The following is a 107,244-nucleotide window of genomic DNA, read 5'->3' as shown; positions in this document are numbered from 1 at the left end:
TTTTTTCATATTTATTATTCAGATATAATTCATTTTGCCTTAGGGTCTAAATGTGTGGATCCTCCAGTTCCTCCAGAGACAAGTTATATGAATCTTACCTGGAACCCATCCTATCCACCAGAAATTGGACAAACTGTTAGATACAAGTAAGAAATTACTAAAAAACAATTATTGATTCTAACATGTTTGATAAAGCAAGAATAATACTTTACCTTGCTAAACAATAGAACAAGTTGTGTTTAGGTTAAAGGATATGATAATATTTGTAATCTTTAAGCTTATTATTTTTCTAAATAACAATTTATAGATGTGATGCTGGGCAAATGAATAGACTTCACAATGACTTTTCCAAAGACTATTTTGATTTAAAATGTGGTGAAAACAATACCTTTGAGGATGTTGAATGGCCTGTATGTAAAGATAGTAAGTATAAATATAACAAAGTCGAATATAAAAGAATAAATTAAAATAATTAACTTCCAGTTCAGAAAATTATACCAAAAATATAAATGATAGTAAAAAAAACATTTTTCTCATTTAGTTGTTTACTGTGACCCACATAATTTTACCTTTGATGGTAATAAAATAGCTACAACCTACTCTGGTGAATTAGTTCCTCACAACCAATCAGCCAGGTAAACGTTGATTTTATAAAAAGAATTTTGTTAAAAAGTTTTAAGTTAAAATTGATTATTTTATAACAGATATTACTGTGAAGATTCAAGATATTTAATTCAAAGAGAAGGAGCCCAACCAGCTTCTCAGATAGACACAAAATGTTCATGGTATACAAATTTTACAATACCACCAGATAGCATGACTTGTGTTTTGACATACTGCACCAATGCAACTGGTGCCCCATTGAATGATGATAGACAATATGGTTACATTAGAAAAATTAATAATCATAATTATAATGTAGCTACAGGTGAAAGAGTTGGAATAGGAAGCTATTTAACTTACATATGCAAAACAAATACATACTACCCTGATGATGTAGACACCAAAGAAAGAGCTGCAAGATCTGTCCAGGTTTACTGTAGAGACAATGGTGAATTCCAGTATCCTAATCCTTGGGTGCCATGCGTGTCAGATGTGCAATGTATTGATCCTGGAATAACAGATGAATTAGAAAGAACTGAGGTTGTTGGAGATAATTTGACATACAATTCTCAACTGGAATTTAAATGCAAAGACAAAAGGTAATTTATATCTAGTTATCAATTAATTTAGGAATAAACTTTAGGAGTGACCAGGGGCGTCCAAGCTTTTTCATTTTTTTTGGGGGGGGGAGTAAAAATTTGAAAATAAAATTTTGGGGGTACCTACGGCGCTCCAAGCTCATTTGGGTGGGGGGGGGGTTAATCCTTATATCATAGAGGCAATTTTTTTTATTAAGGGGGGGGGGGGTAAAAATTGAAAATCCAAAATTTTGGGGGTGCCATAGTGACACTTTGTTTTTTCTTATAAAAGGAAATGGCTAAAGCATGGAGACACATCAGCTCCTCTTGCCGCAAGAAGATATACCTGTCTCTGGAGGGGAAGGTATAATGTTGTAGCTAATGATTTGTCTTGTGTTCTACATCACTGTGGACACCCTAATATTGGAGATGGAAGCTTTAACGCGCCTGATAACAAATATAACCTTAAGCTTATTGAAACAGCTAAAACAGCAGCACATCATGTTCCTTATGGTGAAAATGTAATCTATCAGTGCAAAGATGATCATTTTATAGAAAACACTGAAATTGACCCAACCAAAACAAGTATTAAAGTTCAATGTATAAGTAACCAAGCTGAATATAATGTTCCAGCCACTTGGCCAAATTGTACACTGAGTGTAAATTGTGGACCTAATCCAAGTGCACCTCCAGGTGGATCAATTCAATGGTTAAATGGAACAGAAAATCAGGTAATTATTATCCAAAAGTAGAAAAAAAATCCAATAGTTGTATTTAAATTTCTTTTCAGAGATATAAAGATATTAGTTTAATTATTTTATTTAGGATACCTACAATACTTGGCTCAGGTACAGATGCATTGATGGTTCACAGTTTGATACTGATCTGGATGGAAAAGGGGATGCCATGTACATTGACATCAGATGCCAATGGAACAAGCAATGGTTTCCTTACACTACAATTCCTGAGTGTAAAATTACTCATTGTGTTGAGCCATTTCCAATTCCTGCAGACTCAAACTTACAGGTTAATACGAATAAGTTTTATAATTTTAATTAGATTTTTTACTGTTATCACAAATAGGAGAAAACTTCAGCATGGACTGAAATTGGAATGAACAAGGAATATGAATGTAAGAATAAAAGGGGCAATGACCACACTATGTATTTTGAGACAGACAGAACAAACTCTGAATTTTCAATACTCTGCAAAGATGATGGAAGTTATGACTTTGTTGATGAGAGAGGAAACTGGCCAACCTGCCTTCAAGATATTCAATGTTTTGACACACCACCACCTATTCCAACAAATGAAGAATATGTCAATAAAAAGGTAGGATATTTTTTTATTATTTTGGCAATAGCACTTCAATAGCAACAGGAGCATTCAAATCCCCCAAACACTTTAATAGAAATACATAGCTTTTTTCTGTCCATGTTCTCACATTTCAATCTCAATATTACAATTATTTGTTAGTTCATACCTGTTTTCACCTAGTTTAGAAATAAATATTATAAAAATAAAGTGTAAACTCAAACTTAACTACCCCCACCTAAAAAAAAAGAAAATGACACCCACACGGAGATTACATAAACATATCTTTTATTTGAAGGATGATGGTTGGGCTCATGTAAAGTATTTTAACTATCCACTTCCACCCTCTCATCTGATAATAAATGTGACATCAGAATACAACAATGAAGATCTTATGAAAAATTACAATGCTGAAATTACGTGAGTGGATTTTATATTTTTCGATAAAGTTCTAGAATGTAAGTTAGTCTGTAATCCCAACATTTTCATTTGTCATTTAAACTATTGATTTTTCTCGTCTCTAAATAAATAGAAATATTATAGATATTATGTCTATATACAAGTCTTTATATGATAGATAAATTATTGGCATTTTAAATATCAAATATCTGTCGGAAGTAAAATATGCTTTTAAAAAAAAATTTAAGGAAATGCAACATGAGCAGTTTGCCTGGTAGTTTTAATAGATGATAAATTTATTGTCTGTCCCCCACACCTAATTATGATGAACAAAATTATCTTTGTGTAGATTAAAATTGTTGGTAGTTTGCATATTGTTAGCTTTTACAGTCCAATCACAGTTTAAGTATAAACCTCTAATATATTTATGGCAATGAATATTAGAACGAATTGATAAACTTTGGAAGTTTACAGTATAATTTTCCTTCCCTCTCAGTTCTTGAAAATCAAATTGATAACCTGTACACATATATGTTACAATAATATATATAACAATTTAGATCATGAATTTTCAGATACGGCTGTGGCATGGCAAGAGAATTTACAGATGGTAGTGGGACTCATCATTCAATACAGACAATGACCTGTCAATGGAATAAAGTATGGACTCCATCAAGTAAAATTGATGTAAGGAATACTAAAATAAACCAAATGTCAATTAAAAATATTTTTATGAAGCATTAAGAATGATCTTTGTTTTCTTATTGACCAAAATATGTTGCATATTTTAAAGGAATGTGATTGGGTGGCATGTTTAAGACCTCCAGAGCCTCCAGCCTCCACCAACTTAATGATAACAGACTGGTTTGGAGAAATCATTCCATTTGGAGGAACAGCTTCATATGTGTGCAAGTAAAAACCAAAATTTAAAGGGTTTTTTCTTTATCGAACAAAAGTGTTGCTTCAAAAGGGGTAAACATAACATTACAATGAAATAATACAACAAGAACATAAGTATTGCATCTCTGGGATAGCAGCTCTTCTTCACTAAAACAAATAATATTAATCATTACTTGTTAATATTCAGCCCTGCTTTCCATCGAAGATATAAGATTCTATAGAAAACCAGGGAGGAAGGGAGGGGACAATGGATCGAATATTCATATTTTAGGAGTCTCAGACTTTGGGGACTGGCTTAAAGGGAATGTGCATGAATTTAGCAGTTTTTGACTGACTTTGGGGACTAAAATATGAATGACGTCACGAGAAATCATGCAACATGACGGGGCATTCTTATAAAAACTAGCGCAATAATAAAAAGATAAACAATAAACAAACAGACAAAAAACTTTTAGTTTAATAATTTTAAAATCATAATGACTTATCAGAAACAAAAAAAAAATTTCTGGAATACTTGTTTGCAGTTATGATTACAGAAATTATTGTATTTAATTTTTAAATTAATAATTAAATTGCTGTTAGATAATTTTCATTAATCAAAATTAAAATAAATGCGTAATAAAGTAGCTATGCTAATAGAATATATTTTCTGCTGTTGATTATAGCTCAGTGTATGGCAATTTTAGAAAGAAATACACACACAAACAAACGTCTTCATATACACACACACTTATGAATATAAATTTAGTGACACGTGGCGATTTTTGGTTTCCTTTTTTCAAATGTTTTATTTACAAGATTATTTGATTATTTAATGTAATATTTGTTTCCTTATATATATTGTAATACGTTTTTTGTATGTTAATATAGTTCTCCATTTTAGAGAGCTATACAATTACATTTCAAGATTAGTCTAGTGATGATTTTATAAAAAAATTAAAAACAAAGCTTTTCTATAAAAAGGGTCGGTCTGTCTGTACGTCCGTCCATTGCGGTTAGCTGTTTTTCTTAATTTAAACAGATTAGAATTGTCCTATCGACTTCAAACATGGCATGATGATTTCTATAACAGTTAGGTATGACTTAGAAAACGAAGCAACTCTATAAGAATCTTTAATATTTTTCAGATGAAATCTTGTATAAAATGCAAAAAAGCAGGAAATGTGATACTGCCTAGGTTTCCAGGAGAAGAACAAAATGGCTAAGGTATGTATACATACATTTTTATCGAAACAAAGATGAAAACATCTTTAAGTAGCGAAGCATATAAATATAAATATTAAGAAAATATGTCTTAGGAAGGGAAAGACAGACAGATTTACATTTCAAATCATACCTCTACCATTGCCACTAATTATTAACAGTTAGAAAATTACTTTTTGGTTATAATTTCATTTTTAATTCACTTCCTAATTTTGAGAAAAGTACTTTCAAGTTATGGTTTTTTACTTAGGTAGCATTAGGTAAAAATCACATTGGTATTTATTGACATAAGTCCAGTATTGCCGAATTAATTTTTAAAAGCGAAGCTTTTCTATAAATAGGGTCGGTACGTCCGTCCGTCACAAACAGGTAGCTTTTTTTGTTAATGTAGGCATGTTAGAATTGTCCTATCGATTTCAAACTTTGCATGGTGATTCCTTTAGTAGTTAGGTACGATTAAGAAAGCGTAGCAACTCTATAATCATTACCAAAATGTCCGTATGTTCATTTTAAACATGTTAATTTTTTTACTTTTTTAACAACACATTTTTGTGTGATCTAATCATCCAATTGATCTGATTTTATATGTTGATTCCTGGGACAACAAAGTAAAATGTAATAAGAAAAGCAACTCCTGTATCAAGCAGTTTTTCAACAAATTTACTTACAATGTTGCTCCGATTCTTATACATTTATATTCTGATTAATGTCCGTTTGTCCTACCGTTTCAGTGCTTCGCTTTTATGGATGTTGTCATCCTTGTTTTGCCTTTAAGTTAAACTAAATGCTAAAAAAAATATTTATTTCAGACGACTAACAAAGGCAAAATTAGCTTTCCTGAAAGAAGAAGTTATTGATACGTGCAAGAAAGAATTTAAGATACATCACAGAGGGTATCTGCAGCGTGTAGGTGTGGTCCGTAGTTTGACATTTACATAATTTTATTTTTTTAAATTTTATTTAAAAGGGGGTCATTTAGAAGTTTATTTACTTAATTCCATTTGTTTTATCTGATACTTTCCAAAATATGTTTTATTAAGATTTTAACAATAAAAAGTAATTTTGTGTGACTAGACCATTAAAGTATTTAGAATTAGAATCATAAATCTGAATACAAAACTAATGAGAAATCGAACACTTAGTTTTGGAAGTTAGCCACAAGCTAAACATTTTTAATTAAGTTATTTGTTTATACACTGCAAATTTTAAAAGAAAAAAAGTTGACCCTCAAAATATCACCTTAAAGTGATACTTTTCTAATAGTTTATAGTACACTAAGTTGTAAGTAGTAAGAATTAAAATCCATTAAGTCCCTTCTAACAAGATATTGGCAACTTTTTGCACACATTTTCGCAAACGGCAATTATTTCCTTTATTTGAAGTTTTAGTTAATAACATTTTCATAAAAGTTTTTAGTAATAATCATTTAAGATCCATTGTTGAGAAAAAATAACTGAAAAAATGTGTTTCCATGCAAAATAAGCTTAAAATTTAATGATTTTAAAAATTTGCGATTTAATGGTAAAAAAGAATATTTTTTGCTTTTTGATAGCCTGAATATGTTTAATTTTGTTTTTTATATAATCTATTCTTTGAAAAGACATGCATATTCTTTTAGATTTGAAAAAAATTGAAAAGATAAAAAATCGGAATTAATCAAAATTAATATATAGCCTTTAAAAAATACTTTTGACATTTTTAACCTATATAATCAATAGAATTAATGGAAAATATGATAGTTTTATAAAATAAACTTTTGGAAAAGGTTAAAGATAACTTCATAAAATTAGCATTTAAGTAGGATATTTTTCTTGTCTATTTTAAAAATGCAATTTAAACATAGTTAACGAATATTTTATTAGCAAGAATAGTAATAAAATATTTCAATAACTACTTAAACCTTTTTGTGGCTATGTTATTTATTTCAACAGAAAATCTATTTTGTCAGAATTATAAAAATAATGAAGTATTTTCAATCAAGCTTGCAAAATGAACGTAATTTTATCAAACTTCCTCACAGTTTATGGAAGATATTGTTTTAAAATATTAATTATCAAAATAAAATCTTTAATTTACAATGTTTAAAGCACCTAAAAGTAAATTCTAAGCAAAATTTGATTTATTCTCTAGATTTAGAGTAGCTGCGCTACTTAAAAAAACATTTAGTATTAAAACCTATCAGCTGATCAAATTTCAATAGTCATGAATTGGTGATATACAGATATATAAACAAATATGTCTTGCAGATTTATTTTTAAGATGGAATGTAAAGTATATTATATGAGATGCCATTAAGTCAAATTTAAAAAAAAAATTTCATTAATTCATTAACAAAAAATAATGTTTTAAATTTAAACTCACAAAGAGGCTATTGTGTATTTTAATGATATGTTCCTTCTGCAATTTTAATCAAAACAAACTTTTTCTCTCATTCAAGTCAGGGATGATTCTTGCACCAAAAAAAATAAAACAAATTGAAATACTTTTGATTTAATTTGATATTATCGTACAATATTTTTTTATATATATAATTTAAGAAATATATTCATGAAATATTTACCTGTCATAAAGACGACATATAAAAACAACATCCTTATAGGGAAATTAAAATCTAAATTCAAAATTTTCAAATTCATTTTATGCTCAAGAAGGGACGAGAAGGATTTAAATCTCAACATTAACTTGTTATTTTGCTTGTATATTTATCATATTTGTTTACAGTTTATTGGTAAAGTGTGGTAATACTTTATTTCGAGTCTATGCCATTGTGTATACCTATTGTGTGTAACTAAGGTAGGTCATACAAATACTTTAAACTTGCAAATTTTTGAGATTTTGAAAAGTAAAACTAATGAATATTTTTACCATAGGACAACTAACAAATTAAATACCTATTGAATTTAAACATTTATTGAGCTTATTTTCTTACCATTGACATGATATTTTTATATAAATTTAGTGTTTTATTTTTTTATTTAATTATTTTAACTTAAATTGTTTTGTACTTCCTTACCAGTTCTATTGTGATATGATGTATTAGGTATGTAGAATTTATTTATTATTTTGATGTAATTTTAATAATTTTTAATATAATTGTTTTACATAATTTTTGTTCATTATTCATGACGATTTAGAAACCATAGAAACTAAATTATTATCAGAAAGTCCGTACGTCAATTTTTAACATGCTCTTACTTAAATAGTAGCTGCGCTAATATCTATAATAAAACGTAGAACGATGTCTGTTTGTTTGTTTGTATGTTTGTTTGTAGCAAAGGATATCGCTAACCGCTGAACTGATCGGGTTCTCCTTTACAGGGTAGCTTCTCACAGGTCTTGGGAAGGTTTATAACTATTTTCTTGGGGGGTGTAACACACCCAACACCCCAAAATGAAAAATAACCCCCCCCCCAAAAAAAAAACTTTTTTAAACAAAAATTAAAATAGTGGGATCGACTACCCCCCCGCAAAAAAAAGAAAAAAAAATTTTTAAATTATTCTTTTCAATCTAAAATACGAAAAATTGGTTTGATTAATCCTCTCGGGACAAAGCCCCTAGAGGCTAGGGGTGAAGCCGCTAGTCCTATAAAAAGTAGTTAGTTTTTTTTTGTATGTAGCTAAAGAATTTGGTGACTGATCCGATTAAGTTATACATTTTAGGGAAGATTTATAAAGGTTCTGGCAGGGGCTTCCAAGCTTTTTTATTTGGAGCGGGTAAAATTTTTTTAAGGGGGGGGGGTAATTTGCCTTGGGGGGGGGGGTAAAATGGCGCTTGAAGCGCGCCGCAATTTTTTTTACCCCCCCTTGGGTTCTGGAATGCTTTTGGTTTTTTTAACCATAACATCTAAAAACGGTTTTATGCAATTTTTCTACTCTAAGATACTAAAACTAATATTTTTTGGTAAATGAATTTCTATCAAGTTCTTGATCTTGATAATCATAGGCTTTTAGTAAAGTAGCATTTGGGGGATGGTGCATTTTGAATTAAAATTAATTAAAAAATAAATAAATTTCCAATAAAAGTTGCACTATCAGAAAATCTCACTTTATCTGGAATTATCTGGTTTTTCAACCTTAAAGTGTCACAACTATAAAATTGAATTAACTGCCCATTGTCCCCTCCCTTCCTCCCTGATAGAAAACACATGAGACTAATTTTATACATAAACATGATTAAAAATCAACATAACTTACAGATTTAATATTTGCATTTTAAAATAATGTAATCTTAGTAGCGTGAACAAAAGATGTACTATCACCACACGACATTAATACGAAATCTAGGACCTCTATTTTTGTAATCCTGCTCATTTGTTGACAATCAGGAAATATGTTTTCTGGTATGAAAAGCCTGAAGGCAATGAACGATATACACAATTAATAATTATTTCTATCAATATTAAGTGGGTTATATTAAGCAATACATGTGTTCCATTTTTTAATTTGTCAGTCAAAATTATAAATCATTATAATCATTAAAGGAACCCTGCAAGAAATACACCGCTTTAACTGCTGAAAGACTGCCACGAGTAGACACAATACCAAAAATTTGAAGCCTCCAGCTTCAATAACCAAAAATTTACAGACATTTCAAAATGATTTTTTAATACAATGAAAATTTTGAAAGATTTTCATTGCTCATGATAGAAATTTCAATATTAAATTACGTCATCTAAAAGACAAATTAAAAGCTTATTTTCGTCAGAAATTTAGGCTGCCAGTAACTGATAACATTTTTTAAAAGAACCCCTTTTCATAATCAAAATCTCTTTAAAAAATTCGGTTTAAATTGCATTTGTAAGCTTAAAATCATAGCGGGAAAAATGAAAATAATTTTAGTAATACAGATGCTCAGCTGTGATTGGTTGTTCAGCGGAATTAGCAGGGACTCTGATTGGCTGGAAATCCTTAAGGCTGACATTCTCACACTACAGTACACTCCGTACAACGCAAATTAAACTGAATTTTGTTGAATGATTTTTATTGTAAAAATGTTATCAGTTACTGGCATTCTAAGTTTAAATTACATCATCTAAAAGACAAATTAAAAGCTTATTTTCGTCAGAAATTTAGGCTGCCAGTAACTGATAACATTTTTACAATAAAAGAACCCCTTTTCATAATCAAAATCTCTTTAAAAAATTCGGTTTAAATTGCATTTGTAAGCTTAAAATCATAGCGGGAAAAATGAAAATAATTTTAGTAATACAGATGCTCAGCTGTGATTGGTTGTTCAGCGGAATTAGCAGGGACTCAGCCTTCTGATTGGCTGGAAATCCTTAAGGCTGACATTCTCACACTACAGTACACTCCGTACAACGCAAATTAAACTGAATTTTGTTGAATGATTTTTATTGTAAAAATGTTATCAGTTACTGGCATTCTAAGTTTCTGCAAAAAATCAGCTTATAATTTTCTTTCCAGACGTCGTATTTTAATAATAAAAATTTTATTATTAGCAATGAAAAACTTTCAAAATTTTCATTTTACTAAAAATATAATTTTGAAATGTCTATAACTTTTTTGTTATTGAAGCTGGAGGCTTTAAAATATGGGTATTGAGTCTACTCGTGACAGTCTTTCAGTAGCTAAAGTAGTACATATATTGCAGGGTTCCTTTAATGTAAGCAATATATTTTTTTCCTAAAAACATGTGAAATATTAGTAATTAAATTCACATCTCTTTATCTAAGATTTTAATGGTTTTACAAATACAATTTATTCCTAGGATAACCTTTATATTCAAGTTTTTCTATTTCTATTATATTTTTATCATTTTTTATCTAGAAGAGGAATGTTCTTTGAAGAGGATCCAGAGCTGGAATCTATTGTTTATGAATGTCAGGTACACTCAGGGACAGAGATAAGAAATAGAAGATAATCATAATCTTTCCTCAAGTCCTTCTTGTTTTACTTGTCTGTTCAAACCTTTCCTTGTGAAAATAAATAAGGTGGGGGATTCCTTTATGAAACATTTACACGAAAATCCAAAATTTTGGGTTTAAAATTTTCATATTGTAGGATGGAACAGCAAAATATTCAACTCGTGGATTCTTTAAAGTTCCTGAAAAAGAAGAAGATTGGCCAAGATGTTTAGCAGGCAAATTTTTTCTACAATTTGTGACTTTATTTCAAAGATGTTTATATCCAGTCGGAACACAGATTTTTTAGACTGTAATTTTATCTTGATTTTTCAACCTGTTAGTTACACGTTTTGTATCAATACTTCAAGTTTATTTTAGATTTTTTAATTTCCAATTTTTTTCTACATTTATTTTTATTATAGGACAATTTGTTTCCTTTAGCTGTGTAATTACCAACAGTTAAATTATTTATTTAGCTTCTTAATTTCTTACATTTATGAAGAACTAACTAAGCCTTGAAATATACACATGATCAAAGTTTTATTTCAGCTCCATTATGTACTACACCACCAACAGTTCCAAATGAGGGTACAATTATGAATCATCCCCTTGTCATGAAACCACAATTCCAGGTAAAAATATGAATATGTATTGTGGTAATACGACACCCAGACGGACAGGCCGTTTGCAGAGTTGCTTCGCTGTGACTTATGATAACAAACCCCCCGCACTAATCCTATTATATCACCATCCATCTCATGACCGCTGTTGACCCCGCACCCAGCGGTCAAACTAGCCTGCCTAAATGTGGGGAGGGGACTCAAACATGCAACTATCACGAGTCCCTCACGCGCTTATATAATCGGGAGGCGTTGCCTCCCCTTTTACCACCGCTGCCCCCACAGCCTGTCTACCGTCGGGCGCTAAGCCCTAGCGCCCCACACCCCCTTCAAACCTAACCATTGTTATATTTTGTTGTATATATATAGTAAACATAACTTGTAAATATTATTCAGTTTAAATATATAATTTCTGTATGATTGAATCCTGCTTGTTTGTTTGGTAGAATACTTAAAGGCTAGGGCTCGTTGAATCCGAACTCGTTACCCCGTGGGCCGAGAACGCTCGGCTTACCAGAACTTGGTGTCAGCGTGTTTCAATCGAGCCTTACAGAAACTAGCCTATTCTACCTCTGATTGGACCCTTTGGCAAGTAAGGGGACAATCAGCCGCCAACTGACCCGTGAGACGGCCTTTTTAGGTCGAATTTCCATCATTTTGAACGCAATATGTGGGCCTCTGGCCTACGGCAAGCAGATTTAGCCTGCTAAAAGCGCCAGTTAAGACGCTTTTTCCGTGTCGTGTAGGAGTAGCGCTAGGTGCGCAGCCACGGCAATCGGATAATTTAGCTCAGACGGCTACAGAACTGAGTCTAAATTGGCAAGTGTAGCTGGGACAAGCCCCAGGACACCCAGGCCAAACCTACGAGACAGACAGCTGGGTGCTGGTCTCCCTAAGAAGGCAATGTGTGGCTGCGAAGCTTCAGCACACAAGTAAGCCCTACCACTGCGACGGATAGCAGATTGTGAGCCACAGGCACGGCAGGACGGGACATTCCCTGCCGCTGCCTCCCAGGATTCGAACCCGAGGCGCTGCAGGACGGGCCATTCCCTGCCGCCATTTTCGGGATTCGAACCAGCGGCGCTGTAGGACGGGTCATTCCCTACCGCCGTCACCCCTCTGAACCTTGCAGGACGGACATTCCCTGCTGCCAGTGCTTCCAGAATCACACCTAGAGCTCCTAGTGATAACAACACATAAGTGTGTATAAATGTCAACCAAGTGATAAAAATAAAGTATAAAATTGTTGACCAAGTGATAATTAATAAGCTCTAGTGATTCGAAGCTACAGTCTAAGCCACCATGGTAAGCGATACCACCATAGCTGCGGTGCGGCCACCACCAAAGTTTCTGCCAACCCCAGCCGAACGAGAGGCCCCCTTGTCTCAAGGGCAGGACCTCCACTTCCCCTGCCATGTCAGGGTGAGGTTTCCTACTCCTGACCCTGCCCAGCATGTACAGGTTGATGCCATGATTGATTCTGGCAACCGTGTACCAGGGTCTGCTGTAATTTCTGAGCATCTCATGCACGCGATGGGCGTGCAACGCATGTTGATTCCGGACAACACCCAGATCCTGACTGCTAATGAGGAAGGCCAGCCCCTCCAGGTAATCGGAAAGTTAAAAGAGTTATATATGGCAGTCTCACACACTCTTATACTCCATCTATACCACGTGACTGTGGTCCGGAATCTCTCACACCCTCTGAACCTAGGAGGGTATTTTCTCAAGGAGTTCGGAACTAGGCTCTGTTTCGACATGCAACCACCTTGCTTGTGGGTGCGTGGGGAGTTTATCCCACTCCGTGGCGTCCCCATTGACCGGGAGACAGCCGAGAGAGAGCTAAGCTATGAGGGGCCTCTGCCAGGCCCCCTGCCTGAGCAGCCGCGTGTGGTTGAGAAAGGCACACACTGGGTGGACGCTGAGCTCAACGCACACAAGGGAGCTAACCTGCTAGCCATGGGGTTGCCCCCAGTGCCCAAGGTGCCAAGGGAGAGCCTGCCAACCACGTTTCCCGAGATTGCCAGCCCTCCAGAACCAATCTTCGCCGCCGACACCTTTATCAACGGCCAGCCGTGTCCACCTGGCCCCCTCTACCTGGGACCTCCAGCCAGTCCACCAGCCAAGCCCGAGTCCAGACCCGTCAAGTCGCGGTCTGATGTACCCGGAGCCACACTCAACTCTCAGGCCCCAGCCTCTCCCGGCGCCGTGCCCGTCAAGTCGCGGCCGGACGCCCACGGAGCCAAAGCTGGACCCAGCACTTTGGCCTCTCCCAGCGCCGAGCCCGTCAAATCGTGGCCGGACGCCCCCGGAGCCACACCTGGCTCCGACACGTCAGCCCCTCCAGAAGCCGAGCCCGTCAAGTCGCGGCCGGTGGGTCCCGGAGCCAAAGCTGACCCCGCACCAGCCACGTATAGGCTGAGCGCTGTCACTCCAACTGATGGCCAGCCACCCCAGCTCCGCACAGCCAAGCGGGTGGTCCTGCCTGGCCGCGGGGTTATGGCGGTCCCCGTTGAGCTAGTAGGCCATCGCACCAAGGATGCCATTCAACTAGCTGCCCCAGAACAGAGGTTTGGGGAGGATCTTGTTATTCCAGAGGGCCTGTATGCCCACAGGCCTGGCTCTGCCACTGTGTTTAGAGTACTGGTGGTCAATGAGGGGGAGGTGCCCCTCTTGCTGGATGCTGGCCTCCCAGTGGCAGGGGAGCTGGTCAAACCTGATATTTTAGAGGTCTCTGATACGCCTCCCCCGCGTCTCCACTCGTTCCAAGAACCTGCTGAGCCTATAGACATGCAGGAGTTGTGGGAGGCCCTGGAGATGGAAGACAATGAGTTCCTACGCAAGGACCCCTTGCTCAAGAAGGAGGTCTGGACTATGTTGTCAGAGTACAGGGACGTCTTCTCCAATTCTACCCCCGGCTGCACAGATGTGGTTGAGTTGCAGCTGCGCCTCAAGCCAGGGACCCAGCCGATCCGCCAGAGATTTAGGGATCTGAACCCGCGGCAAGAGGCTGAACTGGAGAAACAACTGGACACCTGGCTACAGGAGGGAGTTATAGAGCCGTCAGACTCCGCCTGGAGCAGCCCCCTGGTGCCCATCAAGAAGAAGGACGGGAGCACCCGCTGGGCCGTCGACTACAGAGCCCTCAACAAGTGTCTGGAGCTGGACAGCTACCCCCTGCCTAGGATCCAGCAGTTGGTGGAACGAGCTGGCGGGCACCGTGTCTACAGTGCTTTAGACGCGGTGGCCGCATACTACACCATCCGTGTGTCCGAGGACAGCCGGCCCTGCACCGCCTTCACCACCCCCAGGGGCTTGTATCAATGGAAAAGGATGCCCTTTGGCCTGGCTACGGCACCGTCTGTCTATTCCAGGTTTATTGCAGGGGTCCTAAACCCACTAGGCACAGCCAACCTCCAGTCATACCTTGACGACGTCCTGACCTTCCACCAGGATACCTGGGCCCACCTGGCCAGGCTCCGAGAGGTCTTGGAAGCCCACCGTAGGGGAGGGATCCGCCTCAAGCCAGCCAAGACCAAGTTGTTCCGATCCAAGGTGGATTATCTGGGTCACACCCTCAGCCGTGAGGGGATAGCCATGCAAGAGGACTATATTGACCGCATCTTGGACTGGCCAGCCCCTAGCACCCCCAAGGATTTGCTGGCGTTGCTGGGGTTCTTTGGATACTACCGCCTGTTCATCCCAGAGTATGCAGACCTCACCTACGAGATGAATCGGCAGAAGACGGCCAAGGCCCTAACCTGGACGCCTGAGATGGAAGCCCAGCTGCTGCAACTCAAGGACAAGTTCCGCAAGGCCCCCATCCGAGCGCCGCCCAGGTTTGATTTGCCAGCGGTGTTCCAGCTCACCACAGATTTCAGCAGCCGCGCCATCTCTGCCATACTGAGTCAATGCCAGGAGGGCAAGGAGAGGCTGATTGCCGCCGTGGGGCGCAAGACAACCGACCCTGAGACGCGCTACCCGTCCTGGAAGGGAGAGATGGCCGCCATTATGTATGGGATCCGAAAATTCCACGGCATCTTGTCCTACCGCAGCTTCCAGATCAACACTGATTCCTCTGCCTTGCTACAGATGAAATCACTGAACACATCCACAGGGATGGTGGCCCGCTGGCAGGAGGAGCTAGCGGCCTTAGACTTTACCGTCTGCCACAGGCCTGGCACCCAGAATACCAACGCCGACGCCCTCAGCCGCCGGGAAGATGCCAACATGCCAACGGCTAGCGCCGAAGAATTAGCAGAGCAGGCTGAGTATATCCACAACCTTTGCCAGCTAGGGGAGGCCGCAGCTAGCCGGCCTCCTGCCGCCCGACTGGATTCAGCTAGAGTATTGGAGGCCCAGACACAGGACCCCCTCCTGCTCCGTGTCCGCCAATGGGTGGCTGATGGCAAAGCCCCAACCAAGGCTGAGCTGCGTGGCAAGGAACGAGACGAGCAGCAGTACGCCAGCCGCTTCCCAGCCCTGGGGCTTGACGAGCACGGCTGCCTCACCACCACTGACCAGACTCTGACAGGAGAGAGGACAAGATACCTGCTGCCTTCGGCCCTCCAGCAGGACGCGTTCTTTCTAGCCCATGGGACCCCCATGGCTGGGCACTTTGGGATGGACGCAACTATCGCCCGCGTTGCCATGCACTTCTGGTGGCCCAACCTGGCCCGTGACGTCCGCCTGATGGTACAAACCTGCCCTGAGTGTGTCCAGAAAGTTACCAAGGAGAGGCTGAAGCAGGGGATCCACGTGCCCTCCCGCCAGGGGTATCCACAGCAAGTCCTATTCATCGACCTGGTGGGGCCACTGCCAGAGACCCCAGCTGGGAACCGCTATATCCTCACCTGCCAAGATGGATTCAGCCGGTTTGTCAGCCTCTACGCCATCCCCAACAAGCGCACCCTCACGGTGGCTGAAGCCCTGTTGCACCGCCACCTGGCCACGTTCGGATGCCCCCTGAAGATCCATTCCGACAATGGAATGGAATTTACCGGCCAGGTATTCCAGGAACTGGCCTCCAGGCTTGAGATTGGCCTGACACATCCACCACCCTACAACCCGCAGTCCAACCGAGTGGAGAGGTTTCATAGGACGCTCAACACAGGCATGCGCCTGTTCCTAGACAGAGACGATAACAACTGGGAGCCACACCTGCCTGCCATCGCCTTTGCCTACAACACCAAGGCCTGCAGATCCACGGGCGTGACCCCGTTCCTGGCCTTCTTTGGGAGAGAGGCCAAACTTCCGGTGGACATGGTGCTACGGCTGCCAGAGACCGAATATGCTTCAGTTCCAGCCAACGTCCAAGCTCTCTTGCAGCGCTACTATGCAGTGTATGATGCCATCCAGCAGAAGGAGGAGGGAGCCATCAGGAGGAGCGCGGCAGCTTACGAAGGCACGGCCAAGTATGAGGTTGGAGACTTGGTCTGGTACCTGGCCCCCCGCCTGGTGCCAGGGAAGGCAGCCAAGATTACCAAGAGATGGACTGGCCCCTGGAAAGTAGTGAGGAAAGCTACAGAAGTCCATTATGTCATTAAACCTGCCTCTCCAGTAGCCAGGATCTCAGAAGTTACCGCGCATGTAGGCCGACTGCGCAAATACACTGGAGATGTGACTGCCCACCAGATCCCAGAAGACATCCAAGTTGACATGGACGGCGACGAGGATGCCACCGAGCTGCCAGTTGGAGCGGCGGCGCCCGCAGCTAGCAACCCAGGAGAGCTCCCAGTGCACCAGCCAGCCGCAGCCGCCCCACAGCCTAGCGGCCAAGATCGTGACCCAGTGGAGGAGAACCTGCAGGAGCAGCCCAACGAACCACCGCCGCCGCCGCCCGCTCCAGAGCCACTCAGAGATGCCATCTGGAACCCTGACGCGGACATGGAGAACCTGCCAGCCAGCAGCGAGCCTGTAGGAGAAGAGCCAGCCACTGCGATGGAAGAGGCCGCCCCAGAAGAAGAAGAAGAAGCCATGTGCCCCCTGCTGATGACAGCCATCCCCATCCGGGTAGGAGCTAGGAGACCAAGCAACCTGAATCAAGCAGGCGCCCCCATGGAATTCTATGCACCCTTTGCCATCACCATTCCCCCCTTAGGAACCACCAGAGTCTGCCTAGGCCTCCGTGTCCAGCTACCAGCCGCGACAGAACTGATCCTGCAGACGAGGCAAAATTTCCAGCGGCGAGGCTTGGCCGTTGCCAACCCACGCCTAGAAGCCAACCAGGAGCTGACAATGCTGATCACCAACCACAGTCAGACCGAGCAACGAGTGTCCCAGGGAGCCTGTGTAGCCCGAGCTGTCCTCCATCGAGCTGTGCCCCAAGAACTGCCTGTCCGGCGCAGGCATAGGCTGTCGTATCCCCAGGTTCAAGGCCTGGTGGCCCAGGAGCCACGCAACCCTTGAAGGGGAGGTTGTGGTAATACGACACCCAGACGGACAGGCCGTTTGCAGAGTTGCTTCGCTGTGACTTATGATAACAAACCCCCCGCACTAATCCTATTATATCACCATCCATCTCATGACCGCTGTTGACCCCGCACCCAGCGGTCAAACTAGCCTGCCTAAATGTGGGGAGGGGACTCAAACATGCAACTATCACGAGTCCCTCACGCGCTTATATAATCGGGAGGCGTTGCCTCCCCTTTTACCACCGCTGCCCCCACAGCCTGTCTACCGTCGGGCGCTAAGCCCTAGCGCCCCACACCCCCTTCAAACCTAACCATTGTTATATTTTGTTGTATATATATAGTAAACATAACTTGTAAATATTATTCAGTTTAAATATATAATTTCTGTATGATTGAATCCTGCTTGTTTGTTTGGTAGAATACTTAAAGGCTAGGGCTCGTTGAATCCGAACTCGTTACCCCGTGGGCCGAGAACGCTCGGCTTACCAGAGTATTATCAATTTATAAAAACAGATAAAGTATTGATGACTTGGCACAAAAAAAATCATATCTCAAATTAAGAATTAGCAGAAAGGATATAGTGTTTTTATTACTCTAAGAGTACTTAACCCAATAACCCTTGAAAAAAACTAATCATTGAAACATTTTAAATTGACTTTTGTTTTGAGAGTTTTGTAGTTGAGTTGAATGTTGTTTGATAATTTTTCTGAAATAATTTATCTTATTTCTTAAAATGTCCTCTTCATAAATAAGAAGAATAATAAACAAAAATCTTCAATTCAATGTTTTTAAGTCTTGACATTTATTGTGTATGAGTGATCTGAAATAGAACTCAAAAACAAAATGAAAAGGAAAAAAATAACATAACATAAAAATTAAAGAGAAGAAAAGGCAAATTGTGAATAGATTATCTTTACGACTGAAATTATTACTTTCTAGCACATGTGTGGAGTGGATAGTGAAGATATAACAATTAAATGTTATTCTTTTCTTCAAATCTATGTTAAATCAGCATATTTTGGAAGAAAAAAAAATCTTGACAAAAAAGCAATGTGTAATGGAGAAAAAGGTATAAAGTCTTAATTTTCTGTCATGTAGTGTTTAAAATATATAAATTTCTAAAAATCAAATTTACTCTTGGAATATATGCAACTTTTGTTTGCGATGTTTTATTTTACATGATAATGTTATAAATAATGTCACAGGTTTTGTATTGATTTATTATGTTTAATTGTTATTCAAAAAAAAATTATTTTTCTTATGTCTTAGATCTAATAAAACTAAGACGATGTATAATAACTTTACAATAAAATTGTTCAGATCCTGATCCTAAGGGGGGTCCAGATGAGGATTGTTTAGAAACTGTTCAAGTTCTGAATGATATCAAAGCTGTTTGTCATGGACAGGTTATACAGTATTTAACTAGATTATAAGTACTTTGATACAAAATCACATGAATTATTTGCGGGTACTCCTTAACTAGGACATAACCAAAATTGATAATCCTCAGTGTAAATAATATTCATTGAAACCTTGTTATTATTTCGTTCCTCAATGACAGAATTAAAAAGTTTCTTTATTAAATTGCATAAAAAAATAATAATATATATTTTAGTTTGAGTGTACCTATAATATAAATGGATTTGCTTATCAACTGGATTTAATTTGTGAAAGATTTAGAAGAGAAATAAATGCAACATACTTCTGTGGTACATTTATTATTCTTTTACATTTAAAACCTTGGCACTTGAACACTAATAACCAATACAACCTCCTAATTTTCAAATAATTGAAAAGAAGGTGGTCATAGTTTTTTGTTTACTACTTGTCAGGTTAGGTTTGGATACTGAATTATACAAGATATAATTACTGTGGAAAAAATGCAATGCATTAATGTAGTAAAATATTTGTTTAGAAGCTTTTTTTTCTTTTATAAATAAAAAATCTTAAGTAATCTCATATTTAGTTGATTGTAAAGACTGGTCTATTCTTGTGGATGATGAAGATTGTCTAATTGACAGGCAAAACATTTAAATTCTATAATGGAAATGATAAAAATAAACTGATTTGTTTAAATAATACCAGCAGTTGGATAAGGATAAGTTGGTATAGATAATAGTTATAATGAATCTCTTCTAGAATAGGTAATCTTATTTAGCAAAATTAGTTATTATTTAGAGATTGATATTGACAGATGTCTGAAATTTCACTGCGCTCTAAGAGCTCAGTGTTAGTATTTCTAGTTCGCTCTTGTGGAGAGACAGTTATTTACAACTCTGTAAATTAGATACCACTGCTGTGTCCAGAAACCATGTTTCAGCTCCATTCAACAGGACAAGAGAACATTTGACTTATGTTCTGTCAATCTATTTAGAATATCTTCATCAGAGTATTCCATCTTTGTCTCTGATCTGTTATCCTGATTTATGAAATTTACTTGCAATGCTCCTAGTAATCTCATTGACATCTTTCATTCTATTTTGGTTAGGAGCTTTTCTGCTTGCATAGCAAGGTTTTCCAAGGTGTCCTATATTGTTATTGTTATTTGATTCATGAAATCAATGTACTGTATAAAGTGACCCACCGATTTTTGATAAGTCTTTGTTAGCATTGTTTCTCTTGGCAAGTATACATAAATACTATCTAAAACTCGCTAAATATTTTCAACTCCATCTTCCTCTAAAAGAGTAAGCAACTTAAATTTATTTTTTAATTTAGCTTAACTTTCATTCAATGGTTAGGTTTTGTAGGACTCAACTGATGTAGCTCCTAGAATCATTTATTCATGATTCAGGGTGGATGAAATCATAAGTATTTGGAGTCCTTAAAACAATTTGCATATAGTTAATAAAAAAGTATTTATTGCATTTCCTAATTTATCTGTTGACTGGTTCATAAAACTTAAATATCTCTAAAATCATTTTAGAAACTTATTTTTGCTATTATGGACACCAACTTTTTCTTTTTCTATTCTAAAGAGTGAAATTATACAAAAATATGTAACAAAATAAGTTTATTTTCTATAGAAGATAAATTTTCCCACAATTTTTTTTTTATTTCAGCTCATATTAAAATATGACTATATTTTTGTTGTAGTGTATCCTGGATGAAGAGTTTAAACACAGAAGACCTTGTAAATAAAACATCTGAAGACTTGAAGGCAGATTTAATGTTGAGTCTCTCCTCTAAACTAAATCCCAAAGTTCATAATCTTGGTGATCTTAGTGCTAGGTGATTTTAAAGCTAAACATTTTGCAAAAAAGTATAAAGTTTAATACAGATGCTCCTTATTGAATGGTATTTCGTATAATTTTTAGGAGAATTTAAATAAAAAATATGATGCTTCCAAAAGTTTTCATTTTAGGGATAGCTTGGCAAATGAAGAATAATGGGTTCCCAGTTGTTTTTTATTTTTTTTCAAAATCATTAGTTTTTTTCCTCTTAGAACCTATTATTAATTTTCCTATATCATTTGAAGTATGAAAAGTGATGTAACAACTAAAAATTTGAGAAGTAAATTTAAATATTCATGTATAGATGTATAGCAACAAGGCATAATTTTTAATTTAATTTTGTTGGAAAATAATGACTTCAAGTTTAAGATTTGATTTCTATAAATATAATTACATAAAACTTTAATATGTTTAGGCCAGTAATAGGAGAAGTTGGAGGACTATGTGGTATGACGGCTATTTACAGAGCTCTTATTGACACCGTTGCTACAAAGTCTCAACTCAGGTTGATGTTATAAAAGCATTTTTTATATCTAAAGTTTGCAATTACAATTTTAAATCCACGACATTAGCACATTTTCTCCTTATTTGAAGGTTCTGGGTTCTGGGTTTAAATTGTATTTACAACAGATGTGCGTCAAAAAAATGGCCACCCATCACCATGCACAATTAGGACTTCTAAGTACAGTTTCTAAATTAAGGTATCTTAGATGACATAAAACAATGGGTTAGCAATAATAGGTATTTTGATATAATAAGTTTCTGCATTTTTTTTTGTTATTTTATCACTACACTTTCATAAGATCTTTAACCACATAAACAATGATTTTATTTCTTTAGGATAATGGCTAGAAATTTAAAATTAAATATGATGGATATTATATTTTTAGGAAACTTGATTTTGTTGAAATGAGAGGGTTAGTATTCCTTGAGATGAAAATTGGACCAAATGAAAATCTGCCAGATAAACAATTACTTATGGATTTTAATTCATGTATGGTTTGTAGTATAAAACGCGACTTTACAAGTCACAATGTTTATGGATCATGATGCTTATACACTAAAGAAGGCTCACTGCCTATTGTCTATTTATCAATATTGCTAATTAAGTATCACTAAAGCATTTTATAACTTTTTCTAATATATTCTTAATTTGCTAATTGTCTAAATATCAATGTGTTAGAAGTTAATAGATCTGTCAGCATTTACATGCATACGATTTGGGCTCAATTTAGAGGTGTAAGAGACGTATTTGCCTTGCCTAACCAATCCACTTTCAGGAAAAAGAATTTAAATTTAATTCTTTGGCTATGGTATTTACAGTTTTCTGAACTAAACATATCAACAAGAAAAAGATGAACTCCAATTTAGTTTCCGAAAGTGTACCTAGCGTCCACGTCCTATCTCGAAATTTGCTATTAGCTAAAAAAGCTTCAAACTTCCAAAAAAAAATTAAAATTTTAAACATTAAAATTTTGAATGTATAATGTATAAATCGCTTTGTTTTCACAAATTTCCAGAGTAGCTGAAAAAGGGTCTGCAATAATTGGGTTATCTGCTGTACACTTTAGGAAACTAGGGCTAGAATAGGAAATCCATTTGGAGCTAATCAAGAAAAAAGAATAGTAGCCAAACAGCTGAAAATCTTGCGATATGACATGTTTGTAGCTCCTTTGTAGTTTCTTGCTAATTTTTTATTTCTGCTACATTTTACCGTGAACTGAATTTTCAATGTTGTAGATATCTGTGAACCTCCTATTACCACCACGACAACTACAACAACTACCACCACAATCTCAACAACATTTTCTACAACAATTATTACTGATACAACCCAAGGTTAAGTTTTGTTCAGTTAAGTGCATTTAAACTTAAATTTAGTGAACTGCCTTCTGTTAAATAGTTTAAACTACACCTAGAGAACATATACTTGAAAGAATATAAATTTTCTACCAGATAGTTTCAAAAATATAAAGACTTGAACATCATGTTTTTTGTATATATGCAACTTATATAGCTATCCTGTTTTCACAACAACAACATGATGACTTTCTTGCTGGTGCCTTATTGATTGCTATTTATTGTAATAATGTAATATCAACTCTAGCTGCTAGCAGTGTAAGAAAGAAAAGAGAAGAAGTTGAAAGCCAGGAACAAATTGAGCTCAGGAGTTTTGGTGCAGTTTTAACGTAAGATTTTTATTTATTTTGGTTCTATATATATCATAAATCATCATGTATTGGTTTTTGATAGGAACGCAATCATTTAGTAAATATTCCCCAAAAATCTTGATTTCTATCAGCTGAAAATTATTACATTAATCTAGAAGTTTGGTAAACCTATCTTATACGCTTAACTATTTTTTGCTCTTAAGATCACTTCCATTAAAGGACGCCTGCAAGAAATAACACGCTTTAACAGCTGAAAGACTGCCACAAGAAGACCCAATACCCCAAATTTAAAGCCTTCAGCTTCAATAACAAAAAAGTTCTAGGCATTTCAAAATAGCATTTTATGTACAATGAAATTTTTGAAAGATTTCCAATGCTCATAAAAGAAAAAACAATATTAAATTACGTCGCCTAGACAAAAAATTATAACCTTATCTTTGTCAGAAACTTAGATTGCCTGTAACTCATTACATTTTTACAATAAAAACACCACATTTCATAGTCAAAATCTATTAAAAAAATTCGTTTTAAATTGCATTTTTAAACGAAAATCATAGCGGAAACAAAGGGGTAAACTAATACAAGCTTAGCTGTGATTGGTTGTTAAGCTGATTCAGCCTTCTTATTGGCTACAGTACATTCGGTACAACGCAAGTAAAACTTACTTTTTTTTATGATTTTGACTATAAAAATGGGTATTTTTATTGTAAAAATATAATTAGTTACTGGAAACCTAAATTTATGACAAAGATAAGCTTATAATTTTGTTTCTAGGCCACGTAGTTTAATTTCAAAGTTTTCAACATGAGCATTGCAATTCTTTCAAAATTTTCATTGTACATAAAATGTCATTTTAAAATGCCTAGAACTTTTTTGTTATAGAAGCTGAAGGCTTTAAATTTGGGGTATTGGGTCTACTTGTGGCAGTCTTTCAGCAGTTAAAGCGTGGTATTTCTTGCAGGCTTCCTTTAAATGATAGTATACATCTACAAGGTGATTGCATTCCATATCATTTTGTTTAGCTAAGTACTTTGAAATCTTTTGTTATTGTGATAAGTTACTTATTTGTGGGTAGTTTCTCTATGAATAGTTTCTGCCCATGCAGATGTCCAGTAAACTCAGTCTTTTGACAATTATAGGATTTTTCCAGCACCTATGTTAGGCGACTGTAACCAATAACCGAATTGTTTTGAAAAAAAATATTTCACAATATTTTAGTTGATTTGTAAATACTTGGGTACTCCTAAAACACCTGAAATTACAGTTTTTTTTATCGAATTAAATCAGTTAAAATGGTTTTGTCTATACCTGATATTAAGTTCTGATTTACGTAACTGTTATATATACATTTATACATTTATATATATGACTATAAATAAACTTTTAAGTTTTACTGACTTTTTTTCTTTATTTCTAGGTATAAATGTGGGAAAGGTAGAAAATTCCAAGACCCTGCAACAAAAGAAACATATGACAACAGAACCATTCAGGTTTAGCAGAAATTTTTTCTCTCCCTATTTTCTTAATTTAAGTTGTTAATCAAGTATTTTGCCTGATGATTTTATTTTAAAATTTTAAGGCAACAGAATAAGCTGGAAGTAGAATTAGGTACCACGTCTGTTTTAAACTAGTTAACTCCTATTCTTAGAAATTACTGAGAACTATTATATAAGTAAGGGTCTCATGAAAGGCCAACTTATAGAGATTTTCTGATGAAAAGGAGCAAAATTTTATAAATTGTTATGGTCTTTAGTGCATACCCAAAAATTACATGGGTTTGAATTCGACCCCTAGAAATTTTAATGCTTCTTTCATAATTTGGATTGCCATATTATCCATTTAACATAATGATTTATTTTTGTCACACAAGCTGAGTAAAAATATTTGTTGCTGCAATCACTTAATGTCAGCTATCCGCGGAGCTGCCTACCTACAAAAATAAGAATTATTTAATTGAAAGTACAATTAGTTTTATCCATGTCCAGTCCATTTAAAATCCTGAACTGGAAGTCATTTTGATTTTTAGTGTAACTGGAACCAGACTTGGACTTTGTACAATTCTCTGGATCCTTGTGTCTGGGTTCAGTGCCTTTATGTTCCTCAGGTTATTTTTAACATTATGAGGTTGATAACAACAGCATCATTAATAAGTATCTTGGTTAATTAGTTCGCCTAAGGAAATTTTCTGGAAACAGTCTAAACATAGACATTTGTAAGGATAACTCAAAAGAACAAACCAAAAAATATAAATTTAAAAATCAATACTTTGAATATCAAAAATCAAATACAAGGTATAACTTATTATTTTAAAGAACGAGTATTAGGAAGGCAAGTATATCTAAGATACCCCACCTTTTCAACATTAGCTTACTTTATTATAGTTACAACAAAGCATTAATCAACCTAGACTATCCAAAAACTATCAGACAAAAACTAGACTTATTTACCTAATTACTCCAATTCCCAAAAAGAGTATTATTTATGATTCAATTTTTAGCCCCCAAGTGAAAGCAATGTGAAGTATAGTGGAAATGGGGAACCTGTTGAATTTGGAGCAAGCATTAACTTTACCTGTTCTAATGACAAAGGTTACATTTCAAAAACTAATACAATAATTAGGAATTCACCTTTTCGGGTATATTCCCTTTTGTGGCAACACACCTTAAGAGGCAATTCTTTGTATTTTTCACAGTAGCTTTTCTCCTATTTCTAGCCCCTGCATGGGGCTCTAATCCTGCGGGGCCAATTGTAAACCCTATCACCTATCCCAATATAACCTATAAAAAGCCATTTTAAAAATACGACGAATCGCTCCTTATGGGTTGTTGCCCCTAAAGGGACTATCCCCACCTTTTCTTTAACAAATTCCACATGGTTTTCTGAATGAATGTGATATCTATTTTTCAAAAATAAGGGTGTAAGTTATTTAATATCACGGAAAGATTGGATGAAAGCTATGCCATCTTGAAAGACTCAAAAAGATTCAACAACAATTTTTTATCTTTGATTCTAGTGTTTTTTGAGCATGATAAAGAAGCTACCATATATGAGATAGTTTGTCAGGAAGATGGAAGCTTCAAACAACCTGATGAATGGCCTAGATGTGTGGCAAGTAAGTTAGTCATAAAAGATGAATTTTTTCAATTCTGCATCTTCTCTATTACAATTTCAAATCTAAAATTCTGTTGATTTAATATCAAAAATAGATTTAGCTTTTCAGATAATAAATTGTAATCAAGTGTTTAAATTCTAATACAATTTCCTATCATGTTATTGTTTACACCAAGGACAGGGAAAAAATGTTTGCCCCCACTATATAATTTTTAGTAGCGAAGCTACTCTATAATTCACTTTAAACTATGGGGGAAATGTGATTTATTCAGCTCCTATAAAAGAGAGAAGGCTGAAATTTTTTGACAACATTCCTATCATTATGGAGCACAATTGATTATAAAACATCAATGGCTGTTAGACCGCTTTTTAGCAGGTTTTAGGCTATCTTTGTATTTTTTCACATTTTTCTCCATATCTTCAGTGTTTATGGTCCGATTTTCAAAATTTTTTCAGTTATAGATATCAAAATTAAATTTTCCGTCGTTTAAAGAAAACAACCATGACGGCCAGACTGCCTTTTTAGCAGGTTTTAGGCTATTTCTATATTTTTCTCCGTTTTTCAAAAAATTTTTAGTTATAGATATCAAAATTAAATTTTCCGTCGTTTAGGTAAAGAAAACAACCATAATGGCCATTTTGCCTTTTTGCAGGTTTTTGGCTATTTTTAAATTTTTCATGCATTTTTCCATATATCTGGTGTATATAGTCTGATTTTCCTAATTTTTTAAGTTAAGGATAGAAAAATTAAATTTTCTGTCGTTTTAAGAAAACAACTATGGCGGTCAGACTGCCTTTTATCAGATTTTTGGCTGTTTTTTTATATTTAACATATTTCCCCATATCTTTGGTGTTTTTAGTTCAATTTTCAAAATTTTGGGATATCAGTATCAAAATATTTTTTCCCATTGTTATGAGCATCTTTTATGTAATTTACTTTGAAAATCGTCATCATACAATTAATAAAACAAGGTTTGGTGTTTATTTTCTCCAATAAATCTATTCTTGATTTTAATAAATACACTTAAATCTACTTGTACTTATTCCCATCCATGATTTTTGTGCTTCGCTACTTATGGATGTTGTCATCCTTGTTTTAATATACATTATATTCACCCCCCCCCCCTCAGAAAAAAAAGTCCCTTCTTCCCCCCCCCCCCCTCTAAATAAATAGCTTGGACTTCTTTGGTTTACACATTAGTATTTTAACATCAATATGTCTGGTAAATTTGCCAATGAAGACTTCTTTGTGTGTTCTTGATGTGTAGAACAGGACTAATCATATTATACCAGGTGCAGTTTGTGTATAACCTCCATCTAGACGAGAAGAATGAATTATTTTATATTATATTAGGTGCAGATTGTGTATAACCTCACTCAAGACCAGAATAAGGAAATATTCTTCATATAACTGGTGCAGATTGTGTATAACCTCCGTATAGACCAGAAGAATGAATTATTCTATAATATATCAGGTGCAGATTGTGTATAACCTCACTCAAGACCAGAAATAGGAAATATTCTTCATATAACTGGTGCAGATTGTGTATAACCGCACTCAAGATCGGAATTAGAAAATATTCTTTATTATACCAGGTGCAGATTGTGAAGAACCCGACTCTAGACCAGAAGCATAAATTATTCTAAATTATACCAGGTGCAGATTGTGGAGAACCTGACTCTAGACCAGATGCATAAATTATTCTAAATTATACCAGGTGCAGATTGTGGAGAACCTGACTCTAGACCAGATGCATAAATTATTCTATACTATATCAGGTATAGATTGTGAAGAACCTCCCTCTAGACTAGGAACAGGAGCAATAATGATTCAATAATCTACTAGGTGCAGATTGTGAAGAACTGCCCACTATACCAAGAACAGGATTAATATTTAAATTTCATTAGGTGTAGATTGTGGTGAACCTCCATCAAGGCCGGGAGCTGGAACCTGGGAATGGAATGGAAACTATTCTTATGGCACAATTGCCCAGTATACATGTGGTCCTTATGGAAAATTTTGCTATGAAGATGGATCTTGCGTGGTAAGAACCTATAAACAAAAAGAAGCCCGATTAAAGCAAATAAAAAAATCTTTAAAAATTCACATTTCCTATAATTAGAGAATAAAATAAATGTACTAAAATTAAGGGAGTGAAACAAACATAAGCAAAATTATATGTAAAAATACATTAACAATAGATAGACATTGACATTGATTTAAATTAGTTACATATGTTTTGGGAGCAAACTTTGTTAATCATGCTTAGTAATTAAAAATAGTAAAGAGTTGTCATAAAGTGAAAAAAGAAAAACCTTTTAAGTGAGTATTATAATTAATAATTAAGGATGAGATAATATCAACATGTGGTTGGAACAAATCTTGGGTTCCAGCTCAATTACCTCAGGTTTAATATTTTATAGTGTAGAATATTAGAAAATTAATTATTCAACGTCAAATTCAGCATTTGTTAACAATTATTACAATAATCTGATAGCAAAATGTGACTGCATATCGATCTCAAGAATTACTGAAAGAGAATAACAAAGTCGACAGATTTTAAATCCTAAAGCCTCACCCCTAACTACCTTTCAAGCGGTTTTTTTTTGTCTACTTCTTACCATTACAAGTCATAAAATCAATTAGCTTTCCGGGCAACCAACCATTCAGATCAGATATATTAAAAGCACAGATCAGCTAGAGGTACCCTCAATCGTCTTCCAAACATCCAACAGAAGATTCTGATGGTTAAAATTGGTTTTAATATGTCTTGAGCTGACCCTTGCCTTTCAAAATATGTTTTTTTAAAACTTATAATAATTTGTTATTTCATATATCACTTTAAAATGATCATACAAATATTTTTTATATAAACAGAAAGTTCTGTTTATGCTCATTCCATTGATTTAGATTTTTTTTAAAAATTGACATGTAGTTCCTGAGACATTTTATGAAATAATTTTCTTATTTTGCTTATTTTGTTTAAAATGTCACTTATGTTTAGTGTCATGCGAAAGCCTGTACAAGTATTCCATTTCCTCCAAGTTTCACAGGCCTAAAATTTGCTCCAGATGAAAAAAATAATATGACTCTCTTCTCAGGTTCAGTTTTTATTAGCAAACCACTCAAATATCTAATATAAAATCTTTATAACTGTAAGGGCATTTTGTAGGCAGATAGTAAAGAAATATTTATAAAATTTATTGTGAGCATAATTTGGCTGTTTAAAGTGGAATATTTGAATTTTCATGACTGTCATTAAATGTGCAAAATACCTTGTGAAAATGGAAAAGAGAAATACGATACTCCTAGAAGACATCATTACTGTTTAATACTAATTAATTTAGATTTTACGAGATATAATCCGAAGCTTCCCTTAAAATTAAAATTTCCTGGTTCAAAATTTTGCGAGACAAGTGGAAATCTAATGATTGTTGGTAAAATGCCTGACACTGGTAAGATTATATTTTAGGACAATATTGTATACGCAATATTGATCCTATCTTTGTTAAGGATGTATTAGGTTTGAATCATGGGTTTTTTCGCATTGTTATTAAAACACGTTGTCAGATTTTAGATTCCTAAAAATTAATATGTAGTTAGGACATGCAATCAGAGGTTTGTACTATGCATCGGAATGAATCTATGATATTATTTATACAGTTAGGACTTTAAGAAAGCAGTAGCTCAATTAATTGTTGGTTGTAAAAAAATCCTTAGGGATGGGAGACCAGTTACGTGCACGCCGTCCATCCTGCACCGTGCATCAATGATCCTAGGAGCTACACCAGAAGAGTCCTACTGTGCTGGAAAGGTCCTAGGGTAGATGCCAGACTGAATTCTGGTCACTTCCCCCAGTTCAGGGGGTTTGGGTGGGGCTAACAATCCTTCCCTAGAAAAAACCTGCTCACGTTCAATCTGCACAAAGTAAAGACCAATTTAACTTTGGGCTCGGGAACGAAGTAGAGGTTGGAAACAACAATATGATGTTTGGCTGGGAAACCGCTAAAGGACCAGTCAGGCGGATGATTCTGAATTCCCGCAGACCAGCAAAAATTTGCACATGGAATGTTCGGACAATGTTTCAGTCAGGCCAGACAGAAAACATTTGCCGAGAAATGCTTAAAGCCAAGGTTGATATCCTGGCTATCACCGAATCAAGGTGGACAAATAATGGAGAGTTTAAACATCATTCTGGCTTGAAAATACTTTACTCAGGCCATATGAATGAGGATCTAGGACATAACCAAGGGGTGGCTCTTATGCTGACCAAGCAAGCAGAGCAGGCCATGATCAGTTGGCAACCCCATGGTCCAAGAATCATGGAGGCTTACTTCAAATCCTCAGATAAAAACATCAATCTGAGAATAATAGTAGCATATGCTCCTACAGAACAAGCAGATACAGAGGTCAAAAACGAATTTTATGACCAGCTTGACTCTGTATTTAAGAATGGTCATAAAGAAAAGGACCTGACCATGCTCCTAGGAGATTTCAATGCTCAAGTGGGGAGTAATAATGAAAATTTAGAAGAAGTCATGGGCAGATATGGCCTAGGCTTAAGTAATGGCAAGGATAATGACAATGGTGATAGACTTGTAAGTTTTTGTACTGAAAACAAACTTGTCATTGGTGGAACCATCTTTAAACACAAGAAGATTCATACTGCCACCTGGAGATCACCAGATCAAAGAACCTTTAATCAGATAGATCACATCTGTATATCTAGACGTTTTAAAGGTTCTCTCCTTGATGTCAGGGTTGAAAGAGGACCTGATGTTAATTCAGACCATTATCTTCTATCTTCTAAAGTTCGGCTTAGATTTAAAAAGCAGGACACAAAGCCTAACCCCAGGAAAAAGTATAACTTAACAACCCTTCAAAACTCTGATAAGCTACAAGAGTTTAAGCTCAGATCCATTGATCTCATGGATCAAAGAAGAGAGGTAAGACAAAAGACACTCTCCAGAAACTCTCCAGAAGATAAAGACCTGTATAAGATGCTCAGCAGGGAAATCCAAAGAAGTGTCAGAATTGACAAAAAAGAACACTTGGAAAACCTTGCTATGCAAGCAGAAAATGCTGCTAATCAAAATAGAATGAAAGATGTCTATGAGATTACAAAGAGCATTGCAGGTAAAGTACACAAATCAGGATCACACATCAGGGACAAGGATGGTTCACTCCTTAAAACTGATGAAGATATTCTAAATAGATGGGCAGAGCACTTCACTGAACTGCTGAATCTTCCAGTTCCAGAGGAAGAAACTGAGATTCCACCCTCAGATGCACTTGACATTGACTGTCGAGCGCCAAATCTATTGGAAATCAAAGAGGCCATTAAAAGTTTGAAAAATAACAAGGCCGCTGGACCTGATAACATACCAGCTGAGGTCATAAAAGCAGACCTAGATACATCTGCTGAGGCATTCCTACCTTTGATCACAAAGATATGGAATGATGAGTTATGCCCAGAGGACTGGAAGAATGGACATATCTCAATACTAGCCAAAAAAGGAGACTTGACCCAATGTGGAAACTACAGAGGGATAATGCTCCTTTCAGTACCTGGCCGTATCCTTAGTAAGATTCTTCTTAATAGAATAAAGAAGAAGGTTAATGAAAAGCTAAGACCTAATCAGGCTGGATTTAGACCAAACCGTTCCACTATTGATCAGATAACCTCTCTAAGAATCATCATAGAGCAATCCAAGGAATGGAACTCTGAGCTTTTTGTAAACTTCATTGACTACAAAAAAGCATTTGATTCTTTAGACAGAAGATCTCTCTGGAAAATCTGCCGTCACTATGGCATTCCAGAAAAGATAATCAATATCATTAAAGCTATCTATCATAAAGGAGGTGGAAATGTAATGTATAAAGGTAAACTATCAACCTTTTTTGAGATTGTAACAGGCGTCAGACAAGGATGCCTTCTTTCTCCCTTCCTTTTCCTCCTTGCCATTGACTGGATCATGAAGAACTGTGAAAGTAATGATGGCATTCGTTGGGAGCTATTTGGCAATCCCAAATATTTAGGAGATCTGGACTTTGCTGATGATATCGCTTTGTTAACAAGCAATAGAAGTCAAATGCAAAGAAGGACTAACAGGATAGCTGAAACCTCCAAGAAAATTGGACTAGAAATAAATGTTCCTAAAACCAAAATACTCAGATTAAATGCAAATTCCCAAGAACCAATTACTATTGGAGACCAAATTCTTGAGGATGTAGATTGTTTTGAGTATCTTGGAAGTAAAATTGATGAAGCTGGAGGCACTTTAACAGATGTTAAAGCTAGAATTAACAAATCTAGGACAGCCTTTGCCAGCCTTAACAAAATTTGGAATTCCAACAACATCTCCATAAAGACCAAGTTAAGACTGTTCAAGTCAAATGTTCTCTCTGTTTTGCTGTATGGGGCTGAAACTTGGTTCCTAAACACAGCAGTGGTCTCCAAGCTACAGACATATGTCAATAAATGTCTAAGGAGAATCCACAAGATCTTTTGGCCTAATAAGATCACAAATGCTGAGCTTATAGAGCGCAGTGATATGTCAGACATTAAACTGACAATAAAACAGAGAAAATGGAGATGGCTGGGGCACACTCTAAGGAAAGGGCATGATGATATAACCAATCAAGCCTTGACTTGGAACCCCCATGTAGGAAAGAGGAAACCAGGTAGACCAAAAACAACCTGGAGGAGGGAACTCTTAAGTGAACTGAAAGAAAAGAAAATTCCATCTTTCAGCAATGCCTCAAAACGTGCCCAAAAAAAGGAAGATTGGAGAACCATTGTGCATGGCCTACGTTCTGCTGAGAACTAAAAGGCAATGATGATGATGAAAAAAATCCTGGGATAAACCTGGTTAAATTTTTAGATTTGACTTTAGGTTGTTATAAAGGTTAAAAAAAGTAAAAATAAGATAATCGAATGGGCAGTCTTGTCAAACAAAGAAACACACATCGTCCTTGTTACATTCAGCCAACTTTACTAGGATAGAATATTCCTACTTTGTTAGAGAAGCTATTTAATTTTTCTAGATCCACTACATATAAAGTTTCTAGCTGGGTTAGAAGACGAAGCTTTACATATAGTTATTGATCTATCCAGAGAACAAATCACTATGTATGCCCTAATTGAGGTACGTACATTTTTATTAAAAACAAGGTTGACAATGGATTATTCTTATAAATATTCAAAATAAAGTACGAGTAGGAGTAACTCATCAAAGGTCAAACAAACAATTTCATTTGTCTATTTGAAAAGTTGGTTAAGTTACAAAGCTTTTCCCCCCCTGGTGATCATGATTATCAAGTTAACAAACTAAAAAGTTATAGACTGTGTGCTAATTGGTCGGAGTAATCCTGAAACAAAATTTCAGCCATCTATCTTTAGCTTCTATAAATTTACAAAAGAATATAAAATATAAGCAGCTAAGTCAATTCCAGGTTCTAGGTATAATTAAGGACTAATGTTCTAGGGCCTAGTTTTTAACTGTTATTTTCTTTTAAAGTTATTTAATAAGACTTACATTCGTTTTCCTTCCTTAATCAGCAGTCTAGGATTTTAAAGTGTCAGTAGACTGTATGTTTTTACTTCATATTGAAATTTCATGTAAATATAAATGCGCAGGATAAAGGAGTCAACACAATAATATTTGAAGGAACAACCGTAGATTTTGAGGAACCTATGATTATGAGGTGAGAACAAAAACTTTTACCGGTTACAATTTCGATATATCTCTTCTTTACTGTAGTTAAGTAATTTAAGTAAATATTACGTGTTTATTAATAGATTTTAGTAATTTAGAAATGAAAAAATTGAGCGATCCAATAGAAATTTTTTATGTAGTTAATATTAAAAATCTATTTTGATTTATTCCTAAAAGATTCAACATAAAAAAGATAAATAACAACTTAAAAAGTTACAAACATAAGCTATTATGTAATTGGCCTAAAATTCTGTTCTAGAGTAATTTGTGACGATGATGGTTTTTCTGTAAAAATGAACTTGGATACTCCTTTCCCTCATTTTATACATGTTTTACCAACAGACAATATTACATCTGTGTATATTAATGGTGGTCTAGACGCAAGGTAATTATAAACCCATCAACCGTTTCTTAAACCGTAGTTCATCTGCTATGATAGGTACGAATCCCTGCCCAAACAAAATCCTCGTGTCATAATTTTTTTTCTACGGTTATTTAGATACTAGCGGCTACGCCCCTTAGGCGCCTCTAGGGGCACTTGAAGTGATGTTGGCTGGGATTGGTACCCTTTCCCAAAATAGCTCAGTATCTATATTCTCTGAAGAGTAGAGCCCAATTGGTTCACCGGTTACTGAGATCTTAGAACGGACAGACAGAAGGACGGACGGACAAACATCGTTCTTCTTATAATAAAGTAACAGGATGTTTGTCTGTACCGAAGGATTTAGCTTACCGCTGAACCGATCGGCCTCTCCTTAACAGGTTAGCTTTTCATAGGTCCCGGAAAGGTTTATAACTATTTTGGGGCAAAGTACCACCACCTTCCCCAGAAAAATCAGCAAAGATTAATAAAAATAAAAAACGCCGCCTTTCGGAAATTTTGCAACAGCAAAAAAAAAACTAACAGCATCTATTGGCGGGAAAAATATTTTTGGTAAATAGCTGAATATAAATAGATTGAAAAGAAACAATTTTACGTGTCCCAAGAGGCTTCTATGGGCGTAGCTGATAGTTTTAGGTAAAATGGTAAGAGAACCTCTGTATCTACTCGAATTCTTTATTTAAGTTTTATTGGCTTCGGTGATCAGAATTTGGAGCCGGCAGCTCCTCTTGGATTCAACGCAACTTTCAAATGTCCACCAGGTAAAGATTGAAAACTTTTTAAAAAATGGTTTCAAACTAATTAATATGTTTCGCATCATATTATAACTAATTTTCTATGAATGATAAAATAAAAATCAAAGAATTAATATCTAATTGTTTTGTTGACCCCAACAAACTCATTATTTTTTATTATCAGTGAAAAGCTGTCTATAATACAATGCGATAAATAACAATTGAATGTCTAAACATAATAATACATATGAGTATGTGATCTATATAAAAGTCTTATTATAGTTTTGTTATTAAGGAGAAGTATTTGAAAGTGATTGGTTAGCGACTCCTTATATGATGATGACTTGTCAGGTTGGTTAACATATGAAACAAGGATAAACACATTCATCAATAGAAACATACAAATTAACATTTTATGTAAGGCCGTAATAAGAAGATAGTCTGTTGAATATTTTAAAAATCTATACTTCCGAATTTACATGTCCAAAAGTTGAAAAATTTGCTTATATAAAAAAAAGAGACTCATTTTCATTACCCTTGACAATTTTATTTATTGAAATAATGGTCAAAGAAAATAAGAAAGGTTTTTCTCGTATTCATTCGAATCCGGTGAAGAGGAACCGGTTCTCATCCATACGAAAAAACTATGTCTAGCATCGTATTATATCCAGATCTATACGAATATAAAAATGTACAATCATAAGATTAAAACTAGTTTTAATCTCATAATTGTACATTCTATATCCGCGGAAAGCCGTTTATAATACGATGCGAGAAATAACTATTCCCGTATCGCTTTGAAACCGATTGATATCCGATGGATTAGAATTGGATCTCAGCTGTACTGCAAAATTATGGCTAGCATTGTTTTATATCAGAAGTTAGTGAAGTACTTATCTTAATCATAATTACAATATTTAGAAAAATTATAATTTGTTCTTTAGACTTCAGAAGAATGTTTGATAAAATGTCTTTCTTAAAAGCTTAGCTTTTCTACAATTTCTGTGTATCTTTATCACAAATTTAGGCATAGTAAAATAGTCTTATCTTTTTCAACTTTACTTGTTGTATTTGTTGAGCTTCTCTTTTGTGAATGTTGTCATTATTTCTCACATTAATATATTTTATCTAGGAAACTGGAATATTTGACGCACCAAATGATTGGAATAAATACATTTGTGTTCAGCGTAAGATTTTAGTACCAAAGCTATTCTTCAATTATAACTAATCCTAAATATACAAGGCATGATAAACATAGTTAATAATGATACTTCTACTATTAAAGTCTGAGATTACATATAGTTTGTAACCTTTTTTATATAGAGTAAAAATTTTGGTTTTATGTCAGGTTCTCTTCACTGGAATTTTTAACTACTCGTTATTTATCCTAAGAATAAATAACTAATGTTATACCTATTACTCCCTGAGAAACCAATTATAGAGAAGCTACACTTTCAAAACAAACAAAAATTTAGATAGATAATCCAGTATATTTAGTCTAGGTGAACATAAAACACATTTTTATTCATATGATTAAAATACAATAAAATTAAAAATCAATAGATAACACATAAAAATTATATAATCAGCTGATGGACTACTGGAATAGCTCCGTATTTATTTAAATAAACCAGGGAGGAAGGGAGGGATACCTAGCTAAAATAAATCCAAACTGACTATCAACGTACAAACTTAATCCCACCATAACTACAAAAACCCAAAAAACCAGATTTACAGGGATAAATATATATAACACAAAATTAATTAACAAAATGTCATTATAAAAGTATGTTATTATTTATTGTATTTGTTGTATTTTGGTAGCAAGGCTTGAGTATAACTTCATAACTAATAAGCATATAAATTTCTTACTCAGTCCAGCAGTCAATTGCGATATAATTGATATTGATATAAATGGGTTTTTCTGTGATAATTCCCAAGGCAAATGAAATCCTACTTTTTAAACTAGTGCGTTAAAAAAGAATATTGGCTAAAATCAAATTGATTCAAATTATCTTTTTTCAGCAACAACAACTGAATGTTTTGATTGTACAAGTAAGTTTTTAATCATTTTCTAAACGAATTTTATAACAGAATTATTGTCCGCCACTAATTAAAAGTAAATTATATACTGACCTAAAAATTTTAAAAAAAGATATTTATAAAAAATAATGTCAAATTTAGTGCTTTATCAACAATACCAGCAAAATAAGAAAAGTTTTAACTGTTTCAATTTTCTTTTCAAATAGCAGCCATAGTGCTTAATTATTATCTTTATACAAAAAAACGTTTATTAAGAGCAGAAACCAATTAGAAGAAATATTCTTAAATTCCTGAAACTTCTCAGGTTTAGAGAATATTTTTGTTATTTAATTTGTATGAGTGCATCATAATTTCATTTGCGCGACTTAAAGAGGCTGCACCCTAAGCTGCAGCGTCACAATGTTTCCTTCAAGCAATTCGCCGCGTTTGTCATCTTAAAGTCCTGAACGCAAATGCATAAAAATCCCTTCCATAAGCCTAATCAGATGAAAAAAAAACTTTTTTAATCTTTAAGAGAAAGCCATGCAGCTTTTTCTTTAAGACGAAGTTGCATTCAGGCCCACGACTCGTTCAGGCCATACCTTGATCCGTGCGGCAGTCTACTGACAATAGTCCTAAATTGTATAATAAATACTAACCTAGATAATAGAGCAGTTACAAAGCTGTAAATCATATGAAATAAACAATAAATTTACCAATGTCTTTTCTTTTTATCTTCATGGATAAATTCTTTACCAAATAAAACTGCAAAGCCACACACCACCTAATAAAAACAGAGGCATAAAAGATATTTTTACAAAGGTGGGTGAGCGAAGTGCTAAGAAAAAAAGCCTAATAGTGTATTTAATTACATTGCAGTGAGTGAAAAGTTAGGTAGACATGAATTTAAAAGTAACGTAAATATTAATTTTTGTTAATAATAATAGTTTTTTTAGTTAGGATAATTTAGCCAAACGATCAGGTATATATATATGGTAAAGTTAGAATGTTTCATAAATTTATTATATACACAACACATCTCCTAAACCCGTCTGTGATTGTTCTTTTTACATAGCATCCATAAATATTTCATGATATAAATCTGAAAGTTGTATGTTATTGTTCAAACTGCGCTTGTAAATCCAACCATAGACAAATTAACATAAGAGATAAAAAATTAATGTATTTTTCATTTCATATTTTAACATAATTTTTGTTAGGTTTGATAAACCTTCGAACGAGGATACGTAAATGAAAAATTATAGGATTACATACGTGTTTAGGGGCGAAGGACCAAGCCAACAAAAAGGTTTTAAGCTTATTAATTTCATTTACGTTTCTGTAAGAAACAATCCTCAGGCAATATGTATAAGAAAGTAATTTCAAAACCAAAAGTAAAAAATGGTTTATAAAGCCATGTGTCCCTCCCTGACTTACCTATGAAAGAGAATTGTGTTTAAAGTTTCTTTCAATTTTCCTTACGTTCTCTAATAATAGTTCCTACATTAATCTTTTTCTTTAGATATAAACCATGCTAAATAGCTTCTTAATAAATATAAATAAGAAACTTAGGATGTTTTAAGTGCAAAAGTTTTTTCTATGTTTATTAGAATCAAAGCTACTCATTCACTTTTATCCTCGGATTTTACAGAGAACAGGATACACCATGAGATCTTATTTTAGTTTATTGTTGAACATTTTTTTGCTTATTTTGTGCATGATTATATAGTCAAACGTCCTTCAAACAACCAACCAGTTGCGTGCAAAGGGTTTTGCCAAGGGGGGGGGGGGAGTGCGTGAAAATACAAAATAATTGTAGGCCTTAAGCTGAAAGTCCTTACTTTGGTGCATGGTACTCAATTGCGCCTTTTTTTGGTCTAGGATCTTGCGTTAGCTTTTTATATCCTTTACCTGATATATGGAAAGATGAGCAATTTTAACGTCTTTGCCTATGACGCTGTCATTTAACCCGACGAGCGGATGCACTACATGTTAGCCACAGTCGCATTTTTCATTCACTTTTATATAGAAGTATATATCCGATAAATGTAAGTGTGATTTTTTTTTAGCAAATACATCTATCTTTAACATAGATGACCCTATCCATAAATACAAATCTTAACAATTCAAAGAAAAGGTCAAATGTGCAATAAATGTCATAGATTTTATCTACTTAAGGTTTAGCTTTAGAATAAACAAGATATAAATTTTGAAGAAAAAAAATCGCTTAATTTGTTATTAAATTGAATAAGATATATTATTTTGAATAACTTACCTTTTATCATTTAAAAATTTAGCGCCAAAATATAGTTATTAATAAATGTGTTTGAAATTGAACATTGGCGTTCTAAATGTATTTATAGAGTTGCCCTGCGTTCGAGAACACATAACAGAGATATTCATTGATACACATTGATAAAAAGACCCTAATAAGACTATATTCACTATTAGAGCTATAAAATAAGCTAATGTCGATGACGGATGAAAGGGCACTCATTTAATGCAGAAAAGCTTTGCTTCTAAAAATTGTTGTAGATATAAGAATGAGTAAATAAATAAGCTGATAGAATACACTCTACTGACTTGAACCATCTTTCTAGATAAATAATGACCCACCAGACCATTTGTCTGCCTTTCAATTCAAACAATTTACAAAACTCTCAAGAAAATGAAATAAAACATGGAAGATAAATAATTATCCCAAGTGTATAAAGATAAATAATTTTTACAAAGTTTTTTTTTTTAAATTAAGTGTGTGAAAACGTTCATAAGTCCGTCATATTAACTATTAAAAACCTTAATCAATTAGATATAGTCATGTAAGCAAAGCAACTTAAGTAATACAATGAATATCACCGTGTTAACAAGATTTTGAAATTGTAATAACCAAAGAAATGGGCTGATCACAATGTTTTAAGCATAACATCTCTATAAAACTTTTTTTTTAAATACTGTTGTGCTTTTTGGTTTAATAAATTACTCCATGATTAATATATTATTAATATATCTGTTGGTCATGATGTTGACGTATAGAATACAGATTAACTCTTATAACTCTAACCGTGAAATGCCATGACTACTTATTTTTATTTAAGCCTATATTGTTAATATGGTCAACATGAGTGATTGGAATTGTATAAAAAAAAGCTTCCCATATAATAGTATTATTTAGGCATATCTATTCAGGAGAAAGGTATATCATTTATGTGAATGGAGTTTTAAAAAGCACTGTCACTAATTTAGAATTCAGTGCATACATGTGTTTAATGAGTATTTAAAGTCAGGTATAATATATTGCTGTTTCACCCTGTGCTGCTGGATACAAAAAGTTGATTGTAGTTTCTATTTCATCTTCTTGACAGCAAACAATAAAGAGAAGTAACAAAAAGAAACAATTTTTATAAGATATAACATGATATTTGCCTTATGAATTTAATGATTTAAAACCATGATCTTATTTTTTGTGACTTCACTTTCACCTCTTCTTGTTGAAAATAAAATGAAAAGTTGAGGGTTGCCTTGTTAAAATATGTATTTTGGTTATGAACATTTATTTAACTAAACCAAATTATGTAATAAGAGTGTAGTTTTCTATTTTTGTAGAAACTATCTTTTGACTTAATTTGTTCAGAAGCACAGGGTGACGTTTGATATTGTAATACTGAGTGAGAAATGATATGACTAAACCATAGTTTACCACAGCGAGTTCATTAGAATTATTTTAGAAAAAAAAGCTGACTTGATTCTCATATTTTGCGTCATAGCAGTATTTTCTAAAGAGATACAACTGTGGCCAAAAAAATCTACTGAAATCATAATCAAGAGTTAAAATAATATTAAAAAATTGTACTAAAAATTTCCAGACTCAAGTCGCATTTAGCGGCTAAGGTTTATGTGAAGCGAATTATTGGCAGCTGTGGAATTTTATGTCTTGCTTTTGATAACGTTTGAGTTTGACAACTGCATCAGACTTAACTTTAGAGGCATCAGACCTATATCTGACATAAAGTTAAAGTAACCTATAGTTAATATTAAACAATGAATGAGGGAATAAATTCTAATGATCAGGTAAGTCTAAGTCTGAATATTCAGAGATAAACAAATAATAATCTAAATTTAAATATATATATAATCCTTTGCTCCGTTCAATTTTAGCAAAACGTAATATAATCAATATTCATTATTTATTTTTGCCGGCTTTTTCGCACCGAGAATCAAATTTTTGTATAGGTATCTGACAATATTATCGGTGGTAAAACTATAAATCTTTTAGCATTTCTTTAAATAAAATGAGAAATCTTACTACTTTATATTAAAGGATTGTTTTTGTTTGATCTAAATAATAAATGTTTATTAAGAAGAAATAAACTCATCAAAAGAAAAAAAAAAAACTAACCCAGATCAACCCGTTGGTGCAGTTATATATTAGTTAGTGATCTAGGTGCGACAAGGAATGAAAATAATTTTTTTCGCTCAGTAGATAAAGCTTACTAAAGGTAAAAATTAAATTATTTTAATTAATGTGGTTGGAAAAGAATAAAAATCTACTGGAAAGTGAATTTCCTAAAATAGCAACTCCCTATCGTAACATATCGAAATTTTATAGTAGCTTTGCTGCTAAAAAAAGTAGCATTTATTTTCATTTATACAATTAAATACTCTGCAAAGGTCAACCGACTCAATATTTTTGAAATAAAAAAATCAAAACAGTTTTATTTCATAATGGTGATAGTTTTTATCTGTCATCACAACATAATATTAGAGATACGTTTGATTATCATTTCATTTGTTAATTTACTTATCCTCATATAACTGTATGTATATCTAAGTAAAGTTGTGAGCTGTCATCTGCAAATACAAACTTAACAATTTATTAAGATTGGTGAGACCAGATATACATACTACAAAGACAATTACAACCATAAATATAGCAGCAATAACAATAGGTAAAAATGAATATTAAAAAAGTGAAATAGAAAATCTTATGACACATTCAGTAACTGTACTGTTAAACCCTGTTAACATATTTTTGAATGAATAAAAGCACGACATTGAATGTAATAGTGTTATTGGATCTGTGTGTAGCGCTGGTTGTTAGGCGTGCCATTGGTTCGAGTCTCGGCACAAACACTCTGTCAAAAGATGTGTAAAATGTATACGACTTACGATTTATAGAAAAGGTAACATTACAGTTAGAATAGAGGAAAATATATGAAAAGACTGAATTTAAAAATATCTAGTTGAAATACAATTTAGAATATAATATTTAAACATTTTCCTTCCTTTAAATCTTGTATGCAGTCAGATTATGGCAAGTTTCAGGGATTCAGCAAGAGATAATAAATAAATTCTTTCACTACCAAATTGTCTGTAGATGGTAAATGGTGTAAAAAAAAAACTAATTAAAGCATAATTGTCGAATCGGAAATTTACAAAACTGGTCCTTTTTAAAGAAAACTAGCGGCTTCGCCCCTAGCCTCTAGGGGCTTTGCCCAAGAGGTGATAAAAAAAAATTATTGCGAGAGACCATAAAGGACCATGGAAACTCCTTCAAAAAAAAAAAAAAAAAAAAAAAAAAAAATGGGGGGGGATTTTTTGGTTTTTGGGGGGGTTGGGGGTGTCCCACCCCCCGAGAAAATAGCTTAAAACCACCACAGGACCAATAGGTAGATACCCTGAAGAGTAGAATCCGATCGGTTCAGTGGTTACCGAGATCTTAAGGGACAGACAGACAGACGGACGGACAGACGGTCAGACGGACAGACGGACAGACAGACATCGTTCTACTTTGTATTATAGATAGTTTTAATTTGTAATAAAATTAATGCCAATCTGAAAGACATACTATTGTAGCAGGATATACACGAATTAAATAAAGAGAATTTTCGCTTCTCTCTGAATGAATTAACCATGTTATGTTTCTAACCTACTATCAGATTTCAACCTAAGCCTAATCTCCAAACATCCAATTTGACCATACATCCAAATTGAATTAATTGCCTTTTCATTTTTCATCGGAGTGAGGACTGGAGTATTTTTCCCATGGTTTTTTAAGTGGGATCAATCTTGTACTCTCCACCAACTGGTTCAAAATCTATTCATCTGTTAGTTAGAATTGCATTTTATCAAGATTTAAAGAAAAATAATTTTCTAAATTTGATTACTTACTGAGAAGAAAACTAGTCGAGATGGAACGCTTGTACAAATTATATATACCCTATATCCCTGAATTTAAAGAGAAATGCTCAAGCAAGCACAAATATTCCTTAGATAAATCCTTTCCAATCCATTGACATTTTAAATAGCGAAGCATTTCTACAACATGGAACTGTATGATTAAAAGGCAGAATCATTTTTTCAATTTGACAGATTCAAAGCAGATTTGAACTCATTAGATAATAGAAGGCCGTGTACGTTCAATTTTGGTCTCTTTAAGTCATTATTTATGAAAAAGTAAGATGACAAATCTTTTATAGTTGGTTTTATAGCCGTTATAATGGACATCATAATTATGTAGTTTTGAAAGTGTGCTCAAATATTTCTAGTTTCATGGTTATTACATATATAATATGTATTGTACAATACATCCTCAATATATTTGTGAGCTTTGCTTGATTGGGGTAACCATCCTTGTTAAGTAATATATAAAATCCAACAGTCTTTAACATATACATAAAGGAATTTTTAAATAAAAATAATTTTTAAAAAAATTTAAAATAGTATCTCAAAATACATTTTTCATAATCTATTTCTTTTGTACCATAGTTTGCCTCACAGGGTTTTGCGCGATGCCCACCAAGAATTTTTGACAGTGACACTGTCAACCCCATCGGGGAAAATAAAACTGGTTCTATTCTTAAAATTTTTCTTTTAATATCCGCGGAAAGCGACAAATAACTATTACAACTTGACATCCCCCTTTACTGTAAGGATGTTGGACACTAGTGAATTACTTGAAATGTCTCGTTAATATGTTTTTTACTGTTTATATAGAGATCATCTGAACCAAACTTTAAATACACAAAATACATTTATTCGTTAAATTCCCAGAAATCAAAATAATATTTTTTTAAAATTATTTTTATTTCTGCATCAGATTATATTTTATTGATATTTTAATATATTTTTTTCCAGTTTGACTGGAACCCAGTTCTGGGCAATACTAAAAATCGTTTGTATCGACCTAAACCGATTAAACTTGTTTAGGTTGACCTCTAAAAGTTGTTTGTGAACTAGGCAATTATCATATAATTTTTTATTTCCTATCTATAGAAATGTATAATAATTATTTCTTTCATCGTATTATAAACGGTTTTAATCTTATGATTGTACATTTTTATATTCGTAGAAAGCTGGATATAATACGATGCTAGACATAGATTTTTCGTATGGATGAGAACCGGTTCCTATCCACCGGATTCGATTGAATACGAGAAAATGAGATACGAAGGATCTTTTGGAATAAAAATCTCGATCCCAAACTACTTTGTTGCCGTCTTTCACTTTACAATGTATTCTCAATTTATTTTTAAAGTTCTGACTGTAAGCTTCGTGGCAGCAACCAAAATGTCAATGTAGCCACTGCATCCCACTTGTCAATCCATCATTTCCCCGAGCGGGTTTAGCAGCTGTAATTTTCATTGAAATAACTTAAATAAAACTAAAGTAGTAGTAGCAACAAACCGCGCGAATTTGAGAAAGCAAGGCGGTTTGGAGGATAAATCAGCCACCCTTCCACCCATATTCACCATCATCTATAGCCAACCCAAAGCCAGAACCTGCAAACCCCTGATTCTAACAGAGCAAATAACAAAAGGATGGTTAGTTAAATTTATTCACAAATTTATAATTATGATATAAATATAAATTTTTACTAGATTTTTTATTTTAACAGAATTTATCTTTTTTTTTATCGAAGCAGAAATAAGCAGCAAGGCCTTTTTCAAAATTTGTAAAGTTGCAATAGCTACTATAAAAATAAAATAGCCAAGAAACAATAGTAAACAAAGCGCGCAATGCACATAACGTGTGAATTTTCTGCACCCTGCATAATATATAAAGGTTTTGTAAAAACAATTAAACAATCCCTCACATCTCATTATTAACCCTACAAATTTGGTTCAAACATTATATTTTTCACGAGTTTTGCTCATTAAAGTTTTCGAGTTTATCTAGAACATATCTAAAAACTCGGATGTCTTTCATTGACTACAACTTATTAAGATTTTACATTTTTTGTTTTTCAAGTAAATAAATTTTAATTTAATAAATATCTTTATAATAATCTAATATGTTAATTCCATAAGTTTTTTGATTGTTTAACGGCAAAATTTAGGGGATCTTTCTAAATTTTAAAATAAATTTCGGGAAAAGCAATTTATTTTAGTGGGATGACACTGGAACTGTGGTACTCGGTAGTTGGCAGTTAATTCGATTTCAATGTTTGTTTGTTTTTTGATTTTGCAATTACACAAGCATTAACTAAATGAATTTTTGTAATGTTTGGACCATAACAGTGGAATCATTAATTAAAATGTGAAGCAATGGTTTATTTAACACCCTTATTTTCACATAAAATGCGCCGGATTAATGATAATCAAACATAGGCTGTCAATATAAGTGGAAGAGTTACTGGCGAAAAAGACCTTTAATTTAGTTCTGTAATACATAAAAAAGCAATTATGGAAATAATCTTATAATTATTACATTACAAAAATCTTTTGTTAAACTAATCTTAAAATAACTACATAAAATAAAAATAGAAAATATAAGAAAGCCTAATTTATCAAACAATACTGACATATTGCTTTAGTCTTCAATGTTACAATTAATTTTAGCACCTTCAAATATGCTTAAAAATATAAAGATTTTTTTTAAATTGCAAAATAAGGTTATTTTATATATATTTAAATTAGACAGTTATGAATAATGTAAACATAAATAAATAATGTTTTAGAGCTTTAAACTAAATAGGCGATAAAACATTAACATAATAATAAAATATTTATCTTCATTATTAAGTAGGTAACGAAATAAGTTTGGACGGGTTTTTAGTACAATCACAATATTCAAATATTTATCTGTGTCTTTTTGTTTTAATAGTTTGACCAAGTTTTACATTATTTCTTTTAGCTTAATAAACTAAAATACCAGCAGCTTCGACGTGTTGGGGGATTAGGATTTAAACCCCATCCCATTTTTAATAAGACTTTAAGCTATTTTTATTCTTACCTATTTCCTGCAAAATCCAGAATAATGGCATATATCCTTTCAAGGACATAAACCTTATCGATTTGCAAGCTAATATTTATGTCCGAAACTTTCGTACAATCTACAATGAAAAGTAGCTTGCTGTCTGTCACATCGTGAAAAATAGGGATGATATTAAGTGGAAAATTGTCTAAACGATGCGAAAAATGTTTTTTTTTAGTATGCCTTAGAACTAGTTTATTCAGCAAAAAAGAATCTGATTAGGAGCCATACAGGAAAATAAATTTTTAATCAACTAGGCACATGTAAATTATAATAACTTAATAATACTTGGTTAGTAAATTTGGAAGACTAAATACCTATAAGTACCAATAAATAACTCACAGATTACACATTCAGAAATTTTAAAATTGACATTTAACATATTTTTTCTTGGTACGATAAACAGATTTTATTCTTAAGTTCAATATTAGGAAATGTTAAATTAAGATTAATTTTTGAGAATTTTGAAGTCAACTTAAATAAAAAATAACAATTTAAATTGGGTACTCTACCATTTAACAATCTTATAGAAGACAATGTTTGAGAACTCTAGATATGGACTTATGTACAAGCTTATGATGCCTGTATAAGGTTTGATGCTACATCTTAGACTGGGCTTTCTTCTTTCTAACATTCAACATATCATAAAAGGGATTGTGACTAATACTTTGCCTAAAATTAAGGAACATATTATTTATTAGGTATTAAATTAAATAACTTTTATGTACGTAAAAAAAACATTAAGAATCCATTGGCTTGTACGATACTCTTACTTGGATACAATAAAAAATGTTTCAGTAAAATTAGCTCCAAAAAAGCAAAATATATGAAATGGTGTTTTTTTTCTTTCCCTGATAACTAATTAAACCAGCCAAAATACCAAAGCTGGCCTGTTTTTAATATTATATATTATAATACTTACTGAATACATTTTATCCATTCATCCTTTTCGTCTTCTGTACTTGCTGACATTCTAAAATAATATGTGTGTACACTAATAATAAAGATTTGCTCTTAATACAGGGGTGTATATTCTGCACATGATTCAATTTTTCCCTTGCTACAATTCTTTATTTTTTTCCCCATCTAGTTTTTTCCACCAAGGGAGGGGGGGGGGGTGGAATAGAAAAATATGTTCTCGTTTTTATTCGAATCCAGTGGATAGGAACCGGTTTTCATCCAAACGAAAAAAACTATGCCTAGCAATAAAAAAATGTACAATCATAAGATTATAACTAGTGTTTTTAGCCGGTGCCTTCGGCACCTCGGGGCTAAAAAAAAACTAGCTTTAATCTTATAATTGCACATACTATATCCGCGGAAAGCTGTTTATAATATGATGCGAGAAATAACTATTAAGAACTTTATATTTTATCCATTTTATCCCCCCTTAAACATATTTTTCTATTTTTTTCCAAGGTCCCCCTCCTGGAAAAACTGTTTTCAGTTATCTTATTTTTACCTACATTTTTTCCCCTCTCCCTTCAGCAGAGTCAATTTTGCAGAATATACACCCCTGTCTTAATATTACTAAAATATGTCATTTTGAGATGATTAATAATCAATAATTCACACACATACAGGGATCAGATGGAACAAATGGCAATTAATTCAATTTTATAGTTCAAACTAAATAATCGTCAAATTAAGATCTAGAAAAATCAAAGCAGGATAGCTAAAACAAACTTCTAAAAGATTTGGATAATCAGAAATAAGTTACAAGGGTTAAAAGAAAATATTTAGAATTAGGTTCCCCTGTCTTATTTTAAATAATTGTAATTGGTCATAAAATGTATGTTATTAAAACTCGACAATTTCTTTCAAAATAATAACAAAATAGGGGTTGATTACAAACAGAACAAGGGACTGATTGCTTAATTAGGGCGTGAAAAGAAGAAGTCATGCCTTGCCAATTTCAATTTAAGGGGGGGGTTTTGACATTTTTCTACACCCCTCTACTGCAAGCCACTGTAATTAGCTTTATTTTGTTCAGTTGAAGTCAACTACTTGAAAAATAACTTCTTAGCTGCATTCTATGCAATAGTGTCGCAAACCTTAAGATTATTAACAAAATACGAAAAGTTTCATTGTTTCTAGTTTCACTAATATAATAATATTCACTAACTATGTGTATTTCCTATTAAAAAGAACTATAGACAAAAATTTTGTTTAAAAAGTTAACATACATTTGTATCGCTTTAATACTGTTTCTAACTAAAAACCCACAACCTTTACGGATTTTTTGAGCAACCTACCCCTCATTTTTTCAAAATTTAATCTGAAACTATTGTTCCCTGTTTAATTTTAGGCATTGCGATCGAAGCCCTGTGGAAATTTTGTCTGTTTTTACTCCCAACATGCTATGCTCTGCCTCCATCCACGTTCTGAACAAGGAGGGGGGGAGCATATTTTGTTAAGCGATGTACAGCGGCGAGAACGGCAAAAATAGAAGCAAAAACTCAACAGGCCATCACTAAAGGAGAAAATTAAGGAGCGGGAGGGCTTCGATCCTGATGCTACAAATATAAAATATGCCTAAAATTGAACAGGGAAGAATAGTTTCATGTTAGATTTTTTTAAAATAATGTTTTTGTTGCGGACAATCCTTTTAAGCTTTGTTTTGGGATTTAATTATGGAAAATAAGAAATATTGGGTTAAAAAATATCAGTCATATTATTCAAATAGCTCAAACCCTGTACTTGGTAAATTCTGTGGGAAAGAAAAGGTTGCATAATTAATAATGTAACTGCAAATTTGCTCTCTGACTCTTACTATTTCAAGTTATATTTTGCATCGTTCGTTGAAAGAAACCTTGTAGAGCAGCTGTGCTACAATGAGTTTAATTTACCTATAAACTGTGTGTTTTCCTTCCACCACTTTTCCTTCACTGTCTGTTTTGCAAGCTTTTATTACCTACAATACAAAATATTTTTAGAACACAAAATGATGTATTAGAGATTGTTACAGGGTATTTAAGAAAACAAGGGAAATGAGGTACATCAATTTGTCAACTTGCAGCATGAAGTATCAAATATATTATTTTGGGAACTTCTCCCTTACTAATAAAGATAATTGATTCACCTATTTAATTAATCTGTTATATCTAAAACTATACAATTCTTACACTAAAAACGACAAATATGTCAATTTTTTCTTTAAAACTTACCTCATTTCCGCTCGAGTAAAGTTCGAAGCAATGTTGTTTATTTCTGTCCTGTACTTCTCGTATCTAAACACAAATTCACCATAAGTAATAATTTAAAAAAAGTAAAAAAAATTGCACATTAAGTTTCATGAATAAATAAGTTTTTTTTGTAATATTGAAGTAGCTGCAATCCCAAAGGGATAATTCCACGAAGTTTATTTAAAGAGTTAAGGTACTTAGAGTAGTAAACTTTTTTATGTCTTAGTAGAATATATTAGGCATTGGATAGATAAGATTATTTGTTAAAAATTTTTTACATTGACTTAACCGAACTTTTTTTATTTGACAATATTTAAAAAAGTTAAAGTGATTTGCCACATAAATTACATGAGAATGATCTTTTTTTCCAAAAAATTTAAAAAAATTTATTCTGGTCAGAAAACAATATGGTCTAACATACTTAGATACTTTGTTGACTAATTTGAAAAAAAAATAATCAATTTAGACCAATTTTTAGCTCTACAGACGCAAAAATCAGGGTGTTTCAAAAATTTCTCAGGTGTCCAAATATAAAGTTACCTAGCCAAATTTACTTCATATGTGTTCTAAAATGGATGACATCCACTCTCAAGGCGAGAAATGGGCAAAATTCGTTTCCTGCCAGTGTCAAAAGTTCAAAAAACGTGTTTTGACATTTTTGTTGGGACACCCTGTAATTCTTGGTTTTTGTGATTTTAAAGACGATTTCTATGCTGTACCCATCTGGGTGATTAATGCCTTTTTTTCATTGTGAAAACACTACATTGAGAAAATGCGCGAAAAATCGGACTTTAAATGGATTTAAAAGGCTAAAAATCACCCAGCCCTTAGTTTTATGATCAAATGAAGGGGACTGGAAGTTTTTATCAAAATCTGAGACCTCATGCAGAAAATGTTTTTTTCGTAAATAATGAGCCAAATGTTTGATAGCATTTCGAATAAAAACGCTGGACATTTTTTTACTTTTTGTTTCAACTCAAGATTGTGAATAATTATTTTTTCGTTAATATATCAATGATTAATAGTGTACTTATTTATTCTCAAAAAAAAAATACTTAATGCCATAAATCTCATTCGTGCAAAGTCCCCTTTGAAAAAATTAAGTTAAATTAAAATAGTAGTAATCATCTAATTTGGTGAAGAAAAAATAATTGGGTGGTTTTTGGTCAGACAGGTGTCTCACATCATTTTTTTTAGGCACTACCTAATGTTTTTTAAGGGGGGGGGGGGTTAATGCAACCATTTCGTAATCAGTGAGCAAATGGAACTTAGAATTCGAATTTCCATCATGAGTAATCCTTGGTAGGTCTATTTTCCCTAAATCGAAGAACAAGTTGGAAAAGTAACGGCTATCGGCTCAGCCACTTTGCCATTTTTTGGATATCTATATTGCAAATTAGTCACGAAACCTATGTCCACATAATACTCTTTTCCACTCCAAAACGCCATTTAAAAAGTTGATTCCTACGTAATTGATGATGGATTTACCCTGAAAATAGGCAAAAAAAAAACGGCTAAACGGCTGAGCCGCCAGTCGTTACTTTTCCAACTTTTTGTTCGATTTAGGGATAATAGACCTACCAAGGATTACTCATGCAAAAGTTCAGATCGAAATTCGAATTCTAAGTGCCATTTGCTCACGGATTACGAGATGGTTGCATTACCCCCCCCCCCCCTTACCTCTTGGGTCAAAGCCCCTAGAGGCTAGGGGCGAACCCGCTTGTGTTACTAATAACACTACCATTTTTTCCTATTATATGATCAAATGCCCTACTGGATTTTTTGTATCTTTCAAGATCTGGCTAACCACTTAATTAATCGGGTTCTCATTTTAGGAAGCTTCAAATAAGTCACGGGATCGTATTAGGCTCTTATCATTTTTATTTTAATCTTGAAATGGCTTTATGCTTTTTTATTGCCCCCCCCCCCCCCCCTAGATGCTGGTGATACGACCGCAAGTATTTTAAATATTTCTTTGTTTATGTAACCTAGATTTAAATTGTAGCTAATGCATTTATTCAAAGAGCTTTATAATGATATATAAGCTACGCCAAAGATATTAGACCCGACAAAACAAATTTCACTTCATTTATCTGCTTCAAGTAAAATAGGCTTGGCAAGGAAAAAAAAAACGGACATAAATCATATTATCAGCTTATTTTTCGAAAATAATTAAGGCTGTATAAATGGAAAAGTGACATTTTAAATTAGATTAAAATGACTTGATTTTCTTATTACATCAGTAGAGTATCAAAAATAATCCAGGGGTGTATATTCTGCACAAGATTTATTTTTTTTCCCCTGCTACAAAATTTTTTATTTTTCTCCCCCCCCCCCCCCTAGTTTTTTCTCACCAAGTAGGGGGGAAATGGAAAAATATTGAAAGAACTCTATATTTTATTTATTTTATCCCTCCTACCACACATTTTTAAAAGTTTTTTTTTCACCAAGGACGGGGGGGGAAATGGAAAAAATATTTTCAGTTTTCTTAATTTTTACATTTTTTTCCCTCCAACCACTTATTTTTTATTTTTTTTCCCCCCCCCCTGAGCAGGGGATCCCATGTAGAATATACACCCCTGAAATAATCTAAAAACCTAATTCATAAAAGTTGTTATAATGGTAAGATTGATTACAGCAGCGTATCTATGTAGTTGTTATTTAAAAGGAACAAATTGAAACAATAAAAGAGAGGGAGAGTGGATAAAAAGAATAATTTATTAGAAATCCTAAATTACCCCGGGAAAGCTAAACAGAGACTCAGAGACAGGAATAAATGGATAGGACATGAGATATATTGAAACACTTGCGTACCTTACTTTTATAATAATAAAATAATAATAATACCGAGCCATAAGGAGCAGTTATAAAAAAAGTTTAAATTAAGTTATTATTGTTAAAAATGTCTCCTGTTTTATGAACTACTAAGAAAACTTTGCAAATTTGGCTATAAATGAATTTCAAGCCTTCTAGAATATTTTTAAATGTACAAATATAATAGCATTACTGGCATAAAAATTTAAAACTGTATGTTTATTATTCAGAGGAACGTTCACAAAAATTTAGAGAAAAGTACGTTTCCTAGAGTAGCTTCGCTAGAGATACAGCGACATCCTAATTTTGGATAATTTTTATTCCATTAAACCCTGAGGTACACTCACATACTCCTAACATTAATTTATCAATTTAAGAAGATTTGGTGGAAAAAAAGCAGAGCTTCATTTATCATGCTAAAGCTTTACAATCCACTTCACATATTGTTGGTATACAATACAATACTTTCTTACTAACAACTTATTCTACATTATTATACTTTTTATTTCAACATTTTTCAACGTGCTTTTCATACTTTGAGAGGATTTCCAGTCTAATAGTTGTTTCCAGATAACAACTGGGGAGGATATTTTGCAAAATTAACCCTGCTAAAGGGGAGGGGGAAAATATAAAAAATATGCTGTTGGGGGGAAAAATGTAAAATTAAGAGAATTGAAAACATTTTTTTCCATTTTTCACCCCTCCTTGGTAAAAAAAATATTGTGTGGGAGGGAGTATAATATGAATAAAATAAAGAGTTCTTAAAATAATTTCCCCTTCATTTCTGGAAAAAAAACCAGGAGGGAAAAAATATGAATTTGTAGATTTCTGTGAGGTTTATAAATAATTCTATATTTTAGAATTGCCTTGTTTTATTGATTTTTTTTGACAAAATAAGTAAACCTACGCTAAAAATAGTCATATTATAGTAACTGCCGCCATAAACACATTTAGGTAACACTGGCATTTAAACATTTTTAAGTAACGTGAATTAAAATGTTTTTGTTACCTTGATATTTTCTAAGGGAATAATTCCTCTGGGTTCTTTATCTGTTGTAAATTCAAAGTAGTACAAACAATTGTCGTTCAATATAAACCATCTTCGCTTCCAACTCTTGTACCTTAATATAGTTCATTATTATTATCTTTGTAAAAAATAGGCAGACATCATTTATTTATTTCTGACACATTTTTACTTTTAACTATTTACTAATAAGACTATGAGAGGCAAGCGAATCGCCTAATTCGTCCAGAATTTACATAGAAGAGTATCAGCATTGTCAGAAGTTTCGCAATAAACATAATTCCTAAATTGCATTACTCGGAAAGAATTCATGAATTGCCGTGAATTCATACGTCGTGTATTACAATCTTTTAGTGTTAATATTTGTTCATATTAGTAATAAGATTTAAAACAACTAACCTTCCTCCTTGCTTGCTAAGCCACCCTTCCTTGTCAGGATTGAAGAAAGTGTGCATCAAATCATTTCCATCATCCTCGGGAATTTTAAATGGCTCTCTTTGAATACTGAAATAAAGTAGTAAAGTTGCATTTATTAGGGTAAGGGGGGGGAGGGGTGCGGGCATAGACCGAAAGGGTGTTAATCCGGTAATTTTCGACCTACCTTCATAAAATGACCTTTATCTCCATGTTCCTTGCGAATGACAGAAAAAAAAGCAAATTTGTTCGTTATTAAAATGCCTACAAAAAAGTAAAATATGAAAATTTTAAGAGATTAATTTTAAGGGTACTTTTTGGGTCTCAAAGTCGGACGAGAAAAAAAAATGTGAAAATTTTTCAGTAGGTGTTTTAAGATCGACCTACACAAAAATTGGTAAGACCTAGAATTGATCCGTAAAAACCTTTTTGGCGTTCTCTCTCAAAAAATATTTGTAAGAGGATAACCACCTTTATAACTAAGAATTGCCCGCTCTTTCCAAATCCGTTGAGAGCTTTAAATAATGATAATATTTTTTTCAAAAATGACCAGACTTAGCGGTGGGGCATTTTCCAGTAATTTAAAAAAATACAAATTCATTTTATAAGGTCAATTTTCAGGTTTTCTTTGGTAAGATCTAAATTCAATATGTGCTTTTTAAGAATTAAGCCAAAAAATGAATAGAACAGGTTATTTTTATAAAAAAAAATTTATTTTTAAGAAAATTATTGCGAGAAATTTCTCGTCTTTAAAAAAAATGAATTTTGACATAGTATGAAAAGTCCGATCCTTATGTACATTTTTTTTGGATAATCCCTATAACCTATATTAATGATTATTTATGTTTGACTGACCGTTTGGCCGTTTTTCATCGATTTTTTTAGGTTGAAAAAACGTTACCGGATTTACCCCCCTGTGGGATATTACTCGGTAACGGCTTTGAGTCCAATTATGACAAACTTCTAAAAGTCCTAGGATAACGTCCTTTTGCGACCTGATAGTCTTTTCCGTTAGCTTTCTAATGGTCTTGGTTTCATTTGAAAATATTAATATTTACCCCATTTTTTCATAAAAGCGAAAAAATTACCGGATTAGCCCCCCCTCACAATATGTCTTTTGGAGAAAAAAAAATACATATGTAAAAATTTGAAGCACTTTGGACAAATATTATGCCCAGTAATTTCACGTTAATTTCTTTTAGGCCCCTGCATGTGGAGGCAGGGGTGTATATTCTGTAAAATTGGAGGATGGGGGGGATATGTTGTTGGGATGGAAAAAAATGAAAAAATTAAGAGAAATGATAACATTTTTTCCATCTCGCCTCCTTGGTGAAGAAACTAAACTAATGTGTATGATGGGGGATAATATACCTAAATAAAATAAAGAGTTCTACACCCCTGTAAGGAGAAAAAAAATTAATTACATCAGAACTATGGCTTCATGGTACTCCAAGAAAAGGTCTTGAGGAGTAGAATCAGGAATGTCAGACCCATTATTTAGCAATACATTAACCGATAAGAGTTTTTTTCACTCACTTTGATCGACATTTAAACGGACGGGAGGCGGACGTCCGATTAGGCCTTAGAAGATTACAAAAACTTAAAAAGTATTGTACTAGCAATACTAGGTAATATACACATACAGGGTGTTTCAATAGAAACGTATTTTTTAAAATCTTAATTATGCATAGAATATAAAACAATTATAAAAGTGCTTTATATATCTGGAAAACCTATTCTAACAAATTTATGTTTCAAATATTCAAAAATGATTTTTTTCAACAAGTTATGCCTTAAAATACGGTTTTCCAAAGTCCTTATTTTAAAAGATTTACAGATTTAATGATTGTGGAAATAATGCGCACGTTTTTAAAATTCGAAATGCGCGGCTTGTATTAATAGTAGAAAAACGTTATGCATGCCGTTAGAATCGTCATAAACTCTAGTTTTTGGAAATATAAGTACTATTTATGTGCTATTTGTAGTTTAGGAGCTACGTTGCAAAATGTGAGAAATGTTGAAAAGTTTTAAGTTTGGACATTTTACCACGTAGCTCCTATAATATACGTAGCACTGAAATGGTTTTTATATATCCAAAAACTAGAGTTTATGAAGATTCTAACGGTATGCATAACGTTTTTCTGCTATTAATACAAGACGCGCAATTCAAATTTTAAAAACGTGCGCATTTTTTCCACAATCTTTAAATCTGTAAATCTTCAAAATAAGGCCTTTGGAAAAACCGGTATTTAAGGCATAATTTGTTGAAAAAGTCATATTTAAATATTTGAAACATAAATGTCCCAGAATAGGTTTTCTAGATATATAAAGCATTTTGTATAATTGTTTTATTTTCTATGTATAATTCAGATTTTTAAAAAGACATTTCTATTGAAACACCCTGTACTATAGATCAAGTAAAAGTTTTTTTTTTATATAACTTACTCAGACGTATGGATGTACAAACGACATACGATTGAACGGAGTATAAGTAACAGGATCTGTGTCTGTCTGCACCGATATGGTTTTTCTTTACAATGTAGCTTCTCATAGGTCCTTAAATTTGTTCGTCTTTTGGGCTAATTTATTGTCAATTAAAAAAAAAAGAATTCATTTGATTAAGTTTACCTTTCATAAAGTGATACTAATAATTCTCTTGGTACATTTTCCCCATCATTAATTCCGCGGTTCATGTTGATAAACTGCTCCACTGATGGTTTGTCCTACAAATATTTAATATGATAAATAATATAAGATTTTGCAAACTGCTCTAGTTTGTCCATAGTTCATATCTATTTCTAATAAAGTAGTAAGGTTTTTGTCTATAGCTTAAGATTTCGATTACAGATTTAAAAAGAAAGAAAAGCCAACCAGTTAAATGGAGGAGAAAATTGTGTTTAAAGAAGAAACATTTGTTGCTAAAAGCAACTAATAACTTGTAGAGTAGATACGCAGAGGTCATATAACTATTTGCACAAAATTTGTTAAATCTATCTTTGTGATATCATCAGAGATAACACTTTTTATAAATATTGAAGTCTTACAGATTAGATGTAAGCCATACATAGATGAAACTACTGAAGGACAGAGCTGTTTCTTTAAAATTTTTCATATAAAATAATCGATAATACACTTTAGTAAGATTTATCAGCAATGTCAAGATTGATTAATTTTTTTATTTTTTTTATTAATATTTAAAGCATTAGCACTGTTGAGTTTTTAGTTTTATTTTCTGATATGTTGGGACTTGGCTTTTGTTCTATAGATTTTTCTTGGAGTATAATATTAGTACGAGTTTAGTTACAGAATTGCACAGCGTGATATTCTGGTTGGGAAAATGAACATTAGACAAGATGAATTATACTTTTACCCGGGGAATAAGGGATCGGACAATAGGCACGGCGGTAAATTTTCTTACCCAGACGTCTATGCATGTTATTTTGCAGTACATAAAAAAGTGGGCGATTAAAATCTTTAATGCATTTGAATTCTTCGATTAACATTAGTAGCATACTTTACCACTAAGATATGTTGAACTGTATTACATTCAATTGTTCCTATTCGTTGAAGAAATTGTTTTCTTGTTTTTTTTCATGGAAATAAGGGGGGGGGGGGAAAGTTTGTACAGTTATAGGAAATAAAATTCAGTATAAAAGTTTGGGAGGGCCGTGTGGGCTTGTTTTTATAGTTATCAACCTAATTCTTTTTGTAGGCTCTCTTATATGACTGGATGTACACATAAAACTTTGAAAATCGAATTTCGGCACTTTCCTTCTTGGGGCTTGTGGAGCACAAAAAAAACTTAAACGCTAAAAATATGAGTTCTGAGCTTATTTTTAAAGATATCAACCTGATTTTTTTTAAATAATACTTTTTTAACATAACTGAATCAACGAACCATTACAGATTTCATTTCGGGACTTTCCTTCTTGGGGCTTGTGGAGCACAAAAACCCCCCAATCACTAAAAATATGAGTTCTGAGCTTATTTTTAAAGATATCAACCTGATTTTTTAAAATAATACTTTTTTAACATAACCGAATCAACGAACCATTACAGATTTCATATTGGGACTTTCCTTCTAGGGGCTTGTGTAGCAAAAGATCCCCCCAAAACACTAAAAATATGAAAATATGAGTTCTAAGCTTATTTTAAAAGATGTCAACCTGATTTTCTTAAAATACTTTTTAGCATAATCGAATCAACAAACCATTACAGATTTCATTTGGGACTTTCCTTCTAGAGGCTTGTGGAGCAAAAGACCCCCAAAACACTAAAAATAAGAGTTCTAAGCTTATTTTTAAAGATATCAACCTGATTTTTTCAATAATACTTTTTTAACATAACTGAATCAACAAACCATTACAGATTTCATTTTAGGACTTTCCTTCTAGGGGCTTGTGGAGCAAAAGACCCCAAAACAACTAAAAATGAGTTCTGAGTTTGTTTTAAAGATGTCAACCTGATTTTTTTAAAGAAAACTTTCTTAACATACCTGAATTAAGGAACCATTACAGATTTCATTTTGGACTTTCCTTTTAGGGTCTAGTGGAGCAAAAGACCCCCAAAAACACTAAAAATATGAGTTCTGAGCTTATTTTTAAAGATATCAACCTGATTTTTTTTTAAATAATACTTTTTCAACGAACCATTACAGATTTCATTTTGGGACTTTCATTCTTGTGATTTGTGGAGCAAAAGACCCCCAAAAACACTAAAAGTATGAGTTCTGAGCTTATTTTTAAATATATCAACCTGACTTTTTTCAAATAATACTTTTTTAACATAATACTTTTTGGTAGTCTTTTGCCCCACTAGCTTCTAAAAGGATAGTCCCTAAATGAAATCTGTAAAAGTTACCAAGTTCGTTTATGTTAAAAAAGTGTTCTTAAAAAATCAGGTTGATATCTTTAAAAATAAGGTCAGAACTAATATTTTTAGTGTTTTGTGGTTCTTTTGCTCCACAAGCCCCTAGAAGGAAAGTCCCAATATTTTTAGTGTTTTGGGGGTCTTTTGCTCTAGTAGACCCTAGAAGGAAAGTCCGAAAATGAAATCTGTAATAGTTTCTTAGTTCGGTTATGTTAAAGTAGTATTATTTTTAAAAAATCAGGTTGATGTCTTTAAAAATAAGCTCAGAACTAATATTTTTAGTGTTTTGTGGTTCTTTTGCTCCAAAAGCCCCTAGATGGAAAGTCCTAAAATGAAATCTGTAATGGTTCCCTAGTTTGGTTATGTTCAAAAAGTTTCCTCAAAAAATCAGGTTGATATCTTTAAAAATAAGCTCAGAACTCATATTTTTAGTGTTTTTGGGGGTCTTTTGCTTCACAAGCCCTTAGAAGGAAAGTCCTAAAATTAAATCTGTAATGGTTCCTTAGTTCGGCTATGTTAAAAAAGTTTCCATAAAAAAATCAGGTTGATATCTTTAAAAATAAGATCAGAACTCATATTTTTAGTGTTTTTGTGGGTCTTTTGCTCCACAAGCCCCTAGAAGGAAAGTCCCAAACTGAAATCTGTAATGGTTCGTTCATTCAGTTATGTTAAAAAAGTAATATTTAAAAAAAATCAGGTTGGTATCTTTAAAAATAAGCTCAGAATGCATATTTTTAGTGTTTTTGGGGGTCTTTTGCTCCACAAGCCCCTAGAAGGAAATTCCCAATATGAAATCTGTAATGGTTCGTTGATTCAGTTACGTTAAAAAAGTATTATTTAAAAAAATCAGGTTTATATCTTTAAAAATAAGCTCAGAACTCATATTTTTAGTGTTTGGGGGTCTTTTGCTCCACAAGCCCCTAGAAGGAAAGTCCCAATATGAAATCTGTAATGGTTCGTTAATTCAGTTATGTTAAAAAAGTATTATTTTAAAAAAAATCTGGTTGATATCTTTAAAAATAAGCTCAGAACTCATATTTTTAGCGTTTGGGGGGTTTTTGTGCTCCACAAGCCCCAAGAAGGAAAGTGCCGAAATTCAATTTTCAAAGTTTTATGTGTACATCCAGTCATATAAGAGAGCCTACAAAAAGAATTAGGTTGATAACTATAAAAACAAGCCCACACGGCCCTCCCAAACTTTTATACTGAATTTCATTTCCTATAACTGTACAAACTTCCCCCCCCCCCTTGTATTTGCTTAAAGAATTAAAGAAAATAAATATCATAAATAACATAGGAACAAACACCCGTTCTAAGCCTAGAAAGTAGAACTCATATATCCGATGATAAAAACTGACTTGCTAAACATAGGACAAGATTAAACCTAGGAAACTTTTTACCAACATTTAGCAACAATTCATTAGAGAACACAATATCAAAACTATTCCACAGCTACTTCCAACAGATTTATTTACAAAGAAAATATTTTATATTTGGATAAAAGTGAAGTATCTCTTCAAATTCTAGTTAATTCCATCATTATGATTTTTGCTATTTGCTTAAATAGAGATAAAATCACAGAAAAATTTGTCTTCTAGGTTTTCTAAATTGTACTTAATTGTTGCAAGAATACTCGAGTTTGAAATCAATAGGACAATTGACTCGTAAGAGATAAATATATAAAAATGTAAAATATTAAAAAACAGCCTCAATCTTTAGGCCTAAGTAAGGCATTTTAATATCCCAAATTGTAACAAGTTTAGATAATGGCTGGGTTAAATTAACGGTTTGATTAGATCTAGGATAGTAATTTTCTTAACACCTATTTCTATGAAGCTGTATATTAACTTTTAACTTATTTAGTTTAGGAAATTATAACTTTTATCTGGTGCGTGTAAGTGTGTGTGATAACTTAGTCAGTGATAAAATATATCACAATTATCACAATTATCTAAACCTTCACAAATAACATTATCCTTGTAAAAGTTGTGTTAAAGAAAGTATAACTTTTTGTACAATTTATTAATATTTCTAATACATAATGTATGATAAATTATTAAGATCGATCTATAAATGCAGCGATCTACTCTTCCTAAAAATAATTTGGGTTGTGGGTTGGTGGGGGGGGGGGGGGGGGGGTGTAAAGATCGCGTAACTAAGGTAAAGGGTGTGCAAAAAAATGCGTAGATTTTTTTAATTTTAATTGCGCGGCTTGTGTTAATAGTAGAAAAATGTTACCGTTAGAACCGAAAAGAATTCTAGTCTATTTTTAGTAAATATAAAAACGATTCCTGTGCTACGCACAGTTTAGGAGCTACGTGTTAAAATATCCCAACTGACGTAAAACTTGACTTGCAAGTATATTAATAAATATTAGTGAATAGTTTGTGCAAAAAGAACTGCGCACATTATCAAATTTCAAATTGCTCGGCTTGTGTTAATAGTAGAAAAATGTTGTGCATACCGTTAGAACCACTATAAACTCAATTTATTTTTAAATATAAGAAAGGTACCTGTGCTACTAATAATCTAGGAGTTAGGTGTTAAAATGTCCCAAACTTTACTTGCAAGTCAAGCTTTAAGTAAGTTGTGACTTTTTAACACGTAGCTCCCTAACTTTACGTAGTAGAGGAATCGTTCTTATATTTCCAAACAATAGACTTCTTACCGGTTCAAACGGTATGTGTGACATTTTTTATTATTAACACAAGCCACGCAATTTGAATTTAAAAAATATATGCATTTTTTGCACACACTTATAATGGCCCGAATAAAAAAATGTTATTCATCATTAAATTACTGGAAATGTATTACTATCCGCTGCGCCCCAAGCATCTTGGTATTAAAAGGGGTAGTGAGTGGACAGAAAAATAACTATTCAATATAAAATCTAAAGTTGGAATAGCCTCAAACCATCCTGAAACCTATGTTTAGCTTCCATAAATGGAGTACTCTATTCTGTATATCAAGTTGTTTAGATCTTACCAAACAGTTTTTTTTTAAAACTTAATATTTAATTGATATGAAATAATAAGATGAAACCTATTGAGTTCTTACTAAATGTTTTACGGTGTAAAAAAATATTTTGAATTATTGTCCATCTAACTCATCTATATTTATTTCATATGCAATTTTTAAATACCAACAAAGAAAACCAGGCAAAATAAATAGTTATGACATTTATTTAGATATGACCTGTCAGCAGATGTTTTAAAGTGCTATAACTTTTAAATAACAGGGACAATTATTTCCACAAATAGCGCAAGCGCAACATTAATGAATCTTAAGGGGAATATATTAAGAGAGAGAAAGAGATAAGAAATAGAGAAAATGAAAATGTAAACCAAGATATCCACACAAATTCTAATTATAGAGTAGATGCGTAGGTGTTAGGAATAACTTTTACATTCTATTTAACATGTGTATTTATGGATGAAAATTTGCATTGAAGTGTCATGTTAAATAAAATAGATTTAAAGATAAGAAATTTGGTAAAAATATTCACATAATATACCTAGGTATCTATAGTAAATAAAACACATTTCAGCCAAAAAGGCAGTTAAGGATTGATCTGAAACCCAGGTTGGCCACAAGGCTTTTAAAAAATCCGTATATTTCCATACATATTAAAAAAATCTGTACATTTATCCGTACATTTCAGGGATAAGGGATGGGAAACCTGACCGAAAATTAGGTCTCAGCCTCCTTTTAAAAATGATGGGGCAACTTTTCTTTTTTGCCTATAAAATCAACTCATTTCCCCCAGTTCCTCATTGGCTGTAGGCCAATATCTAATAGCCTGAAACTTGCTTTTAGCATTAACCAATTCATTAATAACAAACGCGTCCCCCAGTTCATTATTGGCTAAATTAATTCAACCAAACATAAATTTCTGCTATTAGAAAGACAACAATGGAAACTTTCTGCTATTAGAATGACAACAATATATATGACGTTCAATCACATCAACTTATTATTAAATTTACACATTAATAAATGTCCATATAGCAAAACATAAACCTGGAAACCTTACTTTACAAAGGGTATCTACAGAAAAAAATTTATGTGGCTTTCATTAAAACATGCTTAAAAATAATTTTAAAAACTCAAAACGGTAAAAATCAGAAGGAGCGGTCTGGTTGCCAATGTTGTTAAATGGCCAATCATACCTGATAGTTGGAGGAATTTAAACTGAGAAAATCTTATCTTTATCTCTTATACCTAAACTCTGATTATATCTACATATCGTTATCTGACTGTCTGACGTACCGACAGGATCGACCTTATAAATAGAGTAACTTGCTCAAATAAAAACACTAGGTCATCAAACGAACAATACCGACTATCAGACCGACACAGCTGATTTTTGAGTGGCTTAATACGAAAAACAAGAATTACCTTAACACTTGGATTGTGAAGGCTGGTATTCAACATAATAATAGCAAAGGATAGAACATAGCAAGTGTCAGGATTGGTAAAAATATCCGGATTTAGCTGGCAGTAGCGGGTAGCAAATGTCTCCATCATACGGTCAATCTTTTGAGCCTCACCTAATAACATTAAAAGTGGCTTACAATCTAATTTTAAATTATTGGATTTCTTTTTAAAAGTTTTTTCACCAAGGGGAATGGAAAAAATGTTTTCAGTTTTCTTAATTTTTACATTTTTTTCCCTCCAACCACTTATTATTTATCCCCCCCCCCCCCCTGAGCAGGGGATCCCATATAGAATATACACCCCTGGTGTACTTTCATAATTTACAGCATTTATTTATGTTTTGACGTGTTATTTTATTTGAACTTTTGAACTCAACAAAACATTTGATGATATTTCGTCAAATAACGCTCAACATTTCAAAGTATTTTTCATATAAAACCATGGTGAAACTTGATTTTTTAAATCGATATAATGATATTACACAGAACCCTAGTATATTCACAAAAAAAAAAAACATTTAGAATCACTGCTTGAAGGTGCTTAGAATCACTTGCTCTTGTTCGTAGTCCCCTTTCAGTGGTGTAATTCGTTTTTCCATTGCACTGAGGTTTTGGTTTCAAAAAGTGTAACATTTACCCCCCCCCAAAAAAAAAATTGTGAAATGTGAGATGTTAATAAGTTAATAACTAATTTTTCTAACTCTTTTTGCAAATGTTTCAACCCCCCCCCCCCCCGCAACAATATTTGCTTACCTGGAAGCCTAAAACTCCATAGAAACTGCCTGAGTGCCTCCACAAGGATAAGATCAGTGAAGTCATGAAGTTCAACAAATGACCTAAGTACAGCTTCGTTGAAATCATGTTTTTCTCCGAGATAGTCTCCTATGGCAGTTTTGTTCAAGCCTTCCTCCTAAATTATTTTTAATTGTGAATGCTTTGCACTTTTACATTCTTTCTATTTTACATGATGAATAAATGCCAATATTCACGGAGGAGGACAAGTTGAACATTGAGAATTACTACCTATTAAGTTCAAATGCGTTTCGTGGAACTATCCTTTTTAGTAGACAAGCTACTTTGTAATTCACTTTGTCTATCTCTCTATTTCAGATAGAATGCTTATTTATTATAGTGTTAAAATTAAGATATCCCTATCAAATGAGCAAAAGCATTCAGTAGTTTTCTCGGTATATTTAAGCTTTACCTTGTAAAGGAATTGAGCCACAGCCTCTGGAGTTTCTTTTAGCAAATCTTGTTGAATTAAAAACTCTATTCCCTAAAATTAAAAGGTTACGTGATTATATTATTTTATTATTAAGATCCCCAGGAAAACAATAAACATGTAAATAAGTGTGAAAATTTTTGGAGTATCTTTAGTAAAAAAAAAGAAATGGGCAATTTTAAATTATTTGACAAATGTTATTTTTCACATAAGGAGAAGCAAACTATGCAGATTTTAAGGGGTGTATATTCTGCACAAGATTTATTTTTTCCTCCGGCTGCTAATCATTTCTTCCCCCCTCCTCCCCCTATTTTTTTCCCCAAAGCTAAGTGGAAAATTGTTAATGGTTAAGAAATAAAAATGTCGAAGGAACTTTGCCTTTTTATGGTCCATGTTAAATTTCTTTTTGGCCATGGCTAAGTTTTTCTGTTTTGCTCCTTCCTCTGTGTCCATCCCATCTAAATAGAATATTATCAAGAGTGTCATAAAATGTCAAAAAAATAGGAGTAAAAGGAAAGGGGATAGTTTTTCCTTGTGTTATGATTTGTTTTTCTATTGATTTGATTATGTGCAGAATTGAAGACTGACTAATAATAGATATTTAATTTTCATTTTAAGAAAATCCAGGGATAAGGGATAGGAAACCTGGCCATGAATTAGGTCTCGGCCTGGTTTTGAAAGGGATCATGCAACTTTTACCATTTGCCTAATTTAATGACCTTACTGGCGGACGGCTCATATTGGCTACCGCTCTAAACCAATAGTGTTCTGTGATTTGGGCTTGTTTTGTTTTGGGTGATTGGTTGATACAAAACAAGCCCAAATCACAGATGGCGGAAATTTTAGAAGCAGACAATATTAGAAAAAATAATGATTTCGTCTGCTACGAAAAAATAAATATAAATGGTGTTAGATCACATTAGTTTAATTATTAAATCTGCTTAGAGTTAAACATTAAAAAAGGGCCACATAGAAAAAACAAAAATAACGGGATTATTTTTTTGGAAAGAAGGTAGCTACGAATTTTCATTTGGTAGTTTATAAATTAGATGTTGTATTTTGAATTTTAAAAATTTAGTACGGAGTTGATACAACACCTTCACCCTAATTTTTGTACAATACAACACAGTACAGATATATCATTACATTATATCCAGTATAGTATGCAAAGAACTTGATAGAATGTTACCCAAGTGCATATTTATTTATTTATTTTGAATTTTAATTAGCAATGAAATTTTCAAATAAAATTTTTACTCATTAATAAAAATGCAAATAATACAAACTAAAATCTGTCTGAGGGAAACCCAACGATAGCTTTCTGACAGTTCAAATTACCAAAGTAAAAGATAAAAAATTTTGGGAGAGAAAAAACTTCATTTTAACAAAAGCCATTAATATATAGGTTTATAAAAAGTTATGTTTTTTACTTTAAACTAGCTACCTGAATTTGATTCTATACTTTATCTACACACACACACACAGCTTTTTCATTAGCATTTTATACGAACCACTGCGCTATCCCAAAACTGGTTTATTAGGCTAGAAATAGGCCTAGGCTTGAAATAGGCCTGAAATAATATTTTCCTACGTTTCCCATCCCTTATCCCTGAGAAAATCCAGGATATAACTTAGAAGAGTTTGGTATTAGCCAAACTCTTCTAAATATGTTACTTTTAATTCATGGTTTCTTCATGTGGTATATTAATATTTAAAATAGTTTTTCAATATAATAATCTAGATTATTTTTATAACACTCTTGATCTCAAAATAATATAAATACTATTGATTTTTTTAAAGAGGACTATCCACGAACAAGAGCACGTGATTCTAAGTACCTTCCAGCATTGAACCTGAGTATTTTCTTTCAAAATATAATAGGTCACTATTAATAATTAATATATTGACGAGAAAATTTATGTTTCACCACTTCAAGTTGAAGAAAAGTAAAAAAATGTTCAGGTTTTTTAGTCAAAATTCAATCAAACGTTTTGTTGAGTTCGGGGTGTCTTTAATTGTCCATGTTGTCAAATGATAAAAATTTAAAAAAGTTAAAAGCACATTTACTATATCTCCTATAGTATGTTTAAATTAATGCTAGTATGGATTAATTTACAATCAATATAACACGAGTATTCGTATATGTATCATCAAATATCCATTTTATTAAAAGAATTAGCTTCATCAAAGTTTTCAAAATCAATTAAAATACCTAAAAAAATATGGTGAAACATAAATTTTCTTGTTAATACATTAATCATATAGGTGTGACCTATTATATTCTGAAAGAAAATACTAAGGATCAATGCTGGAAGGTACTTAGAATCATGTGCTCTCGTTCGTGGATAGTCCCCTTTAGATTAAATGCCAGTATCAACTACTTACCAATATCTTGGGAAATTTCTGCAATTTCATCTTTCAGTAAGTTTATTTCTAACAATAATTCTTGTTTTCTCCTGAAGTATTGAGAATTATGAATAATTAAAGTGTATATTTCATTAACTCCTATGATTTGAGTTTCATCTATTTTTTAAGTTTTTACAGAAAATAAAGAATTGATATTTTCTACACAAAAATAACGAAAGCTAGTGCACAGCCTCTTAAAGTACATTGGTACAATTTGGGAAATAAAATAACTTATTTTTAAATCAAAGTTGAGTCCTCGAATTTATGCTTCAAATGAAAATATATTTATTTATTTTTGACCTCCTAATGTCAGCCAATAGCTGTCTCTCATCTTGGGTCAGATCCGGGTAGGCAACAGCCAAAGCTTCAATATCCACTGCACTCATCCTCATTATCAGATTAATAGCTAATACAAATATGTAATTAGGAACAACATTTCTTGAAATCGATTTTATTTCGTTCGCTTTGTGTAGATTTTAATTATTTTCAAGACATGGTATTACAAGAGGACAATTAGGTGGATTCGCATTGTTTTTGAGCAAAATCCCACAAATTTTAGTAATATATTTCTGTAAGTAATTAGTGGATAGAATTGTTTTCAAAAAACTTTAAAACATTATACGGTTCGTACCTTATTAGAATAAGTATATTTTTTTCATAATTTTAAAACGTTGTGTGAGGCAACTCCTTCGCAGAAAACACTAAAATCACATTTTGTTTAATCTGAAAAAAATATGTACATTAACTTAGGACAAAAATTGTACGATATTATCATACTGTGACCAGGCATGATCTTAAATACAAAATCAACAAATTACAAAGAAGGGATTAGAATATCAAAAAGGGAGATGAGCCCAAATACCCAGAAAAGTAAATTAAATAAGTCTAAAAAGAATAGACGTGTTTATTTTTTTAAAATTCAAAATTAGAATGACCCTTTACAGACGTTTTTATCCCAGTTGATTTTACTCGCGCTTGTTTAATAAAATATATAATGAAGATTAAAATTGTTAAATTTTCAAGTACTTTATTGAAATATTTTACATTATATTTTCTAAATACAGCATGAGTAGTATATGTAATGTGTTGGTGAATTACAGAAAAAAAAACACAGGTAGAACAAAAAGGTACAGAATATTTTGCTTATGAATAATACCCAATTTTAGGTTCTGCTTTTCTCTTATTATATAATCATGATAACTTTCATATACACGTTAAAAACAAACAAAAGCACCTCCGAGTGTTTTTCATACAAAACAATATGTAGCCCAATCACACAAAGATGTTTTAGTTAAATTTAAATAGTTGCAGAGCAAAACTGAGATCAAAAGCAAGATGAGGTTAGATTTATCTTCTTGGTGGTCCACCACGTGACCCGCCGCCACCACGGGGTCCTCCTCTACCTCTGCCGCGACCTCCACGTCCACCACCGCCGCCACGGGGTCCACCACGGCCGCCACGGAATCCGCCACCTCCACGTCCACCCGCTCTCTTCTTTGGTCCGTCATCAATGAGCATGTTTTCAAGTGGCAGTGACTCGGGAAGAATGTAATATCTGAAATAGTATATAACCTCGTTAACACAGGCATATCTAATGAAAAATAGATATTTTTAAAACATTTAGAAAAGCTTCTATTTTTCGAGTAATGCAATTGGTTTTAAAATGACAAGTGGAATAATAATACAATCTGCATAAAGCCTTTTTAGGGTAATTTAAGGGGGGGGGGGGGGGGGTTAATGCAACCATCTCGTAATCAATGTATAAATGGCACATAAAATTCGAATTTTGATCTGAAATTTTGCATGAGTAATCCTTGGTAGGTCTATTTTCTCTAAATCGAACAAAAAGTTGGAAAAGTAACGGCTAACGGCTTAGACGTTTAGCCGTTTTGAGGCTTTTTTTAAGGGCAAAACCACTACAACACCACTAAACTTTTTAAAAATTTCAAGTACCAGCTGTTTAACAGCTAGAATCGACTAAATAGGCTGGTAGAAGCTATAAAATGCCAAGAGTATCATTTTTAGACCGAATAATGTAAGACTATCATTCAAAAAGTTGATTCCTCCGTAATTAATGATGGATTTGCCCTGAAAATAGCTAAAAACCGACTTAACGGCTGAGCCGCCAGCCGTAACTTTTCCAACTTTTTATTCGATTTAGGGAAAATAGACCTACAAAGGATTACTCATGCAAAATTTCAGATCAAAATTCGAATTCTAAGTGCCATTTATACATTGATTCCAAGATGGTTGCATTAACCCCTCCTCCCCCTTATTTCTCTAAGAATACATTATTTTAAATGAAAAAGTTCGAGTTCTATGAATTATTCTCAAAATAGCATCGATCAAATAGTTTGTAAGTTTCAAAGTAAAAACAAATCATGGCAAAACAATATATAATGTTATACAAGGCAATAGTCCAATGATCACACAAGTTGTCACCTTGTTTTTTCATATGTCCGAAATAGACTTACGTGTTATGTCTAATAACTATATTTTACAAAAACCTAGTAGGTAAGTTATATTCAATAAAATAAATACATAACATAAAAATGTTCACGTTCGTGTATTTTCCCCTTTCAAAAAGTACTATTTTTCGAAATGATAATTTTAATGTGGCTATACGCTTGTTTATAAGTTTACCTGACATTATTGCCACGGATTGAGAGCTGTTCTAAAGAGACAGGATCACGATTTTTAATTGTCATCTTGACATTCTTGAGGTGAGTGTTCATAGCAATGTCAACTCCGGTAACGGTTCCGTGCACCTGAAAACAACGAATTAGTGACTGTTTATACAATATGAACATTTATGTCTAAAAGAAACTGGAGAAAACATGTCGGCATTTTAAAAAATCAAACAAGAGATCAATTTTAGATATAAAATGTATTGTTAGGAAAACGATTCTTGCAATTCAATTAAATTAGAAATACTAAATAATACATAGGTATAATCATTAAAAGTGGTCAACGATTTCTATATATGAAGGTATTATCCAAGAATAGGCGCAAGCTGTTACAGAAATGATAGTTTTTGGTAAAGAGGATAAATAGCTGGATGTACTAGGTATCGATCAAAAGCCACATGCTAGAACTTAACAAATAAAGTTGAATAATAGTCGATCGTATCTCGTTTTATATAGTAAATCTAGAATTATGTACATTGCTTACATTTGGTGAAAAATCGAATTTTATTGGGTAAACTTGTTTCTATAAAACATACAATTATGTCGTAACAAAAAAAATTAGGAGTTTAGCCATTGAATGCTTAAATTAATAGAATTATAACCTGGGTCCCATTTTTAAGCTCGACTGTAACAGTCTCTGAAGAAAGTTTCATTAAAAACCGAACCAACTTCATTTTGTCTGAAACAATGAAATCATATTTTATGAATATATGAACAGAACAAAACTAAACAGAAATAAACCTAAAACTAAATAAACAAATAATTTTGATAACACACACAAATCATAAAATACAATATAGAAGGTAGATTTTGTAATTAAGCAGTAACATCTTATCATTATCAAATAATATAAAAACAGACAGGCACTTTTAATTATAATTAAATACAAATCCAATTCACTTTTAAATAATTATAATATTATTTACACAATTTTTCTTAAAAATGTAAAAAAAAAAAAACGAAAAATGCTTTAATGTGTGCCGTGCGGCAGTACTTCGGTAAGAAAATTTGAGAAATAAAGGGTAGGTGATAGGGTATGGGGGATATTCGAAGAGCGGGCACATAAAAATGGAGAAGACACAAATGGAAATATTTTCTTTGTAAAAGGAGAAGGAAGGAGGTATTGTAGTGAGGAGAGGTAGAGAAGCGTGATGAGCGGTAAACACAGGCTTCAAGTAAATACAAATTTATCTTTCAATTTGAATAAATAATTTTTATTTATTTTTATTATGCTTTTATCTAAAAAAATATTTGTTATTCGTGGCTGCGGCAGTGAACCAAAATAACAGGATTATTTTTTTTTATAATTGAGATCCTGACTAGTATCATATATGAAAATATTTGATTTTGAAAAAGCCGAGAACTATGGACGCGGCAATGTTTTCTATGTCAAATGTCGTCTTTATAAAAGAAAAATTTTGTATTTTAACTTTTTATTATATTTTAAAATATAAAAGCCTAAAAAATGATAATAAAATTATTGACCTTTTTTATAAGGTTAAACAATGTATATTTTTTTATTTTTGTTGTTTAAAGTATCATTTGTAAAAAATGAGTAGGGAAAATCTGACTAGAGAAAATATGTCTATTTATTTAGAATTTTGTCTGCTTGTGTTGTGCCAACATGTGAAAATTAAACATTTATTATTTATATTTTCATTTTTATTATGATGAAATTTGTTGGTTTGATTGATTCTCGAGTGAGTTATAAGTTAAAATATTTTAAACTTAAACTTAATTTAAAGACTTCACCATGCTTATAAGCTGGATCATTCATTTTTTAAGTCAATTAGAACTTATATAATTTAATGTGTTGTGTATATATATGATTATTATATTTTCAGATTGAAAATGCCAACCATATCAATCAAGAGGGATTTACTCCATTCTGGTCTTGGGAGGAATGTTGATAAATATTTTTATTTTGGAATCACTATAACCAATGACGTGTGGTTCATTTAGTCAGTTTTCCCTTTCGTACTTCGTTGTTGTTGAAATGATTTATTCTTACAGAAAAAAATCATACATGATAAAATAAGTAAAATACGAACTAAAAAAATTAATAAATTAGATATGTGTTAGTAGGTTAAGGGTTAGCTGTTATACATATAAAATATTAATAACTAGCATAATAAACTAAATACACAATTAAATTGATAATGTTTAAATTGGTTTGGTGTTTGAGTTTAGTTTGTTAGAGTTGGTTGGTTTGATTGATAGCAAGAATTTTGGGCAGGAGTAGATTATGGAGGTGGAGGGTCCCAGTTTAAGTTTACTGGGCTCTTTTGGGGACTTACAAAATTGAGGAAAAGTCAAAATTGTAAGGTAGTCTTATAATAAAAAGACTACAAGAGTTCTTGCCAGGATTTGAAAGTATCACTGTAATAAGCGAACCCGCCCCTAGGCTTTTGCGGGTGAAAATACCCCATAAAATATGGGGGAATCTGCACAAGAATAAAGGAAAAATATTTTCCCTTTCACACACACTAAAATAGATAATAAAAGCACACAAAGGATTTCTAGCGGGTTTATAGATGTTGTAGGCACGTAGGTGTAGTTGAAGTTATGAGGAGGGGTTGTTGACAGAAGTTTGGAGGGGAGAGAGGTGGTGAGACTGTTGGTGAGGAGGAGGGGGGGGGGGAGGTAGATCATCTGGCGGGCGTCTAAGTTAAGCGTCATGGGGTTAAGTTACCAAACAATGTTTCCAAGAAAGGAAACAAAGGAAATCTAAAGATTTGAATAAAAGCTTGAGATGATGTAGCAGGAAAAAAAGCAGGCAGTCAGAAAACTGTTTCTTCTTTTGGTGGCAGAAATCATCTGTGTCCGATTACCAACACTATCTTCAAAGCACCTATCAGGAATCCACGAAGATTTTGTTATCACACAAATAACAAATAATATTGACACAAATAATGTGTGCAGCGGTCAGAGAAGCACACATGTTGTGTGTTACTCCCACCGCGTCCCAGAGCAGACACGACCCTTTCGTACTTCAACAATCTTAATTTGATCCCAATTAAGTGTGAAGACCTGGATCCTGCGTCGATCTCGTAACCTGTGCTTAATCCAACCTAAAATCAGCATCAATAATGTGCCTTCATTGCTACAAAAATTATATCTATCCTTAATGGCTGAAGTAATAATTCAATAGTTAAATTCCTAAACTTCAAACTAAATTCCATGTTACTGAAAAAGTTTTAGGTCTATTCACATTTTTCCTAAATACTCCAAAATACACAGTTTAGAAATGAATACATCAACAAACCCTAAACAACAGAGTGTATACTGAGCAGGAATTTGATGAACTTTGCTTTGAGTTTGGTCTCGAGTTAGACGAAGTAGTTACGGAGAAGGTAATAATAAATTTCATACAAATAATTCATTTATAAAAAGTGATTAGTTTGGATAGTTTTTCAGCCACCATAGGTATAATGTTTCATAGATGCAATGTCTGACGTAACCTTTTCTAATAAGGATAGACGCATTATTATTTATATTAACTTTGTTTTAGAATGATGATGGGAAAGAAGAAGTCGTTTACAAGGTATTTCAAAACTCCATTATTTTACATAATTGGGTAGGATTATCTACACAAAATAATGGTAGCAAAATATGTAATGTTTATTCATTTTACTGATCTTTAAGTGGAAAAATGTGGAAATCTAGAGGCTGAATCAACCACACAAAAGAAACATCAAACTAAAAAAAACACACATTCTTAGTTTTAAACGATTGCGAAATAAGATAAAAGGGCACAGACGCAGGAGTAAAGAAAATCAAAAGAATATTTTGTTTTAGATAGAGATTGGAGCCAACAGATATGATCTTCTGTGTGTGGAAGGTTTAGTAAGAGCTCTTCTTATTTTTCAAAATAAGATGAAGGTTCCTAAGTAAGTTTATAACTTAATTTTTTTTATCTTCCTTTTGAGGGAGAAAAAATTGCTTAACCTAATACACTTTTTTATCTATATTTTTTTTCGATTGAAGATTACTCTATGTACCTATATAATTCTCTAAGAAATAAAGGTTGGGAACTTTTGATATTCAAACAAAAGGAAGGAATAACGATGTCGAGTTCATATCAGCAATGGTATAAAAAAAAAACTGTTGTATGGGGGGTTTTGTTACCCGTCCCCAGTAAAAATGGAGTTTAAAAAATATACGTTCCTCTTTTGTTAATTTTTACGCTTTTTAACATAGCTCTAGTGATTTTTCATATACAGTATCATAAGGGTTTATAAGACAATCAACGTTAGATTGTAGTACACCTGCAAATAAGATAGTCAAGATTTGATTTAAGTCCCCAATTTCAAGTCAACGAACAGGAGAATCTTATTATAAAACTATGAGTAGCCAGTATAATTCACACAAATGTTCCCACCCTCCCAGACTAAAACCTCAAATATTGATTGCATACTAATGTTGTATCTCATCTCTAAACATATGAACACTAAAGTTATATCAATAACATTGGATCATTTGTTAAGGTATGAATTAAGTAATCCTGCTAAAATGGAAAGGTTGGAAGTGGATCCAAGTGTTGAGGCTGTTCGTCCTTTTGTAATTGGTAAGCTTATGTCATTCGCATAAAAGTAGGTAATCCAACATTGTTTTTCTATATAATTTGTGTGATTTTGAATATGCTTAAATACAATGATAAAATATATACTGCACTGCTCATTGCTTATTTCATGCTCATCACTCGATAAATTAAAATACTTAAGGACAATATACAATATCTTAGCAGCTAGGAGGAAAGCTTTAAATTGTTTTACTAATTTAAGCTTCATTAGGTTTTAAGAAAAAAAGAAATCTTACCAAAAAAAATAGAGGGGGGGGGGGGTTAATAACCTATCCTCTCAGTCCAAAGATAAAGCCTTTACACACGGTTTATGACGCTAATGTATGCCAAGTACGGTTTAATTATCAGATAGTTTGTAAGGGTTTTTGAGCTCATTCATTTTTGACGTTCTTTTCTTAATTTTTAATCAAATATGCACACTTGGTAAAAATTTAATTAACTACTTAATTAATTGTTTAATATTTACATGAATATTTTTAACTAGATACAATGTATTTTCTTTAGATATAACTTTGCGTGTTATGATCTAATATGGTTGGTTTTCAATTTTATATTTATTTCAGGAGCTGTGTTGAGGAACATCACTTTCACCAAAGATCGCTACGACTCCTTTATCGAACTCCAGGTCATAAAAGAAAAACATTTTGCTATTGTTGTTTCTTTAACTCCAAACGCTTTTGCTAAGAGCTTTCTTAACTGCTACTTACCTATTTTCTTAATCCTTGCAACGCATATAGTCTTACTTTTACGCAAACAAATGAACCTGAAATTATACATTGAAAGAAATTCAATATTTATTGTTGTTAGATTACTAGCCCCAAGAATTTTTTAAATATTTTTTTTTCTTCAGGATAAGTTGCATCAAAATTTAGCCAGGAAAAGAACTCTGGCCAGTGTTGGTACCCATGACTTGGACACAATCAAGGTAATAATTTAGGATTGTAATACTTTGTTAAGAAACAGGCTAAACAGTTGAGCCATTAGCCGTTACTTTTCCAATTTTTTGTTCTACCAAATTAGGTATATACTCATACCAAGTTTCATAACGAAATTCGGATTCTAAGTGCTATTTGCGCATTGTTTATGAGATAGTTGTATTAAAATCTCCCCCCTTTACAGATTTATATAGCTTATTTTTTAAGGGACCCTTCCGTTACATGGCTCGTCCACCTGGAGACATCAAGTTCATTCCCTTGAACCAAACCAAGGAGTTCACAAGCGCTCAACTTATGGAGTTGTACTCAACAGACAGCCATCTCAAGCCTTATCTTCCTATCATTAGGATTGTTTTTATTATAAATTTAAATAAATCAGAAATAAATGTATATAAACAAAGACAAAATAAGTAGTGCATCGAAAATTATCTTAAACTTTAAAAATAGTAAAAGTTCTTGAATAATTGTGTAGCGTGGGGTTATTCCGGTCACTTTTTTCTTCTACCCAAAAAAAACTTCAAAAAATCTTTTTCCATGTATTTTGATCGCTAATGAATGATATTGCAATGAGGATGATGCCTGTCTTGGTCGCATTAAGATCTCGCAACTAGAAGTTGGTCAAAAATCGGTCTAAAGAGCGGCGGGTGGCCTATACCGGAATCACCCCAAGCGTGGGGTAATTCCGGTCACTTGACTTTGGGAGGGTGGTACACCCCCTTAAAATAAGTTTTATCAACATTTGAACTATTGATGGAAAATTTAGGTCATTGGCTTTCTAACTGTATTGGTCTCATGCAGATCGGACATTTTTTTACCACTTTTTACCCATTTAAAAAAAGTTAAAAAACATCATTTTATTTCATGCAAATTTTTTTTAAAATCATACTTTTTATTATACTAGCGGTTTCGCCCCTAGCCTCTAGGGGCTTTTCCCCAAGAGGTTTGATGAAACAAATTTTTAGTATTTAAGATTTAAAAGAAAAATAAAAAAATTTGGAGAGGGGGGAAATTTTTTTTGGGGGGGGAGGGGTAGTAGACCCAACTGTTTTAATTTTAGTTTTAATAAGAAATTTTTTTTGTGGGGGGTATTTTTCATTTTTTGGGGGTGTCCCACCCCCCAAGAAAATAGCTATAAACCTTCCCGGGACCTATGAGAAGCTACCCTGTAAAGGAGAACCCGATCGGTTCAGCGGTTAGCGAGATCCTTCGCTACTAACAGACAGACATCTTTCTACTTTGTATTATAGATAATTATGTTTTTTAAGCTTTATACATAAAATTAGAGGCAATTTCTAATTTTTTGAAAAAAGTGATTTTTTCATTTAAAAAAAATAATTTTAAAAATCCAGTTTTTGCAGCAGTTCTGAGGTGGATTCTTTAAAAAATTTGCCCCACTAATCGCTTAAAAATCCTGCCAGTTTTTGTAGCAGTTCTGAGGTGGATTCTTTAAAAAAATTTGCCTCACTAATCGCTTTGATTTTTCACGAAAAAAAGGGGGGGTTTTCAATGCAACCATCTCGTAATCAGTGAGCAAATGGTACTTGGAATTCGAATTTTGATCTGGAATTTTGCATGAGTAATCCTTGGTAGGTATATTTTCCCTAAATTGAACAAAAAGTTGGAAAAGTAACGGCTAACGGCTGGCGGCTCAGCAGTTAAGCCATTTTTAAAACTATTTTCAAGGGAAATCATCACGAAACCTATCTTCACATAATACTCTATGCTGCTCCAAAACGTTTTCAAACTGTTCTAGTCGCTAGTTGCTGGTACTAGAAATCTATAAATGTTTTTTTGTATCATTTCACATGATTTAAAGCAAAAATATGTTTCAAAAAGTTGATTCCTACATAATTTATGGCAAATTTGCCCTAAAAATAGCCAAAAAAAAACGGCTAAACGGCTGAGCCGTTAGCCGTTACTTTTTCAACTTTTTGTTCAATTTAGGGAAAATAGACCTACCAAGGATTACTCATGCAAAATTTCAGATCGAAATTCGAATTGTAAGTGCCATTTGCTCACTGATTACGAGATGGTTGCATTAAAAACCCACCCTTTTTGCCCATTAAGCGATTAGTGGAGCAATTTTTTTAAAGAATCCACCTCTGAATTCATTTTTTCTTGTCTCAAATTGGCTAGGATTGGCTTTCTATCGACACCTTAAACACCTTTCTTGCTCAATCCTAGCCGATTTGACATAAAAATCCAAACCGCGCAAAATCGCAAACACCCTCTTATACGAAAAAAAGCTGACCGGAATATCCTCACTTTTTTTTAATGAAAAAAAATATGAAAAAATAAAGTTAGAACAACGCCTCTAATTGCAAACGATAAATGAAGGCCATTTACCGGAATAACCCCACGCTACCCTACAGGAAATGTTATTGTTCAGTAAATAAAATATTTTTCTAATAATTAAAGCTTATTGAACATAAATTGCAACAGACAGACAAAGATTAATTTTGTACAAGTCAATTTACACGAAAACTAAGCAAAATGAAAATAAATAATATCAGGGATTCACCAATGTATCCTGTAATCTATGATGCTAATAATGTCGTCTTATCTCTTCCGCCAATTATTAATGGAGAACATTCAAAGATCACTCTCAACACCAAGTAAGTTTCACTTTATAGTTTTTACATTTATATGAGAGTCCTTTCATTATATACAAGTGATTTAATTTTACATTATTTTTTTTAGCTAAAAAGTTCTGTAAAATCATTCTCATACCTATGCCTAATAATAGTAATTTTAATTGTTGTTTATCTTTACCAATTTGCACTTTGGTAATTGTGTTATATATTACTAGCGGCTTCGCCCCTAGCCTCTAGGAGCTTTGTCCCAAGAGGTGATCAAAGGAAAATTTAAGGCGAAATTCGTAAAAGGACCAAGGAAATTTTCAGCAAAATATTAAAAAAAGGACCAAGGAAATCTTCAACAAAAAATAAAAAAGGACCAAGGACCCCCCCCCCCCCCCAAGAAAATAGCCTAAAACCACCACAGGACCAGTAGGTATATTCCCTGAAGAGTAGAACCCGATCGGTTCAGTGGTTACCGAGATCTTAAGGAACGGACGGACAGACAGACAGACATCATTCTAGCTTTGCCCCTAGCCTCTAGGGGCTTTTCCACAAGAGGTTTTGTCAAACTAATTTTTCGTGTTTTAGATTTCAAAGAAATTTTTATTTTTTTAATTTTTTTAGGGGGGGTAGTTTTCATTTTTTGGCGGGGTTAGGGGTGTCCCACCCCCCAAGAAATAGTTATAAACCTTCCCGGAAACTATGAGAAGCTACCCTGTAAAGGAGAACCCGATCATTTCAGCGGTTAGCGAGATCCTTCGCTACAAACAGACAGACAGACTAACATCGTTCTACTTTGTATTATAGATATGTATGTATAGAGTAAATAATTCTTGAATTCCCGTATGAAACTAACTATTCATCACAAATAAAAATATATTATGTTAGGTATTCAAAAACATCAAAATGATAGTTTATAACCAAACTTTATAACCAATACTTTATCTACACAATTGAAGGATCTTTTAATGTTTAATGGTATACACATTAAATTCCCATAAAATATTTTAAATATTTAGGAATGTATTTATTGAGTGTACATGTACTGATCTAACAAAAGGAAAAATTGTGCTGGATACACTTGTAACAATGTTCTCTCAGTATACGGAAACTCCTTTTATCATTGAGCCTGTGGAGACACTAAGTCAAGGTAAAGTTCTCTTGATCATACTTATAAGTTTGAATAATGATAAGATTTTTATGTTATTAGTCAATAGAGGCGTCTTTAGATAAAAGAATTCCACTTGCAAAATATATTTATTTACTTCACGCCTTTGTATAGGAAACGTGAGTGTGTACCCAACATTGAAGTACAGAACTGAAGTGATAAGAGCTGAAAAAGTAAACAATCTTGTTGGAGTTAATCAAGGTCCAAAGCAGATTGCTGATCTCCTCAGCAAGGTAATATTCTAAACTTGGATAAAGCTGGCTAGGTAGGTGGGATATTAAAAAAAAGTATGTCTTTATTGGGGATTGTATTCTAAATGTGGAATTATTAGTTGTTTATTACCTACTAGCGGCGCAATTCAAGTTTTTAAAATAAAAAAGATGTTTAGGAGGGGGTCATTTATTTCTAGGGGCAATTTCCATACCCCAAAATAATGATAAATAATCCCAGGAAATATTAACAAGTTACATAGTAAAGTATAGAGAATAAGGATGAAAGTATAACTGTCAGTATTCCTCTAACTAGAAATGGTGTAATTATTTAATATTTACTAGATGTGTCTAGAGAGTATAGTAAACAAGGATGAAAGTATAACTGTGACTATTCCTCCAACTAGAAATGATATAATTAAATATTTACTAGATGTGTCTAGAGAGTATAGTAAACAAGGATGAAAGTATAACTGTGACTATTCCTCCAACTAGAAATGATGTAATTATATATTTACTAGATGTGTCTAGAGAGTGTAGTAAACAAGGATGAAAGTATAACTGTGACTATTCCTCCAACTAGACATGATATAATTAAATATTTACTAGATGTGTCTAGAGAGTATAGTAAACAAGGATGAAAGTATAACTGTGACTATTCCTCCAACTAGAAATGATGTAATTATATATTTACTAGATGTGTCTAGAGAGTGTAGTAAACAAGGATGAAAGTATAACTGTGACTATTCCTCCAACTAGACATGATATAATTAAATATTTACTAGATGTGTCTAGAGAGTATAGTAAACCAGGATGAAAGTATAACTGTGACTATTCCTCCAACTAGACATGATGTAATTATATATTTACTAGATGTGTCTAGAGAGTATAGTAAACAAGGATGAAAGTATAACTGTGACTATTCCTCCAACTAGACATGATGTAATTATATATTTACTAGATGTGTCTCGAGAGTATAGTAAACAAGGATGAAAGTATAACTGTGACTATTCCTCCAACTAGACATGATGTTATCCATCCTTGTGATATTTATGAGGTAATCTTCGTTTAAACTTTTTTTATTTTTTTTTATTTTTTTAGAGACACTATATAAGGATCCTAAGTATTTTTTAGCAACATCCTATGTCTCACATTATTGCTACCTCCACATATGGGCACTAATCTGAAATAGCTGATAAGCACCGTAAAGTATTATTCTTAAGAAATTCTGGTCTATTTCGGGTCGTTGTTTCTCCAGATTATTTGTAGGCCAAGTTCTGCCTGTTCTGAAATTTTAAAGCTTCACCGACTGCGCTAATATTATTAGGAACTATCAAAACAATACTTTTACTCTACCATTTTTATAAAGCTCATTTCTGTTTTATAAAGATATGAAATGTGGAACATGAATTTATATTATTTAGGATGTCGCTATTGCTTTCGGTTACAACAACATTGAAAAACTGACTCCCCAAACTTTGACAGTAGCTCAGCAACTCCCTATCAACAAGCTCACTGACCAACTTAGAGAGGCAGTCGCACAGGTGGACGAAACTTACACATCATTTATTTTCAAAAATATTGGACTAAAATTTTTATGGATTAGATAGGTTCACAATTTACATGAATGAACTGAAAGAAAAAAAAACAGAATAATTATTTCTCGCATCGTATTATAAACAGTATTCCGCAGATGTAGAATTTACAATTATAGGATTTAAAACCAGTTTTTTTAGCGCCGAGGTGCCGAAGGCACAGGCTAAAAAAACTGGTTTTAATCTTATGATTGTACATTTTTACAATCGTAGAAAGCTGGATATTATACGATGTTAGACATAGTTTTTTCGTATGGATAAGAACCGGTTCATATCCACCGGATTCGAATTAATACGAGAAATAATTTTATTGCTTTTTTAAAGAGTATAATTAAATTTTAATGAAATACTTTATTCCGACAAAAAAATTTTATTCTAATTTAAAAATTCTAGAGTGGATTTACTGAAGCTTTAACCTTTTCTCTTTGCTCCCGTGATGACCTTGGATTGAAAATGCGCAAGAAAATAGAAAATATTCCAGCTGTTCATATTGGAAATCCTAAAACTCTGGAATTTCAGGTATTCTATAAATGTTTACTAAATAGTATGGTTTGTAGTAGGGTGTTTGCTTGTATAGATATACTAGAGTTGGGCTCGATATAATTATCTCGCTATTGGCTAGGTTTATTCAATGTTTTATTTACTTTCTTTTGGTTATCTGAAGTCTGACTAATAACCCTATTCTTCCATTATCTTCTCCCTGACGATTTCTTTCTTTAAACTATTTTAGAATCTTAATATTTTTTATTTCAAATTATCGTCCTGAAAGGGTTAAAATGTTCAGTTAACTCTTAAAGAGGACTATCCACGAACGAGAGCACATGATTCTAAGTACCTTCCAGCATTGATCCTAAGTATTTTCTTTCAGAATATAATAGGTCACCATATATTATTAATATATTGACGAGAAAATTTATGTTTCACCATATTTTTTTAGGTATTTTAATTGATTTTGAAAACTTTTATGAAGCTAATTCTTTTAATAAAATGGATATTTGATGATACATATGCGAATACTCGTGTTATATAGATTGTAAATTAATCCATATTAGCATTAATTTAAACATACATATGAGATATAGTAAATGTGCTTTTGACTTTTTTAAATTTTTATCATTTGACAACATGGAAAATTAAAGACACCCCGAACTCCACAAAACGTTTGATAAAATTTTAACGAAAAATGGTGGACATTTTTTTACTTTTCTTCAACTAGAAGTGGTGAAACATAAATTTTCTCGTCAATATATTGATTATTGATAGTGACCTATTATATTCTGAAAGAAAATACTCAGGATCAATGCTGGAAGGTACTTAGAATCACGTGCTCTTGTTCGTGGATAGTCCTCTTTTAGTTCAATATGTGAGCACATTAAGCATGCATCGCTAGTATCAAATTACTAACTAAGTTTTCTTTTATTTATTATATTATTAATTTAAATTTTCTGTTTTATGGATAGAAATTTAATACTTCATTATAATTCAAATAGCAACACAAAATAAAAAAAATGAATTTTTCTTCATAAAGTATAATAATGTGTCTTATCGTTTTGGTCAATGAGAGTTTATTACGGATTATTGGAGCACTATGAGTTTTAAACATTTATCGCTTGGAAAACTTGAGCTCATATATAGACATTTATTTTCTATATAGATCTGTCATGGATCTTGATGCAATAAAGCAGGCTGTTTTGTAAATGTTAAAAATTGGAAGATTTTATTAAACAAAAGTTCCCACAAATATAAGTATTAAATGAAATGTTACATCTCTATGCCTGTACAGTGTACATGTAGGAATAGTTATTTCTTTCATCGTATTATAAACGGCTTTCCGCGGATATAGCATGTACAATTATAAGATTAAAACCAGTTTTTAGAAGGCACCTCGGGGCTAAAAAACTGGTTTTAATCTTATGATTGTACATTTTTATATTCGTGGAAAGCCGTTTACAATACGATGCTAGACATATTTTTTTCGTATGGATGAGAACCGGTTCCTATCCACCGGATTCGAATGAATACGAGAAAAGTCTTTTTTTTATTTGAAAATCCGTAAGCTTTTATGAAAACTTACCTTGTGTAATTTTATATAGGTATTATTGATACTGTTATAAAATAGATCAAATAGAAATTAACTTATAGTTTCAGCATAATGATTTCATTTTCCACAGATTTAAAGAAAGCCTTTATTAATATTAGGTAGCACGAACAGCTCTGCTGCCTGGACTCCTGAAGACTGTTCAGGCAAACAGGAATATGCCTTTGCCTATCAAAATTTTTGAAATCTCAGATGTTGTTTTAAAGGTAATATTTGTAAAGGGGACTATCCACGAACAAGAGAAAGTGATTCTAAGCATCTTCCCGAAGTGATTCTAATTTTTTTTGGTGAATATACTAGGGTTATGTTTAACATCGGTATATCGACTAAAAAAATAAGTTTCACCATAATTATCTCTAAAAAAAATTTTTGAAATGTTAAGCTTTTTTTACCACCTAAATTATAAGAGGTCTAATATGTGTTCTAAAATTTTGAAATTGTGTTATATCCTCACCCCCGTCAAAAAAAGAACTGGGAGGTTGGTTGGTATCAAACTGAGATTTTTCTCCAACGCAATCAATTTTTAAAAATTTATATTTGCAGGACATCGGAACCGAAGTTGGGGCAAGAAACGAGAGACACTTATCTGCTCTCTTCTACAATAAAACCTCTGGATTTGAAATTATTCACGGACTTCTTGACAGAGTCATGCAACTTTTAGAGGTAATAGTTCTTTAATATGTACAAATTCGTTTTCCTTACTTCTACCAATTCAATAATTTTTTCAGAGTTTTCTCGTCATTTGCATGGGCGGCCTTTGAAACATCTAAAATGATAGTCTCTAAAGTTTGCTTGTCCGTTAGTTCGTTGGTTATGCCAACAGAGACACTACACTACACTATAAATATTCTAGAGACACACTTTCTAAAGCAGCCAATAAATTACGGGTTGAAACGTTTAGACAGGAAACTACGGTGTCCGCATTCTGTCATTCGTATGTCCATACATCCGTCCGTCTAAGTATGTTTGTTAGCAAAAAAAAACTTTTGGCTACAAGTTGGCTAGATTAATGGATCATTTAGTTTAAAATGCTATTACCTATCCTAATCAAACTTGTAGTAAGAGTGTGTTCTATACTAATTTACTCCAATCTCACAATTACAACCGTCAAAATATATACTGTTACTTACAACCTACTTTTCTATAGGTGCCTAGATCCGAAAACAAGTCCAATAATGGTTACTATTTGAAATCAAGTGAAGATCAAACTTATTTTCCTGGTAGAGCAGCACAAATAGTCGCGTATGGACAGGTAAAAACATTTTTCCAGGAAAGGAGGTGAGCTGTTATGGCTACGAACGATAAACAGGCCAATGTCTCCTGCCTTCCTGGATAATCCGATCTTAATTACTTTTTATTCCTTTCTTAAAATCCATCAATTGAGAAAAAAATTACTGCTTCCTCGCCATTTGTCTCTCGGGGATCTCTGAGTCCGTGGTAATAACAGTAATCTTTTTTCATTTCAAAAAAGCATCAGTTTTCATGAAAACTAATACCCATTGTTTTAAATATATGATTATTATTTTATTTTCGTGGACATTTGTCCTTATTTAGATACGATCACGATGTTTTATTATTGCTCACAACCATATTTAATCCAGCAAAAATAAATTATTTTGTTTTTAATATAGAGTAGAATACAGATTGCTTTGCCTTACATAGACAAAATTAATAAATGCATTTTCCTATACAAGTTTTATATATTTTAAGTATAAGTATTTACTTTCCCATGTAATTTTAAAAAGTCGAAAATCTTAAAATACATCAATCTTCAGATAATTGAATTTCAAATGAACAGGAAAATAAAAAAGAAATATTTGATTTTAATGTTCACTGTTCAGAATTAGATTTTGTCATCTGAGCAAGATTAATTTCAATTTAACTCAAAATTAAATTAGCTTTTTAAAGGAAAACCTTAAAAAAAGTTACTCCTTTGGCAGCCTAAAATTATTGAAATGAATGTGTGAATGAGAATGTTCCTTTATCCAACATGATCCACTCCTTAAATATAGCTAACCAATGACAGAAAAAGTTTGTAAGGCTTTTTTTTTTGGGGGGGGGGGGGCTATTTTCTGTTGATCGTCCCCAACTCTTTTTCATTTTATAATTTTGAATTTTACTAATATAAATTTACTATTTCAGGTGATTGGACATCTAGGAGTATTGCATCCCGAAGTTATCACTGGATTTGATCTTAACTTGCCCTGCTCAGCAATTGAAATAAATATCGAACCTTTCCTCTAAAATCCTACGAATATTATTTTGCTTAGTGTTGCAAAATTAGCCCTTTCCTTTTGAATTACAAAGAATTAATTCAGTTTAACTTTTGTCACAAAAATAGAATTCAAAACTTTTGCATTTTACGTTGGTTAAATTGAATTAATTAAAGTTTTAAAAATATTTTTGAAATTGATTATAAAAAGTCATGTTTGTTAATTGTTATTTTATTTAATTTTTTTATGTTAATTCAAATAAAATTCTTGATATTCATGTCTTGGTTACTATATAAAACATATTTTCACGGTAACACATTTCATTGTTGATTCATGAATTTTTTAAGTAGCGAAGCTACTACTCACAAGGCAGGTCAAAGTCAGACTCAACATGTTCTATAGTTGCACAACTTGCAACAAACAACGGATTATTTTATTTTGAGAAGTAAGTTTGAAAGTCCAAGAAACGTTTAATATTAAGCTTTCCGTTCCTAGTTATACGTTCACACCCACCATCCATCTAGGTTACCCTTCAACAACATTTCGCAATTTTTTTAAATTAAGTCATGTTAAAACTGTCGTATCGAAATCAAAGTTACGATGATTTCTGTTATGCTGTTTATGTAAGCTAATCAACTCAATAGTCGTTACTATACGTCAGTACATCCATTAAAACATTCTTATGTTTTTACTTCGTAGACAACAGTTATTTGTACCTATGGTTTATTTATTATTTTTGCAACACTGATTCCTAGGGACAACGATATAAAATATTTTAAGTGAGTTATCTTTACAATTAAGTTACAAAATGTCCTCAAACAGAATCAGCATCTAGTATTTACGTAATTAAGTTCAAATACAATTTTGATTATAATTTAAAATTGATAATCTGCTAATTATATTTTGACATTCTACAAGTGTTCAAGTTCGTTTGTTCTAACGTTTGATTACAGAGCTTTTTTTATGGATGTTGTCAGCCTTGTTATGGATATGATTCCTTGTTTAGACTAGAGTTACTACTGCATTGCATAGGTTAGGTTTGGGCCTCTAATCTGCATACAACAGGGAAAGTGGGGCCTGCAAATATTGTTTGGTTTCATTATTATGTTTAAGATCGACTTTTTTACCTTCAATGCTCAGTGCAATGTTGATCACATATAATACCAGGAAGACATCATCTATAAGTAGCGAATAAATTCAAGCAGATAGGTAAAAAAATATGAAATAATTTTGCATTTCGCACCATGATTAAAAGTTATTTTATTTTTTGCAAATCAGGTCCATATACACACAATTACACCATAATGTTAGTTTTTACCAACACTCCCAAATTTCCCCCTCAATCTACTCAAAAAAAAAGGCAAATGTGTAGACTCTGATGCAACAAGTATGCTTATAAATATTTATTATAGACTGAGATATGTAAATATTGTTTGCTTTATTATGCCGCAATCCCAATAGTAAATCTGAGAATATTCTACTATGTTTTTTTTAATGCACCAATGATAAAGTAAGAAGAAGCATATGGAAGTAATACGCAAGATCAACAAGACCGAAAACAGTCATAACACGTAAAGAAAAAGAAAAAAAACTATCGTATACTCCCCTAGCGGCTAAATACTTTTGAAGGGGCTAGAAAAATAGCTTAAATCCATACATAGACTACAATCTAAAAATTAAAAAATCCTAAAACCATCTAAGGATTTATGTGATGCTTCCCTAAAACAAAGAACTCCATCGGTTTGTTAGTTATCGAAATCTTAAGCTACGGTACAAATACATATCCAATTTTTCATCTATTTTATATGGTGCTTTGTAATTGAAAATAATTGTCAAAAGAATAGTGTATATATGTTTTAAAAGGATGTAATTTTAGTCTATTAAATTATCCCTTAGTACTTTTAGTAGTTTTAAACTAAAATACAAATAATACAATATATTCATATTATGATAAATACATAACATAGCAACATTAAATCCATTTTAATTATATCAATTTAGTCTCAAAAAACATGGTAATATTAAGATAGATTGACTACACAAAATATAACAGGCTTCTGCCCTGCAATCAATCATTGCAATCATGTGTTCCGATGACCGTTTTTAGCCTTGTTTTTAAATCATAAGTCTTATAAATTGTATAAAGTTTAGAGTTGTTACGCAACGCAACGGATAAACAATAGGAAAAAATTAAATGAATATAAATTAAGTATCATTGGCTAAACCAAAGTATTAGGAAATGCCTACAGCATATTCTTTATCATTCTGGATTTCCAAATCTGAAGACGGGTTCTTTTTTCTGTAACAAATTAATGACATAATTGAGAACTAATAATTGAATGTTTTATGTTCAAAGAGAAGAAAATTATGACAATCCCAAAATCGAGGTTGGTGTAAAACAAATAACACGAGATGTGAAATTTCATTGTCAGGGCCGGGGTAAACACTAATACTGAATTAAATGACAAAAAAAGTCTTTTTATCGGATCAGTAATATTTGACATAATATCATTTGATATAAATTCATTTCACATAAAACATTTGACATAAAGTATCATTTGACATAAACTCATTTCACATAAAGGTACACTTCACATAAAAACGTTTCACATAAACTCATTTGACATAAAGGTACATTTGGCATAAAGATACATTTCATATAAAGGTACACTTGACATAAAGGTACATTTCACATAAAGGTACATTTCACATAAAGGTACATTTCACATAAAGGTACATTTCACATAAAGGTACATTTCACATAAAGGTACACTTGACATAAAGGTACATTTCACATAAAGGTACCCCGAGCATGGCAACCGGTGAACAGAATCTCAGTTCTGCACCACAAGCCTCGCACGACTGAAGTTCCCATGTCTATACAGTCATATTTATATGAAAATATTTTTAGAAGATTTTTGAATTTTTTTTGAAGATTTTCTGGGTATAGTCCTTTCCATGACATCGCTCCATATGGGGCGATGATTTTCTATAGCTCCTTCAAGGAGCTATAGCATAGCCTCTTATCATATGGAGCGATGTGATAGCCCCTTTTAAGGAGCGTTCATATCGCCTCTTATGATAAGAGGCTATGCTATAGCTCCTTCATGGCCTCTTAATAGCTCCTTTGAAGGGGCGTTAATATCGCCTCTTATGATAAGAGGCTATGCTATAGCCCCATGATGGCTCCTTCATAGCCTCTCCATCGCCCCTCCGTAGTCCCTTACCTTAATTTATATAACAACCCACTTGATGGCCCCTACATCGCTCCTCCATCGCCCCTTCTCCAAATTTATATTACATTGTACTTTGATGGCCCCTACATTGCTCCTACATCGCCCCTACATCGCTCCTACATCGCTCCTTCATCGCTCCTTCTCCAAATTTATATTAAATTGTACTGTGATGGCCCCTACATCGCTCCTACATCGCTCCTTCTCCAAATCTATATTAAATTGTACTGTGATGGCCCCTACATCGCTCCTACATCGCTCCTTCATCGCTCCTACATCGCCCCTTCATCGCTCCTTCTCCAAATTTATATTACATTGCAACTTGATGGCCCCTACATCGCTGCTACATCGCTCCTTCATCGCTCCTACATCGCCCCTCCATCGCTCCTACATCGCTCCTTCTCCAAATTTATATTAAATTGTACTGTGATGGCCCCTACATCGCTCCTACATCGCTCCTTCATCGCTCCTACATCGCCCCTTCATCGCTCCTTCTCCAAATTTATATTACATTGTACTTTGATGGCCCCTACATCGCCCCTCCATTGTCCCTCCATCGCTCCTACATCGCCCCTCCATTGCTCCTTCATCGCTCCTTCTCCAAATTTATATTACATTGTACTTTGATGGCTCCTACATCGCCCCTCCATCGCTCCTACATCGCCCCTCCATCGCTCCTACATCGCTCCTTCTCCAAATTTATATTAAATTGTACTGTGATGGCCCCTACATCGCTCCTACATCGCTCCTTCATTGCTCCTACATCGCCCCTTCATCGCTCCTTCTCCAAATTTATATTACATTGCAACTTGATGGCCCCTACATCGCTCCTACATAGCTCCTCCATCGCTCCTCCATCGCTCCTTCATCGCTCCTACATCGCCCCTTCATCGCTCCTTCTCCAAATTTATATTACATTGCAACTTGATGGCCCCTACATCGCTCCTCCATCGCCCCTTAATAGCCCCTTACCTTAATTTATATAACAAAGCTCCTATATGGCCTCTCTATCGCCCCTTAATAGCCACTTTATTTAATTATATAACATTGCCCCTACATAGCCTCTCCATCGCCCCTTAATAGCCCCTTACCTAAATTTATATAACAAAGCTCCTATATAGCCTCTCCATCGCCCCTTAATAGCCCCTTACCTTAATTATGTAACATAGCCCCTACATAGCCTCTCCATCGCCCCTTAATAGCCTCTTACCTTAATTTATATAACATAGCCCCTATATAGCCTCTCCATCGCCCCTTAATAGCCCCTTACCCTAATCTATATAACATAGCCCCTACAAAGCCTCTCCATCGCCCCTTAATAGCCCCTTACCTTAATCTATATAACAAAGCTCCTACATAGCCTCTCCATCGCCCCATAATAGCCTCTTACCTTAATTATGTAACATAGCCCCTACATAGCCTCTCCATCGCCCCTAAATAGCCCCTTACCCTAATTTATATAACATAGCCCCTACATAGCCTCTCCATCGCCCCTTAATAGCTCCTTACCTTAATTTATATAACATAGCCCCTACATAGCCTCTCCATCGCCCCTTAATAGCCCCTTACCTTAATTTATATAACATAGCCCTACATAGCCTCTCCATCGCCCCTTAATAGCCCCTTACCTTAATTTATATAGCATAGCCCCTACATAGCCTCTCCATCGCCCCTTAATAGCCTCTTACCTTAATTTATATAATCCTTACCTTAATATATATAACATAGCCCCTACATAGCCTCTCCATCGCCCCTAAATAGCCCCTTACCCTAATTTATATAACATAGCCCCTACATAGCCTCTCCATCGCCCCTTAATAGCCCCTTACCTTAATTTATATAACATAGCCTCTACATAGCCTCTCCATCGCCCCTTAATAGCCCCTTACCTTAATTTATATAACATAGCCCTACATAGCCTCTCCATCGCCCCTTAATAGCCCCTTACCTTAATTTATATAGCATAGCCCCTACATAGCCTCTCCATCGCCCCTTAATAGCCTCTTACCTTAATTTATATAATCCTTACCTTAATATATATAACATAGCCCCTACATAGCCTCTCCATCGCCCCTGAATAGCCCCTTACCCTAATTTATATAACATAGCCCCTACATAGCCTCTCCATCGCCCCTTAATAGCTCCTTACCTTAATTTATATAACATAGCCCCTACATATCCTCTCCATCGCCCCTTAATAGCCCCTTACCTTAATTTATATAACATAGCCTCTACATAGCCTCTCCATCGCCCCTTAATAGCCCCTTACCTTAATTATGTAACATAGCCCCTACATAGCCTCTCAATCGCCCCTTAATAGCCCCTTACCTTAATTTATATAGCATAGCCCCTACATAGCCTCTCCATCGCCCCTTAATAGCCTCTTACCTTAATTTATATAATCCTTACCTTAATATATATAACATAGCCCCTACATAGCCTCTCCATCGCCCCTAAATAGCCCCTTACCCTAATTTATATAACATAGCCCCTACATAGCCTCTCCATCGCCCCTTAATAGCCCCTTACCTTAATTTATATAACATAGCCTCTACATAGCCTCTCCATCGCCCCTTAATAGCCCCTTACCTTAATTTATATAACATAGCCCTACATAGCCTCTCCATCGCCCCTTAATAGCCCCTTACCTTAATTTATATAGCATAGCCCCTACATAGCCTCTCCATCGCCCCTTAATAGCCTCTTACCTTAATTTATATAATCCTTACCTTAATATATATAACATAGCCCCTACATAGCCTCTCCATCGCCCCTGAATAGCCCCTTACCCTAATTTATATAACATAGCCCCTACATAGCCTCTCCATCGCCCCTTAATAGCTCCTTACCTTAATTTATATAACATAGCCCCTACATAGCCTCTCCATCGCCCCTTAATAGCCCCTTACCTTAATTTATATAACATAGCCTCTACATAGCCTCTCCATCGCCCCTTAATAGCCCCTTACCTTAATTATGTAACATAGCCCCTACATAGCCTCTCCATCGCCCCTTAATAGCTCCTTACCTTAATTTATATAACATAGCCCCTACATAGCCTCTCCATCGCCCCTTAATAGCCCCTTACCTTAATTTATATAACATAGCCTCTACATAGCCTCTCCATCGCCCCTTAATAGCCCCTTACCTTAATTTATATAACATAGCCCTACATAGCCTCTCCATCGCCCCTTAATAGCCCCTTACCTTAATTTATATAGCATAGCCCCTACATAGCCTCTCCATCGCCCCTTAATAGCCTCTTACCTTAATTTATATAATCCTTACCTTAATATATATAACATAGCCCCTACATAGCCTCTCCATCGCCCCTGAATAGCCCCTTACCCTAATTTATATAACATAGCCCCTAAAAAGCCTCTCCATCGCCCCTTAATAGCCCCTTACCTTAATCTATATAACAAAGCTCCTACATAGCCTCTCCATCGCCCCATAATAGCCTCTTACCTTAATTATGTAACATAGCCCCTACATAGCCTCTCCATCGCCCCTAAATAGCCCCTTACCCTAATTTATATAACATAGCCCCTACATAGCCTCTCCATCGCCCCTTAATAGCTCCTTACCTTAATTTATATAACATAGCCCCTACATAGCCTCTCCATCGCCCCTTAATAGCCCCTTACCTTAATTTATATAACATAGCCTCTACATAGCCTCTCCATCGCCCCTTAATAGCCCCTTACCTTAATTATGTAACATAGCCCCTACATAGCCTCTCAATCGCCCCTTAATAGCCCCTTACCTTAATTTATATAGCATAGCCCCTACATAGCCTCTCCATCGCCCCTTAATAGCCTCTTACCTTAATTTATATAATCCTTACCTTAATATATATAACATAGCCCCTACATAGCCTCTCCATCGCCCCTAAATAGCCCCTTACCCTAATTTATATAACATAGCCCCTACATAGCCTCTCCATCGCCCCTTAATAGCCCCTTACCTTAATTTATATAACATAGCCTCTACATAGCCTCTCCATCGCCCCTTAATAGCCCCTTACCTTAATTTATATAACATAGCCCTACATAGCCTCTCCATCGCCCCTTAATAGCCCCTTACCTTAATTTATATAGCATAGCCCCTACATAGCCTCTCCATCGCCCCTTAATAGCCTCTTACCTTAATTTATATAATCCTTACCTTAATATATATAACATAGCCCCTACATAGCCTCTCCATCGCCCCTGAATAGCCCCTTACCCTAATTTATATAACATAGCCCCTACATAGCCTCTCCATCGCCCCTTAATAGCTCCTTACCTTAATTTATATAACATAGCCCCTACATAGCCTCTCCATCGCCCCTTAATAGCCCCTTACCTTAATTTATATAACATAGCCTCTACATAGCCTCTCCATCGCCCCTTAATAGCCCCTTACCTTAATTATGTAACATAGCCCCTACATAGCCTCTCCATCGCCCCTTAATAGCTCCTTACCTTAATTTATATAACATAGCCCCTACATAGCCTCTCCATCGCCCCTTAATAGCCCCTTACCTTAATTTATATAACATAGCCTCTACATAGCCTCTCCATCGCCCCTTAATAGCCCCTTACCTTAATTTATATAACATAGCCCTACATAGCCTCTCCATCGCCCCTTAATAGCCCCTTACCTTAATTTATATAGCATAGCCCCTACATAGCCTCTCCATCGCCCCTTAATAGCCTCTTACCTTAATTTATATAATCCTTACCTTAATATATATAACATAGCCCCTACATAGCCTCTCCATCGCCCCTGAATAGCCCCTTACCCTAATTTATATAACATAGCCCCTACAAAGCCTCTCCATCGCCCCTTAATAGCCCCTTACCTTAATCTATATAACAAAGCTCCTACATAGCCTCTCCATCGCCCCATAATAGCCTCTTACCTTAATTATGTAACATAGCCCCTACATAGCCTCTCCATCGCCCCTAAATAGCCCCTTACCCTAATTTATATAACATAGCCCCTACATAGCCTCTCCATCGCCCCTTAATAGCTCCTTACCTTAATTTATATAACATAGCCCCTACATAGCCTCTCCATCGCCCCTTAATAGCCCCTTACCTTAATTTATATAACATAGCCCTACATAGCCTCTCCATCGCCCCTTAATAGCCCCTTACCTTAATTTATATAGCATAGCCCCTACATAGCCTCTCCATCGCCCCTTAATAGCCTCTTACCTTAATTTATATAATCCTTACCTTAATATATATAACATAGCCCCTACATAGCCTCTCCATCGCCCCTAAATAGCCCCTTACCCTAATTTATATAACATAGCCCCTACATAGCCTCTCCATCGCCCCTTAATAGCCCCTTACCTTAATTTATATAACATAGCCTCTACATAGCCTCTCCATCGCCCCTTAATAGCCCCTTACCTTAATTTATATAACATAGCCCTACATAGCCTCTCCATCGCCCCTTAATAGCCCCTTACCTTAATTTATATAGCATAGCCCCTACATAGCCTCTCCATCGCCCCTTAATAGCCTCTTACCTTAATTTATATAATCCTTACCTTAATATATATAACATAGCCCCTACATAGCCTCTCCATCGCCCCTGAATAGCCCCTTACCCTAATTTATATAACATAGCCCCTACATAGCCTCTCCATCGCCCCTTAATAGCTCCTTACCTTAATTTATATAACATAGCCCCTACATAGCCTCTCCATCGCCCCTTAATAGCCCCTTACCTTAATTTATATAACATAGCCTCTACATAGCCTCTCCATCGCCCCTTAATAGCCCCTTACCTTAATTATGTAACATAGCCCCTACATAGCCTCTCCATCGCCCCTTAATAGCTCCTTACCTTAATTTATATAACATAGCCCCTACATAGCCTCTCCATCGCCCCTTAATAGCCCCTTACCTTAATTTATATAACATAGCCTCTACATAGCCTCTCCATCGCCCCTTAATAGCCCCTTACCTTAATTTATATAACATAGCCCTACATAGCCTCTCCATCGCCCCTTAATAGCCCCTTACCTTAATTTATATAGCATAGCCCCTACATAGCCTCTCCATCGCCCCTTAATAGCCTCTTACCTTAATTTATATAATCCTTACCTTAATATATATAACATAGCCCCTACATAGCCTCTCCATCGCCCCTGAATAGCCCCTTACCCTAATTTATATAACATAGCCCCTACATAGCCTCTCCATCGCCCCTTAATAGCTCCTTACCTTAATTTATATAACATAGCCCCTACATAGCCTCTCCATCGCCCCTTAATAGCCCCTTACCTTAATTTATATAACATAGCCTCTACATAGCCTCTCCATCGCCCCTTAATAGCCCCTTACCTTAATTATGTAACATAGCCCCTACATAGCCTCTCCATCGCCCCTTAATAGCTCCTTACCTTAATTTATATAACATAGCCCCTACATAGCCTCTCCATCGCCCCTTAATAGCCCCTTACCTTAATTTATATAACATAGCCTCTACATAGCCTCTCCATCGCCCCTTAATAGCCCCTTACCTTAATTATGTAACATAGCCCCTACATAGCCTCTCCATCGCCCCTTAATATCCCCTTACCTTAATTATATAACATAGCTCCTACATAGCCTCCCCATCGCCCCTTAATAGCCCCTTACCCGATTTTATATAACATAGCCCCTAAATAGCCTCTTCATCGCCCCTTAATAGCCCCTTACCTTAATTTATATAACATAGCCCCTACATAGCCTCTCCATCGCCCCTTAATAGTCCTTTACCTTAATTTATATAAAATAGCCCCTATATAGCCTCTCTATCGCCCCTTAATAGCCAATTTATATAACATAGCCGCTACATAGCCTCTCCATCGCCCCTTAATAGCTCCTTACCTTAATTTATATAACATAGCCTCTCCATCGCCCCTTAATAGCCCTCCATCGCCACTTAAAAGCCCCTTACCTTAATTTATATAACATAGCCTCTACATAGCCTCTCCATCGCCCCTTAATAGCCCCTTATATCCTCCTTCAAAACAGTTATACACCTTCCCAGGATCTATTGGAAGCTACCCTATAAAGGAGAACCATATTGGTTCTGCAGTTAGCGATCTTCTTTGATACATACAGACAATGATCCTGTTACTTTTTATAAGGATTAAAAATAAAATGGCCTAAAGCCATCTCATTACCCATAGGAAGCTTCACTGTAAAGGAGAACCATGTCGGTTTAGTGGTTAGCAAGGTACAGACAGACATACATACAGACAAAGATCCTGTTACTTTATTATAAGGATTAAAATAAAATAGTTATTAACCTCCCCAGGACCTATGAGAAGCTACCCTATTAAGGAGAACGATCTCAGGACCTATAGGAATCTTCACTGTAAAGGAGAACCATATTGGTTCATCGGTTAGCAAGATCCTTCGGTACAGACAGACATTCATACATACAGACAAAGATTCTGTTAATTTATTTTAAGAAATACAGATAAAATTGTTATAAACCTTTCCAGGCCTAAAACCATCTCAGGACCTAATTTCTGCCGTTGACAACTCGAGTTAAGTTACTATATTATTTTTACAATGTTTAACTTATCTGTTATTATTGGCTGACGAAAAGTTTGGGCAAAAAAAAAATTTATTCTTCAATGAAATATCTCTCCAGTATAATTTTGCCAAGTGCTAATTTATTAAGAATAAAGTTTGCCACAAATTTACCAAAAAATCTCATTGTCATTTCGCCAGGGAGGATTAGGATAGTTCCCAAAGTGTTATAAGTTGGCTTATCCAAGAGTGCTGTCTAGTCTCCAAAGTTTTATAATACCGTTTTCTTATTCGTTAGATTAACAACCTTGGGGACTTTTTATTGTTTTGTGATTGTTTAGTTCATTAAGTTGAGTGTCTAAATGTTTCAACCACTAATTCTAAACTAAAGAAGGGGTAATTTTGTGAATCATCAATGGGAATAATTAATATATAAACATACATATATATACAGTGTTTTTTTTTATGAGAGCATTTTTGAAAGCAATTTTACCCTACTTATAGTTATCAGAATTTAATGATTAATGGCTTATTCTCTTCGTTTTTTATAACCATTAACAGAAAAGCAAAAAAATATTTCAGTTTTTATTTAAAAAGTACAGTAAATTCAAAATTTCAAAACATGGGTGTCAACATCTAAAATAGTTATTTCTCGCATCGTATTATAAACGGCTTTCCGCGGATATAGAAAGTACAATTATGAGATTAAAACTAGTTTTTTTAGCCCCGAGGTGCAGAAGGCACCGGCTAAAAAAACTGGGTTTAATCTTATGATTGTACATATCTATATTCGTAGAAAGCTGGATATAATACGATGCTAGACATAGTTTTTTCGTATGGATGAGAACCGGTTCCTATCCACCGGATTCAAATGAATACGAGAAATGGTTTTAGCGCATTTTTCTTATGCTCAAATCTTCTACCCTTTCCAAGAATGGAGGGAGTACATTGGGGGGCCAGTATTCCCTCCCTGGTTGAGATATGGCCTTCAAATTTCAAAATGTTCTAGTACATGTCACAAGTAGTATCTATATAAATTTTTAGCTCAATATCTCAACTTTGAAGCGTTTTGCAGCCATTCTTGCAAAGGTAGATTATAAGAAAAATGCACTAAAACCATTTTTAGATGTTGACACCTAAGTTTTAAATTTTTTAATTTACTGTACTTTTTGAATAAAAACTGAAATATTTTTTGCTTTTCTATTAAAGGTTATAAAAAAGAAGAGAATAAGCCATTAATCATTAAATTCTAATAACTATAAGTAAGGTAAAATTGCTTTCAAAAAAGTTCTCATAAAAAAACACACTGTATATATGTATATATATCATTTTATCGACAATCGTCTTATCCCTGTAGATCTCTGATTATCAGAGCATTTTTGAAATATTTGCTGCTTATTTTTTGGCTGCCTTTGGCAAAATAATTTTTTTTCATAAAAAATGTATACAAAATTATCGTATTAATTTGGTAAATATATCATTGCACTTGAATTATTTTTAAGTCACTAACGGCTAATCCCATAGATGACCCTAGGAGTACTTTAATGAATAGATGTGGTGGAGAGGGGGGGGAGGGGGAAGGTTAAGAATTTAAGGGAAGTGATACCTTCCGGGGGCTGAAAGTGTTAGTCCCCTCCCCAAAATGAAAACTTTTCCTGCGAGTAAAATAAGCTTCAATGTAAAGGAGAAGCATATCGGTTCAGTTGATACTGATAAACATCCTGTTACTTTAATGTAAATATTAGTTTAAGGATAGTCTGTATAATCTCAGGGATAAAGGAAACATTAGGCAATTTTTACAATAGTCTCCAAAGTTTTATAATGAAGTTTTCTTATTCGTTGGCTCAAAACTTTGGGACTTTTGTCATATTTTGGTTGTAGTGTTGCAATTTTGTGTATCGTTATTAGGGATGGATAAAAATTTATCGGCCATTGTCTTATTCCTTTAGATCCTTGGTATAATCAACTGAATAACAGTTCCAACAACAAAAATTAAGATATTGCTTCGCTTTTTATGGACAAATATCCTGTTATTTTATTATAAGGAAAAAAAATAAACTATCTTAAAATCATCTCAGTACTCAGCGGTTAGCAAGATCCTACGGTATAGACAGACAGACATACATCATATCGGTTTAGCAGCAAACGAGATCCTTTGCTACAGACAAAAAAAAACTTTGTATATCGACTAGCGGCTACGCCCCCAGCATCTATTGGCTCTGTATTCAAAGGGGAATGAATAAAAGCCTAAAGCCTTCCCAGGACTTAAAATAGAATAGCCTAAAACCATCCCTCGACTTAAAATAAAATAGCCTAAAGCCATTACAAGACAAATATTAAGCTTACCTGAAATAGAAAGCCCAATCTGTTTAGTAGTTAATGAGATCTTAAGTTTCAGAACAGAAAGCCTTACTAACGTGGACAAACACAGGATATTTCGGACAAATGTCGGAGTGGACATTATATAAGTAAAACGCAGAAGTGTCTATAATATCTTAAAAATTAGGTTTCAACAACATTTGTTTAGTTATTTCTACACAGGTTAGGTTAGGTTAAGATATAAATATACAAATAAGCCCCCTGCAGGGGTTAGGCATATAAAAAAACCTATTTGACAGTTGTAAACAATGTGAGAAAAAAATATGTTTTAGTTTAATGAAATGTTCTATCTGTTTCAAACCTTTGCCTTTCGATAGAACTTACCTACTTTGGAAAACTGTTAGACTGATTTTAAAATTTCAGTCTGTGAGAAAAGATATTCAAGATTTTTTTTTGTTTTGAAAGATTTTTATCTTATAAATAAAATAAAAGACACTCCTGCGTTTTACATAAGCAATGTCCACTCCGACGATTGTCCCATTCCTAGGTTTGTCCACTCCAACGTTTGTTTATGTTTTACTACTTTATATAATAGGATAATATGTATTCTTCTTTTATATTTCTCTTTTCTTATTCACTTGCAGCTGCGCTCTTTTTAATGTAAGGAGGCAGAAAAATAGCCTAAACCAATTAGGGGCTTAAATCTGAAAATGAAAAAGCAAAAAACCATCCCATGACCTATGTGAAGCTTCCCTTAAATGGAGAATTTAGTCAGTTTATGAAATTTTTAAGCTTCAGACCAAAAAAAATACTTTTTTTGTTAAAAGAGAGACTTTTCTACAATTAGGGCTAGTCCTTTCGTCATTGCTCTTCTCATTAAGTTAAGCATGTGGTTTTCTCTGCTATTGTTAAAGATAGACTGTTGAGATTTTTAGTGAATATTCCCATGACATATGTATATCCAGTCTATAAATTATTTTGTCTGTCTCTCAATTATGCTTCAAAAGACTTAGGTTTCGTGATAATCTTTGAGTAATAGCATATTCTCTTAAAGTCTGCTCTATAACTTACTTTGTCTGTTTGTCCATTATATGATCCTTATTCAATATTCTATTTAACTAAAAAATTTCATTCTCTTAGTTTATTTTTTTTCTTTATTTCATTATGTTATTATATTATTTATATTTATTTTATTAATTCATTATATTTTCATTATAATTTTCCTTTTTAAATGCGAAACTTTTCTATAGTAAGGATTGGTTTGTCCGTACGTCCAAACGGTTAGACGACATTTTCTTTAATTTAGACATGTTATAAATATCCTATCGATTTCAAACTTTGCAGAATGATTTCTATAACAGTTGGGTACAATACTATATTCATTACTAGAAAGTATGTACGTCCATTTTTTTGTATAATATCATTGTCCCATTCATCTGGGTTTTGGAGTAATGTTTCTTAGGACAACAAGGTTTAGTATTATAATCAAATACTAAAAATAAAATTATGCCCTTTTACTATATTCTATACTAGCAGATTCGCCCCTAGCCTCAGGGGCTTTGCCCCAAGAGGTGATAAAATTTTTTTTTGGCGAAATTCGTAATAGGACCAAGAAAATCTTCAGCAAAAAAAAAAATGGGGGGGGATTTTTTTGTTTTTGGGGGGGTTGGGGGTATCCCACCCCCCAAGAAAATAGCCTAAAACCACCACAGGACCAGTAGGTATATTCCCTGAATAGTAGAATATAATCGGTCCAGTGGTTACCGAGATCTTAAGGGACTGACAGACGGACAGACAGACGGACAGACAGACGGACAGACAGACGGACAGACAGACGGACAGACAGACAGACGGATGGACAGACATCATTCTACTTTGTATTATAGATTTACGCTAATTTTAACAAAATTTATGTTTGACCTCCTGATTTTAGAGCTTTGCTTTTGTGAATGTTGTTATCCTTGTTATCTTGCTTTTTTTTCCTTTTTCATAACCTATTATATAAAGTAGTAATCTTTTTTTTGTCTGTAGAAAAGCTAACCGCTGAACCTATATGGTTCTCCTTTACAGTGAAGCTTCTTTTAAGTTCATAGAGGGTTTATAATTATTTCGAGGGAGGGTATCTCCACCCTCCCAGAAAATTCACCCCAAGAAAAATATTACCCCATCCCCTCAAAAAATCTTTTTAACTTTTTAAAAGCAAAGCTTTTCTATATTAAGGATCAGTCCGTACGTCCGTAACGGTTAGCTATTTTCGTTAATTTAGGCATGTGATTCCTGTAGTAGAAAGGTACGATTTAGAAAGTCTATAATCATTATCAGAATATCCATACGTCCATTTTAAGCATACTAATTATTAACTTACAACAAATTTTTATGTATCAAAATTATCCGATTAATCTGATTTCTGGGATACTGATTCCTAGGACAACAAAATAGAATGTTATAAGCGAATCATATCTATAATCAAGTCCAAAAAATGTGAGTACGTCCTTAAGCATTTTCCTGCATGTTAGCAATTTCTCAATAAATTTACTTACAATTTTGTTTCGAATTTTAAATTTATGTTCTGACTATTCAGTTCTGACACTCTACATTATTAATGTTCATTAAAGGACGCCTGCAAGAAATAACACGCTTTAACTGCTAAAAGACTGCCACAAGAAGACCCAATACCCCAAATTATAAGCCTTCAGCTTCAATAACAAAAAAGTTCTAGGCATTTCAAAATAGCATTTTATGTACAATGGAATTTTTGAAAGATTTCCAATGCTCATAAAAGAAAAAACAATATTAAATTACGTTGCCTAGACATAAAATTATAACCTTATCTTTGTCAGAAACTTAGATTGCCTGTAACTGATTACATTTTTACAATAAAAACACCACATTTCATAGTCAAAATCTATGAAAAAAAATCGATTTAAATTGCATTTTTAAACGAAAATCATAGCGGAAACAAAGGGGTAAACTAATACAAGCTTAGCTGTGATTGGTTGTTAAGCTGATTCAGCCTTCTGATTGGCTACAGTACATTCGGTACAACGCAAGTAAAACTTATTTTTTTTTAATGATTTTGACTATAAAAATGGGTATTTTTATTGTAAAAATATAATTAGTTACTGGAAACCTAAATTTATGACAAAAATAAGCTTATAATTTTGTTTCTAGGCCACGTAGTTTAATTTTAAAGTTTTCAACATGAGCATTGCAATTCTTTCAAAATTTCCATTGTACATAAAATGTCATTTTAAAATGCCTAGAACTTTTTTGTTATAGAAGCTGAAGGCTTCAAATTTGGGGTATTTGGTCTACTTGTGGCAGTCTTTCAGCAGTTAAAGCGTGGTATTTCTTGCAGGCTTCCTTTAAACTTTTTTCTACCGTTTCAGAGCTTTGCTTTTATAAATGTTGTCATCCTTGTCATCCTTTTAAAACTTAAATTTAAAACTGTAGAGGGTCACATTCCTTCCTTACCTTAATGCCCTACCTTCTATAATGAAGGGGCAATACAATTACAGAGGCTGTACAGGAGCCATAAAGGGCCTATGTTATATAAATTAAGGTAAGGGGCGATGAAGAGGCTATGAAGGGGCTATGTTATATAAATTAAGGTAAGAGGCTATTAAGGGGCGATGGAGAGGCTATGTAGGGGCTATGTTATATAATTAAGGTAAGGGGCTATTAAGGGGCGATGGAGATGCTTTGTAGGGCCTATGTTATATAAATTAAGGTAAGAGGCTATTAAGGGGCGATGGAGAGGCTATGTAGGGGCTATGTTATATAAATTAGGGTAAGGGGCTATTTAGGGGCGATGGAGAGGCTATGTAGGGGCTATGTTATATATATTAAGGTAAGGATTATATAAATTAAGGTAAGAGGCTATTAAGGGGCGATGGAGAGGCTATGTAGGGGCTATGCTATATAAATTAAGGTAAGGGGCTATTAAGGGGCGATTGAGAGGCTATGTAGGGGCTATGTTACATAATTAAGGTAAGGGGCTATTAAGGGGCGATGGAGAGGCTATGTAGAGGCTATGTTATATAAATTAAGGTAAGGGGCTATTAAGGGGCGATGGAGAGGCTATGTAGGGGCTATGTTATATAAATTAAGGTAAGGAGCTATTAAGGGGCGATGGAGAGGCTATGTAGGGGCTATGTTATATAAATTAGGGTAAGGGGCTATTCAGGGGCGATGGAGAGGCTATGTAGGGGCTATGTTATATATATTAAGGTAAGGATTATATAAATTAAGGTAAGAGGCTATTAAGGGGCGATGGAGAGGCTATGTAGGGGCTATGCTATATAAATTAAGGTAAGGGGCTATTAAGGGGCGATGGAGAGGCTATGTAGGGCTATGTTATATAAATTAAGGTAAGGGGCTATTAAGGGGCGATGGAGAGGCTATGTAGAGGCTATGTTATATAAATTAAGGTAAAGGGCTATTAAGGGGCGATGGAGAGGCTATGTAGGGGCTATGTTATATAAATTAGGGTAAGGGGCTATTTAGGGGCGATGGAGAGGCTATGTAGGGGCTATGTTATATATATTAAGGTAAGGATTATATAAATTAAGGTAAGAGGCTATTAAGGGGCGATGGAGAGGCTATGTAGGGGCTATGCTATATAAATTAAGGTAAGGGGCTATTAAGGGGCGATGGAGAGGCTATGTAGGGCTATGTTATATAAATTAAGGTAAGGGGCTATTAAGGGGCGATGGAGAGGCTATGTAGGGGCTATGTTATATAAATTAAGGTAAGGAGCTATTAAGGGGCGATGGAGAGGCTATGTAGGGGCTATGTTATATAAATTAGGGTAAGGGGCTATTTAGGGGCGATGGAGAGGCTATGTAGGGGCTATGTTACATAATTAAGGTAAGAGGCTATTATGGGGCGATGGAGAGGCTATGTAGGAGCTTTGTTATATAGATTAAGGTAAGGGGCTATTAAGGGGCGATGGAGAGGCTTTGTAGGGGCTATGTTATATAGATTAGGGTAAGGGGCTATTAAGGGGCGATGGAGAGGCTATATAGGGGCTATGTTATATAAATTAAGGTAAGAGGCTATTAAGGGGCGATTGAGAGGCTATGTAGGGGCTATGTTACATAATTAAGGTAAGGGGCTATTAAGGGGCGATGGAGAGGCTATATAGGAGCTTTGTTATATAAATTTAGGTAAGGGGCTATTAAGGGGCGATGGAGAGGCTATGTAGGGGCAATGTTATATAATTAAATTAAGTGGCTATTAAGGGGCGATAGAGAGGCCATATAGGAGCTTTGTTATATAAATTAAGGTAAGGAGCTATTAAGGGGCGATGGAGAGGCTATGTAGGGGCTATGTTATATAAATTAGGGTAAGGGGCTATTTAGGGGCGATGGAGAGGCTATGTAGGGGCTATGTTACATAATTAAGGTAAGAGGCTATTATGGGGCGATGGAGAGGCTATGTAGGAGCTTTGTTATATAGATTAAGGTAAGGGGCTATTAAGGGGCGATGGAGAGGCTTTGTAGGGGCTATGTTATATAGATTAGGGTAAGGGGCTATTAAGGGGCGATGGAGAGGCTATATAGGGGCTATGTTATATAAATTAAGGTAAGAGGCTATTAAGGGGCGATTGAGAGGCTATGTAGGGGCTATGTTACATAATTAAGGTAAGGGGCTATTAAGGGGCGATGGAGAGGCTATATAGGAGCTTTGTTATATAAATTTAGGTAAGGGGCTATTAAGGGGCGATGGAGAGGCTATGTAGGGGCAATGTTATATAATTAAATTAAGTGGCTATTAAGGGGCGATAGAGAGGCCATATAGGAGCTTTGTTATATAAATTAAGGTAAGGGGCTATTAAGGGGCGATGGAGGAGCGATGTAGGGGCCATCAAGTTGCAATGTAATATAAATTTGGAGAAGGAGCGATGAAGGGGCGATGTAGGAGCGATGAAGGAGCGATGGAGGAGCGATGGAGGAGCTATGTAGGAGCGATGTAGGGGCCATCAAGTTGCAATGTAATATAAATTTGGAGAAGGAGCGATGAAGGGGCGATGTAGGAGCAATGAAGGAGCGATGTAGGAGCGATGTAGGGGCCATCACAGTACAATTTAATATAAATTTGAAGAAGGAGCGATGAAGGGGCGATGTAGGAGCGATGGAGGGGCGATGTAGGGGCTATGTTATATAAATTAAGGTAAGGGGCGATGGAGAGGCTATGTAGGGGCTATGTTATATAAATTAGGGTAAGGGGCTATTCAGGGGCGATGGAGAGGCTATGTAGGGGCTATGTTATATATATTAAGGTAAGGATTATATAAATTAAGGTAAGAGGCTATTAAGGGGCGATGGAGAGCCAATGTAGGGGCTATGCTATATAACTTAAGGTAAGGGGCTATTAAGGGGCGATGGAGAGGCTATGTAGGGCTATGTTATATAAATTAAGGTAAGGGGCTATTAAGGGGCAATGGAGAGGCTATGTAGGGGCTATGTTATATAAATTAAGGTAAGGAGCTATTAAGGGGCGATGGAGAGGCTATGTAGGGGCTATGTTATATAAATTAGGGTAAGGGGCTATTTAGGGGCGATGGAGAGGCTATGTAGGGGCTATGTTACATAATTAAGGTAAGAGGCTATTATGGGGCGATGGAGAGGCTATGTAGGAGCTTTGTTATATAGATTAAGGTAAGGGGCTATTAAGGGGCGATGGAGAGGCTTTGTAGGGGCTATGTTATATAGATTAGGGTAAGGGGCTATTAAGGGGCGATGGAGAGGCTATATAGGGGCTATGTTATATAAATTAAGGTAAGAGGCTATTAAGGGGCGATTGAGAGGCTATGTAGGGGCTATGTTACATAATTAAGGTAAGGGGCTATTAAGGGGCGATGGAGAGGCTATATAGGAGCTTTGTTATATAAATTTAGGTAAGGGGCTATTAAGGGGCGATGGAGAGGCTATGTAGGGGCAATGTTATATAATTAAATTAAGTGGCTATTAAGGGGCGATAGAGAGGCCATATAGGAGCTTTGTTATATAAATTAAGGTAAGGGGCTATTAAGGGGCGATGGAGGAGCGATGTAGGGGCCATCAAGTTGCAATGTAATATAAATTTGGAGAAGGAGCGATGAAGGGGCGATGTAGGAGCGATGAAGGAGCGATGGAGGAGCGATGGAGGAGCTATGTAGGAGCGATGTAGGGGCCATCAAGTTGCAATGTAATATAAATTTGGAGAAGGAGCGATGAAGGGGCGATGTAGGAGCAATGAAGGAGCGATGTAGGAGCGATGTAGGGGCCATCACAGTACAATTTAATATAAATTTGAAGAAGGAGCGATGAAGGGGCGATGTAGGAGCGATGGAGGGGCGATGTAGGGGCTATGTTATATAAATTAAGGTAAGGGGCGATGGAGAGGCTATGTAGGGGCTATGTTATATAAATTAAGGTAAGGGGCGATGGAGAGGCTATGTAGGGGCTATGTTATATAAATTAAGGTAATGGGCTTTTAAGGGGCGATGGAGAGGCTATGTAGGAGCTATGTTATATAAATTAAGGTAAGGGACTATTAAGGGGCAATGGAGAGGCTATGTAGGAGCTTTGTTATATAAATAAAGGTAAGGGGCTATTAGGGGCGATGGAGAGGCTATGTAGGGGCTTTGTTATATAAATTAAGATAAGGGGCTATTAAGGGGCGATGGAGAGGCTATGTAGGGGCTATGTTATAAAAATTAAGGTAAGGAGCTATTAAGGGGCGATGGAGAGGCTATGTAGGGGCTTTTTTATATAAATTAAGGTAAGGGGCTATTAAGGGGCGATGGGGCGATGGAGGAGCGATGGAGGAGAGATGTAGGGGCCATCAAAGTACAATGTAATATAAATTTGTGGAAGGAGCGATGAAGGGGCGATGTAGGAGCGATGGAGGAGCGATGGAGGAGCGATGTAGCAGCGATGTAGGGGCCATCAAGTTGCAATGTTATATAAATTTGGAGAAGGAGCGATGAAGGGGCGATGGAGGAGCGATGTAGGAGCGATGTAGGGGCCATCAAGTTGCAATGTAATATAAATTTGGAGAAGGGGCGATGTAGGAGCGATGAAGGAGCGATGTAGGAGCGATGTAGGGGCCATCACAGTACAATGTAATATAAATTTGAAGAAGGAGCGATGAAGGGGCGATGTAGGAGCGATGGAGGGGCGATGTAGGGGCCATCAAAGTACAATGTAATATAAATTTGAAGAAGGAGCGATGAAGGGGTGATGTAGGAGCGATGGAGGGGCGATGTAGGGGCCATCAAAGTACAATGTAATATAAATTTGGAGAAGGAGCGATGGAGGAGCGATGAAGGGGCGATGTAGGAGCGATGTAGGGGCCATCAAGGGACTAAGATATATATAATAGTGAAGGGGCCATGAAGAGGCGATATTTAATTAAATAGCCCCTTGGGATAAGAGGACATATCATCTCCTCTTTAGAAGGGGCGATAAAGGAGCGATAAAGGATCATTTAATCGCCTCTTAGGGCAAGGGGCTATTAAATCGCTCCTTTCAAGGAGTCATAACATCGCCTCTTGTTATAAGGGGCTATTAAATCGCTCCTTTCAAGGAGCCATTACATCGCCCCATGTCATAAGAGGCGATCAATTAAAATCATCGCCCCATATGGAGCGATGTCATGGAAAGGACTATACCCGATTTTCTTTTAATAATAAATAAAAATTTCTAAAATCTTTTTAAAAAATGGAAAATCTTCAAAAAAAAATTCAAAAATCTTCTAAAAATATTTTCATATAAATATGACTGTATAGACATAGGAACTTCAGTCGTGCGAGGCTTGTGGTGCAGAACTGAGATTCTGTTCACCGGTTGCCATGCTCGGGGAAAAAAATGACAACCTCGGGTAGACTTTGAAATGTATCTTTATGTGAAACGTTTTATGTTAAGTGTACCTTTATGTCAAATGTACCTTTATGCCAAGTGTACCTTTATGTCAAACGTACCTTTATGTCAAATGTACCTTTATGTCAAATGTACCTTTATGTCAAATGTATCTTTATGTGAAACGTTTTTATGTGAAGTGTACCTTTATGGCAAATGTACCTTTATGGCAAATGTTTTTATGTCAAATGTACCTTTATGTGAAGTGATTTTATGTCAAATGTTTTATGTGAAATGAATTTATGTTAAATGATATTATGTCAAATATTACTGATCCCTTTTTATCGACCAATTGAACCGCGATGC

General features: G+C 34.1%; 4 protein-coding genes and 2 long non-coding RNA genes across 11 annotated transcripts; 4 read left to right on the top strand and 2 right to left on the bottom strand.

Annotated features, from left to right (window-relative positions):
* The first annotated feature begins 4,757 nt into the window (after positions 1 to 4,757).
* Positions 4,758 to 11,095, top strand: LOC145330537 (uncharacterized). Its single transcript, XR_013883454.1, has 4 exons — positions 4,758 to 5,000; positions 5,807 to 5,907; positions 10,785 to 10,842; positions 11,019 to 11,095. It is a non-coding gene; the product is annotated as an uncharacterized LOC145330537 (long non-coding RNA).
* Positions 11,096 to 18,944: 7,849 nt separating this feature from the next.
* On the top strand, positions 18,945 to 34,517 carry LOC145330445 (uncharacterized). Its single transcript, XM_080175079.1, has 17 exons — positions 18,945 to 18,963; positions 19,215 to 19,308; positions 20,991 to 21,125; positions 21,543 to 21,632; positions 22,018 to 22,121; positions 22,868 to 22,966; positions 23,235 to 23,316; positions 24,716 to 24,788; positions 25,325 to 25,402; positions 25,796 to 25,886; positions 26,312 to 26,410; positions 28,318 to 28,454; positions 28,758 to 28,817; positions 29,415 to 29,511; positions 33,458 to 33,558; positions 34,050 to 34,117; positions 34,388 to 34,517. The coding sequence occupies exons 1-17, from the start codon at positions 18,945 to 18,947 to the stop codon at positions 34,515 to 34,517; spliced, it is 1,557 nt and encodes a 518-aa protein (XP_080031205.1).
* A 676-nt stretch (positions 34,518 to 35,193) lies between these two features.
* LOC145330536 (uncharacterized) lies at positions 35,194 to 38,070 on the top strand. Its single transcript, XR_013883453.1, has 4 exons — positions 35,194 to 35,271; positions 35,540 to 35,595; positions 36,377 to 36,431; positions 37,270 to 38,070. It is a non-coding gene; the product is annotated as an uncharacterized LOC145330536 (long non-coding RNA).
* Positions 38,071 to 45,082: 7,012 nt separating this feature from the next.
* On the bottom strand, positions 45,083 to 67,613 carry step (cytohesin steppke). 6 transcript variants are annotated; one of them, XR_013882948.1, is made up of 15 exons: positions 67,520 to 67,613; positions 67,189 to 67,294; positions 66,868 to 66,938; positions 64,861 to 64,940; positions 64,465 to 64,536; positions 64,014 to 64,170; positions 63,223 to 63,374; positions 56,584 to 56,678; positions 53,941 to 54,045; positions 53,527 to 53,638; positions 49,686 to 49,748; positions 49,368 to 49,432; positions 47,441 to 47,491; positions 46,836 to 47,190; positions 45,083 to 46,352 (listed from the first exon to the last, which is right to left on the bottom strand). XR_013882948.1 is itself a non-coding variant. In XM_080173707.1 (14 exons), the coding sequence occupies exons 2-14, from the start codon at positions 67,278 to 67,280 to the stop codon at positions 47,118 to 47,120; spliced, it is 1,188 nt and encodes a 395-aa protein (XP_080029833.1). In that variant the 5' UTR covers positions 67,281 to 67,294; positions 67,520 to 67,613; the 3' UTR covers positions 45,083 to 47,117. The 6 variants fall into 6 exon arrangements, 1 of the variants encoding a protein (XP_080029833.1); XR_013882947.1 differs by having other exon boundaries at positions 45,813 to 46,352; positions 46,750 to 47,190; XR_013882949.1 differs by having other exon boundaries at positions 45,813 to 46,407.
* Positions 67,601 to 70,295, bottom strand: LOC145329510 (putative small nuclear ribonucleoprotein Sm D1). The gene is made up of 3 exons (XM_080173709.1): positions 70,178 to 70,295; positions 69,532 to 69,656; positions 67,601 to 68,443 (listed from the first exon to the last, which is right to left on the bottom strand). Exons 1-3 carry the CDS (start codon positions 70,247 to 70,249, stop codon positions 68,236 to 68,238), a joined length of 405 nt encoding a protein of 134 aa, XP_080029835.1. The 5' UTR covers positions 70,250 to 70,295; the 3' UTR covers positions 67,601 to 68,235.
* A 1,127-nt stretch (positions 70,296 to 71,422) lies between these two features.
* On the top strand, positions 71,423 to 85,231 carry beta-PheRS (phenylalanine--tRNA ligase beta subunit). Its single transcript, XM_080173706.1, has 18 exons — positions 71,423 to 71,476; positions 72,853 to 72,928; positions 73,087 to 73,119; positions 73,374 to 73,465; positions 74,063 to 74,142; positions 74,721 to 74,782; positions 75,008 to 75,082; positions 75,300 to 75,440; positions 77,607 to 77,707; positions 78,691 to 78,821; positions 78,954 to 79,072; positions 80,010 to 80,105; positions 80,473 to 80,592; positions 81,037 to 81,162; positions 82,843 to 82,947; positions 83,285 to 83,404; positions 83,889 to 83,993; positions 84,884 to 85,231. The coding sequence occupies exons 1-18, from the start codon at positions 71,427 to 71,429 to the stop codon at positions 84,983 to 84,985; spliced, it is 1,734 nt and encodes a 577-aa protein (XP_080029832.1). The 5' UTR covers positions 71,423 to 71,426; the 3' UTR covers positions 84,986 to 85,231.
* Positions 85,232 to 107,244: the final 22,013 nt, after the last annotated feature.

Source organism: Acartia tonsa, chromosome 10 (assembly GCF_053477335.1).
Source record: "Acartia tonsa isolate MP-2025a chromosome 10, ASM5347733v1, whole genome shotgun sequence".
Classification (NCBI taxonomy): Eukaryota; Metazoa; Arthropoda; class Copepoda; order Calanoida; family Acartiidae; genus Acartia; species Acartia tonsa.
This window is presented reverse-complemented; position numbering and strand designations above follow the sequence as displayed.

Excerpts from the sequence above, each read along its gene's own strand:
- step (XM_080173707.1), bottom strand. The coding sequence starts at position 67,280 with ATGAGGATGAGTGCAGTGGATATTGAAGCTTTGGCTGTTGCCTACCCG. Across the intron at positions 56,679-63,222 it reads TTCACAATCCAAGTGTTAAG|GACAAACCATCAGTGGAGCA; the intron begins GTAATTCTTGTT and ends AAATATTTGTAG. Across the intron at positions 47,191-47,440 it reads GAATGGATAAAATGTATTCA|GCAAAGTATTAGTCACAATC; the intron begins GTAAGTATTATA and ends CCTTAATTTTAG.
- LOC145330445 (XM_080175079.1), top strand. Across the intron at positions 22,967-23,234 it reads TATTACTGATACAACCCAAG|CTGCTAGCAGTGTAAGAAAG; the intron begins GTTAAGTTTTGT and ends TATCAACTCTAG. Across the intron at positions 28,818-29,414 it reads TTCCAGCTCAATTACCTCAG|TGTCATGCGAAAGCCTGTAC; the intron begins GTTTAATATTTT and ends ACTTATGTTTAG.
- beta-PheRS (XM_080173706.1), top strand. The coding sequence starts at position 71,427 with ATGCCAACCATATCAATCAAGAGGGATTTACTCCATTCTGGTCTTGGG. Across the intron at positions 75,083-75,299 it reads ATGACTTGGACACAATCAAG|GGACCCTTCCGTTACATGGC; the intron begins GTAATAATTTAG and ends TTATTTTTTAAG. Across the intron at positions 81,163-82,842 it reads CTAAAACTCTGGAATTTCAG|GTAGCACGAACAGCTCTGCT; the intron begins GTATTCTATAAA and ends TATTAATATTAG.
- LOC145329510 (XM_080173709.1), bottom strand. The coding sequence starts at position 70,249 with ATGAAGTTGGTTCGGTTTTTAATGAAACTTTCTTCAGAGACTGTTACA. Across the intron at positions 69,657-70,177 it reads AGCTTAAAAATGGGACCCAG|GTGCACGGAACCGTTACCGG; the intron begins GTTATAATTCTA and ends CGTTGTTTTCAG. Across the intron at positions 68,444-69,531 it reads ATCCGTGGCAATAATGTCAG|ATATTACATTCTTCCCGAGT; the intron begins GTAAACTTATAA and ends ATACTATTTCAG.